Genomic DNA, 110,923 nt, shown 5'->3' with positions numbered 1-110,923 from the left:
CTCTTTAAATAAAAAAAAATCTCTGTGGTTTGTCTGCGAGGCTGCAAATATTCATTATTCAGTCTCCTTCACTACAGTGGTACTGGCTAACTGCTAAAACACTTTGGTTAAAGTAGAGATGGGGAGTCGACTCCAAAAGAGTTGATTCCTCGACTCTCACTAGCCCTAGTGTCGGAATCGACTCCAGGTCAGGAATCGACTCCCAGTGTCGAGTGTTTTTTTCAAGTTCAACACCGCAACAGTTCATTATAACGAAAAGATTATAATGAACGTAAAGATACAGAAATTAAAACAAAAAGCTAAAGAAATGAGAAGAAAAAATAAGTAATGCCAGGAAAACAAAGAACAATAATGTATAGATAGTTTTTTTCTGTTGGGTCTGTTTTGCGGCTCAATCAATCATGATGTGGTTCAATACAGTCAATTGGTTGTGATTGGCACAAAACTCTGCAGTAGGTTTTACGAACCAATCATGTACCAGTCCTCAGGATGAGAGTGGGACATGCCCATAATTGGCAAGTGGTGGTTGATTGAGTGATACTGTTGAGTGATGACTGTTTTTGAATCCAGTAACGTTAACTTATAATGGCAACCCCGACCTCAACCGTGTGGAAATATTTCAACCAGACCGAATATAATATAACTAATATTTTTCAATGTTAAACAAAAAAAGTTAAAAAATAAAGTTAAACATGTTTAAGTTAAAGTTCATAGCTTCACTACATTAAAGTTATATAAAATAATATACAAAATAAATAGATAAATACACTGTCTAAAACAAGTCTGCTTTTACAAGTTTAATGATTAATACTAACATATTGCACACTTAAATATGATTTGAAGAAGCTGCGATGTGAAAAGGAGGGGGATTTATAAGGTTTAGTTGATTAAACATTTTAGTATAGGAAACATTTGTATCCTCGCTCTTGACTCCTCAGGAAGCCTCCTCGTTCCTCGCCCTCCTCCCGGTGGAATTAAATAATTTAGATGTCCTACATGAGAGCGGAGCTCGATCGGTTTCAGGGTCGTAGGACATACGAGCGAGAAGTGAGGAAACGAGGAAGCATATTGAGACGCACCTTCTGAATCCTGACCCTATTTTAATTCAAAGTAAATGGAGTCGAGGAGTCGATTCCACCGACTCCAAAATTAGGAGTCGGGAGTCGGAGTCGACTCCAAAAAAACCGGAACCGAACACCCCTAGGTTAAAGTAGCAACAAAAAAAACATGTCTGTTTTTTTAAAGGGGAGAATAACTTACATCGCTAGATCTTAAACAGTGGATAGTTTAGCATTGTTATATATCACAATTGCCCAGTAAATCTGCTCAGTGTAAAGAATTAAGCCATTATAGAGGTAACAGAACAAGCTTCTTTGAAACGATGTGTTTTGTGGATGCTGTGCGCAAATAAATAATGAACCATGTTGAAGATGTCTTACTATTAGAGATACCGAACAATGATAAACGATCAAATAAATGAATGAATGAAACTTAATCCTTACAAGTGGCCGGGGATCAAAGAGCTGCCACAGATAATATTAACATATATGATTTTCTTTTATTTGTAGTGTGAGGGCTTAAAGTTTAATTCAAATCACTGTATATTAAATCTACAGAGATCAATTCAAGCCATATCTTGTTACCGAGTTTCAGTTTAACTTTCATCCGAGTTCCGTTAGTGAATGTAGACATTTTATAGGCTATTATTTTATCTTTATGTGATTCAACTTAAGATCGCGTTGGAATGATTAAAGCTTACTGTATCAACACAGTGTTAATCAAAAGCAGAGGTATTTCATGCAGACATTCATGGCATCTATTAATGTCTGCAGGAAATACCTCTGCTTTTTCAGCTTTCTAAGGCTGAAAAAGCAAGTTTTTCACACCAGCTGTGTAAAGGGCTATGGCAAATTATGTAAAGTGAGCCTTAACCACTCCAACGCGATCTTAAGTAGAATAATAGAAATATTTAATAATATCAACCTGCTATTATCCAGTCTCCGCGGTAGCTCCCGTGACCTAAATTCCCAGAATGCATTGCCGCTGTGACGACACATTCCCAGACTCATTCATTCATTTACATTCTTCAAACTATGGGTGCGTTCACACTGTCAGTTTTTGGGATTGGCAACCGCAATTACTTACAGGTGTGAGTCTCGAAGTCCCGGTGTTGTGTAATACTCGGTTCCCGTGAAAAACTGTTCCAGTGGGCGGGGTATATATGAATATGCATAAGTTCGCTCCGCGATGGGCGTGGCTTTGTTGAACCGCGAACACTCGAATGGAATAGAAACTGTTGTTTGGTGGATTATTTCCATTAAGTAATAAAGCTGAAGGTTCGTATTCTTTACCTAATCGGTTAAAATGATTTTACATGTGCTTTGCTGTGTAACCTTGTAACGTCAGAGATTAAAAAGACTAAAGCCAGAGCACAAACGAATCGAGCTGACATTTCTGTTATTTGTCGTTTCCTTGCTTGTTTATTTTGCAGCATCGCAACTTTAACAAGAATGATTGAATAAAACTCAGATGTAGCCTAGCTAACAAGCATGTTTAAATAAACATTTTTAAATGTTCTCTGGTGTTGTTTTGTGTTATTTCTTGCCCGTTTTAACCACAATTACACTTGGCTCATATTGACACAATACACTTAGCCTACCTTGAGCTTTATGACTATGTGATTTAAATAGGCTACTATTTACACTTTTATAAAAGATGAGACAGGGGTCAACTTTTTTCCCTCTTTTTATTTATTGGATAATTACCCAAAACAATGCATTTCACACTATTTGCTTTATCAGAATGCATGTCATCTGAAGATGTGCATTATAAGAAAGAAAAAGAAAAGAAAGCCTTAATACAAAAATAAGCAGGGCCTTGGCATCCGTGACAAACAAAATTATCTTTTATATTGGGTCTGTTTACACATTCCCAGTGAAAGCATCCGTTGCAGCTGTCACACTGAATCTGAAAGAGACACTGACGTTATAATTAGTTAATTAAATAAATATATACGTACTTTGCATACAAATACCCCACATGAATTGTCATCCTTCTGTAAGGATGACAATCATCCTTCATCCTTATACCTCATACCACATTCCCAGTTTTCCCCAAGATTTCCTTTTGTTGCCATAAATTTGCTTTGTTTGAATTAGAAATATTTAAAATGTTAATAAAAGGTAATAATCAGACCAACAATTTAAATGTGTAAGAAGGGCATATATTTGTACTGACCTTACAGCCTTTTTACAGTGTGCCAGTTTACTTTGGTTTTCACCAAGCGAATTTATGTACAGTATTATCCGTTTGTTAGGATATATCACCTGCAAAAATAATTTTGCATGAATCTTGCTCTGAATTTAAACAATTTTAATTTACAGTGAAGGACAAGAATGAAAAGAAACAGACCAGGAGCGTCCAGTGATTGTTCTCATTAACTGTCCCAATAAGAACATCATACGCCCCTGGATTCATCTAGAGATGCAATGGAACATTGTAACAACAGTTCGGTTCACCAGTTCTCTCATAGCAAAAAAAATATTTTTTTTTACCCTTTTCATTGAACCGGGATTGCCTTTGCCTTGCCAAATACTTGTTGCTTGAAAGGCATCAAGCACATGTGCCTTGCCAGCATAATTTTTTATGAGGTAGGACAAGTATGCATTGATAACCTAAAACAAATAAAACAGAGTATACCCTTACAGAGTATGGGTTTATGCCTAGAATACTTTTTAATTTTTTTACAAAAGCAGTAACAACACACAATTAGCAAATTTAAGAATATGAATAAGTTGCATCACCTACCTCACTTTCAAGCATTTCCCCAGGTCTAAGGCGTTCAATATCCCATGTAAATAATTTATATGGGCCAATTTTACTGCAGAGTGTCCCACCTTTTTTTCTTGCCCATATTTCTTGTAACAATTTAGAGAGAGAGAGAGAGAGAGAGGGCACAGTTTTCACTCATTGCAAATAAAAAACTTATTTAAATGAACATGTGCATGCATGTTGGCAAAATAATATACAGAGTTTTGCAGGACAGTTAGTCTGGAAAGCAGGTTGCATGGTAGCAGCACAGACAGGAGGCTGCATGGTAGCAGCAGGAATGTAGCCAGGTGGGTTAGGGAGGGCTGAGGATACCGTAACGGGAAAGGAATCACTGAGTTTGGGGACTTTTGAGGGACACTCCTCCAAAAAATTAACTAAATGGTCCCTGTTAATCTTTGGACAAGAACGTCGTCCTTCAAATCAATGGATTTGCCATCCACATTCATAACTGTGTATGGACCAATGTAGTCTGGGTCCAATTTACCACCCTTTCTCTGCTTGCTTCACACGTTCTGACGCAACATTCTGTCTCCAACTTTGATTTCATGGGATAATCCCTCTTCCAGTTTTCTTTTTTTTAATTTTACGTTGAACACAACGAATATTCCCCTGTATGGTTTTGAATATCCTGTCGTGCCTTTTAATGCATTCTGCGACACACTCATCTGCTACAATATCCTCAATGCTCTCATTGATCTAGGCAAGAAAAGTTGCATTTAACTTTGGTTTGCAAAAGAAAAATAACATTGACTTGTAAAATACTAACCTCATAATTGTCAGGTACCTCACATGGATATCTAGCTTCACGGCCAAACATCAAGAAGTATGGAGAATATTGTGTAGTCATTTGCTTTTTTGTGCAGAGACCAAACATTGTGGCCTCCAAGCAGTCTGCCCAATTTTGTGGCTGCTTTCCCACCAGTTTACTCAATGACCTTTGAATATGAGAAGAGCCATCAATAGTGAAACATTCTTCATTTATGCAGTCATTTTGACAAATCAACCAGCTAAACGTGAATGTGAGGGACAAGAGAATAGGCATTCTTCAACTACCATCGATAGTCAATAGTTTAACTAGTTTATTGGGAATTGTCAATTTCATACCTTTGAATTGTGCCATTAAATCTTTCAACCAAGCCATTAGTCTATGGGTGGTACGGTGCACAAAAACTTCTTTGGATTCCCAGTAACTGACAGACACCCAAATTGATCTGTATATATAAACAATGGAAATAATATTTTTCCCAATTCCTTAAGAAACAAATTAAAAACAGCTAATTCAAGAAGTATAACCCTAATCTTGTTCACAAATTCTGTGCCTTGATCAGGTAACAACCTTTTTGGTGCACCAAATTTGTAAAATAACTTTACAATGCAACCTGTAACCTCCTCTGCACAACTGTATTCTGCTGCTGTGTGAATGTGGCCTAATTGTCCTTCGTATTTATATTCATTTGTCCAAACCACTTGTTTTCTGTTGATTTATTTAATTGGTTTATTGATTAAATGCGAAATGACAATAAGGTATTAAGAGTATGGCAGATTTTTCTTCTGAATAATTAAACTTAAAGGGATAGTCAACCCAAAAATTAAAATTTGATGTTTATCTGCTTACCCCCAGGGCATCCATGAGGTGACTTTGTTTCTTCAGTAGAACACAAACAAAGATTTTTAACTGAAACCGTTGCAGTCTGTCAGTCATATAATGGCAGTCAATGGGACCCATGGCTTTGAGAGACAAAAAAACATACACAGACAAAACCAAATTAAACCCTGCCGGTGACGATACATTGAGGTCTTAAGACACAAAACAATCTTTGCAGTGGATCAGAGGTAAAAAATTCTATAAATACGGTTCAGTTTCTTGCAATGTCCAACTGTCCTAAGCGCGTTCACAGCATTCGGAGCGTGACTCATCAATGTGGTCTGGCATAGTAGACATATGCACGGAAGAGATCTTCTTCTTCATCCTTGATGTTATTTATTTATTATTTATTTATTTAGTCATTTAGCAGCAGACGCTTTTATCCAAAGCGACTTACAAATGAGGACATAAGAAGCAATCAAAACCAACAAAAGAGCAACAACGTGCAAGTGCTATTACAAGTCTTGGTTAGCCTAACGCAGTACAGATAATTATTATTATCATTATTATAATTTATTAATTTTTTTTAAATAAAAAGACATATAGATAAAATAAAATTAGAATAGCGAGTGCTAGAGTTAGAGGGTCAAGTAAAGATGGAACAGATGTGTTTTTAGCCGTTTCTTGAAGATGGGTAAGGATTCGGCTACTCGGATTGATTTGGGCAGGTTATTCCACCAGATGGGAACAGTTAATGAAAAAGTCCGTGAAAGTTTTTTTGTGTGTCTTTGGGATGGTACAATAATGCGTCGTTCACTTGAAGAACGCAAGCTTCTAGAGGGCATTTAAGTCTGAAGTAATGAATTTAGGTAAAGGGGTGCAGAGCCAGTGGTGGTTCTGTAGGCAAACATTAATGCCTTGAATTTAATGCGAGCAGTTATTGGTAGCCAGTGCAAATTGATGAACGGAGGCGTGATGTGCGTTCTTTTCGGCTCATTAAAGATTAATCTTGCAGCGGCATTTTGGATTAATTGTAGAGGTTTAATAGAATAGGCTGGAAGACCTGCCAAGAGAGCATTGCAATAGTCAAGTCTGGAGAGAACAAGAGCCTGAACAAGGAGTTGTGTTGCATGTTCCAAGAGAAAAGGCCTGATCTTCTTAATATTATATAATGCAAATCTGCAGGACTGGGCAGTTTTAGCAATGCGGTCTGAGAAATTCAGCTTATCATCAATCACAACTCCAAGGTTTCTGGCTGTTTTTGAAGGAGTTATGGTAGATGAGCCTAACTGGAAGGTGAGATTGTGATGAAGCAATGGGTTAGCTGAAACTACAAGCAGTTCTGTCTTAGCTAGGTTGAGTTGAAGGTGATGGTCCATCATCCAGCAAGAAATGTCTGTTAGACATGCGAGCAGCTATCGTCGGGATCATCAGGATGGAATGAGAGGTAGAGTTCAGTGTCATCAGCATAGCAGTGATATGAAAAGCCATGTTTCTGAATGACAGAACCTAGTGATGCCATGTAGACAGAAAAGAGAATTGGTCGAAGAACTGAGCCCTGAGGCACCCCAGTAGCTAGATGTTGCGACTTGGATACCTCACCTCTCCAAGATACTTTGAAGCACCTATCAGAGAGGTAGGACTCAAACCACTGGAGTGCGGTTCCTGAGATGCCCTTTCTCAATAGGGTTGACAAGAGGATCTGATGGTTGACTGTATCAAAAGCAGCAGACAGATCCAGCAAGATAAGTAATGAAGATTTGGAAGCCGCTCTTGCAAGTCTTAGGGCTTCAACAACAGAAAGCAAGGCAGTTTCGGTCGAAAGTCCACTTCTGAAGCCAGATTGGTTACTGTCCAGGAGATTGTTCTGTGTGAGAAAGACAGAGACTTGGTTGAACACAACTTGTTCAAGTGTTTTTGCAATGAAAGGAAGAAGGGAAACCGGTCTATAGTTCCCTAAAAGAGTTGGGTTAAGGGTGGGGTTTTTTAAGAAGTGGAGTTATACGAGCCTGTTTAAATGCTGAGGGAAAAATTTCAGTGTGAAGGGATGTATTAACGATGTGAGGGAGTGCAGGTACAACTGCAGGAGAAATGGCTTGAAGGAGATGAGATGGAATAGGATCAAGTGGACAGGTAGTAGGATGACTGGAAAGGATGAATTTAGAGACCTCTGCCTCAGAGAGTGGAGAGAAGGATGTGAACGAGTGTATGTTTGCTGGTAAGATATGTTTGATAGATTGTGGTGTGGAAAATTGTGCAGTGAGGTTTGTTATTTTATTAATGAAGAATGTGGCAAAGTCGTCAGCTGTTAGAGATGATGAAGGAGGAGGAGGAGGACAAAGGAGGGAGGAAAATGTTTTAAAGAGCATGCGAGAGTTAGGCGAATTGTTAATTTTGTCATGATAGTATGTCCTTTTAGCAGTGGAAACATTAGCAGAGAAGTCAGAGAGGAGTGATCGATATAAATTAAGGTCAGAAGTTTTCGTGATTTGCACCATACCCTTTCCACAGCCCTGAGTTTAGAACGATGTTTTTGGAGAACATCAGATAGCCAAGGGGCAGAAGGGGTGGTACGGGCTGGCTTGGAAGATAAGGGGCAGAAAGTATTTAAGGCATCCAACTTCAATGGTGCATTACCGCCACCTACTGTACTGGAGTTTGAACCGGAGCTAGATAGAGATAAACTATAACTAGAAGGGAGACTTCCATCTCTCTTCTTCTCCTTCCCCTGTAATTAAGTAATAATTTCCAAAACTGTATTCTATATCCTATTTGCCATACCAGTGTCCTCAGGAAACTAAATAAATGCGGAAGCGATCTAAACAAAGAGTGACGTATACGCGCGACAGATCGCTTCCACGCATGCATCTATTATGCCAGAGCACGTTGACGTGTCATGCACTGGATGTTGTGAACACGGTTTAATTTGGTTTTGTCTGTGTATGATTTTTTGTCTCTCAAAGCCGTGGGTCCCATTGACTGCCATTATACGGCTGACAGACTGCAACGGTTTGAGTTAAAAACCTTTGTTTGTGTTCTAAGTTACTGAAGAAACAAAGTCACCTACATCTTGGATGCCCTGGGGGTAACTTAAGCAGATAAACATCAAATTTTCATTTTTGGTTGAACTATCCCTTTAAGATAGGACACACAAAGGCAAAGTCCGTTGCCAGGTTGTTGTTGTTGTTGTTTGTTTCTTGTTTGTTTTTTCTACAAAACAAGAGAGAAATGTATGATTTCTGAATATATAAAATATACAACATGTGTATATTAGATATTGCAGATGTATTAGAAGTAAATCTAAATTTTAAGTATGTGTTAACTTTAAAAATTTCCTTGAAAGAGAATTTACTTTTTAACACCTGCATGTTCATCTGTAAACATCTGTAGAAATATACATTTGGATTTGTGGTACAGTGCTCTGGGGTTTTACTTTTCTAATCTTTGACTGGACCTCCTTTATTCCCATTATCTGCATTGGAAATGTCTGAGGTCACCAGCTGGGAATCATGCCTCCATTAGACAGGCAGAAAGGGAGAAACCCTCACGTCCCTGTAGGAGGCCTATAAATAGAGTTAGCTTCCAAGAGGAACAGGGAAAAGTTGCAAGCACATGTGAGCATGTGTGTGAACCGGTGTAGAGCATTTGCCTTAGCGTGAGTGTTTATTTGTGTACATGACCAGGGGTGTGCCTCCACCAGAATATAAAGGAACTGAGGAGTAAAATAAGGATTAAGGACTAAGAGAAAATTGAGCGATACTGATACTGATCCCTATTTATTCATCGCTTCTTTGGCATCTGACATCAAATAGCAATATGGCAGAAGAACAGAAGTTCTCAGAAACATCTGTCCAACTGACTGAAGCTGCTCCACAGACTGTGGGCAGTGGTTTTACTGCCCTGGGAAACATTTATTCAGCCATTTTAGGCCGCAACGAGACTGTTAAAGATGCTAGGCGTCTCAAGGACTTTCAGGAGCTCAGAGACAAATACGTACTTAAGAAAGTGCTGTTTGAAGACCCACTGTTCCCTGCCCAGGATTCCTCTCTCTTTTACAGTGAAAAGTTCCCTCTAAAGCTTGAATGGAAGCGCCCGTCGGTGAGTGACCTATAGGTGGCACTGTGCATGAGATCGGTTCTGACCCTCTGTGGAACAGATGTTGTTTGGATAAAATGATAATAGAATTTCTGCAGCTCTGCATGGGGATATTTTCTTCTTGGCTAATTCAAAATTCTAAATGCATTTAAATGTAATGTAATTGAATTCAATTTAATTTGAATAAATTAAATATTTTAAATTTTGTTTCAGTTTTTCACTTGGTTTTTGAGAATGACACTATTTCGACAAACTATTTCCCCGTCTAAATACTGTAAAGCTGATATAAAGCCACCGAGTGTTGGGGACATGGCTGCGGTTTAGCACGCTCTGGAGTCTCAGGCAGCTGACTTGTCAAATCATGCATGCTATGTTGTGCCAGAGCTTCATAAAGCAGAGCTCTACCTGATAATGGACTTGTGTCAATAGGTTTGATATGTATATATTTTCTTATCACTATTAAATAATGTAAATAAAGATGTTGAAGTAGCACCTTGTTTTTAAAGTATAGAAATTTGCATTAGTGTCCTAGGTGGATATTATGTGGTGTTTTTTGTCAGTCCATCTTATGTAACTTCTAAAAGGTTAACCTATTTGTTTTGCCTGATGTGTCACAGACATTTACTAGCCTCACTTCATAATACTGCTTCAGAGAAACAGGTTACTGGTCGTTAAATACATTTTTGGATTGGTGCTTCAAAAAGTCAGTCACGCATTTTCATATGCATTTATTGACATTTTAAAAATCATGAGAAGGATTTACATATTGTACATCATTGTGCCTTGACCTCTTTTGAGATGCAGCTCACAAAAACGTGCTAGCGAAGTTCCGGTCAGCAAACTTTATGACCCATGGACAACAGCTGCTGAATTTCTGTGGTGGTGCTGATCTTCACAGATATAGTCATATTCTTTTTCTGAAGCTAGTTGGAGTCTAAAAATACAGTTATTATGTCAAATATTTTTTATAACAGTTATAAATATTTGATTCTCTTTCCTAAACAGGAAATTTGTAGCAATCCACAGTTCATTCTTGGAGGAGCCAACAGGACAGATATCTGCCAAGGAGACCTGGGTATGAAAGTATAAATGCATGACATTCTAAATGCATAAAAAATAATGTGTCTAGGGATGCACCAATATTAAAATTTTATGGTAATATCGATAAGAAAATAATTATTTTTCTGTCATGGTCTTATGAATGGTCGATATTAAAATTCTATTTGGTCTATAAATAAAATAAAATTAAAATTCTATTTAGTCTATAAATCATTTTATAAACAAAAAACTAAAATCAACCATTTTAAATGCTAAGTGTATTTAGGCACAGCATGAAAATTAGATATCCATTTTGAAAATTGCCAAAGATTACTTGCATTTAGATTACTAAAGGTAATAACTAGCACCTGCTCGTGACCTGCATACAGGGATTTCCTTTCCTTTCAGCGTTTCCAAATACTCTGTTGGAAAATAGATCAGTTGCGTGACACGGAAGGCTTGAAGAAATGACTAAAGTGTCTGCTGCGGTATCTGTGTTGCGGTGCTGTGTTCCACAGAGGCATCCGGTGAATGCAAGAGGCGCATAGAGCAAAGGCCTTCATTTCTGCACCTGTAGAGTGTACAGCTTTGTATACCCAAAGGATTTTCAGGTCTTTTTTTTGTTTGTTTACTTTAACCTTTTGATTTTTTTTCATGAGCAATACTGCATAATTTTTTTAATTTTTTTTATTTTTACTTTGATAAAGGTGAGTCTACTATTTTAAATAGTGAAAGTGAATGTGTACTGCATAAGTACAACTTATGCGTAATGCATTATATTCCAAGCATAAAATATTTTTTATATTATTTTTTATATTTTTTAACTGAACTGATCTTGAAGTGTCTTGAGGAGTGTTATGCTGAACTCTATTCAAAACTATGGCATTTTTCTAATTGTATTACAATTATTATGCATGCAGTTTCATTATTTGTATTTCTAAATAAATATCTAAATATTTTAGATATTTACTAACGTTTCTATGTTTCTGTGTAATGCTAATATTGTATTTATGTTTTTATTTGTATTTGTATGACCATTAAAATTAAATAATGACTTTAAAATGTTTATTAAAAGGTGGTGCAAACCCCTAAAACAATGGGTTACAGCAAATATATACATTTATACCTTACATTTCTATGTTGAAAATAAAATGTCACATATATTTAATTTAAAAAAAATATGTGTTGCTAAAACCTTATTTTCGGTGATATATTAACATCTGCAGGAGACTGCTGGCTGCTGGCTGCCATTGCTTGCCTGACCCTTAATGATATAGTCCTGAAGAGGGTGGTTCCTCATGACCAGAGCTTCACTGAAAACTATGCTGGCATTTTCCATTTCCAGGTAAGAACATCAAACCATATGGACCATCCTTTACCGTCTGATGAATAAAGCACAAACTTAACTCACTCTTTGACTATTCTTCTAGTTTTGGCGCTATGGGGAGTGGATGGATGTGGTTGTGGATGATCGACTTCCTACATACAAAAACCAGTTGGTGTTCACCAGGTCTGGACAGAAGAATGAATTTTGGAGTGCTCTTCTGGAGAAGGCATATGCAAAGTAATTTTTTTTTGTTTAATTAAAAAGTAACACATAATACTTTGTCATTGTAGGCCTGTTTATGCTTTTCTATATATACTTGGTCTGTGTCAAAAAATCAGTCCAAGGTGCTAAATGTGATGGTTTGACTTCTGGATCCTAGACTGCACGGCTCTTATGAGGCTTTAAAGGGAGGAAACTCACTGGAAGCCATGGAGGACTTCACTGGAGGAGTAACTGAGTTCTATGAGATTACAGAGGCCCCGAAGGAGCTGTACAACATCATGAGAAAGGCTCTGAAGAGAGGGTCCCTCATGAGCTGTGCCATAGATGTATGTATTCTAAATGAACTGGATGCTGTTCTGGTAAAAACCAGCTGAATCTGATAAATGTATCTGATACTTCCATGTGTGTGCTGTATCTAAAATGTACTAACTATTGAGCTTACTGTTACACACTCTTATCTGTGTTTGTTTGCACATTTTAGATAGACTGTCTTTCTACAGGTTATATCAATATGCCAGTAGGTGGCAGCAAATGAGTCCTTGATTCAAATGATTTGTTCAAAAAGTATGATGATTCATTTAAGGAGGAAACAAATGACAGGCTGCATTAATTAGTTTCCTAAAGTAATTAGTTTGTGTCTGTTAAAAAAATCTATATAGTATGAATGTGTAAAGTGTGAATGTAATTCGGACATTTTACGTTCGTTATGTTGTCATTGCCATGTCACCTAGCAGTGTCAGTTGGCTTATGGGATAGTAAAGTGTCTATCAGAAGTGCTCTTTTACTGTTTTATGAACAATATAAATTCGGTCTCTCACATAGGCTACTGTGTTTCATCTACTGTCTAGTAGGGAAGTATGAGATTTTGAATGCAGCACCGTCTGTAACAAGTCATTGAATCAACCATTCAAAGGATTCATTCAAATACAATGATTCTTTCAAGAGCTAAACCCTGCTATGTTTTATTTACTCAGAAATGTGAAATGGTTGATTGCTTGGGGTTTTGAACTATTTTCATTGGCGAAGCAAAAATAAACTGACGTAACAAAAAAAAAAAAAAAAATCTAAAATGACTGAACTGTTACACATCACAGACCAACTCTTGCTCATATGATATTAATTATATAATTAACTGATATCACATATATAATGAAGCATTTTAATAAAAACTGCTGCATTAATGTGACATGCCATTCCATTTTGCTGCTTCTGCACAGGTTTTGGTTCCAACTGCTCAAAGGACTAAAACAGTATCTGGACTTGTGACAGGCCATGCATATTCAGTCACTGGAGTTGAGCAGGTGGGCTTGTCATGTAATCGAGCATTGATATCAAACCTCACAATACAGAACATTGTGTGAAGATGCATGCAGTTAGTGTTATTTTAGTATCATTGAGATACTATTATAGTTTTATTAATATTTAGTTTTTTATATTTTCGGTTTTAATTTGATTTAATTATTATTATTATTTTAGAAATATTTCCTAGGAAACTACATTAAAAATAGTTTTTTATATTTAACTTTATAAGTAATGAAATGTCTTTTTATGTTTTAGTTTTAACCCTGGTCTTAGCCTCCACTGCATCTTTCAATGCAATAGCAAAAACCTTGTTCACAGGGTAAACGTAAGGATGGTAAAGACCTTATGATCCGTCTGGTTCGTGTGCGAGACCCCTGGGGAGTAGCCCCCCCTCCTACCTGTAAGTCTAATGATTGGGCTGCACTAGCCACATCTGAGCAAGACAAGGAGAGACTCCGGCCTACAGAGCAAGGGGAGTTCTGGTTAGTTCGCAAGCTTCCATAAAGTCTCAAACAGTTTATTACACTTCATTTAATGCTCATAAATGGAAGCCGGTACCTCTTATCATTTTGCTCATTTTTCTTCAATCAAGGATGTGCTTTGAGGAGTTTAAGAAGAACTTCACCAAACTGGAGATCTGTAATCTCACTCCAGACACTCTTGAGGATGACCAGATGTTCAAGTGGAATGTGACCATACATGAGGGCCGATGGGTGAAAGGCTGCTCTGCTGGTGGCTGCAGAAACTTTCCCGGTATTTTCTTGCAAAATTGTCGAATCGTTTGCCTTCATGAGTTGGTTTTATAAGCACCTTAAATTAACAATACTGATATTTTTCATGGAGATATATAATTTTTATTTTTAGATTTGCCATTTTCATGGTTTAAGTTTTTTTTATTTCAGCAAATTTTTATTTAATTTCTAGTAATGGAAAAGTTTTTATGGTTTTTACTACTTTTATTTATTTATTTGGAAACAAAAAAGTTTAAGCATAATTTCCCAATAATCCCTTTCTGTCCATTTGATCACAGATACATACTGGACAAACCCTCAGTTCCGCCTGGCTCTTCTGGAGGCGGACACCAAAGAGAAGACCTGCACGGTGGTGGTGGCATTAATGCAGAAGGGCAGAAGAAAAGAGTGCTTCTCAGGTGCCACCCTACACAACATTGGATTCGCCATCTATGAGGTACGATCAATTTAATGGCAATGGACATGAGCGGGAAGTTATAATAGTTCTCAGGGAATTTGTTTGTTCCTTCTAGATACTGAATATTTTGAGCTGAAAGCATGATTTAAACAACTACTACAACATTTATTCACACACAATCACTCTCTCAATAATGCATTCAAACAAATGTAATCTTTCATCTGTATCCAATTTCAAATGAGCAAAAATCTGTAAGAAATGCATCGATCCGTAGGAAAAATAACTGACGAAAACGTACTGATATTTTCATCACAAAAAAAAAAAAAAATTGCACTGCAAAAATCAGCAATATGCCTTTTAATGCTGACAACCATGTAATTAGCTTGTCATGTGGCAGGAAAAAAAGTTTGCACACTAGTGTTCCAATAAGCCACGTTGAAACAATCTTTTATTTATTTTATTTTTTTAATATAGGCCTATGAACAGAACTGTGATACTGAAATACTTTAGCTGCGGAGCAAAGGCAGAGCGGTGTTTCTGATTTCAGTGAGCGCGGAGGGGAGATTGTTGACGCTCCACTCACATAGCCTACTCTGCCTGTCACCGCCACACAAATGTGGCATTTTGTTAATGACTGTCCTACCACAGGATTTAACACCGAGTAACAGCTCACAGTTACAAAAGACACTGTAACAGTATGTTCTGGCCCGCCATCTAGTGGTGAAATAGTTTTTTGGCCCGATACCAAACTTACTTGCCGACCCCTGCTCTATGGCTTTGGTGTGAAAGCCCCTTTTTGTAACCTTAATTTTTGTAGACTAAATATGCAAGGCTATAGTTAGTTATTTTCAGTTAATTACTATGGTTGCTGATTTATTTCAACACTGTTTTTACCCACTGTCTTTCCCAGGTTCCTAAAGAGGTATGACTACATCATGAAGAGACCGCAATGATGACATCATATGTCAGTGTGACTGCATTTAAACAGACACATCTTTGTTGATTGCCAGTACTTCATTAAATTTAAGACTTTAAATCTGTTAAATACTGCATGATGTATTTGGTCATAGAAAACTTGTAAATATCAGGGATTTGTAAAGTTGGGATTTTAGGTCTGGAATACTATTTCTAAATAGAATACAGATTTTTATCAGCTATAAAATATTTATTTCAATTGGTTGGACCACAAATAATAAGGAATAACTTAATAATTAGTAAAAAAAAAAGAAAAAAAAGTCACATTTGTTTGCCTTGTTTGTATTCTATCTGCTATCCTGATTTTAGATGAAGGGCAACCAACAACAGCTGCCAAAGGATTTCTTCCTGTATAATGCTTCCACAGCTCGCTGCAAGTCTTACGTTAACATGCGTGAGGTGACGGAGCGTTTCTGCCTGAAACCGGGCGAGTATGTCATCATTCCATCCACCTTTGATCCCCACAAGGAGTCTGAGTTTCTGCTCAGAGTCTTCTCTGAGAACAGGAGCACCTCAGAGTGAGTCTTAACATTGATTGTGCACGTCAAATCAGTCATTATAATAATATTGACCAGTATTAATTACCAATACATCATTAGTTTAGTTATATACTGTAAATAAATGTGTCTCTGGATCACAAAACCAGACTTAAGTCACTGGGTTATATTTGTAGCAATAGCCAAAAATACATTGTATGGGTCAAAATTATCGATTTTTCTTTTATGGCAAAAATCATTAGGATATTAAGGAAAGATCATGTTCCATGAAGATATTTTGTAAATTTCCTACCGTAAATATATCAAAACTTAATTTTTGATTAGTAATATGCATTGCTAAGAATTTAATTTGGACAACTTTAAAGGTGATTTTCTCAATATTTAGATTTTTTGCACCCTCAAATTCCAGTTTTTCAAATAGTTGTACAGGTACATCTCAAAAAATTAGAATATCATGAAAAAGTTCATTTTTTCTTGTAACTTATTTCAAAAAGTGAAACTTCCATATATTTTAGATTCACTACATGTAAAGTAAAACATTTCAAAAGTTTTTTTGTCTTAATTTTGATGATTAGAGCTTACAGCTCATGAAAGTCAAAAATCAGTATCTCAAAATATTAGAATATTTACATTTGAGTTTCAATAAATGACCATCCCTACAGTATAAATTCCGGGTATCTCTTATTCTTTGAAGCCACAATAATGGGGACTGCTGACTTGGCAATGATCCAGAAGACAAACATTGACGCCCTCCACAAAGAGGGTAAGTCACAGAGGGTCATTACTGAAAGGAGTGGCTGTTTACAGAGTGCTGTATCAAAGCATATTAAATGCAAAGTTGACTGGAAGGAAGAAATTGGGTAGGAAAAGGTGCACAAGCAACAGGGATGAACGCAAGCTTGAGAATACTGTCAATCAAAGCTGATTCAAACATTTGTGAGAGCTTCACAAGGAGTGGACTGAAGCTGGAGTCAGAGCATCAAGAGTCACCACGCTCAGACGTCTTCAGGAAAAGGTCTACCAAGCCACTTCTGGAACAGAAACATCGTCAGAAGCGTCTTACCTGGGCTAAGGAGAAAAAGAACTGGACTGTTGCTCAGTGGTCCAAAGTCCTCTTTTCAGATGAAAGTAAATTTTGCATTTCATTTGGAAATCAATGTCTGGAGTCTGGAGGAAGACTGGAAAGGCACAGAATCCAATTGATATATTCAATATATGAAAGTTTCACTTTTTTAAATAAGTTACAAGAAAAAATTAACTTTTTCACCATATTCTAATGTATGTATGTGTATATATATATATATATATATATATAATGCTTCATATACAAATGTACGTATAAAATGTATGTATCTGTTATTCTAAAGACTTTTCAGTGACAAGTTATTAAGGGTTTCAAATGTAAGCTCTTATTACAGTCAGATATGTTTTAAAAAGAACCTCTTGACCTGCTAATGCCCCTGTGTTTGGCTGACAGCTGCATGTTTTCTCTCAGGGTTATAGATGCAGAGATTGAGATGGAGCCTGTGGTGAGTCCACACCTGTCTCTGTCTGTCTGTCATGTTCTATGCCACCTCATACTTCATCCTGTCTCCATGTTTGTCTTTGAATCACTACGTCAAGTGGTTTGGTCTCTTGAATGTAGCAGATCATTAATTTAGTGCAACCGAAAACTAAAGTAGCTAGGTCAGTTTTTTTCTTCCTCTGCATAATCAAAAAATAGAATAAAAAAATATATTTTTATATCTAATGTTTCACTTTCTTATACCAACAGACGGATATCAAGAAGAAAAACAAGGTAAATATGGAAATGAGATTAAAATGTTCCATCAATTTCTTTCCTTTCCTGTTTGACATTCTATGTTAGCACATGTCAGATGATAGAAAGGATAAAAAAAAGATGGAAAAGGAGATGAAAAATCATTGTGATGTGATGTTCTGTTAATTGGCTGCACTGCTGTAGACACGCAGCTCTGTTTTCATCTTCAGTTCTGCTTCAGTAATGACAAACAGCATGCGCACAGCATAAGGTGGTACAGTATGTCAAAACTACACTCAAAATGCTCTATAAAGAAAATAAATATAAACACTGAACTATTTAAAGGCACAAGCACACAAATTTTTAGATGTCCACTAATTTGGTTTTTGTACATTCAGTATTTCTTATTTCTCATGTTTAGCCATTTGACGAGGAGGAGACTGAAGAGGAAAAGCAGTTCAGAGCCATCTTTCAGCAGATAGCTGGAGACGTGAGTGCAGTTATGGAAATGCACTTTTGAATGCCATATTCACTTCACACTATCATTGGGACTCTGTTTCTTCTTGCAGGACATGCAGATTAATGCCAATGAACTCAGAACTGTCCTTAATAGAGTGGTTGCCAAACGTGAGTAAAATCTTATTGTCTGCCACTGATCGTCTTATGAATGTTTCTGTCTGCAGGGTTTTGATAATCTATCCATTTCTTTCCCCAGATAAAGAGTTGAAAACAGAGGGTTTCAGTCTGGAGAGCTGCAGAAGTATGATTGCACTTATGGATGTATCCTTCACTGTGCATTATAGGCAAAAATATATGTACTTTATGCTCAACCACTAGCTCACTCATTTTCATATTATTTGTAATAATAATTAGACATTATAATTTGGTAGTAAAACATGTTGCACATTTTATTGGTCCAGACTGCAGAGATATGTATTTTGTAAAACTTTTGCAACTGTTCTTTATTACTTAATAAGAAACACCACAATAATTAAATTGTATTGTCTGTTAGGAAGTTACTTTAAAATGCAAAGTATTGACAATCAAACACAATTTCTGTAAACACTTGCAAAAGTGTGTCCCATAGGGTAGTAAAGTTCTACACACACTTGTGGTCTTCATGTCCACTTGAACCAAATACAGGAACTATATCAAGTAAGTAGACAAGTGGTCAAGTGCAAGTGTGGGTATTTGGACAGGCCCTATGCATCCCTCTCCCATCTTCCTCTGTAGATTGAAATTACTTGCTGAAAGTATGTGAAAAGTGCCCTGGATGATTTGTCACACATTGTTTTGTTATTTCAAGTTCAAAATTTGTCACATGCATGATGGCACAAATCCATACAAAGGCTCAGAAATGTAACTTAACCACGACACCTTAGACTGATGGGACAGGCCACCTGAACCTGCAAGAGTTTAAACACTTATGGAACGAGATTAAAAAGTGGAAGGTATGCTATTGTTTTTGCCTTCATAAAGCAGGTTCCGTCATGTTCCTTTGTAATAATACACTGTATTATTTCAAGCCATAGATGCATGGTTTCTCTGTACATTTGTTTCAGCTGGTGTTCACACGTTATGATACAGACAAATCCAGTACGATCAGCAGTTTTGAGATGAGGAACGCTCTTACTGAAGCAGGTCAGGCATCTTTATTCAACTTGTAATTTGATGATATACACATTTTTAATGGGCTGATCCCTGAGTTATTTCTCTGTACCTCAGGTTTTCAACTCAACAATCAGCTGTATGACATTATTTGTATGCGATACGCCAATGAACACATGGAGCTGGATTTCGACAGCTACATTAGCTGCTTAGTGCGACTCGAGGGAATGTTCAGTAAGTGTCTTTTCTGTTCAGACATATTCTTCTTCTAAAGTACCATTACGTTCATTCAGGCATTACAACCAAGATTTTGAAGTGAGACTTTATAGCTATCAGGTACTTGTAGTAAACGATTCTTCTGCAGGGGCATTCAGAGCCTTTGACAGGGATGGAGATGGCATTATCAAGCTCAATGTTTTTGAGGTGAGCTGAGCAGCAGCATTTTTGTTCTTCATTTGTTTATTGAATATTAACAGAACAAAGATTTACAAGCAGCATGGTTTAAAAAAAATGTATTCTTTGTACTGATCACTGCTATTTACATTCTAACCAGTTCCTGTTTTCTACACTATATACACAGTGGCTTCAACTGACCATGTATGCCTAAAGACAAACACAGAGGTTAGCCTGGTGGAAAGCGAATGGTCTTTTCCCATTTTCAACTTTCATAAAGTGGAGAAAGGTCTGGATAAGAATCAGTTGTACTGTACACCACTGCAGCTTCTTCAGCAAATGCTGGTCTAGAACAAACTGGACTGATTATGAGCTACTGAATGAACGATGACCGCTCATTTATGTCTTGTACAAAGCACTTATTTGGTCGACTATCCCTTTAAGGTGACAATGTCATGCCTAAAACAACACTCATTTGAACCCATCCTTGTAAAATGTGTGTGCTACTGTGCAACTGTAAATAATTCAACTGAATAAAGAGTTCAACACTGCACCGTTCTATTCCAGTTGTTACCATAGCCATGATCTGCAAAGCATAAACAAACAGCACATAATAGTACAACAGATGTGTATCATGACTGCAAGCAAAGGACAAACATATGATTAACCTTGAGTATGAACGAAGTGTCTTGTGCTGGAGTAGCAAGAACACAAGATGATTCAAAACAACCAAATGTTTTGAGCATTTTAAAATATGATACAGATTCCTGTGAATAAAACAACTATAAACCTCTGAGAGCAAGTGTGAATGAATATGCTAGTATGTAGTCTTGTAAGCAATCTTAATTGCCATTTTGAAAATCTTTTAACTGACCTGAATCTTCAGATGGATGGAAGCTTTGCTGGACTCTGTAACATCTACGACATTTTATCATGCCAGAATCAGAGCAAAAAAAGGATGAATTTTTTCTTTTAGAAATATTCTGCCTCTGTCGGATCAAATTAATGCATAATCTAATGTGATTTGCCATAAAACTAGAGTTGAAATCTGTTCTAATGGTACAGTTATGTGATTTGCAATTCAGCACTTGCTCACAGAGCTCAAGTTTGTGCACTGAGAGGTAGGTCCAGCATCAGATACTTCTGGGAGTGGGTCTTGTGTTGCAGCTGCTCTGTGAGGCTCATTGGGTTGCTGAAGACCAATCCTTCCTCAGAGGTTCATGCAGCTGTCAAGATTCATTTAGCACCTCCTGCTGGTCACCAGGATCTGACCAAACATTTCAAGCACAAACTATGACTATGCATTAATATACACATACATAATTACATATTAATCTCAGACTTTAAAAAAAATAAAAATTAAGTGGGAATATGTTGTTAGTTAATGAGTTGAACTGAATAAATATATTACAGATGTTACAAGAGCTCTTACCCTTCATATCCTGCAGAATCTTTATGCGCTGTGCCCTGAGCGAGGCCATTTCTGAGGTTACCTGACAACAGAGGGGTTTATATTGTTTGAAAATAATTGTTAATTACATAATGTATTCATTGTACAATTTACAGTATAATTAATATTCTCTTGCATTAGTATATGTATATAATAGTGCATTATACATTTTAGGAGTATAGTAGTATAAATTGGTTACAGAAAAAACTATCTTTGAAAAAGATAAAAAAAGGAAAAATATCTTTGTCTTACTATAAGCAAAACTGCTCATGAAGTATGTAAAGAGCTTGTTATGCAGATTAATATAACAGCCATGTACCTCTTGTTTAACAGCTAGTAGACGCTGAACTTCTGTGTATGCGCTCTGCAGGGTGGAGTACGCCTGGAACAGCTGCTCACCTACATTCTCAAAAGAGCTGGTTAACTCCTCTTCTTTCAAAGACAGCGACATCAACTTATTCACTTTTCCTGGGATTTAGATACACACAGATAAACAATTATGACATGTACTAGTGTGTTTCTGGAAGAGACACTGCTGAGTTATCAGTTACAGCTGGTTTAACATCTATTAAATAATTCATGACTAATTTGTGTTATATGAAAAAGATATTAACATATTTTACTTATTCTCCAAATAAAACTTAAAATAGGAAATCTAAATTTGAATTTTTTGCATTAATAAAATTAGATAATTTAAATAAAAATAATTCCATTCAAAATGTATTTAAATAAGAAATAATAAAATTGAATACTCACTTTTTCTGGATATTTTGTTGTTTGTCTCAGGATTCAGATCATGTAAATCATCCTGTAAAATTAATAAAACTCTTACGATACATTTCTATGAACTCCAGATGATTCCATTTGATACAACTTCACTCTAAAACTCTTACTTGTTTTCTTTTCTTGGTTTTCTGGACGTTGCAGATGGCGGCTTCAAAGCTGCTGTGATGCTCCAGTGATGTTTCTCCCTGTTTGGTCTCACACTCATTTGGTTGGTTTTTCTGAACATGCGCAGTATGAGGCTGAACATTTTCAACGATCTTCAACTCATTTCCTGAAGCCTGGCTTTTGAACATGTCAGCCAGGACAGATACAGGCAGAAGAGAATCTGCGTATGGTTCTTGTCCACTCGTGCATTCTCTAGGGAAAAAAAGATGTTAAGGAGATCATAGTTTAAATGTTAAAGACAACAGATCTTCATCTAAGGTTAAAGTCATTGCACACGGAGTCCGAAACTTTCATCCGTCAGAAAAAAAATTGGGATCAGTTTAGATTTTCTGCATTTTCGCATCCCTAGCATGCATTTGGATAGGAATGGATGAGGCATACGACTCCGTGTGCAATGACCTTCAGGAAGACTTTTAAGACTGAAAAATGCTCTTGGATCCAATTTTATGGCTAACTCTCAAGAGACCATAAAAGAATGAGTCTCAAAGAATTTAAGCAAATAAAACTCAATTTACTCACCTGGTCATGCCCTGTTCACTCTGTGATGCCGCTCTATTTACTTTCAACATAGACTTTTTGGAACGAGTGTCTAGTGCTGGATTAAGAACAGCAGCTTCATTCCGAGTTGCTGCCTTCTGTGTTAAACTAACTCCCCTTTCTGCGGTCAAGTTGGGTATGTTGGCCTCCATCCTGCTTTGAACCAGTCCAGGGGCACATGTTGGCTCAGCAGCAGCACCATCTTCAGTTTCTGGTGGAGTCACGTCGTTCACACAAACATCTGTACCTTTTCCATCAGGGTTGGGTAGAGTGCCATGAGCAGACATTTCTTGAGGAATATTTTCTGATGGTCTCTCAAGACAAGGCCTTTTCACAAGTGGCCCATTTGATCTGTCCATATCAAATATGCTCTCTTGTCTCTGTGAAGGCAAGTTTTGGTTATGCTGGATAGATGTTGGATGGTCATTTTGATTTTCCGAAAAGGACATGAAATGGCATGATGGTGGCAACTGGTTGGCTTCGAACTCCTCATTCACCATGAAAGGTGTTGTCCAATGCTCGTGCTCAGCTGTGCTTCTTGTCTGAATGAACCTCAATGTCTTCTGCCTTTTTGATTCTTTCCTCTTCTCGAATTTCTCTTTCTTTTTCATAAATCTAACAAGAAAGAAACAACAGGTCTTACAGCACAAAACTAATGCTATTGACCAAATAACTGGCAAACGCAAATGCATTTGAATCATTCAACCATCAGCCATTCCAAAGATGTACAATTAAACATATAACCACATGAATGAGCTGACAATGAGCTTACCTTTCTTGGTCTCTTTGGGCACAAAGGTCTTTAAGCTCATTAAATTCAACACTGTAGTCCACTGTAGTTTTTCCATGTTTTCTATTATTCGTCAAACCCGATAGCTTCATTTTGTGATATTGCGTGGAAATATGCTTCTTAAACGCTGCTATTCCTGTCATAGTCATTTCGCAGGCCCAACACTTATGCTCTTGTTCACTGTTAGAAGAAAAGCATATATTTGACATTGCATTAATAAAGATGAAGTTCAGCTTTTTCCATGGAACTCAAAAGGAGTTATTAAGCAGAATGTCTAAGCGGTTTACGTGGCTCTTCCTGAAGCTTCACCAAGGCTCCATTTATTTGATCAAAAATCATTCTAATATGCTGATTTGCTGCTTAAGAAATATTTCATAATATTACCGATGTTGAAAACAGTTTTTCTGCTAAACATTTTTTGTGGAAACTCATATTTTTTTCAGGATTCTTTGATGAATAGAAAGTTCAAAAGAACACCATTTATTTAGTAAGATCATAAAAGTCTTTCATGTCCATTTTTAAATAATGAGTAAATGATAAAATAATTTTCATTTCTATGTGAACTTTCTTTTAAAGCAGGGCATGACACACAACACTTTTTAGTTCCATACCTGCCCTTCAATTGCTCAACTATCTGATGGTGGATAAAACTGTGCATATGTTTGTCCCACTCCTGTTACAACAAAGACAAAGTTAATTATAAAAGAACAGATCTATATTCATAGCCATAATGTGCCTAAACATTACAGCCTAAAATGACCCTAAAACATACCATTTGGGAAAGCAAATGCCAATGAGTTATAGGTCCACCATTGCACCATACACAAAAGCATTTCTTACTGATAATATGATTTTAATTCCCTGAAAAAAATAATAAAGCTGAATATTGTAGGCTCCATCCAACATTGTTTCTCCCATAGGGAAGGTAGTACTGTCCTGTACATTATTAACTCTACCATTTATACTTTGATTTACTCTACTTCTACTATTACTCTACCAAAAAAACAAAATTACTGACCTGTTCATCAAAACGATTAAGGCAGATAGAACATTTTTCCAGATCTTTTTGCTCTCTCCTAAATGGATAAAAAAAAAAAAAAATTCATCTTTGGATCCAGTACACAAACAAATTATTATTAATAAAATAATAATAAGCAAGCTCATTTTAAACCGCAAATTTATCAAAATTTAACAGCATTACTTAAAAAAAAATGCATTATTAACAATACAGATAGATGTATTTAATGTATAAGGTAACAAACTTACCCCTCTGGCTCTCTTAGACCAAAAGGGGCTTCTACTTCATTTTCAGTCAGGTCAATATTGTAGTCCGGTTTAAAAGGTTTGAAAAAATGTTTTTTATCTCGGAGTTTAAACAGATTTTGTGTGTGCTTGCGGGTAGCAATATGCTCTTTGTACTGCTCTAGTCCCATCACAGATACATCACACGCCCAACACTTATGCAGCTGTTCACTGCAACAACAAAAGTGCTTATTTCAAATGACGTTATATTGCTGAGAAAGACACTATAATCAGTTCAGTGTAATTCCATACCTGCCCTTGATCTTCTCGATTGCTTCATGGTGTAAATAGGAATGCATATGCATATGTATAAACTGTATAAACAAAATAAATACAAATATACATTTAATCAAGTAGTGAGAGGCATAAATGAAAACACATCATCGTTGAGTTCATTCACCACTGAGTATTGCATTGCATTTAATATATTAAAAGATAAACCAAAAATTGATGACTCATCCTGCACTCACTCGTGTTGTCCAATCAAATATCTACACTGCCCTGCCCAGTAATAGCATCTGCAACAAACTAGCAAATACCTAGTATATTCATGGCTATCACATAAAAATCTAAAATTTTAATGTTTTTAATGTATCCAAGCCATACTGTTTAAGGATGCAACAGAGAACAACAAATAAGATTAAAACACCCATTTGCTTCAAATAGAAATAGTTAAACAAACATACAAACCTTGTACGGCTCACTGCAGATAAAACATCTATTGCCAATGTTGGTTTTGGTTTTCTTGGTCTTTTTACTCATCGTTGTGGTGTTTCTGAACGTAAATGAAAGAAACCCAGCCGGAATTTCTCGTTCACATTCACTACGGACACGATGTTTTGACTTACAATAGAGCTAGCGATTATAATTATTAATTTGAACGGATGCTAGGTATTCAAGCTGGAAGACTCCTGTCATAAACATTAATCAGGGCACCCACAGATAATCACAAACTGAGAGATTACTGATCAATTTTATATCAATCTTAAGAGATGACAGACCTTTTAAAAAGACAGTTTGTATGAGTTTTCAGTTTGTTGCGATGCCCGTCCACGTGTTTGCTGAATCAGTCCATATTGACTGGATAATGTTGCCAGATCTCGTAAAAACAAGTGTACAACATACGCAAATTATCTGATCAAAATAAGTCCAAATAAGCGATTATAATAATTTTATTTAAATAAGACTAAAAAAATCCTTAGGAAAATGTATGTTGGGAAAGTGTAATTCGTGACTTTACACGTTTATAAACGAGTTTTCGCTCATTTTCTGCAGACATGGCAACACAGCTGTAAGCACAGTTCTCTTGAACTGACACAGAAATCGCGAGAACTGGTGAACTCGTGGTGTGGCTGCAATTAAAATAATATATGTTCAGTTTTTTACTGAACAATTCTGCTGCAAATCTTCTAAAAGTATTTATATGTGCAAAAGGCACATAAATAATTAAAACATTTCTCTTTAGCCCTTACAGTCAAAATGCTATAAAATGGTCTGAGCTCCTTGTAATATGGAGTTTACTGTAGAAATGATTTTGCCAACAATGCATTTTATGTTTATTAAGCTAATGACAGCATAATATTGTCACAATATCAAGCATCAAGTACTTAAGAGTACTTATTTATTCCATTGATATGAATACATATACATTCCAACATGGTAACTTTTTTTGCATGATTGAAATGTCTGTTAACAAAATACAGTACATGAAGCATGATGTGGAATTTCTTTTTCTTAATATATTTATATCTATATACACAGTTCAGGTTATGTGCAATTCTTAAGATAAACCATCCGTCGTACCAACAGTTGTGGGCCTATACTGATGCTTTTAAAGTAAAAGTACTTCCAGAGGACAAAATAGACGATCCAGAACAAAACAACTATTCTAGCTTCACAGCACACAATGAAGTCATGGTAATGACTCGGTAGCTACAATCCCTTTATTTGTACATCACATGGGTCTCGCACTCCTCAGACAACTTTCAATAAAAGCCATGATGGAGAATTCAGTCCCAAAAACCACAGAAGCGTCTTGGCATAAGCAGCCAACTCTTGCTGATGTATTCAAGTAATATGGTAATAGGACTATAGTGTTTAAATCAAGAGTTCCTTTAAGGGTCTATAGTGTTTCACTGCAATATATTGGTAAGTTTCTTACTGACGTTGTGACTATTTACAGGGATTGTTAGTATGATATTGCAGGCATGGAAGAGATTATACTTAGCAATTGCAAGGTTGCTGACCCTTAATGTGATGGCGAATTCAGTCAGTAGCAAGTAATAAAGCTACATCATCAGGTACGTAACCACAGCCAATAAATAAATAAATACATTCTATAGATGATACAGTTTACAGTACATACATTCCCTGAAATACATATATACAAATGCTTGCTCGTACCAGATGTACCTATACGTGAATGATATTACACTGTATAGATAGCTATCTGTTGAAATGAGCATTTAACCTTAAATGCTTTGACCAATGATTGAAAAACAGAAAAATTATAGAAAATGTAAGGCTAGAGTATCTTTAGTGCCTACAAAACATGCATCTGTTTGACAGAATACAATGAGTTACTAAGTGCAGCCCCATTGTTTTCAGATTTCAAACGTTCTCACTGATAGCAACTGATAGTTAATGTTCAAAATCTGACATATGTAAGGTATGTAAACCAGAAAGTGCAAAAAACATGAAAAAGTAAACAGAAAATTTACATACCAAAAAGAAAAAATATATGGCACAAACTATATAGAAAAAAAATTGATTGCAATGAAATGCAATGGGCAATTTGTTTAGAAGAAAGTTACACAGCGTCACTGGAACATTTAGCATGTTAATATTTCATGTTTTTCAAAAATGTCCAAAACATGATGCTTTCAAGTAATCACAACCAACCGGCAAATACCTGGTCCTTTATCGCTCTACTTATCAAATCACCACTTGTAAAACCGCTACAGTTCATCAAACGGTAAAAGCTACTTTTGAAACCGGTTGTCAAATTACTGACAACTCACGCCATCAGTTACAAGCTTTTCTCTTTATTTACTCATTTTGGTTGTGGTTTTGCTATCAGGACTTCCTGCTCTGACTCTGGGGCAGAACCCTGACCCGTGATTTACTGTTAAGTCACTGATTCGAGGAGGCGGGGAGGCCGAGCAGCTACTTGGTGACTGGCTGTGACCCCCCTCAAAACGGGAAGGCGAGGAGCTTAACGAACGCTGCAGAGAGGAGGCGGTGGTACGTTGGTAACGTGAGGTGCTGACGGCCAGTCCCCCTCGCTCCTGCATGAGCTGAGAGAGGTTGTCCAAGAGGTCCGTGTCACCAGTGCTGCTTGCACGAATGCGGTAGCGTCTGCGTCTGAATAGACAATAACATTCAATATCACATTGATCATGTAGACGTATATTTAGGAATTGGACTACATTGGTTGTGCTGCTTGTTTTGGATTAACTATAAAGAACCAGGTGAGAATGAGAGTTGATTGTTTGCGAATCACATTAGACTGGTCACGTTGTATGTTTTTGATTCACTTAAAAGAACCAGCTATTTCAAACTTTTCATAAAAAGAACTAAAGTCATCCATTTCAAAAATCAGACTACACTGTGCTGTATGTTTTTGATTCACTAAAAAGAATGGGTTCATAAGAGTCATTTGTTTGTGAATTGGACAACCCTGTTCGTCTCGTATGTCTTGGATTCACTTAAAAGAACAGGTTTTAGTAAGTCAAGGTAAGAGTCATTTGTTCATGAATTGACTACAAATTGGTCACACTGTATGTTTTTGATTTTCTTAAAAGAACCAGTTATTTAAAACTCTTAATTAAAAGAACCAAAGCCATCCATTTCAAGAATCAGACTACACTGGTTGTTCTGTGTTTTTGATTCACTAAAATGAGCACAAGTTCATAAGAATCAGTTGTTCATGAATCAAATTACACTGATCACACTGAAATATATTTGATTCACTAAAATGGTCCAGCTCATAATAGCCATATGTTTGTAAATTGGATAACTCTGTTCGTCTCATATGTCTTGGATTAACTAAAAAGAAAGGTTTGTAAGAATCATTTGTTTCTGAATTGACTAAAAAATTGCTCACTCTGGAAAGAACCAGCTTAAAAGAGTGTTCGTGGACTATGATGGTTGTTTTGCTTTTGCGTGCAGCCCTTAAAGATACAATTCAATATACTGAGACAGGGAACCTTCTAACTTAGTACATTATTCTAATACATTCTTGCTCCTCTCACCTGTTCTCGCCACCTGTGCGAAGGGGCGGTTTGCCTGGTGGCGGCCGTGGAATAAATCGTGCAGACAGCTGATCCGGCACTAGTGTGGGGCTTATGGGTCTTGGTATTTTACTCTTGCTCGACACAGGTCTTGAGGAGGAAGACAGAGAGAGTGGCTCCTCCACCTGCCAGTCTGACCCTCGAGGACCGGTGGGGAAGGTGAACTTGTCGCGCAGCAGCGCTGAGGGGAAGTGCTCACATGACAGCGACAGAGACGGAGAAAGTGGAGCTGGAAAACCCCTACGGGTTGGAGAGTCCGGGTCACGGACGGGGATGCGACTGGTTCGGGGTGAGAGTTCACAAGGTGATGCCGGAGCTGCATCAACACTGTGTCCAGTCATCTCACCCTGGTTGGGAGTTGAAGGCGGCCCAACGTCAGGACAGCCCGAGTCGCTCTCCACATCCTTGTCAGAGGCCTTGACAGAGATAATGTTTTCATCTGGCTTGTTAGGGCTTTTAGAGGGTGAAATAGATGGCACGTGGTTGTGCTCTTTTTCTGCAGGGCCTGATGGATTGTCAGGCTGAGAGCCGTCTCCTGTCTTCTGCTGAGACTGAACTGGCTGTAGCACTGCCTTGGATGACTGTGAGGGGAATAACATTAAGAGACAGGACATTATAAATGGAGTTCTGCAGGGATAAACTCTTATATATTTGTTTTTCTTAGTGGTATCATCATCTGCTGAGCTCTGGTGAGATTTTCTGAGCTTGGAGCTTTGTGTCAGCTTCACTTTCGGTTTATTGATGTTATTGATATACAGTAATGTATAAATCCAAGTTGCTGACCATAAGACATAGAAGAAGACATAGTAATGTTGCAGTGAAGCCACTGCAGTGCACTCATAAACAATCACTGCTTACTGCTACAGTTTTCAATACACAATCAAACATACAATGGTGGCCAAAATTGTTAGAACACTTGGCATATTTAAGAAGTTTCAGTTATTTCTGTTGAATTGGCCATTATAATACTCATAAAACTAACTATTTCTGGAACTACCTGCGACGGAAGGAATCTGCTGGAACATTGAAAATGATGGACTGGCCCCCTCAAAGTCCGGACCTCAAACCCAAATTTGGGGCAAGTTGGAAAATAAATTGAGCAGTTTTCAAAGGAAAGCCTTTGGCTTTAGTTGTAGAGGGCATGAGTTGAATTAGCGTTGAAGTTCTCAGGAAATATATTGACATTATGCCAGAGAGATGTGCTGCTGTAATTGCTGCAAAACGTGGACATACCAAAATATTAAAGTTAAAAATGGATAACAGTAAGACTCACTTCATCTGATATTTGTTGTGTTTAGAGCAACCATCTGCATGTTTCATGAACATTATGAAATTAAATTATGTTTTGGAGGCAAAAAAGGTAGCTATTTTCAGATCTGTCAGGTGTTCTAACAATTTTGGCTATCACTGTATTTTATGACATAATTACAGTATTATGTAAAAATTAATGACCAGGAATGTTGTCATAATATAATTGTTGTCGCACAATTCCTGCTGTATATCTCACAATGTGACCTTAATTGATTAGAAATGCTAATACATCAACATCAGAAACTGACCTGCTCAAGATAAGTCCTGCTTAGGACCACTGACCCAGGCTGTACTGTGGGCAGTCTTCTTAATCCAGAAAGGGCTATCACTCCAGGCAAACCTGGTAGTCGGGCGAATGGAGGTCCAGTGTGGCAGATGCCTGTGTGGAATTCTACTGAACCACTCAGACTGCTAGCGCGCTGAGGCAAGGGGTCAGACCAGGTGCGAGGGAGGGCGAGGGGGCTGGAGGAGCGTGGTGAGATCCCTGAGCGTTCCTCCTCATCCGGTTTAGATCCTGCTGAACCGCTACCGCCCTCAAGCTCCACTAGGACCCACTCCTGTGAGTCACCCTCTTGTGGGACGGGGCTGAGGTTGACGGCAACGTAACCGCTGCTGGCCGCACCCTCCTCGTCCTCCAACGAGCCCTGCTCGACCCGACAGACAGACCTGTCTTGGAGCAGACCCGGACGTTGCTTCCCTAAACTAATAAGATGAAGAAGGTGAAGTGGTTACGATGTTTTTAGAGACCAATTCACATTTACAAGGAAGAATATTAAGATTTTGTTACTGACTAGGCCTCAAGGAAGCGTTCAATGGTGGGTTTGGGTTCAGGGGTCAGTCTTTTGTCTAGCCCCATGCTTTGACTATGGCGCATCCTTCTCAGTAGAGGAGCAACACGGTCAATGAGCAAGGTCTCTGAGCGCACACGTCTGGGAGAGCCCTGGATGGAGCCACTGTTGGGGCTCTGGTTGCCCTCTTTGCTTCGCTCCTCCTCACTGGCCACCTGAATCAGAAACACAAGCTCCAACTGAAACACTATACTTGCAAACTCCAGACTGGCAAAAAAGGCGATGGGTGGGGTATAAGTAACAATAGGCCTACTCTTTTAAATCTTCAAAAAAAACAAAAAAAAAATGGAGCAATTGAAATTGTTCTGGAAATGTTTGGTATTAGAATAGGACTATATGTTGTTTAGGTAGCAACGTTGTTTTGAAACAACATCAATGTCCATCCTAAACTGTAAAATGACTATAAAAACTATGATTTAAACTATTTTTCAGTTCAAATAATACAAGTTTTGACAAAATAAAGTTTTATGAAATGATAAACCCAACATTTCAGTTGTATATTATATATATTTGGTCTACAAAAACAGCAGACAGTCAACAAAATGACAAATTGGCTAAATTAAAATGCAAATTTTTCTCACAGTAGGTGGGAGAGCAGAAATATGTTGGTTTCCTCAGTTACCACTGTATAAGTCAAGTCACCTTTATTAATATAGTGTTTTACATAATACAGGCTGTTTCAAAGCAGTATTTAGTTACAAAAAGGAAAATAAAAGAATCAATGATGCAAACTTTATCAAATATGAGTCGAATTCATATTTTGGTGTAAAGCACCTCTAAAAAGACAATAGTCTCATTATTTAGCTCATAGCTATTTAACTGTTGGTTCAGCTCAGTTCAATAACAGTAAAGTTCATAAATTATGAAACAAGTTAAATTCAGCTATAAGCTACTTTACACAAGACAACAGTGTCTTTATCCAACTCCAGTCAGTTCAGAGTTGATAACAGTGTCAATTAAATAAATAAAAGTTTTATGAAATAAATTGTATTCAGCTATGCTTATTAACACTGATAAGAGCTGATAAAATGTAAAAACTGTAACTTGAATGCAATGTAAGTCGCTTTGGATAAAAGCGTCTGCTAAATGCATAAATGTAAATGTAACAACACTTTATTAGGTATCAAGTCATTTCGCTGAGAAGTGATAAGTTTGCAGGAATGTCAATAACAGAGTGATGAATAGTACCTTTCTGATTAGAGGCTGAACGTGGTTGAGGTTTCGGTCACGGCTATGCTCTATATCCTCCCAGACATCCGCTCCCTGTGCAGGCTGCATTGGGATGGGGGTGCAATTATCAGCCTCACTGAGGCGCTCACCCTGAAGGACGTCTTCTGTGTTCTCACGCTGCTGATCGCCTGGGATCACAGAGGCATTGGCCATGCTGGAAGGAAATATATTCATTTAACCATGTAGACTTCAAACAGTTTATACAGAGACTCATAATATCATTGAATCACTGCAGAGGCTGGATATCTACCCCAAATATGCCGGTGTGAGGCGAGTCAACTGCTGGGCTGTAGTTGTCAGGGTTCCAACATTAAGTGTGTCCTCTGAATCTGTTCTTTCCCAGTCATACGGATCATTTTCCACCACATTGTAGTTCTTCATGCTGTTGTCAAAGACTGACATCAGGAGCTGCAACACAATGAGAGAGCATTGTGTTAGTGATTGTCTACATTTACAAAATCTATGGTCAAGAAAGGCTAAGAAAGTTCAGTACCTGATAATCCGGTTTAGTGTAGTAGTCCAGGTTGGAGATATGGTCAAGAAAAATGCTAAACTCATCTGGGAGTTGTTTGAGCATGAGGAGATGGTTGTATGTCTCCTTCATATTTCCGACCTGTTCCTGTATTGATGGCAGGACTGAGAACAGCAAACCTCTTATCCATGGATAATTATGATCAGAGCAGAACTTACTTTATCTTTGATTTTTCTCCAGGGTAGCTGACCCACCATGAATTCCACAAGCATATAAAATAAAGACCACAGGTCATCATGTCGACCCATTTCCTTTAAAAAAAAATTACAAATAAAAGATGTGCATTTTAGTGAAATATGAATAAGTAACATGACCTGCTATGTATAAGAAACCTGACCGGCATCTGCCATTGGCTTGAGAATGCAAGAGAGAGAAGTTACCTTATTCTTGTGAGCATTAACTGAAGCATAACGAACGGTTCCTCTGAATCCTGCCACTGGACGAGGCTTTAGACAAAAAAAGAGAAGACATAAGTAAACATACAGAAACACATTACCAGAATAATTTACCCAAAAATGAAAATTCTGTAAAAATTGAGACATCAATTTTCTTTTAAAAATCTTGACTTCCCTTTTTTGGTACACTCATGAGAGTTTGAGACGTTTATTCTTATTAAAATTAAATTTTGTGAACCAGATCAACTGATAAAAAAAAACATATTTAAAAGATCCATTCGTTCACAAATTGTACATCACTACTTTTCTCATGAAATATGAATTACGATTTAAATTTGGTGCTGTATGACTTTGTGTCCTTTTTCAATCTTGAAATCTTCAGTCCCTAAGCACTGTATTTGCAAAAAGCAGTTCTTCAGTAATTGCTTGAAATTTCTACTTTTGTGCTCCACCGAAGAAATATAGTCAAAGAAGTTTGGAAAAATTGTGAGTAAATGACTGAATTTTCATTTTGGGGTGAACTGTCCATTTTAGTAACACTAATATGAAATTTAATAAACATAAGCTTTAAAAGACTTCTGTGATTACTTACTGGACGGACTTCTTGACATGAGTTTGTAAATTGGCGTGCCAACCCAAAATCAAGCATATAACAGGTTCGGCACGTAGTGGCAAGTCGACCCATTGCGAAGTTAGACTATTTGAGAGAAAAAAAGATTAATGACTAGTTTATTCAGTCTAAAAAGGAATAATGAGGCCCTGTTAAACATGTGCTTTTAGGCACAGGGCTGTCTGTGAGAGAGCAGACTCTGTACAGCACTCTTACGGGTTTGATGTCTCTGTGCAGGAAGCCCACAGAGTGGATGCTCTCGATGGCTTCTAAGATTTGTCGGCCCAGCCTGAGTGTGGTGGAGATGCTGAAGGTGCCGCGGCTCATGTTGCGTCGAAGGTCTGCCAAGTTCCTTCCCTGCAGATCAATGGACAAACATCACTTCAGGTGACTGAAATCAGGGCTGTTGTGTTACTTTGAGTTGCGATAACATCCAAAAATTTAGAAACAAGAATAAATCATTTGATGCCCTACCTGAAGCTCCATAACCACATAGTTGAAGCGGTCATTGCGTCCACAGCCAACAAAACGACAAACATGGTCTTTACCTATGAAATGGATCAAAGCAAAAACAGTTAATGTTATACAAATCCATATATATTTTTAAGTAATATTCCCCTTGTGTTTGGAAATGTATGATTGCCCATAGAGTAGCAAACACAGTGCACAATGACTGCTCAAAGAAAAAAAATTATATACATTAATGAGTATCTTAAATATCTTATGTTCATTTTTACCCTGAAGTCTTTTCAAAACGGCTACTTCCATCTTAAGGACCTGTTTGGGTTGCTGGGCAGACTCCACTTTCAGAGCCACATTGACTTGGCTCACCTGGTCCAGGACTTCATATATCTCACCAAAACCACCCCCACCAATTTTCTTCACCTAGTTAGGAAAGAGACATTTTTAATGAATGACTACTGTGCAAAACGTTTTGGCCAATAAGATTTCTTAATATTTTTGGAAATCTCTTATGCTCACCAAGGTTGCATTTATTTATTAAAATCACAGTAATATTGCAAAATATTATCAGTAATCATCAGTAATATACTTTAAAATGTATTCCTGTGATGACCAAGTTTCATTTTCAGCAGCCGTTACTTCAGTCTTCAGTGTCACATAATCTTTCAGAAATAATTCTGATTTGCTGATTTGGTGCTCAAGAAACATTTCTTATTATAATAATGTTGAAAACAATCGTGCAGCTTTATATTTTTGTGGAATCTGTGATACATTTTGCTTCTTAGGATTCTTTGATGAATACAAAGTGCAAAAGAACAGCATTTATGTCACTTTTGATCAATTTGATACATCATCGCTGAATAAAAAAAAAAAAAAAAGTCAAAAAGGAAAAAAAACATTTTGACCCCAAACCTTTGAACAGTAATGTACTGTATATATTTTTTCCTGCTATAATTGAGTAGACAGCTTTCAAACTTGTGTCAGGGAACAGATGTTCTGTTCAGGCATGAAATACGGTCTTGAAAAAATTTCACTTTTGTCATAAAATAAAATGCTGTGTCTTGTGACTATTTGTCAGCATGCTGTATAGTTTTCTGTGCTGATGTCAGCACTGCTCAACACACCTGCAGTATATCATTTGACTGAGCTCAAAAGAAAATAAAACTCCTTGCCTGAGTGAAAGTTTACATTAAAGAATCTGACAGCTATCAGAACATCTCTACAAAACTAACAGTATTTGAATAGTCCTGAAGCATTGTCCTCCTAAATACAGCACCTTCAAAACAACTCACCACTCTCCATCGCTCCCGGACCATGCTCCCAACAGCCAAGATATCAGTATGCTCCCCGGACCCACTCATCCTGAGGCTCAAGAGTGGACTGAGCACACTCAGAGAAGATCTACACCTCACATCAGTGAGCTCGGGTCCTCGCTGAAAAGATGAGAAAAAACAGATCTGTAGATTTTAAAAATGCTTCATTTAGTTGGACCTGCACGGTTACATCAGAAATTAAAGGCTCTAGAGACGTTTGCAGACATAAGGGAGATTTACCAACAAGGCTGTAGACAAGACAAAAATAATGAAAACTGCATTTTATTGGCTCCATCCATATACTTAAGAAGGCCATCTGTGAAGGCATCCACACTACATGGATCTGACCTGTCCTAAGGTTGTCTTTTGAGTATAATAGGTAAGATCTGTATAAGAACCTGTCCTGATTCTTTTTATGACTGTAACTGCTAGGCTGCAGAAACTAAAGGAGCTAAATACAGTCAAATCCTTAAGGAACAGGCTTACTGTAGGCCTGAAACAAGAATAAAATTCACTATATCTGCAAAACAGTGACTCAGGGAAACATAATCTGTAAATCTACATCATAAAGACTACAAAATACTATCTTATATGCATGCTTAGTTGGAAGACAGAGAACCTTGGCTCTGTTTGATGTCAATGATAAAAATAAAAATGCAATCATTAATATTTGCCAAGAGGCCAGATGAAACATTCTGCAAGTCATGTACACATCTGTTGGAGTGGTAAATATATGCATTATCTTGAGCAATATATATTTTTGTGTATATTATGAACATGCATGCATGTTGTGTGTTTTAAACTTATTGCATACACTGTCAAGGTCTTATACTGTCATTATTTGACTGCAGTGTTGGTGAATTATGAATTTCGTTAATTGGTGCACATTTATATGGTGTAGTGACAATTAAAATATATATATTATTTTACTAATTACTAACATTTTGACACACACAAAACTGTTTTAGTAATAAATCTAGAATGTCTAAAAGATATATACACATGTAAAACAATTAAAATTTCGTACCATAAAATGTTTTGTGTTTTATATATGTATGCATATATATATATATATATATATAGTTTTGTTGCTTTGTGTTTATTTTTATATGTATAATTATGCATGCATGCTTGTTACTTTGCATATAACAATTTACCTGTAGATTTTACATTTGAATAAATTTGAATTTGAGCACAAAAACATAATAGTTTAAAATATACCAAATTATTGCTTGTGTCTTAAAAAGGACTCAACGCTATTAAAAGGCTTTTTACTCAATCATAAATCATTAAATCTGTACTGTATTAGCAATACTATCAGTCCGAACTGATGACAGTCCAAAGCAACTGCCATACTAGCTGCATGCAGTAACTTACTGCTTTTAATGAGGATCATCCTAAGGATGGCTGCAGATGGCTTGTTACATGTCTTTATTAGCTGGCTGTGTTACTCAAGATGTATGCTAACATCCACAAGCTATGCTGAAAACTGCGGCTGTCTTGTAGATGTTGGTTGAGGCGTTCTCTGTCCTTTCCGCATCCAGTGATAACAGAGGGAATCATAGGACACAGGCTAGCTAAAGCTAAATCATCAGCCAGAGCCAAATCACTAAAACCAAAAAGCGCAGTGAAGCGACACCGCGCCAGCTAATTAGCCAAACTGAAAAACGCCACCGCAACATACAGCTAGTATTGAACATACGGTTGCCAGGTTACACAACGGCAACGCAATGTTATGACAGCTGTAATAATGCGGACTAACGTTAGCTCGCTAAACGGACAGCACGCGTTCATTCAGGGACTCGGTGTGTTCATTACCTCCGTCTGCAGCGGCGGTCCAAGATGTTTCCGAAGACTTTAAAACATCTTTTTTTGTTCTATAGGCCATGATGATATAAAATGTTGGACATGATAATCCCATAACGTTTTGAAACACAAAATAACGACTGAAGTTCGCGTTATTTGCCTCACTTCTCACAACAACAGCAGCGGCGGCAGCGATGACTGCGCGAGCGGACCTATGTGTGACGTCACATCTCTTTGAATGGGTTTGATGGAATAATCATCACATGAATTAATAATATAATATTTACATCTGTTGTTAACATAATTTAATACGGACTCAACATTTACTAATACATTACTAAATCTATCTCTTCGTATCCCTTATGCACAGTTGCATTTAACTACCGTTCTAAAAAGAATGAATAGGGCACGTATTTGCAAAGTCCCTTTAAGGGCTTTTTATTCTATAGTCTTTGACATTGCCAGCTAATTAGTTAACGGATCTTTATTGTATAGTGTTACCGTTTTTATAATTATCATTGATGGCCATTGTTTTAAACTTTGTGTTGGGATATAGGCATATAGCTAATGCTCACACGCTGAACATTTGTTACAAGTGTATACATATGTAACGATTTACATAAAAAAGTGCAACATTATCATTATCTTGTTCACATATTTTCTTTGTGGAATTACGCAGGTCAAACATTTAGTTAGGAAATCAAGACACATAATTAGATATGTGACACAGACATTACTTGTAATTAATCTAATAGTCATTGAGTGAAACAGTTCCTCTTGTTTTCATTAACAACAAACAAATGCATCCACAATGTACAAACAAGAATGTGAGAGGAATTTATACATTTATGCAGAGGACAGATTTGTGAAATGAAACAGATGTCAGTTTTATACTTATAGTAAAAACTACACTGTTTTTGAGACTAGGGTTCCTTGAGAATTACTTTAAAAAAAGAAAAGGAAAACATTTTGATATTTACTGGCAGTAAACTCAGCGATACTTCCATATTTTTATAAAACCAAATATACATGGACTAACAGATTTTCTTGTCAGTACACAATACCGTTTCACAGATCACTAAAAAAATATTACTCAAATAAAATGGTTAGAGAAATAATGTCCTCCCAACAAGAGCACATCACGTAAACAAAAACAAATGGTTTTGAAACCTATAAACAACAGGATTAAAAAAAAAAAAAAAAAATGGCATTCAAATCATGTAAAAATGATTCCCTTTCCTAAAGTAAAAATGTACATTCAACCATTTTAAAATCTAATCACAACTGTCCTTTTTTTAAACAGTTGAGACATGCCCACAAAAATGGCTGTAGGCAAGAAGTGAAGTGACATTCAGCCAAGTATGGTGACCCATACTCGGAATTCGTGCTCTGCATTTAACCCATCCAACGTGCACACACACAGCAGTGAACACACACACACCGTGAACATACACCCGGAGCAGTGGGCAGCCATTTATGCTGCGGCGCCCGGGGAGCAGTTGAGGAAGTAGTGATGGTTCCCAAGTGTTGAATCAAAATCTAAAACAATACTAAAATTTGGTTCTTTCTTAAAATGGAAGTGACAGTTAAAACTAAAAATGAAATGTTTTGTGGGCAGCATTTTGTTCAAAGTCCAATATTAGCTCTCATTTGCAGCTTTTCCTGCACCAAGCAGTCTCTCTCTGTCTGGGGCTTCTCCCTCCTCTGCTCTCTGCTCTCCAGGGCAGCAGGGCAGTTTGGCCATCAAGGGCTTGTGGAGTCCATTGTATAGTGCTGTACCCACGAGTAGAATGATGAAGCCTAAAATCTGTAGGCCGTGGAATACCTCCCAACCCAGCAGTAAACTCATGACCCAGATGACCAGAGTACGCAGACTGTCCAGCACCATGCGAGTAGTGGCACTTATTTCCTTGGTGACGCTGATGCCTGCAAAGTTAAAGAAGGCGATGCTCACGGTGTTGCCCAGCAGTGCCAGTAAAATAAGGGGCTTATGGCCAATCTGACAGAAGGCATCCAATGCATCTTCAAGGACCTGCCGTGGGTTGTCCGCAAAACTTCCCACATGTATGTAGAACATTGGGATGAGGAGCAATGAGAGGATGACAAATCCGAAAAAACCTAAGAAAGAGAGAAAAGACAACTAAGCCACTGGAAAATAGACCAGTCACAGAAGTGTTGCTAAACTGATTTTTTTTAATAATCAAAATTGCCAGTTTGTCAATAGATGTTCATCATTAACAAAGGCATATTTGGCCGCATTTTTCTGATTTCACAGTAACAATGAATGGGGAGGATTGAGAGTAAGATAACCTCAGATATGCAGCCGCTGCTTCAAGTCAGAAAATATAATCATAATTTGTAATGGCATTGACAGATAAGTTAATCACAGACTTTTATGGGGACTAAGATGAAAAATGGAGGTCTCCTAAATGGGGTCTAGCTATGGTAATGACAACATTAGGTTCTAAGCCAATCAGCATTGTTTGTTTCATTAATCTACTACCTTTGAGTTAATCTTTTTAACAGTTAACCTTTTCTAGCAATTGATCATACACAAAAAAGACTGAATGTTGGCCTTTTGAACTCTCTCTTCAACAAAAAAAAAAGCCTCACGATTTTTATTGGAGACTTTTTTTAAAAACATAAAAAAAAATCTTACTGGGCCGAAACTTTTTAACTGTAGTGTGTGACATAAGATAAATTCCTATCATTATGACAACATTATTAATACATAGCATTAATATACTTGGACCAAACTAGTCATTGGCTTTATATGTCACCACATTAAAAACTTTACCTTCAGTCCCAACAGCCTTCAGCGGATGCACATTGTGCTTGTAGACAAACTTCTCCTCCAGGACCATCTGGACTGCAACAATAATCTGTGCCATGATGATCAAAAGATCCCCTTTAAGACAAGATCAGTCCAGTCAGATAAAGATGCAAGATAAAATCAAATAAAGGAAAAAGTTCTGATATCCAGCCTACGAGAACATTTTCTGATTTGTAAAAGACAAATAATCATTACGTATGATTAAAAACGTTCAGCAGCTGGTAACTACTGACCTGTGATAACCTCACTGAGCTTATGGGAGTCATCCCCATGGCCACTCAGAAAGTCAGCCATGCCGACCACCACCAGACCAAGGATGGTAAAAAGGATCCCAACCCACTGGCTGGGCTGTAGCCGCCGTCCTAAAAACGCTACAGACAACAGTCCAGTGAAGATGATCACAGCTCCTCGCAGCATCTGGAAGCTGGACGCACTAGTCATGTTCAGTGCTAGAGAAAGAAAACACAAGTACAGATCCTGTTTAAGTCAATCCAAGAATAAAAAGAATGGATGTTTCAGCTATTATAAATTGAAACTTGTCTATATATAGTAAGATAATACACATTGTTCATTTACTTATAGTGCTGTCACTGTAACGATACAAGTCTGGTTGTAAATCAGTGAACCTTCCCTTTAAGAACTAAAGACTATTGACACAATGTACTTCACATGTTGGATACTCACCAACATACATGATGGATGTTCCCAACATGTCACAAAGGGCAGGGGGGAGGAAAAGTAGGGGGTTGAAACTTTGGCCCGGATCCATCGTGGGCTCAGGTTTGCACCGATCATGACAAAGGAGAATGTGGAACACCACCAGACAGGACAACTCTCCCAAAAACATTCCCACAGCCTGGAAGGGTGAGAGGAGGAGATGTGTGGTGAAGAAAGGAGTTTTTTATTTTATTATTAAGATACATGCAGGAAAAGTAATAGAGATGGGGAAAAGTGATATGAAGAGAAGAACATGGAGCCAAAACATAAATAACACTTTCAGTTCTCCGTTTCCTTAGAGGTACTAAAAACAATGTACTGAGAAAAAAGTTTGATGTGAATGGTGTGTTGTTATCTTGAGGACTGATGAATATCATTACCTGTACAAAAGGGTGGGAGAAGGCATGATTTGGAGAACTATTACATCCAGGTGCAGAGAACATATCAGCCCATCTAGGAGATGAACAGATTCAGGTCATTAAACGTGTCATATTACAATAGAATTAATCTAACTTAATGTGTATTAATATGCAGTATAACAATACATAAGGCACTCATAGCAAACACTGACTCAAAGATAGCTTAATTTTGGGACTGCACACAAATCTCTTTGTCCAAACCGTAATGGCTATTGGACGTAATCAGTAATCAATTTATATTTGTACACAATTCTTATATTTATGACAATTATAATGAGCATTTCTCTTTATCAAATCACACTACACACTAAAAACTACGACATTAAAAATGTAAAATCAGTCTTTCATCTGCCAATCACTATAAGTTTAAGAAGTAACTATGCACATGGTACACTAATGTCATTTTTTACAACCATGAAATGACAATGTGTGACTGACAATAAAGCCTCATGATGAAGAAAAGTATTTAACAACTCTTTCTTTGGATTTAACAATTCGATTTGATTGATTTTAGAAAAAATGGTTATAAATAGAAGTGTTTATGGCACTGTAAAAACCGAATGTACAAATAATGAAGCGTTAAAACAGAGATGCATCATCATCAACATGAGTGTCAGTTTTTCAGCAGACACTGAGTGAAGTGTGGTATCAAATACCGTCTGCCTAGAAACATCAAGCTTCTGTTTTAGATGCAAAGCTGTATCAATTTACAAGTTACTTGTAACAGTGTTTGCAGCAGACATCTTGACCAAATGGACTACCTAATTCTGATTGTAAGATGTTTACTGCTGCGATTGCACTATTGACTAATAGTCACAAGGGTTTTGGTGGCAGAATTGCTGATTTTGCAGCATCAACATGTCACGACACATCGGAACATCACAATTGTACGTGAGTCGTTTAATCATCTTGTCCTGAAATGTTGGATTTTCATCGTCGTCTGTATATATTCAGTACATACATTAGTACTAAAAGACAAAGGGAAAAAATTATAATCTTTCTTTAATCTAATTTTTCACATTATTTAACAAAAAACATGTCCAAATTCTCATTCGGAGATAATGAAATTACACGCCTTCAGAAAATAAGGACACGGCGTATAGTTTTGTTAAAGAAAACGTGCAAGCATCCTTGTCTACCCTATTAGTAGAGGCAGAAGTTCGGGCAACTAATAAAAGTAAGCAATAATCGCATGTAAACAAACACCATCTAGCGCGTGCGCGCTAAATTACTTACTTTGCGGATAGTGTGTTAATAGAGCCTGTGATGAGCATCAAAGCGGCGAGAAAGAGCTGATATTTTGTCCAAGCCATGGTGAGTGTGGGACTGAGTGTCCGCAAACATCAGACTCTCAAACTGTCTTGAGATGTGTCTTTCTCGCTGATGATGAGTACAGCTATCTAAACAGGTATGCAAATCACATGATGGCGATCACGTGACACATCAGCTGACGTGTTATTTCCGCAGATTTTCAATGTAGAGTTGAACTGATCTTCTGTCTTAATATGACATATGAATCATATTTGAGCAGCCAAGCAATTAATGTGGGGTCAGGACAACACAGTAATTTGAGAAAATGTGTAAGGTTAACTACAATGTGTTCGACTACGATGTGTCTGTTTCCTGTCTTCATTTCCTGAGTTGTTAAAATAAATAATAATAAAACGGATATATTTTACTCTACAGTATTAGAAATAGCTATTAGCTGAAAATTTTTATTTAATTCCGGATATTATACAGTGAATTCTTATAAAAGAAGAAATGTTTGTTGTGTTTGTTTGTGGCGATGGAATCATTTCAATGATTCGATTCATTTGAATCAGTTACCAAAAAGATTCGTTCAGATTTATTCGCTGACTCTTTAGCACGCCAGTAGGTGGCGTCGAGTGAGTCACTGAATATTTTACTCCAATTAGTTAAAAAAAGGATTAGTTCACTTTTAAAAAAACTTTTGCTGATAATTTACTCACCCCCATGTCATCCAAGATGTCCATGTCTTTCTTTCTTCAGTCGAAAAGAAATTAAGGTTTTTGATGAAAACATTTCTCCATAAAATGGACTTCATTGGGACCCAAACGGTTCAAGGTCCAAATGACAGTTTCAGTGCAGCTTCAAAGGGCTTTAAACGATACCAGACGATGAATAAGGGTGTTATCTAGCGAAACGATCGGTCATTTAAAAAATAAATAAAAAAGTTTAAGTTTTATAAGCACAAATGCTCGCCTTGCTCGGTTCTGTGATGCGCGTTCGTGACGTCACGTAATACGCAATTACGTGGAAAAGGTCACGGTTGAGGTAGGCGGAAGTACCGAGTCAGTAGGCTTTTTAATATTAAAACACCCAGGATACGCACACGAAATGGGCATTTTAAACGATAAACTGACACAAAGACATTTGAATATGTGTATATGGTCCTCCTTCCTCACATTTGTAAACACTGACTCGGTACTTCCCCCTAAGTCAACCGTGACCTTTTCAACGTCATTGCGTATTACGTGACGTCACGAACGCGCATCACAGAACAGAGCAAGGCGAGCATTTGTGCTTATAAAACTTAAACTTTTTTATTTATTTTTTAAATGACCGATCGTTTCGCTAGATAACACCCTTATTCATCGTCTGGTATCGTTTAAAGCCCTTTGAAGCTGCACTGAAACTGTCATTTGGACCTTGAACCGTTTGGGTCCCAATGAAGTCCATTTTATGGAGAAATGTTTTCATCAAAAACCTTAATTTCTTTTCGACTGAAGAAAGAAAGACATGGACATCTTGGATGACATGGGGGTGATTCAATATTTAAACTTGACTAGTTAAGAAAAATACAAACTAGTATTAGGTTTAAGGATTTAATGTTAAAATGACTTGCCACATGTCAGTGTATTAAGTCAGGCACACAAGATGACGCTGTTTACCTGAAGTTTTTTTCTCATTGCTTGAATGTGGTATATTTGTGTGGTATAGAGCTTGATGGATTACAATTATATTTTCCAAATCAAATAGAGAACTATGATGTTTTTTTTTGTTTTTTTTTATCAACATGCATTTTTTTACATGAATGTGATGACACTGTCAACACATCATGCAATATATCTCGAATTCATAAAAAGTGATATTGAAATATAAAGGTCCCCTGTTTCAGTTGGTTTCACTAATGAAATATTACACATTCCAGCAGTGCGCGAGCAGTTCCTTCCGTCCAATCACAGCGTGCACTTTTGCGCCTTGTATCGCCTCGCCTTCAATCCGAAACGCACTGCTTGGCTGCGTCAGTGCGAACTGTTTTGTTGATAAATAACTTTGATGGATTGATTATTTTTCAAGAGGGTCCTCGAACTGTGCACGTCCTGCAAACAGTATCGGTAAAATTGCGCTTAAACAGCAGAATGTAAACAGGAAAACAGGTTTGGTGACTACAGCTGAAGAGTTCATATGTGTTCGGATACCAAAAGTTGTTCAATCTGTCAGCCTGCATGTTGGAAAGGCCACTCGATGCAATGTGACATGGTATTTTAGCGTATAAAAAGTGCGCACTTACGTCTAGGAGATTACGACAGACTGCGTTGTTCGTAGTGTGTGTAAATGGTCATGCACGCTGTTGACTTTGCCCAGGGTTGGAAGAGTTTTGTAAGGTGCTGTCACCCGAACTTGAAAAGTAAGGAAGAAGGACGTCAATACCATTTTGCAACAGTGTAAGTACGCTACAGTTTTAATCTGTTTTCATACACGACCTGTCGTTCAATAAACCAAGAAACGCAAAGTGCACAAATACTGATACTTTGTCGTCTTACAGGGAAGTAAGTAGTGCCGTTTGCATTGATTCTACATATATATTTTTTTATATAACAAATATTTTCATAGTAGTTGCTAGTTTGGGAGGGGTCACCAATGGGCTGAAAAGTAGTTCTGCTTGTTCTCTCTCTCCTGTATTCTTTCCCCATCTCTCTCTCCCTTTTCCTCTTCACTTCCTGTAATTCTTGTTGTCTTGCATTGCACTTTTCATGCCCCTCCCGTTCTGTCTGCTCTTGCCTTCTGCATTTGTGTTTGTCAAGTTTCCTGGTTTTAGGCCACTATGTTCCTTCTCTATGCACAGGTCTTACCAAACAGTCATTCATTAATGATGCAAAAGGAATTATTTGCATTTAGTGTCCTGACATTGTCCGAGTTAGGTTTGACATGCTATGGCCTGTTTTCTTAACGTAATAATGAAAAAGGTGAGATTTAAAAAATTATATTTCAATGCTTATGCATTTACAGTTTTGTGCCACTAGAAACTGTGTTCACACGCTATGTTTTTTGGGGGAACTTTTGCAGTGTTGCACAAAAACATTAAAATATAATTTTTCCTTAAATCTCATACTTTGTCCCTTTAGGGGCTTTGTATATCATAGATGTGTGTGCATGCATTAGATGTGTTTTTAATGTATTTTTCAATAAATTATTACATTGAGACAAATCAAAATAAGTGTCATGTCATTGTCCTGTTTTACTTTTAATTTTTTTTTTCTTTTTGTTTATTTTGCATAAAATGCAGACATCATTATATTCCTATTGTGATTAAGTTTAAAACTTTACTCTTTGTCTTTCTCTCCTTTTTAGAACATTTCCTGTGGCTGAGGAATGACTGAGTTTTTAAATATTTACACCACCTTTATACTACAGTTTAGAAGCAAGAAGGGAGGTGGGGCTCCTACACCCCACAAAATCTTGCATGTGCTCTGCTCTGTAAAACTTTTTTTTTTCATCCGCCTTTTAATAGGCTTACTCAAAACTGAAGTGTTGAATGCCCCAGGTTTTTACTTGTCTTATAGTTTCACACAATTGCCATGAGTCTTTCTCCACACCAGAAAGGAAACATAAACAGTATTAGCAATCAGAATGTTGAAGCCATTGGTGAAACAATGCAGAATTCAGATGATCTTTTCTACAACGTTGGCGCTTCGCCCATGGAGCAAACTCACAGCAGCCCAGAGGTTTTGGTGGATTCTAGCCCTGAAGTCCAGAGTGTTTACAAATCTGATAAAGCATATCAGGTCCGGAGCCATTTTCAGCAGTCGGGATCAGTAAAGTGGACGCCTCAAAACCCAATGCAGACCGCAACTTGGTTTCAGAGCGTCCCAAACCCGAATAAGTGGTCACAGAACTTTGGACCTTCTCTAGGTGGTATGGATGACCCAAGAGCCTTTCACAAAAGTCATGAAAGGGAGGCTATAAAGTTGGAAAAGCATTCACCAAGTTCCTCACAGTCCTACACAGACACTGCTCATTTCCCCGGGGCAGACTGGGACCATCACACGATGGCAGCCATGCATCATGCTCCATATCAGGCGCTCCAACAAGGTCACAGACCTGCAGACCTCCAGTATCAGCCTCAGGGATTGCATCACGATATGTCCGACTCTATTCTGCAACCCTTCCAGTTGGCATTCGGACCAACCAAGCAACCACATGCGCCTGGTTTCCAACAAGTCTTCCAAGGCAACAATGAATCTTTAAATATGAATTATAACGAGAAGCAGAAATCGCAACAGCAGCTCTTGCAGTTGCAGCAGCTGCATCGCCAGCAGCAGGTGCAACAGCTGCAGCAAATGCGTCAGTTGCAGCAGCAGCAGCAGCAACAACAACAACAACAACAACAGCAGCAGCATCAAATGCAACAACAGCAGAGGCTGCATCAAATGCAACAGCAATACCAGCTGCAACAGATGCAACTGCAACGCAATGCACAAGGTTGTCAACAGCCAGAGAGTATAGAAAAGCAGCAAGTCAAACAAGAAATTGAGTCACAGGATCTAGCCAGTACTCAGGTGAAAACAGATTCAAGTCAGACCCAGCTCACCATCCCTCAAACACAACATCCTATTCCTCAGGGAGCAAATTATGAGGAATCGGGTCATGCAGAGGCCACTCCAGAACTCCGGGAGACCCAAACCAAACGTCAGGTACCCCCTCGCCGCTCTCGACGGCTTTCCAAAGATGGAGCCTCTCCTCAAGGCAACCAGACATCCAAGGATAAGGTTGCTTCTCAGAATGGAGGAGTTGGTGGAGTTCAAGGACCCGCAGTGGGGGTCATCCAAAGCACTCCGAGACGACGAAGGGCCTCAAAGGAGATCAACCTTGAGACTCTTGCTCAAAAGGCTTCAGAGATGGAATTTTTGCCAGCAAAGGTGAGCTTATGTCTTTGAAAATCCATTTGAAGACTGTTTTTACAACAGTGGAATAGCAGAAATCTGTTTTAATATAACATATTAGAACATACTGGGCTGGAAATAATATGCTGATATGGTGCTCAGGAAACATTTTCTGTTATTATCAATGTTAAAAACAGTTTGTGCTATTTAATATTTTTGTGGAAACCGTGATACATTTTCTTTTCCAGGATTCTTTGATGCATAGTAATTTTAAAACAACAGCATTTATTTGAAATAAATGTCTTTACTGTCACTTTTAAAAATGTGTCATTGCTGAATAGAAGTATTTATTTAAAAACAGTTATCTTACCACAAACTTAGGATAGCATGCATTAAATATATGCTGGAATGTTTTGCTGCTTTGATGGTCTCCTAAGTTGTTTTTGTTGTTTAAACCAGCTAGTGAATTAGCTCTTTCAAAACCTAAAAATTTCCATTGCTGACTCTAGTAAGAAATTGAAGCTAGGTAAAACGTGTCACCAGCTTTATAACTAATCAAACTATAAAAGTAAACATTACAGTACAAACTCAGCTCAGAGTAGTGTTTGCTATCAGGCTTCCCCAATCATATACTGTATGAAGTACAGTGGAGTTTATGGAGTTATTGAGCATTGTAAAGCAGTCTGTTGAGCGGCTGCATGTCTGCACACCTCCACATTCCACACTCTCTCAAAATCCATTCAGTTGGATTTGGGAGGGGCCGATTCACCAAGCCCTATTTGCTAACATCTATCTGATCCAAGCATCAAAACAAGAAGTTTGTGGTATGAATTTATTCTTTTAAATGTCATATACTTCAAGATATTTCAGTTTACATTAACAGGGCAGAGACAGCTCTATTTGTTTGAGATGGTTGTTTAAATTTTTTTTTTCTTCAAAACTTGGCCTGTAAAGGTGTTTTTATGGCAGAGCCATAGTCATCTGGCTCTATGACTCACTTAAACGCTGTCGGTTGCTTACACTTTTATTTGTGCTTCTCTATCCTTTGTTTTTCTCTTCTCCATTTATATTGTATTATGTCTTTTGCTATCTTCTCTTAATAGTGTGAGGACATTACTCCTGGTAGACCAGCAGGTATGGCACCCCTAGTCATCCCAGTCTCGGTGCCAGTTCGGAAAGGTCAAATGGAAGCGCCGGGCAGCTGGACACAGCTGGATAATGTTCGACATCCCTCAGAGATTTCGCATCAACAAAACCAGCCTGATCGTAAACCCTCGGTTATTGTAGCACGTCGGCACTCCATAAAGAGCTCTGCGTTCGAGAGCTTCATCCAGGTTAATAAAGTTGCCAGATCCACTTATTTTAAGCAATTTTAGGCTTGTTTATTCAAGAAGTCACTTATAGATTTGGGTTCTTGCGGGGTTGTATATTTTGGAGCTTTTTTTTTCAGAATATTTTTGTGCATTTGGGATTGTTAGTGGTCGGCACGTATAGGACTATACCGCTTTATCAATATGTAGTGTGTGATGATATTCTTCTGTCTGTAAATGTCACCGACAGACATTGTTTTTCCGCCCTTTTCCATCAAAATAATGCTGTAATTTATTCTAGAGGCATTTCTAGTAATTTAATTCAGCATCTATATGCTATCACAAACTGCTTTTGATGAAACAGCAAGAGATTTCAGTAAAATCTTACAATAAGGTTGGCATGATATATGTATGCTCCTCCCTCAAAACTACGGGTTGCTTATTTTGGGCTTATTTATCTGAACGTGTCGCTTATTTCTTTAGTGAACCCTGGTAACGCTGGTTAATGCTCTTAAAACATCTCAAATGATTTTCATGTTAATGTTATGCCTTTTTCCACACTAGAAGTGTACTTTTAAACTGTTTAAAAATAGTTGTTAAAATATATCTGTTCTGCCATTTATGTTTGAATCAGGGTAAAGGGCAAGAGGACAAATCCAGGCGCCGTCCACGTCCTGAGCCTCTGGTCATACCTCAACCGTGCGCATTGATCACCCCTTCGGTTTACTCCAGCATCACTTCCTACCAGAGCAATCTGCGCTCCCCAGTACGCCTGCTAGACCATGCCAGTATCATCCCGCCATACACCCCTCCACCCATTCTTTCACCTGTGCGAGAAGGCTCTGGGCTGTACTTCTCTGCTGTCCTTTCTTCAATGGCAGCAGGCAGCCAGATCCTGCCACCTCTATCCACACCCCGCAGCGCCACTCGAAGTTTGCTACATTCAAGTGCGTTCCGTAACTTTTTGTTTTAAAGGACTTTTTGTATTAGTAATGATTTACAGTAAGGTTCTAAACATTTGCTAATGCATTAGTTATGGTAAACTACCAATGAAAAATAGTTTCTTTCAGCATTCATTCATCTAGTTTCATGTTCATTTACAGTATTGTTCATTGATAGTTCATAATGTTTATAACACAACTTTTAATAATAAGGCATTCATATATTTAAAATAGTAATACATTTTGTTAATATAATGCATTATTAGTTAACTATTAACAGATTAACTATTGTGCTAACTAATGTTAACTTATGTAACCTTATTGTAAAGTATAACCTTTTTAAACTCTTTGTTTATTCATACATATTAACAGATAAAGAATTTAACATGAATTAGAGATCCCGAACCATCAATAAATTAGACATTTGTAGAGTATTTATTAATCATTAATGTAAATTTACAGTATAAATGCACTATTATTTATTATTTCATGTTCACAATGCATGAACTAATTTTAATTTAAATAAAACTTGGAATGTTAAAAATCCATTAGTATTCCCCAGTAAAAGAGTAATATATTTAAAATACATTTCATGCTAATAGTTCAAATCTATTGGCAAATTTACTGACATCACTCGAGACTTACTGATTTAGAAATTCTAATTGCACTTTATTTGGAGTATCATTTGTAAACAAAGCACGTTTCTTTATATTAAGACTAAAATGGGTTTTAATATCACTATTGATTAGAATTGTATGAACTTTGAATACTATCCGTCTTTAAATGCAAGTTATTTTAAGTGTACCTAAAGTATACTTGGAATAGTTCCACTTTAGCACAATTAAATATACTTCAGTATATCTTTAGTTGGACTTCAGCACTACTTAACGCACAATTAAAGTGCATTAAGTACCGAATTAGTTGTTCCAATTAAGCATTGCAGGGTATTTTTATAAAATGCATAAATATATTAATGTATTTGTAGTATACTTAGCATGAAATAAATGTATTTCAAATACATTTTAGTATATTTATTTTTCACTAGGGTATGTAAAAATAAAACGATGAATAAAAGCTGTAAGTGTATTGTTTATTAGATAATGCATTGTACATCATAATGCATCACAAACTAATAATGTTAACAAATTGTTAACGTGTTGTGTGTTACTGTATTATTAGCTAATACAGTATTATTATTATAACTATTATTAGTTGTGTGTTTGTTAACTAATGGTAACTTATACAGCCTTAATGTAAAGTGTTTCACTATTTGTTTGTTTATTCTTACTTAATGAATTGCAAGTGTAGATGAATTGTAGTTCATCATTGACATGAGTAATTTCTGTATCTCTCTTGCTGACTTTATTTTCTGCACTTTAGGCAGTTCTGAAATCACCCCTCCTGCACTCTCAGTGATTGGAGAAGCAACGCCTGTCAGCCTAGAACCGTGAGCATTTATTTAAAAAAAATAGCAATTCATCACAATCACTGTCCTCTATTCTAATATATTCTATCTTATATGCACATTTCAGGCGCATAAACATTGGCTCTCAGTATCAGGCAGAAATTCCAGAACTATTGGATGGAACACTGGCTCTAAAGGACCAGCATAAAGCCACTTTGGTCTGGCTCCCTAATTCACAGGCTGATTCTGCGCCCTCCCAGGATACAAGACGTAACTTATCTTCAGACTGCATTGATATAGCTGAGGTTTACCAGCTGCATATAACACAGACATATGTCTCACATACTTCCATTCCAATCCTTCCATTCTCATTATTTTCCAGTTGATGACCTGATGAACCTGGTCTGCTCCAGTGTCATGTATGGAGGAGGAACCAACCCAGAGCTAGCGATGCACTGCCTGCATGAGTGCAGAGGGGATGTCATGGTGAGCACAGTTAAATATACAGTAGTACCAAAAAGTGTTTGGACACTTGAGTCACACTGAAAAAATGTCTGACTTAAGATATCTAAAAATCACATTGACAACATTTAGGAAAAATGTTCGTTCACAAATGTGCTTTAATATTTTGTGTCAAATGAAATGAAATTCAAACACTTTTATGGACTCAAAAGTTTGGTATGAATAGTGTTTGTGAATGAAGCCTTTTATGCTCTTAAAGATGCATTTATTTAATAAAAAAATACAGTAAAACTCTAATATTGTGAAATATTATTACAATTTAAAATAACTTTTTTCTGTTTTAATATATTTTAAAATTCCTGTGATGGCAAAAGATGTCTTCAGTGTCACATGATCCTTCAGAAATCATTGTGATATCCTGATTTGATGCTCAGGAAAATGTCTTATTATTATCAGTTCTGAAAACTGTTGTGCTGCTTAAAATATTTGTGGAAAATGTGATGCATATTTTTTCAGGATTCTTTGAATAGAAAGTTAAAAAGTATAGCATTTATTTGAAATAGAAGTCTTTTGTAACACTGAAAGTTGTAGTTTTCTTTTTAATTTAAAGTTTCAATTTAATGCATCCTTGCTGAAACAAGTATTAATTTCTTTTAAACAATTCTTAATAACTCCAAACATTTGAGCAGTAGTGTAAGCATACTTGTTGGGTATGCTTGTTGGGGCCGTTGTATATGATGCGTGTGTGTGTGTGTGTGTGTGTGTGTGTTTGTATATATATATTCACGTATATGCTTTCAGGATAAACAAAAAATATATTTTGACTCTGTAGGAAGCTCTGGAAATGATGTTGATGAAGAATCCCATCTTCTCCAAGAACCACCATCTGGCAAACTACCACTACGCAGGTAGAAATTAATTTCCATCTAATTGCAGAGCTCACTGTGTTCACTTAGAAATATTAAAAATTATTCAGCATGCTGTGACTGTAAATGGATAGAATTGCAATGCAGCAGAATGTTTGTAATGTTGTATGGTGGATAGAAAGAACTTGATGCCCCTTAAATATTGGCAGGATCAGACTGCTGGACTGTGGATGAAAAACAATATTACAACAAGGGAATTTCTGCTTACAGGAAAGATTTCTTCTTGGTGCAAAAACTGGTATACAGTCTTTTTTGTTTACTGGTCATATATGATTTCATATAAAACAAACTTCCCCTTTTTAAGGTGACGTTGTGTTTCTATTTTGGCAGGTGAGGAGTAAAACAGTGGCACAGTGTGTGGAGTTCTACTACACCTATAAGAAACAAGCAAAGGTTGGCCGTAATGGCACATATATATGTGGACCTTTAGAGCCAGAAGATAACGTCCCTGTGGTAAAGGCTATTACTGCTTACTGCTTTTAGACTTTGTTTTGACTAAAGGGCTAATAGCATATGTACAGTAAATTAATCATTATTAATTTACATCTGAAAAGGAAATTTGTGTGAATGCTCACAAAATCTGTGCTAAAACAATCTGTACAATGTGATACATTAGTGCTGGTCATACTTGCCTCTGTGAGACTTTCATTTTTAGATCATCTGTCTGTTCTTTTTATCTGTAACAAGATTAAAGTGAAACAAGAAGAAGATATACAGAATGAAAGCAGACAACAGGAAGGAACACAGGACAATGTGGATGACAGTCTACAAAATGTGACCAAGACACTTCAGGACATTAAGAATGTGAGTAATTGGATTGAAAGCATTCTCTTGTTTGTGTGTAAATATAGTGAATACCTCATAAACCCATCATGGCTCTGGGCTGGAATATTGAATGTCCAGTTCAAAATTCAAATGAATAACTAAATCTGATTGCATGGTTGTATTTACTCATCCGTCCAGGAGAGGGCAGAAGTGGCTCAAGTGGACCAGAAGAACAGCTCTGCAGAAGAGTCTTCTGGCCTGATGCCAGCACCTGAACCCTCCTTCAAAACCCCTTCCCCTGCACCTCCAAAGCCTCACTCTGGCAGTACCGGGAAGAAAAACAGGGCCTCAACTGGTAACAAAAGTCAGGGAGAGCCAGAAGGTATTTTCCCTTGCAAGAAGTGCAGTAGGTGAGTCAGTTTTTATATAACAGTATGTGTCTTGTCTTAGTTGCATTTACTTCAAAAGACAGTTGAGAACAGTTTTGTTCCAGAGGTTTCTTTGCAGTTGCACCTATGTGAGAGTGTACACTATACTGTATTCATCTTACTCTTATCTAAGTAAGATCACTGTACTAGTGATACTATATCTGATCTCCAATATAGTTTATCTGAAATATTGAAAGTTTCTATATTTGAATATCAAGTCCTCAGTGTTGCTAATATCATCATTATTAAAATATTCTAGTATTTTATTTTAATATTTCAATAATATACACGATGGTAATGTCCCAATATTATAACATCTAGACAGTTTTTTCCCCCCCTCCAAATTACTTCATATATCAATATTTTAATATCAGCATATTATTATTATTATTATTATTATTATTACAATTATTAATATGAATTAATATTTTATATTAATAAATGATATTACAATTCAGTATTTCAAAATAAAATGTTGTTTCGTTAATAATAATATCCTACTATATAATAACATCTAAACATATATATTAAAGCAAGTTGGAGAATATCACTAATTAAATTAATGTTAATATTATTACAATTCTATATTTTAATATTAAATATAATACTTTATAAAACTCATTGGTCTGAGGTGACAAAAACATTCAGCAAACAACATGACAGAATATAATTTCAGTGATATTTAAAATGATCTGTAAGGACAAGTACTTTTTAAATTCTTTTCTCATGCTTTGATAAATTCCTATATTCATACCATTCACTCTAGTTTTTTGCAAGTCAGTGACTTTATATATGTTTTTTAGCATATGTTTCTTCATTTATAGCAACTTGAATAAATTATAATGAGGTCTGTATATACAGGGTGTTCTATAAGGTGAAGAGTCGCAGCGCTCACATGAAGAGTCACGCCGAGCAGGAGAGGAAGGCAGCAGCACAGTGCCAAAGAGAAGAGGAGGAGCGGGCCGCTAAGGCACGGCAGGAGATGTTAGAGGCAGCAAGGAGGAAGGAGGCACAAAGAGGAGGGCAAGAAGAAAGTAGTGGAGCTGAGGAAAGCTCAGTAGAGCTGGATGATGAGCAGGATGAGGACTGGCAATGAGAAAGCACATGACTCTTTTAGTACTCTTCTTTAACAGTTGGTACCAAAAATGTGCAACTTGTGCATCCCAGTTAAGGGCAGTTGGGATGTTTGAAAAGATGGTGTCTGAATTGCCTTGTATTTTTTACCAAAATTTTATAAGAACTTTCCTTTGGTATATGTTTTTAAAACGTGTGGATGTCAGTTTAGCATCATGAAAACAATTATACAGTAAATATGATAACAAATGTAAAAAGGTTTGCTGGGCTTAGTTTGATTTTGAACAAAATACCTGAACAAATTTTGTTTGCATTCGGTGAGATTGTATTTTTTTAAACCTGTTAATGTTATACACATACAGTAATATGTAATCAAGAACACAAACTAAAATTCCCCCTCATGTACCTATGGCTAATTTCAATTAAATATCTCTTCATGCGTGAAATGTATATAATGCTTAGAAATATATATGTTGACCTCTATGTATTATACGGTGTACAATATTGATGCTGTTGTGTGTGTGTTTTTCAGTACTCTAAACTTAAAAGAATGTGTATTTATGTTTTTGAATGCACTTAAAGGGTAGTGGAATATGTGGGATTAAGGGATTTTTATAAAACTCACATGTAAATAAAATCTGAAGTTTAGCAAATCACAAATACATTTTCAACATATAGATCACATTTTTCACACTTTGCTTGATCACCATGCTTGATATTTGCTATCTTTCATAAATGTGTGCACAATAAAAACAAACTTCCAGTATAAACTTGTATTATTTTACATATCCCTGGTTTTACAGACAAGGTTTAAGATTTAGTCCTAGACTAAAATGTAAGTCTGAGCTGTTTCAAATGAAAGAAACTTGCACTGATTGATCTTAAAATATATCCGTGCCTTTGTTTTGTCTCAAGATGCACACCAGTAATGTTTTTTCTAAGGCACGTTTATAAAAATTACTTAAATGTCCTAATTGAACAATGGCATAATCCTAGTTTAGGTTAAACCCTGTCTATGAAACCGGGCCTTTATATAATAAATATGAAAGGAAAAAGTTCAGTAATCACCATCACATTCAGCACTGGAAGAAGTTTTTGTTTAATAGGCATTTGTGATTGGAGTATTCTTAGTTTAAATGTATTCTGGGCTTGATGATTGCTACAAAGTTAGTTTTGGCAAATCTCTTCAAATTAAGGTTAAGATCATTATCATTAGTACCAGAAGGCTAAAAGACACTTTCATTCTTCCGCTGCTCCCACCTGCAAAAAAAGAACAGTTAATGTCATTAATTGGTATTAAATTTTCTTAAAATTCTAGCAGGTAGAAAAAAAATGGTTAAAATAATCTATTAGACTGATGGAAGAGGCCATTTTTTGAATGAAACTCAATTTAAATGCTTACCAGTCTCAGCGTTATCCACTAGCATGTCTTTGGTGTCACTGAGACTTCCATTGTTTGCTTCTGGAACTACACCCAACAGCTTACACATCAATGGATAGATGCTGATACTGTCAAATGGCTCAGCCAAGAAATTGTCCCTAAAGTCTGGCCCAAAGGCTCGAAAAACCATTTTCATATCCATTTCCTCATTACTGAATCCATGATCTCCTTTGTTGATATGCAAAATGATCCTCTGCACAAACAGCAAACAAAAGGTTAGAGTAGACCAGACTGTTTAATAAATTCACCCTTCCTCTATACATAACTTCAAGTACTTTATGTAGCTTTAAGCAGTATTTACTGTTTATACTACCATTTTTTTTAAAGAAATTAATGCTTTTTTATTAATCATGGACACATTTAATTGATCAAAAGTGACAGCAAAGACATTTATAATGTTCCAAAAGATTTCTATTTCAAATAAATGCAGTTATTATGAATTTTCAAATAATCTTTGAATCCTGAAAGGAAACTTGTATCAGGGTTTCTGCAAAAAATATTAGACCGCATAACTGTTTTGAACATTGATAATAATCTAAATGTTTCTTGAGAACCAAATCATGATGATTTGATTGAAGGATCATGTAATACTGAAGACTAGAGTAACGATGCTACAAAATCACATTTGAATACATGACATTTTTACATCTCAAACTTTTGAAAGGTTTTGTATATTTAGATTTATTTATTGATATTTTACTAATACAGACTGTAAGCTGGCTAAATAATGTGAAGCTAGTATGACATAATTAGCATGTTTGACTACAATATTTTATCACTTGAGCTTTCAAGCAACTGGCTAAAATGAGTGAAATTTATTTTCAAAGACACTTACAGAGTTGATATTGAAGCCCAAGTCAGCCTGAAGGACAATGGGTTGAATTCTCTCATGTTTGCGTATGTGAAAGTGTTCTGGTATCTCTTCTTTCTTATAGACTGTCAGATTGGGATGTGCGTTCTTCAGGGCATCATAAACTTCTTGTTCTTTGCCCTCCCTAGGTGTGATCATCCCAAACCCACCGTAGTCAAGCAGGTCAAACCGGGTTAGATTTAAGAACTTCATGTAATTGCTAAGTTTTATCTCAACCTTACTAGCCATTTTAATAGTGGTCATGCCATGGTCTGATGTGAGGATGACATTAAGATGATCAGTCAAACCATTTTTGTGAATTGCCTCCCTGAGGTAGCCAATAGTGCGGTCGATCTGTTCAATGATCTTTATTCTCTCTGGGGTTTCAGGGCCAAAAGCATGACCCACGTTGTCTGGTTCGCCATAGTAAAGCGTAACAAAGTCAAAGTCCTCTTTTGTGAACCATCCCATCACAGTGTCGATGTTCTGCTGCCACTCTGTCTCATTGTCATCAGGTTGCCCATGATCTGCCACCAAAAAACGATCCACAGCTTGGCCACTGTAATTCACTCCTCCACCAGGGTAGAAAAAAGATGCTGTTTTCAGACCCTTTGAAATATATAGGAGACATTATTGGAGAAGAGCAGTATGATATTGTTTGTTAATTCATTTACAATGAGGAATGCCTGGACATATTTACATACACTGTAAAGAAAATTTGTGAAATTTATGGTAAAGCAACAAACAACAACAGCTGTGGTTGTCAGAACATTACAATAACAAATTTAATTGAAAAATGATTTAACATTTTCAGCAAAAAAGCATATTGATTAACTGAAATAATGTTATTATACAGTACCAACCTACTGAAGTACGAAAATCTGTTCTGTACCTGTATAATACATTGATAACCAGCTAAAAACAGTTCTTCACAAGTAGCTTTTCCACAAGATGAGCGAAGGGCTATATATAATTGCTATATAAGGTGCACACAAATACTAAACACCATCATCAATAAAAGTTGTTTCAACGAAAAACCACGAAATGTGAAGTGTCACACAAGGAATTGTGGGAATGTCAGTAAGTTCACCTGATTCTGGGCAGTTATCCACAGGGGCAAAGCGCCATTATCCCACCATTCTGATATTTTCAGAGTTGCCTTGTGCGGAACTCTCAGGCCAGTTTTATCATTAAACATCAGGTTATGGACAACACCATGATCCTCTATCCATCTCCCTGAAGAAAAGATTAACAAACAATCATACTGATATATAATAAGTATACATTTTATATTGAAAATTGGATTCAGTTAGAGCAACCAAAATGTTTCTGTGGTCAAATAGTGTATTTCAATAAACTAAGATTACTTGTGATGGCAGTGTGCATGTAAACCCACATTTCTTATACATGACTTGATACATATAATGTCAAGAACTGTAAATTGGCCACTGAGCAAGATTTATGAACAAGGAACACTGATTATGTAAATAACCTTGAAGTTGGAGCTTGTGCTAACTTTGCACATCATTTAATGAGGCTCGGGTAATTAGCCTAGTAAGTGTGTGCTCAGCAGCTCTCAGAAGATAGCTTAAGACTTTGAACATCATGATATTGCAGACTAGACAAGAATATGTACATTAACACAGAGTAAACCATGGTGAAGCAGGTGCATGAATTTATGCACTTATTATTTTTTTTCAAAATTATATTAAATAATATAACATTTTATTAAAATGTATACAATACATTATAATATATATATCCTTTACAAAGTGATATTTTATATTTAAAATGTACTAAATGTGCCATTTATATATTTTTATATTTGTATGAATTAAATTATAATTCAAATTCAGTATTATTAAAATTCATTAAAACATCATAAATTTAATTATTTGAAGCTTGAGTTGTTTCTATCAGTGTCTAGTTTTTTTTACTGATGCAAAACATGCAGGGATACTCTAACCAGACCAAATCATATGAGAAGTTTAAATCAACCACTGATTTAAATGTCATAATATTCAGAAATCATTACAAAATTATAGCTACCAACTGAGTATTTGGATGAATTAGGCATTTGTACATGTGTTAGAGCTTCTGTTTTGATCTTTTTTTGTCTGTAAGTGTGTACTCTGACTACACACAAGCCAAACAGATATAAATAAGCAGAAAGTCATGCCTTACCAGTAATAGTTGTAAAGTGTGATGGAGATGTCATGGTGATCGCTGGGGGATTTATGTATTTTGCCTTGACTCCTTGTTTAACTAGTTCGTCCAGATTTGGTGTGTTCGCATCTTGGTCATAATCCCACCTGAAACCATCAAAGGAGATCAGCAGCAACTTATTATACGTCCTCTTTTTGGACAGGGGTTTAGTGCTCACACAGAGAGACAAGGCCAACACCAGCAGAAGTTCTGACTTCATCTTGAGACGCTGTTAAGCAGAGTGAAAATCAGCAGAAGCTAATCTTGGTTTTATAAGCATTATCGGGGCACTGATAAGACAATCTATTTTCCGTAGTTCTCAGTCATTTTATTGCCAAACCAACCTAAATTTCCACTGTGTGAAAAAATGATCAATTCTACAACAAATCTGAAATGCACTGTATTGAAAAGTGTAAAAGTTATTTTTTAAAACCTTTTATTATTACCATCCACACACAAGTCAGTTCCCTTTTTTCCAGTTTGCATTTTTGACTGACATGAGCCATGAGAGGGTTTATCTTAAGAGATACGGATAGAGCTGACAAACTGTATGGATGATATGCTTAGAGCTTTGATATATTATTGATAATCAGTTTTTGTTATCTTTATATGCACACAAGATCTGAAAAAATCATTATCAAATATATTGTGGCTTGCGATAATGATAATGCACACCATAGAAATAAGGGACTTATTCATAAGTCAAAAGTAATTCAAAAGAAACCATCATATATTACGTCATATATACAAATTCTAAAGCTTTTCAAATTTATGCAACTGCCCTAATGTCTGTATAACTTTTTTGTTTTATTTTATAATATTTTATTTTATTGTTTAATTTATATGTTTGTATTCATTTTGTTTTGTTGTTCTGTTTTGAATGCTTTTGAGATGTACAACATTGCCCTATGTTTGCCTTGTGCCATTGTGTAATGAAACTGAACTCATTAATAAAAAAAATAATAATAAGGGACTTTTACTGTAGAAACACTAACCGGAAGCAGGAAGTTTACAGTTTTCGTGTTCACACTGCTCTCAGGGCTGGGTCCCTGACAGCTGATGTGATATTCAGAAAAAAAGCTTTTAATTTTAACAAATATAAGTTAAAGCGTTAGAGAAGGCATTTTCGTCGCTCAGTTGGATAAACTTAAGGTAAGATTCGACTACGTCGCAGTTTATTAGCTTCCTGAAAAGGCCATTGCGCTGTTTACTGTATCAGCTGACCTTTATTCATAAAACAATCTGTTACTATAACAATAAAGACATCTTCATCTATATGAATGAAGAACATAGATTTAAATAATCTTCACGAAAATCACGAACTCTGCATTTAATAAAAGTATTAACGTTACTCTGCAATTGACGGTATTCACGTATAATTCTGATGTATGTCATATTAATGAATAATTATCATATTCATATACTGTGGTATTTACATGGGATCACCAGGGTAGATTCTAGTACAGTTCTGTGAATGAAGGAAAAATTTACCTTTAAGTCTACATGAATAAAATTGAATGAATTTGATCTTTTAATTTTAGTAAACACCTTTGTTTGCCTGCATGCTTCAGCCAAGTTTGTAATGTCTTATTGTGTCTTGTATACTTGACTAGCGCTGACAGATGACAGATGAAGTATCTGCTATAATCTGACATTTTTTAAATATGTTGCATACAAAATAATACACTTTTGAATGACTTGGACGAGCAGAAGGCCCTTTCAGCTTACATTTGTTTAGTGAAAACAAACGTAATGAGCAATTGTGCTTTTAATTTCAGGAATAAACATGACTGCCATCAAGCACGCCCTTCAGAGGGATATATTCACCCCCAACGACGAGCGTCTGCTGAGCATCGTCAATGTCTGCAAGGCAGGGAAAAAGAAAAAGAACTGTTTCCTGTGTGCCACAGGTAGAGACACAGATCCATGTCAGAGAATGTCCATAAACATTCTTTTATTGTTTATTTTACCTCTGTCAGTTCTGTTTATCATCTTTAGTGACTACAGAGCGCCCAGTGCAGGTGAAGGTGGTGAAAGTGAAGAAGTCAGATAAAGGAGATTTCTATAAGAGACAGATGGCATGGGAACTACGGGACCTGACAGAGGTTGATGCCAAAGATGCCAATAAGGTCAGAGGTCATAAATGTTCTATTCAGACATGAAATAAAGCTCAGTAATAAAATAACTACAATAAAGTTTCACATTGCTTGTTGGATGATATTGGATACAGTGCTATTATAGTATTAATTATACTATATCTATCTATCTATCTATCTATCTATCTATCTATCTATCTATCTATCTATATGTGTTCATTTTTTATTTGAATTTTAGTTAAGTTTTCTTTTGTCATTTTTAGTTTTTTTATTTAGCTTTAATTTATTAATAACTTATTAAAAACTTACAAGTTTTAATTGAGTAATCTTAGTAAGTTTTTCATCTAATATTTATACTTTTTTTATTTAACAAAGTTATTTTTTGTTTAGTTTCCAGTAATACCAGTTGGATTTAATTTAAATGTTAGATTACCTTTTCCGTCACTTAAAATTAATCTTTAAAAACACTAATAATTTAATTACACTGTTAAATATAATCTTTAGCAAATCTAAAAAAAACATACTGTACATAAATAATGTTATACTTAAATTCACTTATAGCACATAAAATGATTTAATTTAATTTTTATTGTTTTGTGTTTAAATTATTGAGACCTGGAACATATTATGGAACTTTATGGAAATTGGGGTAACATGAAAATAATTATCGACCTGAATTTACCGAGCAAATCTTGGACTTCTCCATCCTTCAGGAGAACCCAGAGTTTGACCTTCATTTTGAGAAGGTTTATCGGTGGGTGGCGAGCAGCACTGCAGAGAAGAATTCGTTCATCTCGTGTATCTGGAAGCTGAACCAGCGCTACCTTCGGAAGAAAGTGGAGTTTGTAAATGTCAGTCCACAGCTGCTGGAAGGTGTGGCTCACTACTGCTCCTGGTGTTGTGTAGTGTAATAGCATGTTGTTAAACTACCAGTGTGTTCCTAATATGTAATTCTAATATGTAATTCTAATATGTAAAAAACAAACAAAAAAAAGGCTTAAAGTTTGAACTATTACATTTGCAGCGGTAGGAACTCAAACTAGTTTCTGTTTTCCTGTGGCTAGTGCTCTCTCTTTCTTTTTCTGAGCTCTTTGGGATTCTGCAATGTGTCTTTTTGAGTGTCCCTTAATGCTTTAACCTGATCTCTGCTGTTCTCTCTAAATCTCTCACTGGCCAGAGCTTCCTAAAGCTGAAGGTTTGTACGCTGTTTTTTCTTCCATCTTTCATCCTCCTCCATTTGCCTACTCCAGTTTCCACCTCCTGCTGTTGTTTCCTCTTCATTAACTGTTTTGCTTTCTTCACATTAATTCATTTGCTTAATCACATAGTTATCTGGGAACCTTTACCCACTGCTCACTCTCTAGATTGTGTTTGTGTACATGTGGTACTTACATTGCATTTATGAAGTAGTTTAGTTCATATAGTCATATGCACACACACACTACCATTCAAAAGTTTGGATATGTTTTATGAAAGAAGTCTCATATGCTCAACAAGGCTGCATTTATTTAATCAAAAATACTGTAAAAAAAATAGTAATATTGTTATAATGTAATGCCATTATATAATAATCTGACAAATTTTCTATTATAATATATTTAAACATGTAATTTATGCATGTAATGGCATAAAAGCTACATTTTCAAAATTCAAAAGAACAGCATTTATTTTTAGATTATAAAAGTCTTTACTGTCATATAGTTTCTTTAAAAAAAAAAAGAAAAAAGGATCTTGACACCAGACTTTTGAATGGTAGCATATACTGTAATAAACATAAGAGCACTTTTTTCATGTGTCTATCCTTTTTCTCAGAGTCAGTCCCGAGTGGAGAGAGTCAGAGTGTTGCAGGGGGAGATGAGGATGCTCTGGATGATTACCAGGAGCTGAACGCCCGTGAGGAGCAGGACATTGAAAGCATGATGGAGGTCTGCGAGTACGCCATTTCCAACGCAGAGGCCTTTGCTGAGAAACTGTCCCGTGAGCTACAAGTTCTAGATGGGGTGAGTTTGTTTAATCTTTCCTAAAGTAAAACACTGGTGTGTTAGCACTAGACAGTGGAAAGTATTGATTGCACCTGTCTTCAGGAGTTTATAATTAACTTTATCTATATTGAACTAAGTGCAATAATTATCGAACGGTCAAGGTAAATTGGATTGAAGTTTGTTTGATTAGGAAATAGCGGTTTATATTGAGTAGTCTTCTTATTGTTTGACAGTCATATCAAGGATAAAACGAGGCTTATTTTTGTTATTGTGAATAGTAATCTCTGTTCTTCTCTGCTCAGGCTAACATCCAGTCCATCATGGCCTCTGAGAAGCAGGTGAACATCCTGATGCAGCTGCTGGATCAGGCTCTGGGAGAGGTGGACAACATCGAGGGGAAGTTGCTCAGTTATGAGGAGATGCTGCAGAGCGTGAAAGAACAGATGGACCAGATCTCCCAGAGCAACCGTCTCATCCAGATCAGCAACACCAACAATGTCAAACTACTGGATGAGATCCAGTTCCTCGTGGTATGTTGGGAAACAGTAGAGACAGATCCCAGAAACTTTCCTTTGTTGAGTGGAACACAGCATTAATAAAAGAATTCTAGGTAAACTAGTCGATCTTATTAAAGGGGTCATATAATGCCATTTTTGTACAAGTTAATATGATTCTTTAGGGTCTAAATGAAAAGTTTGTAATATACTTTAATTAAAAATTCTTGTTAGTATGGTAAGAAAACACTAATTTTACCTGGTCAAAAACAGCTCTCTGTTCAGCATGCCATTTCAGTGCATGTGCCTTTAAATGTTAATGAGCTCTGCTCACCCCGCCCCCTCTGCTCTGTGGGGTGTGACACAACACACTGGAGTGTTGCCTTGACAACAGTTGAGGGTATCTTTTGGCGCCATGTCCAATTGTTCTGATGTGCTAGCCTATACAAAAGCAAATAGGTGATCAAATAACATAACTTATGTTATAATATTGGAAAACATAAATGAGAGTATTTATAGTCTTGAATCATATGCATTTGCAGGATGTAAACAGTATTTTGCAGGTATTGTGTTAAAGTTACCATTCAACTTCATGCATTTTTTATTACTTATTAATCAGTAACAGACACCGTTATAAACCATCTACAAAAGTAAGCTTAATGTACTGTTACCACGTTAACTTTACCACAGCGTACACAGTTTATAATAACACAATAACCATAACGCGTTGTTCATTACAAACGTGGAATTATGAATTGTACTGAGAACGTCGTACATAGAAAACATGCGTAATGAACACTTGATTTCACGTAATGAAAGTTAGTGTAAACTTTAGCCACATTCATGGTGAAACATGCAAGCGATTAGCAAAGATTAATATAAAGGTTAATAAAACGTTACACTCACTTCTTCTGGAGGTGCAGCAGGAACACGAATAGTTGGTACCGATCCTTTTTTCAGGAGCAGCTTCTTGGCAAAACCAGCTTTAAACTGACCCTCGTTTATAAAGCAGTCTGGTGAGAAATGATTCGTGCAAACATGAAAGAATTGAGGTTGATCTGGGGGACTATTCCCTTCGAAAACAAAACTCAGCCACTGCGTCTTCAGCGGTTCTGATTTAGGAACATCAAAACGACTGCTGTGTTCGTTATTACACCCAAGAACAGAACACCACGGTCGCTTGGATGCCATTCTGCTCCAGCGTATAAACAATGGCGGACTATGATGACAGCTCGCTCAGGGCGAGTCTGTGTTGAAACGCTCCTGTCAATCAACAATCGTGGGAGGGGCCTCCGATCTTGTGATGTCACAAGACGAACAGCTCGATTTGAGACAGGGGAAAACATATTAGGAGATTTAAAAAAAAAAAACACTGGATGGATTTTTATCATTATAGGATGGTTGTGTACAGGCACTGCCAACACACATCTCAGTACAATCAACTTGTAAAAGTGGATATAGCATTATATGACCCCTTTAAACGGGTAGCTGGTTGGTGGATGATTAGTCGACCTTTGTGACCCATCATTAACTGCCCCTTTAAAAAGATAAATAAATACTAGGATAGCAGTTTTTGTCATTGAAATTCCAACGTGACAGGCAGCATTGTTGCCTGTGGTGGACTATTGCCACCTTTATTTCAGGTGGACTCAGACTTGCAACTAACAAGTCTAATAAGTCTAATATGCCTAGACTATTTAATCATGTGATATGCATACATATTCCTTATAACACTTCCACTTCCAATCTTTTATTGAAAACTGTATAAAATAAAGGAATTAAATTATAAATATCATTAATTTTATTTTGCTTAATTGTGGCATAATATTATTTTTTTTTTTATCTGAACTTCTGTATTTTTCTTTATTAACCTTTCAGCCAGGGTGAACAAAGATCCTTGATGTTTTGAGTGTGCTTCTTTACTGCTTTTGTTTAATACTAAAACAAACAAAACTCTAATAAAAGATTACTGGTATGATTAGAATTCTGATATGTCTATAATTATATCTCTTAATATATTTTTATTTTTTTCCATGATAGAACTACATGGATCTATCAAAAGGTCACATCAAGGCTTTGCAGGAAGGGGATTTGTCTTCTCCTAAGGGTATCGAGGCCTGCATCAACGCTTCTGAGGCTCTGTCACAGTGCATGAACGTTGCGCTCAAACCAGGTACTGCTCTCAAACTTCACCCACTGTGTGATAACAGCACTTAGAGTTGTCCACGAGCAGCATTAGTCATGTTTGTGTGATGTTCTGTAACAGGTCATGATAAGCTGACGGCAGTCAAGCAGCAGCAGCATCTGTTTTCTGAGCTCAGAGACGCTTTTGCCCGACGTCTCACCAACCACCTCAACAACGTGTTTGTGCACCAGGTAACATTATTACACATGTTCCAGGTAAAGAACACGTACAAATTACATATATGAGGAGTGTTAGGCTTTCTTTCCTTTTCCTGTGAGTCTTTTATCTGCCTCTGTCTGATTGATTCTTTCTCCTGTGTTCCTGTTTGGCCACCAGTCGTGTCTCTATATCACTTTACTTCACTGTGCTCTCTGTTCCTCTGTCAGTTCAACCACTTCAGTCACTTCAAAATGACCATCCCTCAGTTCTATAGGTCGTCCTGTCTGTCACTCCCTGTGAGTACGCCCACTCCAGCACCCTGTTTGACCCGCCCACTCTAACAGTCACGCAACTCCACTTCTTTAGACCTAACTGTCTCATCAATGCTTCTCTCTCTTCATGGAAACATTCTGTTTAAGCATGTTCATGGTGATGTAATCCAGACATTCTCATCTTAGGGTTTCTAAGATGATCGCCCCATAAATCTCCCAGCCAACATCATTCTCGTGTTAGTAGCTGTTGATTTTGTCCCCTGAAGATGTAAAGGGGTCTTCATTGCCTTGTTTTGCTCACTTTCCGATGGAATTGTGAGGTGCTCGTCAGAAGAAATGGCCTGGTCAGCATGCAGTTCCTGCAGTGTTTGCTTTTATGATGTGGATGTTTCATAGATGCATTGAGAAGGAACTGCTTGTCTGTGAGAATAGCACTACTGTCCGTTTAGTGGCAGTGTTCATGGATTTGTGAGGCTTGGTGATTTTTGCCCAACTAATTACTGTTTGAGCTTGACGTCACTGTAATATAACAGCAACCTTTTGTGTGGAAGTAGAACTGGGGGTTTATACAGATTTTCTCTATATGGAAAGATATACTCGTTATGCTACTGCTGGTATACAGGACAGTGTTTTAGTCCGATTCACTGAGTAACTTGTATTTTTTAAACTATTCTTTTAACACCTTTTTTAGAATCATACTGTAAGTTTTTAGTTAACTGGAAAGAACCAGCTCATAGTCATTTTTTTGTAAATCAGACCTCACTGCTCACGCTTTATGCTGTTGATTCACTAAAGAACTGGTTCATAAGATTCATTTGTTCATGAATAATACAGCAGTGTCCGTTCTGTATGTTTTCAATTTATTAAAAAAAGAACCAGTTCATAAGAGTCATTTGTTCATGATCAGACTGCACTGTTCAGTGATATACTGAAAAGAACCTGTTTAAAACACTCATTTTTTTCATGAATGAGATGCTTTTTGCATTCAGCCCAGAAGGACTGCTCAAGAGAAAGTTTTTGTTTTTGCCATTATTTTGCTGTACCAATTGCATCACATTCAATACGGATTGTGAACAGATGTTCGCAACACAAATGTAAAATATGATTTGTAAAATGTTTTAACAAAGCTACTAAAAAAAAGCCATAAAGCAAACAAATGCCAAATTTGAATTGGCCAAATTAATGTTTTTTGGGGGGAAAATCTGTATTTTTACCCAGCTCTATGTGGGAGTGAGTGTGTGTGTGTTTTCTCCATAATATTAACTTGCCTGAACAGTGAACTTTTTTCATACTGAGTTTCCACTCACTGAGTGTGTCTGTGTGTTTGTGTGTGTAGGGACACGATCAGAGCTCCACACTGTCCCAGCACACAGCTGAGCTGACACTACCCAAACACAGCCCTCTGCACAGAGACCTGCTCAGATACGCCAAACTCATGGAGTGGCTGAAGAACACCCAGAGAGAGAAATATGAGGGTCTTTCCAGGGTGAGTGTTTATCACTTACATCACTGTGCTGATATCACAGTAATTGTTATCATGACGGATGTCAGACACCATTAGGGTTTGAAAGCAATCAGTCACGTTTGTACAAATTGTTCTACCTTGATAAAGTCATAAAGTGAATGGAAGCTAATCGTAAACTGTGTGACAAAAGTCAAGGACAAAAACATTATTAAATACTGTACATTATTAATTTACCTACCACTGCAGATTATTACCATTACAGCATTCCAATATCTCAATATCCATAGCTGCTGAGTGAAAGGATGTTTAATAAAAAGGTGGGATTTTATTTAATACTCCTCTTGAAAAAAGTGTGTGTTGCATACACATCAGAATGCCAGAGTAAATGTGAAAATGAACACATATTATAGGCAGACAGTAGTGATTCAGAATAAGACAAACATTTGAAAGATGGATTCATGATGTACTTGATCATTATATCAATTTTGATCAAAAAAGTTACCTAGTGTACCTTTAATAAGACATTAACAGTCCCATTATTGCTTTTTTTTATTGTATAAGCATTATATGTTTTAACCGTTTGACAGTTACAATCACCAACAGTAATCACAACTAAAAAAAAAACCCTGTTATCATTTATGACCACGGACACAGTACCCTTATGATCAGTTACAGTAACCATTAAAATGCCATCATAATAATGCTGCAATATCTTATCCTGGTGTCCTCTGAGAGCCAATGGTTTTGCTTTTGAAATGCCAATGCCTTAGTAGAGGAAAATAGCACTTATATTTTAGCTCTCCTCAGACTTTATAGTACTGTTGATGTTATTCTACAAACATTAGATCGAGGGCAAGGCCATATTTAAGGGTTTAGTCAGAGCGATTAGTCCTTTTCTGATCATCGCTCAGTGCTAATCTGATTCCCAAATGTTTTAGATGCATTTATCTCTGCCCTCTATTATTAAATTGTCTTTAAAATCCAAATGTGATGGAAGACGTGGCCTGGATGTTGCTGTGTGTGCTCTGGCAGATTGGATTTGTGTCCGGTTCCCAGTCCTGTTTTCTCTCTCTGTCTCACTCACTGTTATTTCCTGTGATCATTCTAACTTCCTCTAAATGTGAAAAATGCTGACAAATAAAAAAATCTAAATTTGGTCAAATTGCTGAATCCTCCCTTTTGTTTTTACAGACCTATGTGGATTACATGACCCGATTATATGAGCGGGAAATTAAGGACTTCTTTGAAGTGGCAAAGATCAAAATGGCAGGCACTAGTAAGGATGGGAAAGGCAAATTCGGTAAGACCTCAATAAAAAAAATGTAAATAAACTTTTTTTTTTAAATTTGTTTATTAGGAAATCCTCTTGGAAAGGGATTTTTGTCCATGCTGTTTCTTCAGTCTCTGTATGTCTTGTGTATGCTATGTTAAGTGTTGTCTCTGTGTGTGTGTGCCATTTGTAATATTTGTTTTTCTTACACTAATGTTAAACTACATGACAAACACATAGTTTCAACAGAGCTGAACTGAAATGATTCAACACTTCTCTAGTACAATCATTGCTGGTCTCTGATATGATGGTGTGCAATGTCACATGTTTTCATTGTAATGTTTTGACATGTGCTGCAAGGCCCACAGTGTGTGTACTATTACACATGGCATTAAATGCATACTAGAGGCATGACAACCTAAATATTCTGTGCGACAAACCCCCCAGAATACATAAGATTTCAGGATGATTAGAACAGTGTAGTGCATTTCTCAGAATACTTCCAAATGGTATAAAGAGACTTTTTTTTTAATGTTTATGAAATAAACATTGTCTTTTTTTATTCTGTATTTTTAGATGTATTATATATGTATGGTATTTATTTATATGTATCATCTTTTTGGAAACTAGGGGTGGGCATTTTTTCCACACCATTAGCACAAAATAAGACTCTGTGTTAAGTTAAAAAACAACAACTACAGATCTCTCATTCCATTTTGCACCATTGCACCGTTTTTATTTCTGGTGACTGCAACGTTGTATTAGGCCATTTTTGACATGTTTGCATATAATTATAACAGAATTTTCATCTATGTAAAATATTTTGAAGTTGGGGAAAAGGGTCCCTATTTTTGTCTTTCATGATTGATCACTGCTGTCATTTCCAAGTACTTCGTTACTTGTGCCCATCCCTATTGGAAACATTTATCCCTGCTTACGCTGGTACACTTCCAGGTGTTAGTAAGATGTTCCTCTTGTTTCAAAAGCTTTCATTAGCAGTCTAATTCTCAGCTTTTTCCTCCACGGGATGAAATAAAACAAGCTTTTTGTTTCCAAACGGCCAAAGAGCCCAAAGCCTATATTCAGCCACTGCAGTGCATGTCATATTTGAAAACTTTGACCTTTAACCCCTATCTCTGGCACCATGCTGCATGTTGTAAGCCTAACGTGTCTCTGTCTCTGATGCCTGCCTTTCTAACCGGCCTCCAGCCACGCTTCCTCGGAAAGAGAGTGCTCTCAAACAGGAGACGGAGAGTAAGTATCAGCGCCACATGCCATGCCTATACCATAATAGCTTGCTTCCTCTTAGTCAAAGGGCATCTCTTCCTCATAAGCACAGTAAACCATTATATTAACTTCAGTTTCAATGTTTCATGGATATGCAAAACATGTTTACAATCTCTTTTTAAGTTACACGCACCGTTTTATGGATTTCATCCTGCCTTATTCACTTTTTCTCAATCAAAACCAACCTCAAACATGTCTACCAGTTTATCAAATATTAAAATCTTTAATGTTAATGCATCAATGGTTAAAGGGGAGATTGATTATTTAATCATGCCGTAAAGCCTCTGTGATCTGTATGAGATTTTTAGTAGTTGGGTTGCATGTATGTTACGACCCCTTTCAGATCAGCATGTACGATGTATTTATAAGGTAAGCTTAATAACCCATGTAGATGAGGTGATTTTAATATAAATGAGGTACATCTGTCTTGTATGTTTTATATTGAGTTCACGTTCTGATGGTTTCACCTCTGATGGTCTCTCTCAGGCCTGCATGGGAGCTCTGGGAAGCTTACAGGCTCCACGTCAAGTCTGAATAAACTCGCTGTGAGCAGCTCCAACAGCAAGCGCTCTCAGTCATCTTCTCTGCTTGATATGGGCAACATGTCCGCCTCTGACCTGGACGTAGCAGACAGGACCAGGTTTGATAAGGTGCGCCACCCCTAAATGTGACTTAATGCTGAAACTTGCTGTCCAAAGTATAAGCATATACACTGATGTTGGAATGTTTGGGATCAATTTAATACTTTTAATCATGCATTAATTTGAGCAAAAGTCTTGTTATTAGAATGATTTCTAAAGGATCATGTGACACTGATACCATGAAAAATGACTGCTAAAAGTTCAGCTTTGGCATCACAGGAGTTAATTACATTTTAAAATACGTTCAAATAGAAAATAGTTCTTTTAAATTGTAATTTCACAATATTACTGTTTTTACTATATTTTAAATGCCTTGGTGAGCATTAAACCTTGCTAACTCTACACTTTTGAACGATAGTGTACATTGAGGGCCCTTCTTTGTGCTGTTTTCTAGATCTTTGAGCAGGTTTTGAGTGAGCTAGAGCCACTGTGTCTGGCTGAACAGGACTTTATCAGCAAGTTCTTCAAGCTGCAGCAAAATCCTACACTAGCTCAGGTGCGTATCAGATACAGTACGGCTCAGATCTGTGAGTGTATTGTATTTATGTGTGATTTAATGATGTCATAAATCTCTCATTAGGCAGAGAATGTGGATGACAGCGATGGAATGGTTCACTCCAGACCCCCCAGTGAACACAGACATTCAATATCTGAGTGAGTGACAGTTCTCTTGAGCTCTCTTTAGTTCATTCAAATTTGTTTTTAAGCAGATTACAAAAAATGATCAAACATCCATTTCTCTTGCAGCAAGGACATGGTTCGGATGATGATGAATAAGATCTTTCAGAGCATCGAGACAGAGCTGAACAGTCTGATAGCTTTAGGTGATAAGATCGACAGCTTCAACTCTCTCTACATGCTGGTAAAGATGAGTCACCACGTCTGGACGGCCGAAAATGTTGATCCCGCTTCCTATCTCAGCACAACGCTGGGCAACGTGCTGGTCACTGTCAAGAGAAACTTTGATAAATGCATTGTAAGTGGAGCTCATGTCAAGCATTGTATTGATGGTGAGACCAGTATTTAAATCTTCTGATGTGTTTGTTGCTGTTTTAGTCTGGACAGATTCGTCAGATGGAGGAGGTGAAGATTTCAAAGAAGAGTAAAGTGGGCATACTGCCGTTTGTCACCGGCTTTGAAGAGTTTGCTAAGCTAGCTGAGGCTATTTTCCGAAACGCAGAAAGACGGGGTGATCTGGATAAAGCCTACATCAAACTCATCAGAGCTGTTTTCAATAACGGTGAGGATCATCATAATCTCATACATTTCTTTATTCATCACTAGTTGTGAGAATGTGCAAGAAGCCCTAAATTTCTTGAAATGCTGATTTTAGAATTTTTTTTTAAACAAGAGAAAGCAAGCATGATAGTGTGATAGCATTATTTTTATACTTTTATATATTTTTCCAAATATTCGTTATTTTTATATACAAATCAAAATATAAATATTAATTCCAGATATTATATTTGCAGTTTAGTTCATTTTCATTTCTTTTAAGTTTTAGTCATTTTTGTGCTTTTGTCATTTTTTATTAGTTTTTAAATATTTCTATATAGTTTTAATATGTTATTTTGGTTTTAGTCATTTTAGTTCTTCAGCTTCAACATATTGCACTACGGCAACATTTCTACGTTTTTCATCTAATTATATATATTTTGTTTCAGCTTTAATTCAGTTACTGAAAACCAATAACAACACTTAAGAACCATCCATTAATAGAGAATGTGACATTGATTTTATTAGTTTTTAAATATTTCTGCTTTCTCTTTAGTTTTTGGGATTTTTCATGCCTTTCTTTAAAGGGGTCTTCGGATGCAAAATTCACTTTACAAGTTGTTTGAACATAAATGTGTGTTGGAAGTGTGTGTACACATCCTATAATGATAAATCCACCCAGTGTTTTTTTTTTTTTAAATCCCCATTTTAAAACCCCCTTTCTCAAATCAGGCTGTTCTGAGATTCTTGTCAGGATGACGTAGTTCTGTACAGGCCGCTCCCACGATAGTCGATTGACAAGCCGTCTTACCTTAGACCCGCCCTGAGTGAGCTGAGAGCTGTTCGCCATTGTGTCGACTCCGGTGCAGGGGAAGACAAGATGTCTCTGATTAAGTGATTGAGGTTTTTTTATTGTTGGATGTAATAATGAATATAGCAGTCATCATTTACTTCCGACATCTGAGCCGCTGAAGACGCAGAGGATTAATGTTACTTTAGTTTTGAAGGGAATGCGATGATCCCCGATCTGCCTAAATACGTCTGTTCATGCGAATCATTCGTGATCCAGCTTCACCTACAAAAGAAGGGAGTATAAGGGTTTTTATGAATCTCATTTCCTAATGACATGCTAGTTAGCCAGTTTCGCGGCTAAAGTAAACAGTAATGCTCGTCACCCCAACGAAGAGAGGGGCGGGGCGAGCAGAGCTCATTAGCATTTAAAGCATCATGTACTATAATGGCTTGATGAACACAGCTGATTTTGACAGGGTAAAGAAGGTGTTTTTTACACTACCATTGAGAAATTTTAACCAAAGTATGTTATAGAATTTTCATTAAGACCCTAAAAATCACATCAACTTGTGTAAAATGGGCATCCGATGACCCCTTTAATGGATAGGACAGTAGAGAGCTGACAGGAAAGCATTGGGCAGAGAGAGGGGAGCGGGATTGGCAAAGGACCTCGAGACAGTTGCGCTATATATTGGCGCACTCACCATGAGGCTACTGGCACCGACCTCTTTTGTTTTTAACACTCTTGTTCATCTGACTGGTCTCTTTCTATTTGTATATCCATAGTGGAGAAAGTGGCCAACGAGAGTCAGAAGACTCCACGTGATGTGGTGATGATGGAGAACTTCCACCATATCTTCTCAACACTGTCCAGCCTCAAGATCTCCTGTCTGGAGGCAGAGAGGAAGGAGGCCAAGCAGAAATACACAGAACACCTGCAGTCCTACGTCATCAACTCACTGGGCCAACCGCTTGAGAAACTTAATGTAAGCCAAATCTTTATGGAAACCAGGATTGAGCAGTATTACAGTAGAACATCAGTGTAAATCATAATTTTATAAATTAAACAAAAATGTGTTTGGACTATTAATGTAAATGGATTCTTCAGCCTTTATGTTTATGGACCATTTTTTAATTTTCTTTCCATTTTGCAGCACTTCTTTGAGGGAGTGGAGGCACGTGTAGCTCAGGGTGTCCGTGAAGAAGAAGTGAGCTACCAACTGGCCTTCAATAAACAGGAACTGCGTAAGGTTATCAAAGAATACCCTGGGAAGGAGGTGAAAAAGGGCCTGGACAACCTCTACAAGAAGGTGGATAAGCACCTATGTGAAGAGGAGAATCTGTTACAGGTGAATAAAACGAGGAAAATAACATTAAATGGCAAAATTTAATAGCGTTTCAAATGATTTTGAGATTCTTGAGTGTTAATGCGAATTTTGTTCTGTCCACTAGGTCGTGTGGCACTCCATGCAAGACGAGTTCATTCGGCAATACAAGCACTTTGAGGGCCTGATAAACCGCTGCTACCCGGGGTCTGGAATCACTATGGAGTTCACCATTAAAGACATGCTGGAGTACTTCTCCAGTATCGCTCAGTCCCACTAAAACAGGAAGCTGAATGATTGTGAGATTGTGCCAGAGTGAAAAGAAAAGTGCTGTGTGTGAGAGAAAGAGAATGAGTGCTTATATTGTATATATATTACAATGCAGTTTTTGCTTGTAATGTGTCATAACTAACACTGGAACCCTGTTTGTAACATGCAACTTGAGTTTCTGTTGTTACTGATTTCATGATTTCATTTTTTTTTTAACTGAAATTGCTTTATAACACGTTAGTATAGTGAATAGCATATGACTGAACTTTCTCATTACTTCAACACTAAAAATGTGTGCCTGATTTTTCATGCACTTGAATGCTGATGAGTATCTACACTTTTAAAGAAGGCCTGGAGTCATGTAAAAAAAAAATAAAGCATTCTTTTGAAAGCTAATTTTCTTTTCTTGTAATTTGTGATAAAAATTTATTATAAAACCGATAATTGTCCATTCACGAAAAAAAAAAAACCTATAAGTAATTATATTAGCGTCCACACCAATGGGCCATAACATTAAGTTGTTGGATAGTAATTCTGATGTTTTTTCTTCATCAGTTAAAAATAACTGCTCTGAAAGTCTTTATCATTATCATTGTGGCGTGGAACTCCCCACTGAAGCCTGTTGGACATCACAGAGGATGAAAACATTAAAGTTATAATAGTCATTCTGTCTGTAAGGATAGGTGATTCCACACCACAGGTATTAAAAAAAAACGGGTTGCAATCACTTTCAATCACAAAAACATTGTCAGCAAATCACAACTCGACTCAAGTTCACAAAAAGCTCGAGCATTTAAAACGGTAGGCATGTTTATAGCCTAATAAGCGGACACTTTTGTTCAGTTTACAAAGCGGCTCACAACGAGAACTAGTAGCGTCTTGATTAATGAATCTGTGCAATTTTAAAGCGACAATGTACTTTGATTAGTGTCCAGCATCAATCACGAACAGAGAGTCTTATGGCTAAAGTTTCCCCGAAATCTGTCTCCCCACCCACTTTTGCTGAATACTTCATTTCCCATCATGCTCTCTTAAAAGGCTTTTTTTCCCTTCTTTTCACAGAAAGCACTGAAATCAGAAGTTGGTTAGCTGCTTCACTGAAGCGATGGACGTGTTTTGATCTGTCGGTATTTTAAGTCATCGAGCCTCAATAACCGGACGGACTCTTGTATGCATGTGATTCACTATGCCGCCTCGAAAGAAGGAGTACGGGATTAAACGAGCGAGCGGATCCCTGGTCCACTTCAGACCGCCAGTGAGCGCGACCACCGTTCGCCGACACTCCGCCGTGGTTCCCTCGGTGCTGACGTTCGCCGTGGTCGTGGCATCCGGAGGCCTGTTGCTCATGATAGAAAAGGGAATGCTGAACAGCGTGCAGACTCCGCCGCCTCGCGCCAGAGTGGAATACCGCCTGAGGAACAGCGACGCCGCTGTGGACGTGGAGGCTCAGGTGAGGTAGTCGAGTAGAAACAGGCTCGCTAGACTGTGAATAAACACTGACGTTTTTTGAGAAACTTATCAATGTTTTGATATGTTTGCATGAAGTCGTCAGACTTTCTTTGAGTTTCGCGAGTCTGAACAACAATGCATTTTCATGAGAACTAGGGGTGCGCGTATCGATCCTAGTATCGATACCAACGTTGGTATTGGTATCGGATCGATACTAGCCTGATAAAATCGATACTTTAGGTTAATTTTTTCTCCTATACACTTAATAACATCGCTTAATACATACAAAGTGTAGACATGTCTGTGGGTGTATATGCTGCTCTTTTCACATCTCGTATGCAAGCATTGCTGCTCCTCTCCTGCTAAGCTGTGATTGGTTGTCATGCCATCACGTGATTCAGCGGCTCCGAGCGCGAGCGGACACAGTGAGAGATGGAATGGAGCTCTGAGCTACACAAGAAATGAAAAGGGAAGGAAGGAAATCCTTAACATAGTGCATATTATACCCGTATACCGAATTTGTCCTTTTTATACAGTATCACTGTAAGGTGTGTACTGAGTTTAGCTTTTTAAAATTATTTCTTAATGCATTAAGACACTTTAAATGTTCATTATAACGGTTTTCTATGCTGTTTGGCATGTTTGCATATATATTCTGGACTCAGCTGCTTGCAACATATATTTTATTAACAAGCTGTATACCGAATTTAGTCTTTATTTATTTATTTGGTCTTTATCTTAATCTTCCTCCATTAATTGCACCATATTAAATGTTTTTATATTGCAATTGAAAAAGAAATTCAGCGTGTTGCATTCATGTTCTGGGTTCATATGCTTACCTGTACATACATAGTAGGCCTATATATTTTTATAAACTATGCCGAATTTGGCCTTTTTTTAATCACAGTTTTTTTTTTTTTAAATAATAAATATTACAGTATGTATAAAACAAACAGAAAATACAGTACGTACATAACATACTAAAATCCTTTCAATAATAAACAGGTTATGGTTTAATAGTTCTTTTTCATATCAATGTTTTCATTCAATAAGCCACTTACGTTAAACTTTTCTTTATAATGGTTTTCTATGGGAGGAAAATGCATAACGTGAAAACTTTGAGCGTTGCTTTCATATTCTGGGCACATCTGCTAACTTGTATATCTTGTTTGCAACATTAATAAGGTGTATACTGAGTTTTGTCTTTTAATAATACGTTCTTAATTTATTAAGCCACGTTAATTATTTTTATAACTCTTTTCTATGGGAGGAAAATACTTAACATGAAACTGTTTATTGCTTTCATGTTCTGGGCTCCTCTGCCTGCAAAGTCCTTTTAGAAAGGCAAATAATATCCACATAGCTTTAAGGTGAATATAATATTAGTCATATCAACATTAGTATTGTTCATTTTTTTGAATTGTTGTTGATCATTTAAATTATTATTTTTTTTAAATGACAAGTATCGGAATTGGTATCGGTATCGGCGATACTGGCCCTGTATTTACTCTGTATCGGATCGATAGCAAAATTTGCAGTATAGCACACCCCTAATGAGAACTCAAAACCTAGTGAGCTTCCTACCTAGACAGCATCTGGGGATGGCCACAATTCAGTTTATTACTGTGACCCCAATTATTCCTTGCCACACGCATTAATGTTTAAATGGCGTTGCCTTGAATAACTAAATCTAAAACAAGTGATTATTTTACACAAATAATGCACACGCACGTTTCAAGCGAGCCATTTAATAAAAATAAGTTTGGTAGGTTTTATAATACACTTAAAACGTCAAAGGAGTATGTCGATCAGGAAACTTAAGTTTTGCAGACGGAAATCCCAAAGAATGACTTCTAAAGAATGACTTCTAAAGGGTCTCAAGCGTTGTTTTCCCAGCTAGTGCACGACTGAATAATACTGGGAATAAAAGAAAACATTCAAGACACTCTAGTCAATGTTAATCCTCTCAAACTTCTCAACATCTTTCCCTCAACTATTACACTTTCAGTAGAATAAAAAGTAATTTTAAAGCGTAAAATCCTATTATTTCTATTTATATCTGATTAATCCTGTTATACTATCCTAATATTCCTCCACTGGAGGATCTATGGATTTAGTTAAAGTTGGTATGTGGAAAGCATCTTTGATGGAGCAGAGAAACTCCATATTTCATTCCAGAAAATATTAAACAGCTGCTTACCTTCAAAGCAAGATATGCAATATGAAACTTGGGGCCAATTCTTTCAAGTTAAGATCCCTGCTGTGCTCTTGACAGAAGAGTACAATCACATGACAGTTCAGCTACCTTCTCTGATCTCTCGCAACCACTGACATGAAATCTAAACTTTTAGATTTTGGTGTTGCTAGTAACCAGGCATTATTGTAAAGTTATTACACCGTTCTTATTCAGTAGGTATAATAATAATAATATATATTTTTTTTTTTGCAAAATTACAACTGATTGTGTGAAGTGAACACTCTCTTATGCAGACAGAAAGTCTTTAGCGTATGTATTTGTATATTTTGCGACATTTGAATGTTTTCTTGTTGTATATGTATCCTGACAATGACTTCTGAATTAGTTTTAACTGCTGTTCAAATGATGTTTGGTCAGCCTGTGGAATGTCCAGAGTAAATGTTCTGTTGTGTTGTTAAGTAAAACATTTTAATGTTTCATCTGCTTTTGGGTTGATGGAGAGATGTTTATGGAAATTGTGCTAGTTTAACAGTTTGCTATTTTTATATGTAAATAATTTTAATGGTAAAATTATATTTAGAGCAGACTGAATGAGTTGAGACCTTTTTAGTAAAGTCACTTTAAGAATATTTTGGTACACTATGTTGGAGCACACCATATTTCCATTTTTACAGGTTTCTCTGAAATATTTGATTCTGATTGGTCAGGTTTGCCCATGCAGGGGTCAATTTGCAATATTGTCCACCCACCGTTTCAGTGGACAACATTTTTTCCCCATTCATATTTCCCATTGCAATTTTCATGTGTTTGTTAAAGCATTACAAGCCATCATCCAAATCAACTACAGGGTGAATCACATCATTACAAACTTTTAAAACAAAAAAAGTATTTTAAAATTTGACAAAAAAGACAAAAGGTTCATAACCGTGTACTTAATGGCTTTGAGTGAAAAAACAATCTCATGAAGCAATTTTTAACAAGGTAAAAACTTTAACAACCTTGTAGCTCAAAGTAGTTCTAACATGAAACTAAATTTCTTTGTGGGTTTTTATGAATTTACAGTCAAAGTAAAAATTATTCAGACACCAGATATCATTTTTACACCTTTTTACTGATGGTTGACACTATAGTTAATTTATATAACTGAGGATAGCAAAATAAACTGTGACATAGCCTACTATATCCAAAAATTCTTCAAACAGTGAACTTATTCAGACACTTTGACCTGACCATGTTTTGCTTAAGCGTTTTTCTTTATTTGCTAATGTGACCTTTTTACACCAAAGACTGAACAAAATTAAGCATTACTTGGTAATTGGTCGACCTAAATTGGTATTATTTGTGTGTACTAAAATTTAAGAGCTGACAGCTATTCAACCTAATTCATTACATACCTTTCTATCAAAGTTATCTGACATTATCAACATGAATTTGTTCTGACAGTTTAACTCTTGAGTCCTTGTCATATTCTATTACCATTTTCTAAACTATAGCGAATAAACTGTGATAATGTGAGATGTTGAAGGTGTCTGAATAAATTTAGGTTTGACTGTATATCGTTCTAAAGTTATATATATATTCTTCTTTCCCCCAGATTGTACAAGAGATCCGCAATCGCACCATAAGATCGATGTGTGGTCAGAAGAACATGCCTCACAGCGTGTGGTCTCTCAGTCCGCTGCAGAGGAAGACTCTCCTCCAGCACATATTAGTGAACGACGAGCATCGCTTCCTCTACTGCTACGTCCCCAAAGTGGCCTGTTCCAACTGGAAACGAGTGCTTAAGGTGCTGAGTGGCGCTCTAGCCAACGTGGATGTCAAAGTGAAGATGGACCATCGTGCTGATTTAGTCTTTCTTTCTGACTTACCGTCCGAAGAGATTCGCCATCGACTACGGCATTATTTTAAATTCATGTTTGTGCGAGAGCCAATGGCACGCTTGCTTTCAGCCTATCGCAACAAGTTTGGCGAAATTGAGGCGTATCAGCGAAAATACGGTGCGGAGATCATACGCCGCTATAGAAAAGGCTACGCAAAGGATAAAAAAATAGCAGGGAACGACGTGACATTCACCGAGTTTGTGCGTTATTTGCTCGACGAAGACCCGGAGCGAATGAACGAACATTGGATGCCCATCTACAACCTGTGCCAACCCTGCGCCATAGGATATGACTTCATAGGCTCGTACGAGAGGCTGGAGAGCGACGCCGCTTACGTGCTGGAACGTGTCGGAGCGCCGCAACACGTACGCTTCCCTGAACGCCAAACATGGTACAAACCCGTTACTAAAGAAACGCTGCATTATTACTTATGCACTGTCCCACAGAAGTTCCTCAAAGAGCTCCTGCCCAAGTATATTTTGGACTTCTCTCTGTTTGGTTATCCTTTACCCAACACAACCACTGAATACTGTAGGCATTAACAAAGGCTTTGGTTTATACCAGTTGTAAGACTGTCTTTAATCGTTCAATATGCTAATATTTTAATACTTTTTAACATAGCTTTTTTTTTTACCTGTACAGAATTGAAAATATATTTGAATATAAGCCTCAGTACAGTGTATTTGAGAGCTATTTAAGTTCAAACCATTATTTAAAACGGAAAATATTCGATCAGTTATTTTTATTCATGAGATGCAGTAGGGCAGGGATCCTCAAATCTGGACCATTCCTGCAGAGTTTAGCTCTAACCCTAATCAAACACACCTGAACATGCTAATCAGAGTCTTCAAGATCATTAGAAAGTCACAGGTAGGGGAGTTTGATCAGGGTTGGAGCTAAACTCTGCAGCAGATTGGCCCTCCAGGGAAAGATTTGAGGAACCCTGCAGTAGGGTGTCCATATTAACGGGCATAAAATGAAGAACATTGTGCTGTGCGCAAGACTATCGTGAGAGTTTTATATTAGTAAGCACAAGCTTCCACCATTTTTTCATTTGTAATTGCAGTATTAAAGTTTCCAGTGTTTTTCTGTTTGGTTATTTGGATAATCATTACCTCTGTTGTCACCCTTATGATGTTGCTGATTAATCCTTTTACAAAATGAAATGTGAAACCTATGAGAGAAAATGAGCCTCTAAACAGCATTTGAGGCTGTTACTATTTGTATCTATTGAATTGTGTTGCGAGTGTGTTTCATACGAACAAAACAAATATTTCTGACCACGAACTTGAACCCTTCCCATCTGCCACTTCCTCTGAAAAGATGAGACTCTGAGTTGAATCCCTTAAGAGATTGAGGAATGCAGTTTCACATCCAAAAGTAGAAGTACTGTACAATAAAGGGAGAAAGAAAAAATCTTTGAATCCAACAAGCTGGATTTCTTTGGATAATGTTTTTTTTTCTTGGTCTGAGCATATTTATTAAAGAACTAAGCCAGTAACAAGCTAATGGTGATTTAAAACAAGAAAAAGTGGGAGAACGTGAAAGCTCAGATGACACCCAAAAGGTCAGTCTGGATAATACGCAGGGATACCAAGAAATCAATTTAAGGGCTGTGTTCACACCAAGAATTACAACGAGAACTGTGATACATAAAGTATTTAAAAATCGTGTAAGAAAAGCAAAGATCATCAACAATATTGTTGATTCACTTTCAAAGCATTTCTATCAGAGGTTATGACTGTGTTGTTATGATTTGATTGTGGGATGTTATGATTGGTTATCAGCCCAGCTAACAGTTTTTGGTTCTCAAAACGCTCTGGGAATGTAAATTTTTATTAGAAAAATAACCAACAGAGAACATTACCAGAATGGTATTATTTGCTTCTCTTGGAACCGTTTGCTAACATGAAGTTAGGGGAATGTTCTGTGTTTGCTGAGAGGGTGTTGCTCATTGGGTTCTGAGTGGTTTCTAATGCATTGCCAAGCAGTTGTTAGGGGCCGTTCACACAGAACGCATTTTTCCATTCCAATGTGCTGCTTCTACATTTTCTATGTAAATAGCTCATTAGGGTGTTGTGGGTAGCTGCTTACAAGTCAAGAGCTGAGACCTCAAGTCTTAATCATGTACTTTTACATATTTTTTCTGGTTATTCCACTTATGGCTGAGATTTTTTTTGATGGCTAACAAAACAGTCATTTGACATAACACACTTCAGTAAACCCCCTAATTCATGTAGCAAATGTTTTAGAATGAGTTGCATACCAATGTTATACTTGGCGTTGATGAGTATGGCTTAGCAAGTATCACTAATTAAAAAGCAAGTTAAAAAGAAACATTCAAAAAGAGAAATGTTCAGCACCTGCATCTGTTTAAATCCCATAGTTACAGATATTACATGCTGTTAACATCAAATAAGAGGAAAAACAACAGTGATTGATTTCTCATCAGACCAAATGGAATGTCACTCTGATAGTAACAGATTACACAGTGCCAGGGGTCAATACTAAACCGGAAACAGATTATATTAAAAAACTATTTATGTTTATTCATAAGTTAATGTGTCAACATAAGATCTATTATACATACATACACCTATAAAACACAGGTTGGAGTGGTAGTGTGACCTTAACACAGCCCTGAGTAACATGGCCATATCAACTTCTGAAGACCTCTTTGGTCACTAGCATTGCCAGTTCATTTCACATCTCATTTCAGGCATGTTTTAGATCAGTTTTACTCTTAAATGTAACTTATTAAAGATCTGCCACGTAAGGATGATAAAATATAAAATACATCAAGTGCTACCAGCTGCCTCATTTTCCATTCACAAATCTAAAACTATTAAGAACAATAATGACAATACAACTACTGCAAACCAATTTCTTTCAAGTTATTACAGTGTATAAATTAACAAAAGACACTGCTCTACATTTTGGCTTTGGTGGCATAATTTTTCCTTTGACCTTATATATATACACGTACTTCCCTTTTACAAGGAAATATCTTCTGAACTGATCTCAGGGACATGTCTGGCGCAACACAATGTATCTTCAAAACTGACTAAACACAAGTCTTCCACATAACATTTGTCTTTTGTCAGTGAAAATGGGACAGGCTGAATCATTTCCTTCACCGCTACTCCTTAAAGCTCACACTTCTAAAAGATGTAAAGTAAACAGGGGTTAATTTAAATCATATATGCATGGTTATGAATATCTATGGAAGCCCGTTTTCGCCACTGAATAAAAAATATAAAAATGTAATTGCAAGAAAAAGTCAGAATTGTGAGATAAAAAGTCACAATTACCTTTTATTTATTTTTTTATTCAGTGGCGGAAACGGCCTTCCATAAATATCACACAAGAACTGATATCTGCTGCACATAAATGATATTACACATGCAGGTTTTAGACAATACTCACTTTTCTGGCATTTTGTCTACGGAGTGCTCTGGTGTGCGGAGGATGGAGCGCTCAGGAGAAGCAGGCCGGGGACTAAGAGAGGTGCTATGAGGGGAGGAGCTCCGCAACGAAGAGAAAGATAAGCCCTGTCTGCGCATTTCCTGCACAGCTCTCTCCCTACCACAGAAACACACAGGCACACATCAACAAACATCTGACAAAACAACATACCAAGATCACAGCAGCCACATACTCGAAAGAAAATTCAAGTTTTTTCAAGTTAACGTACTTACTAAAATAGTTGTTTGTAATTAAAAATGAATCCTTTGACCTAATTCGTTCATATACTTTAGAGTACTGTGCCCTTTACTTAGCAACATCCTAATCTCAAACACTTTTTTGTTTGGCTATGTAGTTAATGTAGATGTAGAATGTTTCAAATGGGTCACTTACAATACATTCAATCATGGTTAGGCAGCTCACTAGGTTTTGTAATGAAGCCAAGGTCTAACCTTTCAAAGCGCTCAGTGGTTAGCTGCCTCTTGAGGATGTCCATTTCTGTCTGTAGCTGAGACACTTTTCCACGCAGCTGAGAAACCTCTCTAGCATGACCAGCCCTACAAATAAACACATTTGGAGATCTTGGAAGAAAGGGCAAAAATATTTTTTATAACCAGTTTGTATTGCTTTTAAACTGTGCTAGAGTGGATTAAGACATCCTCATTTGATTGATGTGTGTTTGCCATCGCCATGGCAACTGCACATTTAGACTAGGCAACACTATTGAGAAACTGCTTGTTGGAGGAAAGCAACATTGAATGGGCTCTTTATGCACCCTTAAAGAGGACACAGTCCTTTGTGTTTGCCAATGACAAATGCTTCACACAGTTCAGACTCCTAGGAAACAATAATAAATGTTATCAAAATATATATATATGAGAGAAAGATTTCATTTTGACAGTGAATCCATAACATTTTTGTTGATTAATCATTTCACAAAGCCAGTGTTCCTATTTTGTATTTTGACATACAAGTATTTTATTATTAAAAACCAAATATAAATGCATTATGCATGCTATAATGTGTGTGCAAAAAAGTAAAATATAAATACTACATTATATATTGCATATAGCATTCTGCATTATCAAAAAAAAAAAAAATTACTATAAAACAACAGGACAGTTTGTGTGTTACATTTAAAATTGCTTTTAACTTTGGATCATATGTCAGTGAAAACATGCAAACTGGCAGCTGACAATTCAGCTTTGAGTACCGTAAATAACCTTTTAAAATATCACAATTTAAAATAACTTTTTATTTGACCGTTTTAATACTTTGTCAAAGCTTTTATTGTATTTTTCATCAAATAAATTTAGCTTTGGATAGCATCAAATATTTTCAGAAACTTCAAATACAAACATTTCCCAAATAACTTACAAACTTTTGAAAGGTAGTGTAACAGTCACAAAAGCTTTATAAACAGCCCTTTTGCCCACTGTTTATCCACTTACGTTTTGCTGTCAGCAAGAGTCAGGCGGTCCTTGAGCACTTTGAGCTCAGACTCTTTCTCACTGGCACTCAGGTGTGTCTGAAACTCCTTCTGTCGATTGGTGGAGAGCAGTGCCTCTAGATTTCGTGCCGTCAGCCGCTCGCTGACCAGCTGCTTCTTCAGAAGCTCTGCCTCAGAGCGCACATCCTCCAGTTCACCCGTCACCTGAGGTTGACATTCAAAGGTTAGTGTTGGTTACTTGCATATTTGCTCATTTTGCTCTTTTAAAAGTCGGCATGAAATCAAAATTGACTATTCTTATTTTTTGATGGAGTGTTTATTATAAATAATTTATCCGTGCACTTCATGATTTAAAAAAATAAATAAACGTGCCCTCATAATCTTTAATCAAAAATGTTAACTTCCCCTCCCCCTCAAAACGACAACTCTACTCTTCGGTCACGAGTAATGGCACAAGGGTGGAGCTAGTGATGTGAGGGGTAAACGACGGGAAAGCTGAAGCTGATGCTTCACTTTATAGCACTGACACCAGTCACGATGGAGTACATTACCCTTAAACACTGAAAAGATATTAGGATATTACGACAACATTACTCTTAGGACATCGCAAAATAATTTGTTTCATGAATATGACTTAACCTGATGGAGTCTCTCTCTCTCTCTCGCTGTTTAAAGGAACACGCCACTTTTTTTGAAAATAGGCTCATTTCACAACTCCCCAAGAGTTAAACAGTTGAGTTTTACCATTTTTGAATCCATTCAGCCGATCTCCGGGTCTGGCGGTAGCACTTTTAGCTTAGCTTAGCATAGATCATTGAATCGGATTTGACCATTAGCATCTCACTCAAAAATTACCTTTTTAAATTATTATAATCTTCCTATTTAAAGCTTGACTCTTCTGTAGTTACATCGTGTACTAACTAGTTAACTAGTTATGATATAGCTGGGGACTACTTTCAGGCACTGCGTAATATTGCGCCTGCTGCACCCATGATACGGCAGCAAAGTTCCTTGATTATTACGCCTGAATGAGAGTATAGTTCCTAGCCATATCAGCCAAGAAAATCGCAACTTATCATTTTGCGTTGGTCTTAGTACACGATGTAACTACAGAAGAGTCAAGCTTTAACCTGTTAACCCGCATCGGCCCGCGGGCGGGCCGGAAGGGCGTGGTCGGGCGTGGTCGGACTTTTTATTACCTTTGTTTTAGAACAATATTCAATCAATTATCATTAACTATATATCATTTGAAAGCTAAAACACTCAAGATTAACGATGTGAGCTTGTTTTTGAAATCAATACACCAGAGAGGAAAGGGTTAACAGAAATGCTGAAAGACCGGCCATTTAAAATGAACAAAGCGAACCGCAGTACTCACGTTTGATCGCCAATAGCGCTGGTCAGCTCAGACTATTCCAAGACACACCAGCATACATTTCAAGAGAAGGGTCCACTCTTCAAAATGCATCCACTTTTTAATCCAAAACAACGAAAAAATAGGGGAAAACACGATAGATCCTCCTTTGTTTACATAAGCGATTCGAGTTATAGTTATCGATAGCGTCCATTTTCCAATAAATATCGATTATAATTCGTATTCCAGCTTTGAAACGCCATCTATTTCCAGCAGAATCGTCTCTTCCGAGTAAGAATAGCCCTCCCTCGTCTCTCTCCTTCAATCGCAGGAGCTGTTATAACCCGGGACAGTAAGCGCGTCCGTGAATGGGTCAGCGAGGTGTCAATCCGGACACATCACAATAGGGGTGTTTGAACCCAGCCAATGCCTCGCCAGCACAGTTTTGATGGATGGAAGTGTTAGCCAACCACAAGGACGTTTACAGTGATTGACAGTTTGAATAGTTTACGTAAGATTGTTTAGAGAATAGCTCGGCGTATTGTCCGTGTGTTTTCGTGCGCTCTCGGGTTACGCATGAAGCGTACACATAATGGCGTCGCAGCGCTACACAGACTGGCTATCAGCGAACAGATGTTGTCCAAAGCTCACATCTGAATCTCTCCATCGTGGATCTTCGACTTGAGAAGTGTTTCTGTGGCGTTTGGTGGTGTTTTGGAGGACGTGGGGAGAAAAATGGCTAATTTAGTAGCCGAATACGCGCTGAGATCGCTGGGAAGCGTGGATAGCATTAGCACGTAAGTGTCTCCACCCTCCTCTTGAATGTTTATGTGTCTTTATCATGTATTTGCAGCTTTTGTTTCATGTTAGCTGTTTTAGATTCTAAAAATGACAACGGAGAGGGATAATATGAGGGGATTACATGAGTTTTGTTCGTGTGGGTGGGTGGGTGTGTTTGTTTGTGGGTATGTCCCGGTTATTGTGTGTGTGTGCGTGCGCGCGTGTGTGTGTGTGTGTGTACAAAATGTAAACAGTGTTGCAAGTTTGATTTGTTTTGCTTACACACTTTCTCACTCTTTTTCTCTCACTCTTCCCGGTCTTTTCAGAGGTCTGGTGAATCCAGATGGTCAGAAAAAAAACCATTTTAGTGGCTGCTAGAGCGTCTTCCTCCACTGTAAATACTGTAAATAGTTGTTTTTTTTTATTATTTAGTAATATTAGTAATAGTAATCTATTACTATATTAGTAAAATAGTAATATTCATAATATTCACCATATAAAATAAATAAAAAATACAAATGTTGTAAAAACAATGTATTTTGCATGTTTTGTGTTTTCACTAGTTCAAAAATGATCAAATCTGTTTTGGTTCACTGTTTTCATTATTGGAATTGTTCAGAATAAAGACTGTTTAGTTATGTTCAAATTCTGAAATAGTTTTGTGTTTTTTTGTGGTTTCATTGGTAGAGCAGTTCTGAATTGATATACATATGTAGTATGCAGTGTCTTATGGAGTCTCTAAATAGCATTTTTGAAAGGATTCCTAGACTTTTCTTGAAATAAAATATCCAAATGACTTTTCCAAAGCTTTTCTTGAAATGAAATACCATAAAGATGTACTTTCTGTAAGTCTTTACCTATAAAAAATTTATTATTTCATATTTTATTTCAGGAAATATTTAGGCGTTTTTTTTCAAAAATGCCATTTGTAGACTAACCAAATGACTAAATGAGTCAGCACTACAAATGCTGTTCAGAAATAGTTTTTTATTGTGTGTTTTGGTGGGCAGAGCAGTTCTGAATTGATATACATATATGTATTATGTAGTTTTGACTCATTTGGACATTTGTTTACAAAGTGTCTATTTGGGGTCTCCAAATGGCTTTTTTGAAAGGACGCCTAGATTTTTTTTAAATAAAAGCTTACAGAAACTACATTTTTGGGAGTATCATCCTCAAATTTGAATCAAAACATGGTCAGATGTTCAGCTTTATCTTTATGGTGTTTTCAGGCCTTTGGCATGAAAGTCTCATCCATTTTTCCCTTAGTGAGCTTCATTAAAACATATCGCGAGTCAATTTCATGTATATTTTACCTTGTTTTACTCTATTGCTATACTAATTTTGAGTTATTATGACTCTAGAGTAACAAAGGATCAAGTGTCTAGTTTCAAACAACACCAGATTTTTAAATATAGACCTTAGGGTTCAAGAGCTACAGACATTTTTATTTGGTTATATCGTTTTTTACAAAATGCTCAAAAATAGGGGCGCAGGGTAACAGGTTAAATAGGAAAATTATCGAAACTCTTTGGTCATTTTTGAGCGAGATGCTAATGGTCTAATCCTATTCAATGATATATGCTAAGCTAAGCTAAAAGTACTACTGCCAGACCCGGAGATCGGCTGAATGGATTCAAAAACGGTAAAACTTAACTGTTTAACTCTTGGGGAGTTGTGAAATGAGCCTATTTTCAAAAAAAGTGGCGTGTTCCTTTAAGCATGTTTAGTGCCGTTGATCGTCGTCGTCATCCCTAATAAATAAAACATTTATTCATGCTTGGGTGTCTGCGGTGAATCCAGTGGCGAGAAATCCCCCACCACTAACTGCAAACTGGCATTTCAGATCTGCCTCCAGTTTGTTAGTAACGCCCCACTACCAACGATCCAATCAATTCCTGAAGGACAAAATCAAGTACCGCCCTCTCATTTCAGATGCAGTTTCACTCGGATATATGTCAGAGTAGAAAAGAACAGACGCAACTTCCGTTTCATGCCGACTTTAAAGACGTAGTAGGATGAAGTGTGTGTCTTACTCTTTCCAGCTCCATGCTCTTAGCCGTCAGCTGGCGAAGGGTGAGCTCTTTGCTGGAGTCGAGTTTGACGCACAGTTCTCTGACAGAGGCCAGATCTGCCAACACTGAGGCTTTCTCAGCTCGAGCCGCATGGACCTCCTCTTCCAAACGAGACATTGCCCGTGCCAGCGACGACACCTGAGCTTCATATGCTTGCAGAGCGTTCAAGTGCTGAAGAAAAACAGAGGCGATAAGGCAATGAAAAACAGCCTTTGGTGTGCTCCTCATGCCCAGAGTCACTCATACCTCCTGTATCTCTCTGTCCTGCAGTGAGACTCTCTCTCGGAGGTGTCTACGCTCTGTGTCAGATGACAGCAGCTCCAGTCTGATAGAGTTGTTTAGCCCCTCAGCCTGCTGCAGCTTCAGCTCTCTATCCTCCGACTCGGTGTGGATGGTCCGGAAACGCTCCAGCATGTCTCTGTTTTCCTGTTCCTATAGACAACATAGAACAGCGTCAGTGCAAAATCAAATTGCATCTGATAAAATCAACACTTCATACTTAAAATAGGAGCATTCACAAAATGAATCTGCACTGAATTTTAACTCTGCATTTCATGTTTTTTTTAAGTTCATGTAGAATTTATCATCACCTACTTTAATTTTCCTGTGAAAAATAGTTTGAGATCAATAACCAAAACAAAAGCAATGATATTAAGGCCAAAACATTCCAGTGATTTTTCTTGGTAAAACTGATAGGAAAATGTTATGTTAACACAAAAAGCAAACCTTGAATAGGAGCTGTTTCAATATTCATGTGTCTAATATATATGCGTGCGTGAGGATGATTACTCTATATTTTGGGGGACGATTCTGTTACTGTTTTGTGTAGATTGCGTCACTAACCTCTGGAATGAGTGTTTTATCATTACAGATGGGTTAAGTGAAATGGCTTTACAGAAGTAGATAATTCTGAGTGAATAACGAAAAGAGAATGCCGAACATGGGACGAGCTGTAAGTGGATTGGTTATCCAGCTCTGTCTGTTACGGGTAATAACGACTTCTTTTGTCCTTGATAATGCTGGTTTGAATCACTCTCTGGATTAATGTGTTTAAGAGTGTTTATATGATTTGGATTTGTGAAATTGAATATTGCCGTCCATAATGGGTTAAAAACCCATGTCTAAATTCAACTGAGGGTCTAAAATTAAACAATTTAATGCTTTGTTATTCGAATGGTAAAGGTAAATATTTTAGACTTGACGGCAGAGAAACTGAAACATTGGCTAAGTCACCAACCAAATTATCCAGAGAGAGCCCTCACATAATGAAAGGCTGCTGGGAAAACAAAGGAGTGAATAGAGTTGAGGTAATATGGGTTAAAGGCAAAAGCTGCTATAAGGATGTCTGTGTGTATCCTCAAGGTCTGAGTAACGCAATAGTTCGGGTTGTGTAGAACAGAGATAAGTTGAACAAAAACTTTTGGATCTGCTGGCTAACCAGTTGATGGAGAAATACAGTGACAAGTAATTATAATGAAATTAAATATAGTAACTTAAATTAGTTATGAACAACAAAATTGTAATAGGAGCTATGGAGTTTATGAACACCTGTCAAGTCAAATTAAATTAACATTATTGTGAACACTGCTTTTTTGATAATGTACACCGTTTCAAAACAGCTTAACAGAAACGGAGGATGTCTTTTTAATGAATATTTGGCAGTTTAGATATGAGCAATAGTATTGTTTGATAGGATTGTGAAATCTGTTTGTTTTTGTTCAGTTTATAACCATTTTGATTCAATAAGTATCATTGCCAAATGACAAATATGAATGAAGGGTTTTTAATATGTTGATCAGGTAGCTGACGTGTAAGCATTTCTAACTGACAAGACAGTGAGGACCAAATTGACTTTACACAAGGTCCTGAGGATTTGCTACTGAATATGCTGTTAATTTAGTCAGAGTACAGTAATATGGTATGATAGTTGAGAAGATGTGCAATAAAATAATAATTAGGCACTGAGTATGATTAAAAGAAGTGTCATTGTAAAAAAAAGCTTGTTTGTTTATTGTCATGCATGTATTTTTATATAATGTCATTTTGACCAAATATTGACAAGTTTAGGTTTATGTTCAGTTATTTCGAACAGTGCTGTATGTGGGCTACGATGATTGCAAATGGATCTGTGATGAAAGTAAAACTTAATAAAAGGGCTAAGTAAAATTTAGGAACTATTCTAAGTTTGTGGAAATATTGATTTTTTTTATTTTATTTCTATTGTTAAAGATGGCTTAATCTGGGTCTTACTTATGTATGGTTTAGTTGAAGTTAGACTACCATTTTGTTTTGAACCACAACCTGGTTTCAAATGGGGGAATGAATGAGTGGAGTTACAATCCCTCCTCTTGCAATATATAATAGATTGGAAATAATAGTTTGTGTAAAACCAGTGTATTTACCCTAGTATTTAGGTTATAGACAATGTCTGTATTGGGTATCTGTGAGGTCACTGAGGGTCTGACCCATGTCAGGAATGCAATAACGGTGTTCATTCATTTAGCCCGGTTTCCAGAGATTATGTAGTTTTCTTGTTATCAGTTCATTTTCTGATATAACCAAATCAACCAAAATCCATCATACGTGTATAAGACATGTACAAACAAACAAGGCAAATTTCTATTTAAAGGGTCATTAAAAATGAATTACTTATTGTGCACGCAGTTTTTCTTTCATAATATATTAATGATTTGTTAAATCTGGTTAATGAATATGCAAATTTAGTTTTAAGGCTGTTGTCTAAAATCTGGTTAATGAATATGCAAATTTAGTTTTAAGGCTGTTGTCTAAATGTTTTGTTTAAAAGTAAGTGTGAAGTAGCTGTAGTAGGAAGAGAGGTATTTACAAAGGTGTGTTGATGAAAGCATATATGGATGGAGGACATTTTTCCAGTTAGAGGGACAAACAGAATGATTCACTGGAAATTACATAATTTTTTATTTTTTTGTGAAGAAAGACTAGTGCAAGTAGAAATAGTGGGATTAAGTAAGTAGATGAACATATAAGGGAAGTATTTGTACGAAAGAATGTGTTTATTAATAGAAATGTCAGAAATATACTTTCCGTAGTGACCTCACTTGGTAGACCAGACGTGGGGGACCCCACACCGGTCTAAAACGGGGGACTGAAGGAGTGGATTGTAGATTGACAATGGCCCTCATAATAATGTTAATTATAATATTTCTTGAATAATTATTAATCAGTTACATTTATGCATGTTAGAAAATAAGTTGAATATGGCTTTAGTCTGCTATTTTACTCTCTAAGAAGCTGATCTCATTGTGTGTGTGTAGTTAACCATATTTGATCAAATTCAGGGCAACCTTGAAGTACAGATAAGTGTTCCCTGCGTATGTGTGTGTGTGAATGTCTATCTTTGCAGCTAGATGCAGAGAGAGAGAGCTCTTGAAGGAAATTGTCATTTGCCATCACCCTGATGTCCAGGGTAACAGATATACGTCCGTGGAGACTCCATCGTGAGTGTTGAAGCTAGGGGTGGGCGATATGGGAAAAATATCATATCACGATTTTTTATAGAAATATCACGATTCACGATTTTTATCCCGATTCTTTGTTAGTTTTACTATTTTGGTTTTACAAGTTGTCTGAGCATTACAGCCAAACTAGAAAGACAAAAATGCATGGCAGATATTTAGGCCAAAGTGGGCGAAGATAAAAAATCTTTGTCATTATTTTATTTTTCTTATTAAAAAATAAGAACAAAGATACACATTACAAATACACATAATATACAAATAAAACAAACAGTGCTTTATTTCCAGGTACAATAGGTGTATTTAGCAGAGCATTCAATGAAATTGAATGAACAAATATAAAAATAAAACACTAGATAGACTGATTCCTAAAGCAGCTGTATTAAAGTTTTTCAGTCAAGAATAGTGAGTGATTTTTCTCTTTGCGTTTTGTTGTTTTGTTAACGTTAAATGAATAGTTCCCCCAAAAATAAATATTCTGTCATCTGTCTGTCAATTCTGTCATAATGTTGTATTTTTATATCATCATTTACTCAAAAGTTGTTTTAAACCGGAATGAGTTTCTTTCTTCTGCTGAACATTTATAAATGCCATTTTGAAGAAGGTGGAAAACCAAACAGTTGCTGGTCCTCAGTGACTTCCATAGGATTTTTCTTTCCTACTATCAAAGTCAATGTAGACCAGCAACTGTTTGGTTTTCCACTGAGTAAATAATGACAGAAATTAAATTTTAGGGTGAACTATCCCTTTAATGACAGTCGACAGCACGTTTAGTGTCCTGTCCCTTTAAGAGCTGCACGCATCTAATATACAGTACAGGCACGCATCCGTTTCTCTCTTAACTATTTACTTTCATTTTAGAGATAACCAACTCAGTCTGTATGTAAACCTTGTGTGTTTTGACAGTATTAGCGCAAAAGATAAGTTAGTTGAGTAATCAGGCGCTGTTAGACAGGCGTTTTAGTGCGCGTGCTTCAGGTGTATGCGCTCAGAACAAGCGCACTTCAGACCAGCGCGCGAATTAAACATTTAACCAGCAAGGCTTGTATGCAAATAATGTACTTTTGCGATCGCGAATAAGTGCAGTGTCCTGTCAGAGTAACTCTACTGCTGTATGTCGTGTTGTACAGTACATAGAGACGGCGGCGCCAGAACTGTATTTGACAATGTGCTCGGTAGCGCGATACTACGATATTTCTTCAAAAGCAGATCGTGGAGACATTTTTATCGTCCACGATCAAAAATCGTCATATCGCACACCCCTAGTTGAAGCTGACTTCTGCTGATGAAATTGCAAACTATTTTCTTCAGTAAATATTTCTTTAATTAATCGCATCTCTGACTCCTGGTCTTTGTTCATCATACCTGGTCCTTGGGTTTGAACTTTTATTACCCAACAACTGAGTCGGTGCCGAGTACCAAAACAAACTTGTGGCCAATCAGCAGTAAGGGGTGTGTCTACTCATGATGTGGAGGAGAAAGCGTTCAGTGCACAGGACGGACATTAGCCGAGCCGAGCGTCAGAAAGATAGAGATGGCGGACAAAAAACAAAAGAGGAAAACGTCTGCGGAATGATAAGGCAAGAAGTAGGACCCGTGTAAATATCAGATCAGCTTTCCAGCGCTGGAGAGAACTCGAGGAGCGGAAGGCCTGCGATCGGACGCTGAGGTTGCTTTGTTTCTTCTCAATCGGTGAGTAACACCGGCCGCGCTGCGCCACAACTAAAGTCTGCCTGGATGTGATAAAGCGACCGTTGAAAATCATTTGAAATTTGTGTCAGCACGTCATAAATAGAACGTGGCAGCAGTTTTCTGTGAAGATTTGTGTAGACAGCATCACTGATTTGAATGACCTATAATATTTTGTCGCGTCCGGTGTAGACACGGTGTAACATTGGTTTTGCTTTGTTTCACAGAACTAATCGTTTCCTGGGTTGCGTACGTATGTGTTGGGCGGAGCTATCAAAATAGGGGCGAAACCCTTTTGGGGTAGGGACGTGTTTGTTTTGATGATTTCAAATATCAACATTGGCTATCAGAAATCGCTTACTCCACCTTTAACCACTGATTTCTAGTTGTGTACTCATTAGGAAGGCCAAACAAAGTACTTTCGCAATGAAACACACAGCGTCTCCACGACATGGCAGCGGCAACAACAATCTTACAGCGAGAATAAAAGTTATGCCTTCTTTCATTGCGTGTACGTTTGGGTGGTGTTATGCAAATCTTCCCACACCGTGACGTAGACATGTGGGGGCGTGTTTGAATGAGTCCTTTTAGGAAGGCATGGCAACTTTACAGATCTTATACATGCACAAACAGCCTGTAACACGCCAAAGACAAAGGAAAACATGAAATGACATCATATTAGGGGTGTGCTCAAAATATCGATTCTTAGATACATACCGATATAATAAAAAAAGATACAGTATCGATATTCTAGCCCTTAGTATCGATACTCCGCCCAGCCATTAGGGGGCGCAGCGGCGCCCGCGAGTTTAAAAAAACTCATGGAAAATGTTAAAGCAAGATGTAGCATTTAAGTGATTTCATAGTGAAATATGTTATGGCAGTACATGGTGTCACAAAAAAGAATTATAAGAAGATTTAATAAGAAGTTAAGAATAATAAGAAGAAGATTTTGTGTTTGTGTGAGCTCAGACTGTACCCTTGGAAAGTTAAATGTTGACTTGTGGTAATTTCCAGATGAATACAATTTGTGTACAATTAATCAGAGCACTTAAAGTTGCAAATATTTAAACAAAATACTTTGCACTTGCACTTTGTTATAATGCACTTTTGTCTTCAATAAATTGAAGAAAAATGCAGAGTTCTGTTTGTTGAGTAAATGTGTTCAGCATTAACTAATTGGCTCTGGCCCATGTATTTTTATTGAATCGTATCGAATCGTGTCACATTGTATCAAATCGTATCGAGACAGCTCTGTATCGAGGTACGTATCGAATCGTGACCTGTGTATCGAGGTATGTATCGTATCGCCAGGTTCTCCAAGGTATACAGCCCTACATCATATGATTGGCATTTTAAATCAAATGACTTATTTTTGGTGTTTTTTCCCTCTTTATTTCTCACCTTGGCAGCCATCATGCTTTCTATCCGTGCCACTTCTGAGATATACGAGTGAACCCTGAGCTTCAGTTCATCCCTCTCATTCAGAGCTTCCTGCATCTCTGCGTGCACTGCCTGGAGAAAGGACCACAAGAACGTGAGCATGTGTGTATGTGAAGTTCGTCATAGATGGTCGTGTGAAAAGAATTGGGTTCACTTTTACCATTTGGATGGGGTGGGAGGAAGAAAAACCAAGGAAAAGAGGAGAGGTCTATTGGTGTGGATGTATGCACCTGGTTTTCTCTGGTCATGGTCGCCAGATCGTCCTGTAACCTGCGGTTCTCTCTCAGCGCAACCTCTCTGTCTCGACTGATGGCTGAGAGCTCCTCTTGTGATTGGTCCAGCTGTCTGCGCAGACTAGCGATTTCCCTCTCTCGACTGCTCAACGTCACCTTCAGTTGACTGAAATACATGACATATGACATTCAAGGCCTTCTATTCATCCCCAAAAAGACAGAAACATCTCATCATCCTAAAAACATTCCTATTACTTACTCCAGAGAGTTCTCCAAGTCTGTGACTGTAAGCCGGACTTCCAAAAGAGTTTTTTCCTGTAGAGCAAAACCAACTTTATAAAGCAGTACCACAGCAATTTTCATGATTTACTGATTTCAGCTGTTTATCTTCTATACAATATTACAAAACATTATGTGCTGGGAACAGGGCTGCAATAAGACATCCCCTCATACTCTGTCATGTATTAGCAGTACCTTCCTGTGGATCTCCTCTTGTAGCAGCACCATACTCTCAGTCTTCTGGTCCACGGCATCCTGCAGGGCATCTTTCTCTCGGTCTAGAGAGGCTATTGTGCTCTGCAGAGCTGCAAACTCATCCTTCTGAGATGAACCGTGTCTACTCAGATCAGCTACACAAAAACACAGTGGTCAAAATCTTTCTACATAAGGAAATTTACAATTGTACAGTAGAAAAGGATGTAATGATACATAATTTTCCAAACGTATCTCATTAACAAAACTAATATGTTATTGAACATAACCAATTTGATCTAATTTATAATGTAATTTCAGAAATCATTCTAATATACTGATTTGGTGTTGAATATATTATCAATATATTTACTAATTCATTTGAAACAATGGCACATCGTCTTTAAGCATTTCTCAATTAAGTAACTTTTTCAATTAGTTAGATAATACTGTAAGAACAATTAAATAAATGTGTTGGCTAGATATCAAAGTAAAGGTTCTTCTGACAAGCCTAATGCAGAGAGAGACAGAACAGCTAATAATTAGATAAAGATGTGCACTTGAGACAATTCAAATTGTGCAATACAAGACACTGTTCTGACACACACACACACCGATTTTCTCTTCTAGTTTGTCGATCTGTTGGTGAGCTGCCTGCAGTTCATTGGTCTTGACAGATAATCTGTGCTGAACATCTGAGAGAGACTGCTCCATCTGCTCCTGCAGAAGCCTAAACACGCACACACACCCACACATATATGTGAAATATCAAGCAGATTTAGAATTTTGGGTACAACTGCTGGCACTTATTTAAGCACAACCAAGACAGGCAGAAATGTCTGTCTACAGCGGTGCTACAAAAACACACACAGACCTGAGTGCACAGCTCTCGGCTCTCTGCTGTGTGGCCTCTTCTACATTCTGCAGCAGCACCGCTGACTGAGCCTTCAGCTCCTTCTCAACAGCAACATGACTCTCCTTCAGCACAAACACCCGAGCACGCAGATCAGCCCTCTCTCTTTCCAGCTAAACACACACACACATACAGTAATGTATCACAATATGATTTTTTTTTTTTAAACCTAAAAATAAAAAACATTCTTTGCCCTACCCACAACGAGGGCGAAGGGCACTTTGAAGGGTGCATTGCATTGCTCTCATATATGAGCACTTTTGTTAAATCCTACATCAATCTAAACATTACTGGCCCCAGAAGGTTACCCTCATATCATACAATCAAAACCTATGTTTATATAAGTTTTGTGTCGAATATCCAAATGGGTTTGATCCAAGTTTACTTTAACTCAGGCGCTGTATTTCAGTGTGCCACTTGGGGGGTGGGAAATGAAAAATATGAGAAGAAAGTATTCTGCTATTAGTATACTAAGTATAATACAATTTTTATGCATGAGAGCAATTCAGGTCTCATAATAAGTAAGAAAAACTTCCCACCCAGGATCAAATGATCATAAATAGCAAATTACAAATGTACAGTTAAAAAAATTCAGCAGCTCACATTCATTTTTAACAACCCCACAAATACCGTCCCCTTCCTGCAGTGCCCGTCAAATTAGCCCATAACTATGCAGCCATGACAAAACACACTGGTAATGTTTGTGAAACTATAAAAGGTGCAAGCTCTGTTAGTGTAGTACCATCTCAATGGTGTTCTCCAGGTCAACAATCCTGATCTCCTCCTGTTCTCGGTCTGTCAGAGCTGTGCACTGTGCAACCTGCAAAGTCCGAAAGAAGATTTATTTTGGCAACTCTCCCTTTAACACACAGCTATATCACTCAACCTACAAGTGAACTACAGTTTAGAAGTGGTGTGTGGAATTTCAAACGCACAACTTTAACCACAGAAAACTGCTTGCATATACTTGGCAGGTATTTATGCTCTGCTAAAAAAAAACAAAAAAAACAAAATTTCATAAACGCACGCACGCGCGCGCGCACACACACACGTTGGTTTTTGTGGTTTATGGGGACTCTCCATAGGCGTAGTGGTTTTTATACTGAACAAACTGTGTGTGCTATTGCCCTACATCAACCCTACACCTAAACCTAGCCCTCACAGGAGACTTTGTGCATTTTTAGATTTTCAAAAAAACACCATTTAGTATGTTTTTTAAGCCTTTTAAATTACGGGGACCTAGGCAGTGTCCTCATAAAACACCTTCATATTGTAATACCTCTGTCATACCCATGTCATTATACAAATTTGTGTCCTCATAAACATGCACACACACACACACACACACACACACACACCTTGAGTCTGTCTCTAAGTGCGTCTCTCTCGGCATTAACTCTCTGGAGTTCAGCTTCAGTCTGTTCCCTGTCATCTCTGATCCTGTGCTGGAGTGCAGAGGACTCAAGCTCCCTTTGGACACGTCTCAGCTCCTCCTTAACCTATATTTAAAACACATGCACAACTTTAAAGGAAAACAACTAGATGTGTCTTATCTTAAAGGGATACTCCACCTCTAGATGTGTCTTATTTTAAAGGGATTTCTTCTCACCTGCTGGTACTGAGAGCTGAGCTGGTCTCTTTCTGCGGTCAGTAATTTAACTCTGGTCTGGATGTCCTCCATGTGTTTCTCAAAGCCCAGCAGCACTGACTGTAGCTCATCTCTCTCCTTCAGTGCATGTGAAAGCTCTGCGTCACTATCTCTCTAGAAATACAGAACAGCCACTTGTTTCCCAGTGAGGTGTGATGTAATCATGTTGTTTTGGTATATTTGGTAACTACTTTCTACAATTATTGTTTAAAGGGGTAATATGATGCTTTTTTAAAGATCATTATTTGTTGTATTTGGTATAACAGAATATGTTGACATGCTTTAATGTTCAAAAAACGTTACATTATTGTAGGTCCTCTATGGCCCGCCTCTCTCAAAGTTATTGGAGTTATTCTATCCCTCTTTCTCCTACCAGTCAATAGTCTGGCAGCAGCATTTTGAACAAGTTGTAATCGATTTACCAATGACTGAGAAATTCCTAAATACACAACATTACAATAATCCAATCTAGATGATATAAAAGCATGGATGATTGTCTCCAGATTTCTAGATGAGAGCATTGGTTAGATATTAACCTTAAGTAGTAGAAACTAGTTTTCATTACAGTATTAACTTGTTTGACAAAATTGAGCAAGAATTTTGCTATATTAATTTTAGTATCAATAATATGAAGTGAATGTTTCTGACGCGCAGTCGATATGAAGCAGCCGAGAGAGTGAGATTTATTTAATGCTTTTTCTTTGGCTGAGTCTGAAATCTGAAAACAATCTGAGAGAGAGAGAAATAACTTGATTTTGAATATTACTTTGTTAGAATAACACTTTACAATAAAGCAATATTTCATAACCTATGTTCCCGGTAGTTTTTTTTGTTACATTTTGTTTGCACTGAAAAGATAAGAAGATTTGAAAACAGTGCCCTCCAAAAGTATTGTAACAGTAAAGACAAAATTGCTCTGTTGGCTGTGGAGTCAAGACATTTGCAAATATGATTAAAAGATGAATATGAGACAAAACTACAGAATGGCCGTTTCTCAATATGCGTACTTGTCTGTACTTGTGTTCTTGTGGACTTGTGAAACGTCATCAGTCGCTGCCCAAGTACTGTTCCAATTCAAAGTTCACATCTAGCCAAGTCCAGTTCAAATCCCCGGATGTGTTCTTGATCCGCCCCTTTTACCGAGGATGCATCGAGAGGTGACTTGTGCGGACTTGATACGGGCCATAACCCAGAATTCAGTTCGTCCTCCCGTCCTCGAGAGTTCGTTCTTCTGAGTCGAACTTGGCAAGTCCAAACTCGAAAGGACGGAAGTCCAGACACATATATGTTTTACCAAATAAAAAGGACAGCACTTTTAGAGTTCATCCCACTCATTGATGTGAGCATAAGTATTGAGACAGTTGAATATAAGGCAGATATAAAAGATTAAAAGCTATTATTTAGTTGCAGATCCCTTGCGCAGAATCACAGCAGTGAGTCTGTGACCCATAGACATCACCAGACTCTTGGGTCTCATCCTTTGAAATACTTTTCCCAGCCTTTAATGCAGCCAATCCCAATTGTTGCTTGTTTTGGGGAGTTTCTGCCTTTCCTCTTCAGCTGGTGAAATTCATGTTCAATCGGATTTAAATCTGGAGATTGACTTGGGCTATCTAAGACTTTCCATTTCTTTGCCCTTATAACTTCCTTGACTGAACTGGCAGGGTGTTTTGGGTCATTGTCCTGATGCAATATGAAGCACTTCCCAATGAATCTGGTGGCATTTTCTTGAATATTGGTAGGCAAGATGGTTTTGTACCCTTCCAAATTCATTCTGCTACTGTCATCATACATTAAGTCATCAGTAAAGTTGAGAGAGCCTGTTTTAGAGACAGCCATGCACGCCCATGCCATGACACCACCTCCACCATGCTTTACAGATGAGGCTGTATGCTTGGGATCATTTGCCATTCCCTTTTTTTCTCCACATTTTTGCTTTCCCATCACTTAGATAAAGGTTCATCTTTGTCTCATCGGTCCGTAAACCCAGTTCCAAAACTCTTCTGACTCACCTTTGTGCTTTTTTGCAAACTATTTGCCTGTCTATTTCTGGTGCTGGTCAGAGGTTTGCATCTTGCTGTGTAGCATCTGTAATTCTGTGTCAAAGTCTCTTGAGGACAGTAGATTGTCAGAGCAAGTTGTTGGTGATTTTACAGACAGGTCTTTTAGGATTCATTTTCACAGCTTTTATGATTTGTCTGTCGTTTTCTCAGCCGATCAGGTCGTTGTTGGTTGCTGGTGGTTTCCAAACTCTTGATTTCTCCATGCCCTTTGTTTTAGCAATAGCTCTAATTGACTTCCTCTTTTCTTTTAGCATCCAAATTGCTTGCTTTTCTCTCAAAGTCAGCTCCCTCATCTTCATCCTGGTTTGTGTGTATCATCATCGAATGCAAGATTCAGAATACAGAAGTAATGGATATAACTGATACGACACATTCCTTGCTTTAAATATTTGAAGAATTAATGCAACAGGACACAGCTGATCACTTAGAAAGACCTGTGAGGCAACTGTTCCAATACTTATGCTCACATCAGATAGAGGGAAGAAACTCTAAAAGTGCTGAACTTCTTAGCTGGTAAAACATCTATGTGTTGAATCACCCAATAATAAAATGTGACATTCTGTAGTTTTGTCTCATATTCATCTTTTAATCATATTTGTAAATGTCTTGACTCCACAGCCACCAGAGCAATTTTGTCTTTACTGGTCCAATACTTTTGGAGGGTACTGTATATTTTCATCATATTACTTCAGTTAGCATACTTTTTTTATTCCTCCGACATCAAAATGTTCCCTGTAGGTTTTTTGTTAGTTTGATACAAAGGTATTAAGATACGAATCTCTTTTTATTATTATTATTAATAAAATTGTTTTAAATTCACTTATCTTTTGAGGCTGATTATTTGCCATCTATGGTATCGATTTAGTATTACATTCTGGTCTCGTACCGAAGCCAAAATTATGGTATCGAGCCATCCCTATGACACACATGCACAGTTCCTAGGGCTGGACAATATACAAAAATTAATTACGAATTGCGACATTGCTCAGTGCGATTTTCAAATCACAAAGGCCGGGATTTAAAACATGCGTTGCATGTTTTGAAGTGCAGGCGCACGCGAGTTGTAATAACAGTGAGGGTCTCAGAGCGACGGTTCATTATTAAAATGTTCGATCCGCATTATTAGCTCACTTCACTGCACTGTTCTGCATGAGATTGGATACACCAGAAAATTCAAATGTTGCGAAAACTGTTTCAGGTAGGAAAAGTAAATTGCAAAAGTAAATTTCTGGCTGAAGTAAATTTGCCATTTTGGTTTTTAGTGTTTATTTAAAATGAGACATGTTTATTATTTTTACAATTATTTCACAATTATTTTAATCTCCAAACTGTTTGAAATAATTCTGCTTCGCTTATGCTTTGCTTAAAAAAAAAAAAAAAAAAAAAAAAAAAAAGAAGTGTTGGGTTGTGAAGGCATTTTCTGCGCTGAACCCAGTGATGAGTTTAACAACACTCGCAGTGCGGATTACAGTTCTTAGCCGCACCAGAATGAGCGTGTTTCGAGGTTTTATGAACATATTTCATAGACTCATTAACGTCTGTAAATTAAGAAATTAAAACGCAAATATTAGTAGTGAAATTTTACAGTGGTACTATAAAATAAAATGGTTATTTTTCTTAAATACTTAATTTCTGCCATATTATGCTTTTAATTATGATTAAGCTTATATTAATGGTAACTGATTTTTGATCTCAAATATTTTGGTGGGTCTTGAAATAGAATATACTTGTCTAGGTGGGTCGTGGAATGGAAAAGTTTGGGAACCCCTGCCATTAACAGTTCAGCAAAATTGAGAAAAACTACATACTAGCATGGCGCTGCATTATGAGTGCAGATCTTGGAAGAACGATTAAAATTGTAATCTGAATTTAACTTTTTACAGGAGTAAATGTCAGCTCCAACCTTTCCGTGCCAGCTGCCTCTTCCTCTGGGGCTCCTCCCCCTGCCTGGACTAGGGGTGGGGCTTTTGTCTGTCCTGCCCCTAAGCAGCCGGTATCGCTCCAGCTCCTGTTTGTAGTAATTCCTTTCCTCCTCTAAACTTTTCACAAAGCCATCCAGACGGGATGGAGACTGCTCCTTGCCACACATTCCATGCCTTGCACGCATCCGCTCCAATTCTAGAATCATCTCCTTATCTGAAACAAGCACAGTACCAAAATCAGGTGAATGACAAATCACATATGCAAACACAGCGCGCACACACACACACACACACACACCACTACACCTGCAAATAAAACATGTTACATCTCACCAGCCTGTGTCATTGCTTCTACTTTATCCTGAAGTCTCTTTTTGTCTACTTCCAGAAAGTGTATCAGGCCCTCCATCTTGTCATTCTGTTCTTGAAGATCAAGCAGCTGATCCCTCAAACGATCTTTCACGTGATCTCCCTCTGCCGTATCCTGCAACAAATCATTGCAAAAAAATATTTTTTTCACTGAATCTCACCCAAATCACAGTTATGACTGAATGCATTGGGTGGCGCTATGGACATGACCTGATGAGTGGCGATGGCGTGTGCTTCAAATGATTTAATTGGTAATTTTTTTTCTTCTTTAATTAATAAATACAGTTTATTATGTTGTATTATCTTTAATTTTTATAGTATTATTGCATTCAAAAGAAATGTCTGATTTCTGAAAAAAAAAATTATAAATGTAATTTACAATGCATAGCTCTAATTTATAACTTAATTTTCAGATAAACATGGAGACATTTTTATCTGTGTGTTAAGATTATTCACCAGCAAAATTACTCGAAATGCCCATTCCTAAATACCACTATTCAAGCACTCTAAATGCCAGTAATAAAGAGTGAGATATCTGGAACAGCTACATAAAGTACTACATTATAGTCAGGAATCTTTTAATAGATGTTGTAAAGTAAACAGTTGTTAACAAAAAAAATAGATGTTGCAAAGTATTTACTCAAAGATGGTAAACAAAAACATATAAGCTTTATATCCAGAAGCTATACTGAACCATCCATGTCATGTCAGGCCACACAGAATAAATGTGCTGTTCTGAACCAGATGGTTAATTTAACAGCTCATTTCACATGTTGCTGTGTGGACCCATGCACATACCCGTCTTAATGTAGCGATGACCTCCTCCAGGTTCTCTAGCTCCCGCTGTTGACGCTGAATCTCTTTCTAGAGACAGAAACACGGCTAGTGTAAGTATCACTGCATAAAGCTAAATATTTAAGTATTTAAAATACTAAAATCCAAGCTTTAACACATTGAGACCAAAATTTAACATTATAATCATTAGTTTACCAAGTATCAAATAGCAATAAATATTAAAATATACGAGTATTAAAATAATTAAAAATTAAAAAAAAATTAAGATTCTCTGCATATAAAATGTCATCTAAAATTACTGAAACGCACTTGTCTATGTGATTGCCCTAGGCTTTTTAAGCAATAAAATTTAATTAAATAAAAAAAGAAAGGCAAAAAACTGCTTAAATCACTTTTATACAGCAATGTTAATCCAGTATTATTCATTTTATATAATTAGATTTCACAAAACTACAGTGTGTTAATCCATCCATTTTAATTCCAGTTTACACCTTCAGAGAAGAACTGAGGCTTATATTATTACTTTAAAAAGTTGATCACAAGCATAGACCCCACTGAGTTCACCTTGGCCTCTTGCAGCTCCATGTCAGCAGTCTCTAGAACCATCTCTTTGTCCTTCTCTAGCTGCTGGGCGAGCTGGTCTATCTCAGTGAGCTCCTGACACAGCTCTTGATTTCGAGCACTCAGATCAGCCACCTCATTGGACACGGTCTTCTTCCTCTGCTGCAGTCCGTCAATTCTCTGTTCCAGGGATCTGTTGGTCTCCTGCAGATACTCTATCTGAGAGAGGAAATTATTTGTTATTATAGGGTTATTACAAGGTTAGCATCTATCTGGAGATAAACACCTATAAACAGAAAGCATCTCAGTCAGATAATCTACCAGACAAGATGAAGTAAACGCAATTATTAGAGGGATATCCATTTACCTGCAGGTTCAGATGAGCAATAAGTTTTTCATTACTGATGTTTTGAGCCTCTAGAGAGATGACATCATTTGGTCGACCACCATCCAGAGCTCGATTCAGACGCTCAATCTCTTTATCTCGTTCTTCCACCTGTACACAGAGCATGACAAAAATTGAAAAAAGGGTGCAGGTTAAGAATAAAGGCATTAACACTGTTAAAATTTTATAAATAACTGAGACAGTATTATTTTAGTAATAACTTTGACAGTTCTGAATACCTATTAGGAGTTTGCCATATTGACAAAGAATAATATCAATAATAACAATAATTAGAGGATAACAACAATTAGAGGATATTTTTCTGAACGTGTAATTGTGCTGATATCTTAAGGACTACCGTGGACAGCGTACTCCTAAATGTATTGATATTTTTCATATTCTGTGTGGTGGTCAGTTCACACTGATAGAAATTAATATTTTCCAATCGGTTTAAACGGTTTTTTACATTTTATAGGCATTTTTACTTTCATAAAGCCATTTTTCTAAAAATGTCCATTATTTTTTGGAGTCAAATTCTTACATTTAATCAGTGAATTAGAATAATAAGACATTCGGGCTGTTACCAAGCAAATTAAATCAACACAGAAGCTGCATCTGAAGTGGCATTTAGATGCATTTACATACTGTTTAATGCAAGACATGAATACATTCAATTACAAATGCATAAATAATGTTTTGATAGATTAAACATAAAATGTTGAATACTGATATTTGAAATTATTTAAATAATAAAAGATGTGAAATTAAATACACCAGTAGGTGGCAGCATGTCACTGTTAATAAGTGATTCATTGCGATTGAACTGAATCATTTAAACGGTTGATTCATTCAGGAACGAAACACCTTCATGTTGCTCAGAGATGCAAAACAGAGCTGTGGCTGTGTTTGGAATAATTTTTGTTGTCGAAATAGCGCAAAAACAGGAAATATGGTGTCTAAAATGCAAGTCTCTTAATTAACTTCTTGTTTATTGAACTGAAAAATCAATATCACATTTGTAATCATGGTAATTTTTGGAGAAAAACGGCACTCTTCGTGTGAAATTGATTAACTACATGAAGTGGTATATTTTCTGCCCTCATGTCTAGATTTTGTGATCATTCTAAATGCATAGACTGAATCATGCAGTGAAAGAACGCACTGTAAAACACACTAGTCTAGACTTCATCACGTAATGTATGCGTGCGCTCTGAAGGGTGTTTTGAATGGTTTTTGCAAAATACTCGATAACGTCAAATCCCACATCGTTAAAACAACAATTACAATATTATCGCAGATGATATATATCGCACACCCCTACACCCATACAGGTGGTCTTCTGAAGGATGAGACCACAAAGAAAGAGTATTAAACAAGTCTAAGGAGGACTCTTATTTCCACTTTAACAACTATAATCATGCTCTCATTCTCACCAGACAATGAGGTAGCAGCTCGTCTAAAACAATTAGTTTCCTGATATATTAAAATAGCACCTCAGAATAAGTAATCAAACTATATACATAATTAAATTAGATAAGTTTAAGTGTATGCATGCTTACCTGAGTGTTTAGATGTTTGATTCCTGCCTGCGCTCTCTCCAGGTCAAGCTTCAGCTGTGCCACTTCTTTTTGAAGCTCCTGAATCCTAGCACAAAGAGTCATAACATTTGTTTTTATTATTATAAAATTTATATTTATAAACACTGTTTTTATAATAACACAATTATTAAAGGCCTTATATTAACTTTAAAATGTTTACTATTTTACAACTGAGCTGAATTTGTTAACTTGTGCAATAGATTTAATATTTAAATGTCACAACAAAAAAAACTAAAATAAATACATATATACATACATATATATTTAAATTGCAAAAATTATTTAAAACTTTTTTTTAAATATTTATAGCATTTATAAATATTGTGAATTATAATTGTGTTAGAATCAGTGCTATCAAAATTCATGTTTAATGTCTGCCCTTCAAATGCATTAATTCCAAAACATTTGATTTATCATGATTCTGTTTTGTTTCCTTCCCCACACCTGTCATCAGCCACCTGAAGAAGGTCAGCGATGTAGGGATCATCTGGTTGCGCCACAGACGAAGGGATGGGGCCACTGGAGGGTGGGAGGAGTTCATCTATCTGCATCCGCTGACGTCTAAACGGGATTGATCGTTTCTTCCCTCCTAATTAAATTAGTTATTGATCATAAATTGCTAAACTGTAACGTAAACAGACACAGATGAATATAATGGCTGCAATGTTAAATAAAATGTACCAACCTGGTGTCTGAACAACAGCTTGCATGTTCTTCTCCTGGAGCTGTAGGATACGCTCTGTCTTAGCTTTGCTGTCCTGCTCAAGAGACCGGACTTTGTGCACATACTGATTATTGAGGAATTTCAGATCTGAGGTTTCATGGTCCAGTTTCCTGATGTACACTTTCAGCTCTGTTAATGGAAAAATGGTTATTATAACCATTCCCTTTAGATCAAATTTTTTTTGCAACAGGATTTGAGGCATTAAACTGAATGCATACCCCTGCTGATCCGATCCTTCTCCTCTCTCAGTTTCAACAGCCCAAGGTGCAGTTCATTGTTTTCTCTGACTAGCCGGGCATTTTCAGCTTTATATGGCTCCAGAACAGCATCAACATTTCGACTTTCTTTTTCCGTCTTTCCTGCAGCAAGCTTGGCATTCCTGAGACTCTCTGTGGTGTGGACCAGGTCACTGAGATATAAATGAAAATAATGATTATGCTCCTGTGAAATCATGTTTCACATATTAAATACATTAATAAAATGTATGTCATGTTTCATTTTCATGAAGACTATTTCCAATAGCTTAATAAAAATGAACACACGTTCAGCCATTTTGATGAACATCTATGTTCAGAACTTTTTCTTGCCCCATTAGGCCAGTGTTGCAATGTCACAATCTAATAATCATGTATTTGTGTTTTTATGCCACCAAAATTTTTTAATATTCAGTTTTGTGTGATTGACTCAGAATTGTTATTTACAAATGACTTAAAAGCAATATAATCAACTTTATTACAGACTCAAGGTCCAGATTTTAAAAAAGACAATAGACTACATATACAACACATAGCATCTATCACAGACATAAAGAGTTACAAAATACCAGTGCAATACCAGTGTCTCCACACCTTTGACTGATACAGTGTAGTACTAACCCCTATGTTTGATAAACCCACAAAAATCTCATTTTTAGAAGCATTAAGCCGACAGATAAATCTATCTATAAGATTTTGTAACAGTGCTTTAAAAGTGATTACTCTTGCACTCACAAACATTTCACTTGCACTATGCCATCTAGGTCTCTTTAGTAAGATTCTCATTGCATCATTATAAGCTACTTGCAGCTTCTGTAAACTAGATGTTCTGTAGTTACACCCCAAATGAGCAGTATAAAGTGTACAATATGCTTTGAAAAGTGACACTTTCACCTCATCTGAACAGAAACAAAACGTACGTAAAAGTAAATTCGCCTGCATATCATACGGCGTTGCTTTCCAATATCCTCGTCATCTGTCATGTATTCAGTGACATATATATATATATATATATATTTTTTTTTTTTCAAACAGGTAAAAAAGTAGTAATTTCCTGTGCCAAGGCCAGTGAAAATAAAAGCAGGACAAGAGCATCTAAACTACTGACGCAGATGACATGGATGAGAGTTGCTGAAATCGCGTTTGGTCTCGTACTGTATCGTGTATCTTGTCAGTGTGTGCACTTGCTTGGCCATTTGTAGTTGATAAACAGGAAAGTGGGTCCAGCTGAATTGAAATGATCATTTGTTAGATTGGTATAATAAAGGTTATTATACCGCGGCAGCGGTCGCGGCAGTCGTCGTGTGAAGCCCTCTTAGTGTGAAGACCAAAGAGTGTAAAGACCATCGACTCTACCGTGCGACTCCACCGGGCAGGGACACCGGCAAGGGATAGTAGTAGCTTTTTATTTAATTTTTTCATTGATATGTTTATTATTGAAATGTTGTTGTTATATGCATGTGTTAATTTTATTTAATTTCTTTATTTTCTTAAATATGTGGGTAGATAGTATTTATAGAGTTGTAACTTTTTAGTTTTAGTTACTTTTTCTTATTTGTAAGTCGCTTTGGACAAAAGCGTCTGCTAAATGACAAAAGTAAAGTAAAGTAAGTAGATGACAAAAATCTTTATTGATGTATAGTTCAGCATGAATAATAATACTGCATATTCACCTGAAGAGTTTCTCGACCAGTGGCAGGCTCTCAATGGCTAGTGGCTGTCTGTAGCCCAGCTGATCCAAACGCTTCCGCAGATTGATAAACTTCCGCTCGGCGCTGGTCGTCATGGTCATTCAACACAATACACGCTCACACATACACAATGATACACAGAGCAAAGTTAGTTTTATATCTTTATTCTATACTGTAAACATTTATTAAACAGACTTTAAGGAGGAGATTCGTCGCACTGGGGTGCGTTTCTCAGAAGCAACTATGGTCGCAAGTTCCGTCGACACCAATAGAGTTCAATAGAAATGCAAACATAGATGCTTTTGGGAAACAAACCCCAAGACAGCACTTTTGAACGGCACTGCGAATGTTTGATAACTGTCTAACGTTACGTTAGCCAGCTCACTTTTATAACGCGACCATAAAGCTACAATAATCCATTTAATATTACACACATACACAATTAACCCAAAACATACTTACTCTGACGTCTGTTGTTGTTTATGTAAACTGTCAGTCTGTCTTCGGAGGGCAGTTTGAAGCATTAGCCTCAGTCTTTCAGGAGTATTCATAACACTAACATTAGCAGCGTCTCTGGCCCCCTCCTCAGGGGGAATACAATAGCCGATACAACAATTAAGCCTCAAATTCTGCTTGCTGTTCGTTGTTTGGGTGCTTTCTTAGTTTTGAGGTTCGCTAAGCATCAGATTTCCTCCCCTCCCCGCGGTGAACGGTCTTCCGGCGGCGGTAACGCTGTTTGAAAATGGCGCCGAAGAGAAGGAAATCCCAGTCCTGCTCATTCGCATCATCGAAACTGCGCCATCTAGTGGAGACTGAGTGAAAAGACAGATTAAAGTGGTTACAAATACTGTGCCTGGACACAAAACCAGCACGGGTGTATTTGTATCAAAAGCCAAAAATCCATTATATGGGTCAAAATTTTTCCTTTATGCCAAAAATCATCAGGATATTGATGTTCCATGAAGATATTTGGTAAATTTCCTACCGTAAATATACCAAAACTTCATTTTTTATTAGTAATATGCATTGCTAAGAACTTCATTTGGACAACTT

General features: G+C 37.0%; 9 protein-coding genes across 10 annotated transcripts; 4 read left to right on the top strand and 5 right to left on the bottom strand.

Moving 5' to 3' along the window:
- Positions 1-9,232: 9,232 nt before the first annotated feature.
- Positions 9,233-19,995, top strand: LOC306880357 (calpain-3-like; the record flags this gene model as incomplete). Its single annotated transcript, XM_079433853.1, has 21 exons — positions 9,233-9,514; positions 10,517-10,586; positions 11,776-11,894; positions 11,980-12,113; positions 12,256-12,424; positions 13,316-13,399; positions 13,719-13,882; positions 13,993-14,153; positions 14,431-14,588; positions 15,460-15,471; positions 15,834-16,042; positions 17,517-17,550; positions 17,796-17,819; positions 18,202-18,270; positions 18,350-18,407; positions 18,496-18,560; positions 19,163-19,231; positions 19,343-19,421; positions 19,506-19,622; positions 19,753-19,811; positions 19,969-19,995. 21 exons carry the CDS (start codon positions 9,233-9,235, stop codon positions 19,993-19,995), a joined length of 2,163 nt encoding a protein of 720 aa, XP_079289979.1.
- LOC306879729 (uncharacterized protein) lies at positions 18,666-26,075 on the bottom strand. Its single transcript, XM_079432884.1, has 12 exons — positions 25,502-26,075; positions 25,064-25,125; positions 24,776-24,982; positions 24,528-24,585; positions 24,121-24,182; positions 23,492-23,689; positions 22,702-23,334; positions 22,125-22,374; positions 21,988-22,039; positions 21,551-21,699; positions 21,214-21,274; positions 18,666-21,048 (listed from the first exon to the last, which is right to left on the bottom strand). Exons 1-12 carry the CDS (start codon positions 25,571-25,573, stop codon positions 21,011-21,013), a joined length of 1,842 nt encoding a protein of 613 aa, XP_079289010.1. The 5' UTR covers positions 25,574-26,075; the 3' UTR covers positions 18,666-21,010.
- Positions 26,076-26,348: 273 nt separating this feature from the next.
- Positions 26,349-37,833, bottom strand: LOC306880578 (tau-tubulin kinase 2-like). Its single transcript, XM_079434191.1, has 15 exons — positions 37,623-37,833; positions 35,784-35,924; positions 34,767-34,914; positions 34,504-34,577; positions 34,246-34,386; positions 34,012-34,116; positions 33,405-33,470; positions 33,183-33,275; positions 32,986-33,111; positions 32,743-32,900; positions 32,451-32,646; positions 31,206-31,417; positions 30,663-31,116; positions 29,065-29,684; positions 26,349-28,174 (listed from the first exon to the last, which is right to left on the bottom strand). Exons 2-15 carry the CDS (start codon positions 35,850-35,852, stop codon positions 27,856-27,858), a joined length of 2,781 nt encoding a protein of 926 aa, XP_079290317.1. The 5' UTR covers positions 35,853-35,924; positions 37,623-37,833; the 3' UTR covers positions 26,349-27,855.
- A 193-nt stretch (positions 37,834-38,026) lies between these two features.
- LOC306879778 (solute carrier family 35 member F6-like) lies at positions 38,027-43,021 on the bottom strand. The gene is made up of 6 exons (XM_079432963.1): positions 42,816-43,021; positions 41,541-41,613; positions 41,128-41,299; positions 40,677-40,892; positions 40,408-40,518; positions 38,027-39,728 (listed from the first exon to the last, which is right to left on the bottom strand). The coding sequence occupies exons 1-6, from the start codon at positions 42,890-42,892 to the stop codon at positions 39,250-39,252; spliced, it is 1,128 nt and encodes a 375-aa protein (XP_079289089.1). The 5' UTR covers positions 42,893-43,021; the 3' UTR covers positions 38,027-39,249.
- A 1,719-nt stretch (positions 43,022-44,740) lies between these two features.
- On the top strand, positions 44,741-55,786 carry LOC306879777 (uncharacterized protein). Its single transcript, XM_079432962.1, has 13 exons — positions 44,741-45,268; positions 46,176-47,743; positions 48,811-49,041; positions 49,652-49,964; positions 51,339-51,405; positions 51,491-51,633; positions 51,746-51,849; positions 52,658-52,733; positions 52,901-52,989; positions 53,082-53,204; positions 53,439-53,555; positions 53,715-53,926; positions 54,806-55,786. Exons 2-13 carry the CDS (start codon positions 46,403-46,405, stop codon positions 55,038-55,040), a joined length of 3,051 nt encoding a protein of 1,016 aa, XP_079289088.1. The 5' UTR covers positions 44,741-45,268; positions 46,176-46,402; the 3' UTR covers positions 55,041-55,786.
- Positions 55,787-56,204: 418 nt separating this feature from the next.
- LOC306880356 (ectonucleotide pyrophosphatase/phosphodiesterase family member 7-like) lies at positions 56,205-59,734 on the bottom strand (the record flags this gene model as incomplete). Its single annotated transcript, XM_079433852.1, has 5 exons — positions 56,205-56,278; positions 56,421-56,652; positions 57,295-57,918; positions 58,400-58,545; positions 59,494-59,734. 5 exons carry the CDS (start codon positions 59,732-59,734, stop codon positions 56,205-56,207), a joined length of 1,317 nt encoding a protein of 438 aa, XP_079289978.1.
- A 758-nt stretch (positions 59,735-60,492) lies between these two features.
- LOC306880617 (exocyst complex component 1-like) lies at positions 60,493-75,361 on the top strand. Of its 2 annotated transcripts, XM_079434249.1 has the most exons (19): positions 60,493-60,666; positions 61,293-61,424; positions 61,513-61,643; positions 62,324-62,483; positions 63,423-63,610; positions 63,895-64,122; positions 66,127-66,259; positions 66,353-66,462; positions 68,039-68,188; positions 69,359-69,467; positions 70,647-70,691; positions 71,211-71,374; positions 71,760-71,861; positions 71,946-72,019; positions 72,113-72,341; positions 72,422-72,605; positions 74,159-74,358; positions 74,527-74,721; positions 74,825-75,361. In XM_079434249.1, the coding sequence occupies exons 2-19, from the start codon at positions 61,301-61,303 to the stop codon at positions 74,975-74,977; spliced, it is 2,679 nt and encodes an 892-aa protein (XP_079290375.1). In that variant the 5' UTR covers positions 60,493-60,666; positions 61,293-61,300; the 3' UTR covers positions 74,978-75,361. The 2 variants fall into 2 exon arrangements, with proteins under 2 accessions (XP_079290375.1, XP_079290376.1); XM_079434250.1 differs by lacking the exon at positions 70,647-70,691.
- LOC306880618 (carbohydrate sulfotransferase 14) lies at positions 75,188-81,991 on the top strand. Its single transcript, XM_079434251.1, has 2 exons — positions 75,188-76,417; positions 80,208-81,991. The coding sequence occupies exons 1-2, from the start codon at positions 76,154-76,156 to the stop codon at positions 81,033-81,035; spliced, it is 1,092 nt and encodes a 363-aa protein (XP_079290377.1). The 5' UTR covers positions 75,188-76,153; the 3' UTR covers positions 81,036-81,991.
- Positions 81,992-82,314: 323 nt separating this feature from the next.
- Positions 82,315-110,598, bottom strand: LOC306880616 (centrosomal protein of 135 kDa). The gene is made up of 25 exons (XM_079434248.1): positions 109,853-110,598; positions 108,144-108,334; positions 107,887-108,054; positions 107,646-107,790; positions 107,163-107,247; positions 105,586-105,714; positions 105,222-105,437; positions 104,661-104,726; positions 103,827-103,977; positions 103,475-103,707; positions 99,470-99,622; positions 99,219-99,359; positions 98,603-98,680; positions 97,822-97,973; positions 97,562-97,677; positions 96,951-97,105; positions 96,736-96,791; positions 96,474-96,642; positions 96,205-96,315; positions 89,864-90,049; positions 89,579-89,788; positions 85,410-85,612; positions 84,411-84,515; positions 83,920-84,075; positions 82,315-83,654 (listed from the first exon to the last, which is right to left on the bottom strand). Exons 1-25 carry the CDS (start codon positions 109,969-109,971, stop codon positions 83,633-83,635), a joined length of 3,516 nt encoding a protein of 1,171 aa, XP_079290374.1. The 5' UTR covers positions 109,972-110,598; the 3' UTR covers positions 82,315-83,632.
- Positions 110,599-110,923: the final 325 nt, after the last annotated feature.

Source organism: Barbus barbus (genome assembly GCF_936440315.1).
Source record: "Barbus barbus genome assembly, chromosome: 14".
Classification (NCBI taxonomy): domain Eukaryota; kingdom Metazoa; phylum Chordata; class Actinopteri; order Cypriniformes; family Cyprinidae; genus Barbus; species Barbus barbus.
Note: the sequence above shows the minus strand (reverse complement) of the source record. Positions and strands in the feature narration are given on the sequence as shown.

Excerpts from the sequence above, each read along its gene's own strand:
- LOC306879729 (XM_079432884.1), bottom strand. The coding sequence starts at position 25,573 with ATGAGTAAAAAGACCAAGAAAACCAAAACCAACATTGGCAATAGATGT. Across the intron at positions 24,586-24,775 it reads GGTCTAAGAGAGCCAGAGGG|GAGAGAGCAAAAAGATCTGG; the intron begins GTAAGTTTGTTA and ends TTATCCATTTAG. Across the intron at positions 21,275-21,550 it reads TACTAGCTGTTAAACAAGAG|GTAACCTCAGAAATGGCCTC; the intron begins GTACATGGCTGT and ends CTCTGTTGTCAG.
- LOC306880578 (XM_079434191.1), bottom strand. The coding sequence starts at position 35,852 with ATGAGTGGGTCCGGGGAGCATACTGATATCTTGGCTGTTGGGAGCATG. Across the intron at positions 34,915-35,783 it reads TCCGGGAGCGATGGAGAGTG|GTGAAGAAAATTGGTGGGGG; the intron begins GTGAGTTGTTTT and ends TTTCCTAACTAG. Across the intron at positions 33,276-33,404 it reads TTAATGCTCACAAGAATAAG|GAAATGGGTCGACATGATGA; the intron begins GTAACTTCTCTC and ends TTTTTTTTAAAG.
- LOC306879778 (XM_079432963.1), bottom strand. The coding sequence starts at position 42,892 with ATGGCTTGGACAAAATATCAGCTCTTTCTCGCCGCTTTGATGCTCATC. Across the intron at positions 40,519-40,676 it reads GCTCAGTGAGGTTATCACAG|GGGATCTTTTGATCATCATG; the intron begins GTCAGTAGTTAC and ends CTTGTCTTAAAG. Across the intron at positions 39,729-40,407 it reads GAAGGCTGTTGGGACTGAAG|GTTTTTTCGGATTTGTCATC; the intron begins GTAAAGTTTTTA and ends TCTCTTTCTTAG.
- LOC306879777 (XM_079432962.1), top strand. The coding sequence starts at position 46,403 with ATGAGTCTTTCTCCACACCAGAAAGGAAACATAAACAGTATTAGCAAT. Across the intron at positions 51,850-52,657 it reads AGTGCAGAGGGGATGTCATG|GAAGCTCTGGAAATGATGTT; the intron begins GTGAGCACAGTT and ends TTGACTCTGTAG. Across the intron at positions 52,734-52,900 it reads GGCAAACTACCACTACGCAG|GATCAGACTGCTGGACTGTG; the intron begins GTAGAAATTAAT and ends AAATATTGGCAG.
- LOC306880617 (XM_079434249.1), top strand. The coding sequence starts at position 61,301 with ATGACTGCCATCAAGCACGCCCTTCAGAGGGATATATTCACCCCCAAC. Across the intron at positions 61,644-62,323 it reads ATGCCAAAGATGCCAATAAG|GAGAACCCAGAGTTTGACCT; the intron begins GTCAGAGGTCAT and ends TCCATCCTTCAG. Across the intron at positions 71,862-71,945 it reads AAAATCCTACACTAGCTCAG|GCAGAGAATGTGGATGACAG; the intron begins GTGCGTATCAGA and ends ATCTCTCATTAG.
- LOC306880618 (XM_079434251.1), top strand. The coding sequence starts at position 76,154 with ATGCCGCCTCGAAAGAAGGAGTACGGGATTAAACGAGCGAGCGGATCC. Across the intron at positions 76,418-80,207 it reads CTGTGGACGTGGAGGCTCAG|ATTGTACAAGAGATCCGCAA; the intron begins GTGAGGTAGTCG and ends TCTTTCCCCCAG.
- LOC306880616 (XM_079434248.1), bottom strand. The coding sequence starts at position 109,971 with ATGACCATGACGACCAGCGCCGAGCGGAAGTTTATCAATCTGCGGAAG. Across the intron at positions 98,681-99,218 it reads CACTTAGAGACAGACTCAAG|GTTGCACAGTGCACAGCTCT; the intron begins GTGTGTGTGTGT and ends CGGACTTTGCAG. Across the intron at positions 89,789-89,863 it reads AGGACAGAGAGATACAGGAG|CACTTGAACGCTCTGCAAGC; the intron begins GTATGAGTGACT and ends GTTTTTCTTCAG.